The 144,179-nt window shown below is 39.5% G+C and overlaps 1 protein-coding gene across 1 annotated transcript; it reads right to left on the bottom strand.

Annotated features, from left to right (window-relative positions):
• Positions 1-32,236: 32,236 nt before the first annotated feature.
• Positions 32,237-118,674, bottom strand: elfn1a (extracellular leucine-rich repeat and fibronectin type III domain containing 1a). The gene is made up of 3 exons (XM_074656062.1): positions 118,070-118,674; positions 61,642-61,733; positions 32,237-38,228 (listed from the first exon to the last, which is right to left on the bottom strand). The coding sequence occupies exon 3, from the start codon at positions 37,848-37,850 to the stop codon at positions 35,487-35,489; it is 2,364 nt and encodes a 787-aa protein (XP_074512163.1). The 5' UTR covers positions 37,851-38,228; positions 61,642-61,733; positions 118,070-118,674; the 3' UTR covers positions 32,237-35,486.
• Positions 118,675-144,179: the final 25,505 nt, after the last annotated feature.

The raw sequence follows: 144,179 nt of genomic DNA, 5'->3' as shown, positions 1-144,179 counted from the left end.
TGAAAGTGAAAAATGAGTTCAGCTAATAAGTCAAAGCCAGCAGCAAGCAAGGTGACAAACGCAGCAGCGTACTAATGGGGCTTTAAGTCATGTTGACCCTTCTTTTAAATCTTACAGCTAAGTTTAGACCTTCAATAAATTATTTTTGTTTTGGCCACTTGACGGAAACAACAAGTTGGGAACACAACATTGACCTCTTAAATTAATATGGCAAACTTGTTAGGAAACAGTTGCTTATTTACACATCCAGTAGACCCAGGGCAACATTATTATTCATTTGGAGTCGTGTTTCTGGGCACGTTGTGAATGCAAGTCCAATATTCATTATTCTTCTTTATCTCTTTCTCTGTCTTTGGTGTCTACTGGCTCCTGAGGGAAATATCTGCCTCTTTAGCTGCTAAAAACGCCACTATGTTCACCAGATAATCTCTAACTGTGTCTATCTGCTGTTTGGTGCTGGGCAATTAGTTTACAGTGGGTTTTTTAGTGCTTTTTCACTAAAAACAACTGCCTGCTGTGGCTGAAAACAAGGCAATGAGAGTGCTGAGAGTGAACCAAAACAGTAAAGTTGAAGCTGACAGATAAATAATGAGCTGAAACTCACTTTAAAGCTCTGTAAAGTATAATTCTCTATAGTTTCATCACTACGAGCAACCCCTTTCACTTTGTCACATAGTCCATAGACTGTATATAAAAGAAGTGGACAAAGTCACCATGGCGTCACCCATTGGTTTGTGGACTGCAGTTTTGAAGCCTCGAGTTCGGCATTTTGGCCGTCGCCATCTTGGCTTTTTGCAACCAGAAGTGACACGAGAGGGCAGAGCTAAGTACAACCGGATGCTGCATAGGACATTTTTAGGCGACCAAAATGTTACAATGAACTTACATGAACTGAAAACTCACTGTGAAAGGGTTCAAGTTCTAAGACGTAAACACAGATAACTCCCAGACCGGACAACGCTGTGGTAGCGACCTATCAATCACGCCCTAAATCACACCCTGCTTTATGGTCTATCTGACTCTAAATGGGACCATAATTTACTAAATGAACATCATGCTGTATTGAAGAAGACTTGAAACTAGCGAATGAGACCATAAACTCATGATAAACAATGTTAACTGAGGTAATAGATCAAGTGAGAAGTAGGGTCATTTTCTCATAGACTTCTATACAATCAGACTTCTTTTTGCAACCAGAGGAGTCGCCCCCTGCTGGACATTAGAAAGAACGCAAGTTTAAGGCACTTCCTCATTGGCCTCACTTTTCAGACCCAGATGTTGCCCACTGGTAGAGACTTTATGGCCTCTGAATGTGTGAACTATGACAGTTGATCATGCATGCACCAATTTTGAATTGTGAGGTTCCACATGAAGTCTTTTTACAAGATCATTGTTATTTAGTTTGATTCCATAATTGCCGATAATCCATTTACTAGTCTGTTCCATTGTCATAAAAATCCAGGAACTCTATGTGATCTGAATAGTTTTCTCATCTTTATGTTTTAATAATGATGATCATGATGTTCACTGGGGCTCATTTCTTGTATCTCATGGTAACCTGGAAGCTGCTGTAGGAACCATTCATGCTTCGTCATGCATTTTTCTTTTGTGTATCTACTGCTTTGTTGAGTGCTTTCCAGCCAGCATAAATGTGATGGTAAGTATCGTATGAAAGCCATAAAATCCCGAAAGGGCGTTCTTCACGGAGGCCATGAGTGCGGTATAATGGAATAGGTAAGAGGCAGAGCTATACATACTAGTGATGGGAGGTTGGTTGAAATGCCATTATCTATCATGATGAGAATGGAGAGCTCTCACACCCATTTCTAATATTATCACCCCAGTCCTCTCTGAGTTCTCAACATCTCTCTGATCCTGTACATCACAGAGAAGACAAGGGGGCTTTTAAGGAGTAATTTGCTGTACGCTGAGTCATTTTTCTTTTTTTCTTATTTCACCTTGACCCTCCAAGCCCACTGCTTCTGTCACCCAAAATTGTCTTTCTGTTCATGATCATCTCTGATAATAGGTTGACGCTGGGTTTTTAAATCTGCAATTGAACAAATAATTCATGTCTCCCCGCATTAGTCATCATACTCTTGCTTTGAATGCAGCTCCTCCCTGTTAATCAAGCATGTTCACGCATGACGCTCCATCACTCAGCTGCTGCAATGAGATAGGATGTGTAGCAAATGGCCTCATTAAATTTTACAAAAGTCTCCATCACTGAAAAAAAAAAATACATACATCCACAACCAATTTGAAAACGTTGTTCTAGCTTCTTCATTAGAGAAAAAAACAGCAAACTTAATGAAAAATGTTTGGACAAAAGTGTGAGTGCTTTATGGCGTTGTCACACATACTGTACCTGTTTGAAAAGTTTTCAAATTAAGATTCTGATTTGGGAGTTCAGGATGGTGTTTCCGCCTTTCTGCTGGTGATAATCAAATGCAGCAGGTGGTGAGGAAATGTGCATCTCAGCAATCATCTCCATTGACATGTGTTAATAGCTCATCAGACTAAATTGTACTAATAACTGCTTTCAGGAATCATGATTGCACATACTTCAAGGTCTCAATGCCTAATAAGGCTGAGTTTAATTCCTGAGCATCTATAAAATGTTTTCAGAACCTATGCTGATGTGTGATAGATAATTGAAATGTAATCATATACAGGGAAAGTGAAATTGGTGCTATTTTTGGTGAATGGTTACATATCCTTTTCTTTAGCTAGCTCACATACTGTCCCGGATGCAGACTAATGCTCTTCCATTCCCAGCAGCTGTCTACTGTATTTTCATTGAATTTAGTAGCTATTGCACCTAAATCTGAATTTGTCTTAAAGCTGCCAATCTATGCGGCTGCATGCTTGTGGCTATGAGCTTCACACACATGTGTCAGATGGCCCAGAGCTGAGGCACTGCCGTATCACATCACTCAGAATTATTCTTGAGATTATGTGGCTGCATGCAGTCGGAGTAGAGTGTTGGAGACAGACTGTCTTGAATCTCACAAAAGGCTTTATTTAGCGTTCTGTGGGTGTCAAGAACATAGAGTGCTTCATAGCAAGACAGTGTCTGAGTGAGGAATGAGTGTTACTGCAAATCCTAATCCTAATTCTTAAACCTGCACTAACAGATTTTTTTTGGCCACTTGGGGAAACAGAAAAGTTTTGAACACAATTTATACACATCTTCTTTTAAATGATTAGTGTGTGGGATTTATAGGATTCTATTGGCAGAAATGGAATATAATATTCATTAAATTACTGGCAGCAATTTTGCCAGCAAGCTACTTTACTATTTACAGTATCTCTACTGTATTAAATGAAATGCAGCAATTTACTGTAATCAAAATGTACAGTAATTTTGCGGAAAAAATTCCAAAGATTACGGTATTTATCTGGCAGCAGTTTTGAAAGGAACCTGTAATGCAAGCATCGGTACAAATACAATATGATACAACTTTGTCAGTTTGCACTGAAATTAATTTTGCATCTTGCAAAAACTAACAAACAAATAAAAACTAACAATTTAGATTTTTTTTTAAAATATACTTTTTTTGCAAATTACTCATGAATTATACATCCACAATATATGTAGTATTTGCAAATGTATATTTGAAATTTTTGTCTTGTATTTTATGCACGCAGTGGTACATACAGAACAGAAGAGTAAGATATAACAAAGAGTGAATGAATAACTGAAGAGAAAAGAAGAAGAAGAAGTAAAAAACATACATATATACACACATTTACATATACATACACATGGTCCATATATGCATACACATGCATAAGATCTGCGTCAACCCAATTATAAATCATTCTTTAAATCTGAGTGTGGTTCATTTCGTAACTTAATTGCCGGCTTCATATTTCATGTACTTTAGCCAGCGTCCATGTATGCATACACATGCAAACATGCATACATGTATATGCATACACATGCAAACATGCATACATGTATATGCATACACATATACATCCAAATACATACACATGATCCATATATGCATACACATGCAAACATGCATACATGTATATGCATACACATATACATATATAAATATTATATGCATACAAAAAATGCATATTATAAGATGTGTATACTATGTATGTCTATTGGTTATATTAATTTGTCTGCATAAGATCTGCCTCAGCCCAATTATAAATCATTCTGTAAATCTGAGTGTGGTTAATTTCATAACTTAATTGCCGGCTTCATATTTTGTGTACTTTAGCCAGCGTCTTTCGTACTTTGACTCTTTATTTCTAACTATTTATTCTGGGTAATTTCCTACATTAAGTCATTGTCTTATGTCTCAACCACTTTGACCAACGCCTGTTACAGGATATTCTGTCTCTTCATTTCTGACTCTATAGGTTATTCTCTCCATTTCTGCAATTTCCTGTAGAAAATTTGGGGGGTATTCAGTTGGTTGCAATCTGCAACCTGTGCGCTAGATGCCACTAAATCCTACACGCTGGTCCTTTAAGTTGATATGGCAAACTTTTTAGAATCGGCCCATGTATTGTTATCAGACTTCTTAAGCTGTGTATGAGCCTCAAAAAACACAGTATCAGTTAGGCTATATGCAGTCAAGCTTGTAAGTGCACATGTTCAGTGCTCACATTTAAGTCGAGCACAGACAAATTTCAAAGTCTGCACATGCATCTTTCTGCTCAGTGAAGGTCAAACATCCAATAAGCAAAACACATTATTGAGTGGAGGAGGACTTTAATTTACCTAATCATATAATCTCCAAATACAAGCTACTAAACGAATGCATGCATAAACATGACTAATAGTGCTTTAAAAAGGTTCAGACTACTTTGAACTTTAAATGTTATGCTCTACACTCATTAAGATATGTATAATGATATTTAATAGAACAGCTGTTTCTTCTTTATTTCCCATTCTCAACTAACTTAACTGACAAATAGAATATATGTCAGAAACATTAAATTAGCCCGCAAATATAATATCATACAGTCATTCTCATTAAAAACAACAGCGCTGTGTTGAACTACACCGTCAAACCTAATGTTTTTTATTTATTTAAATCAGATGAACACACTTTCTGTTGACACCGTAATCACACTACATTACAGTTGTATTTGCTGCAGTAGCTGTGTACAATTTCCACAAGAAGCTAGTTTCTCACTTCTTCAACACAGCCTTTTATATCTGCAACAGAAGCAAACTGTTCAGCTCCTCAGTCCATCTGCTTTCATTAAGACAGAGTGGTGCTCTCCCCTTCTACAGTAATTGACATGTGGGTGAGCAATGACTTACAGTGGAGAGTCTCACAGACAGGCCAGCTGAAGGGAATATCAAGAAGTAATCAATATCGATAGCAAACAGCCCAAATTAGAGGAGCAGACGGTAGGGGGGGTCCTGTTTAATAGTCTGCAGGCGAGGGCTGGGAGACTTAGTGAGTAGCATTGGGAGTTTTAATAACACAGAATCAATGTGCGCTGCCCGCAAACCTTTCACAGTGAAGTTATTAATTGGAGAATGAACAATACAAAACTGTCACCGCAGAGTTGTGGGCTTCCAGCAATTTAAAAAGGGCCCATTAACCAAAGGCAGGGAAGTTCTCTGTGCCTGCTTCGTATTAATGTTTTGTAGCGCTTCAGCCAAGCATCCACCAGACTCTCCATTCTGTCTCTAGTTAACACTCATGGATCTGGAAGCAGTGGAAAAATTCAATCCACGGTCTCCTGTGTAAAATGTTGTTGTGAGAAACATCCAGCAGCATCTTGTTAGTGCTTTACATGATGTAGAGGTTACAGAGTACGGGAGCTTTGTCCTCCGTTATCCTGTCAGCCCAGCATTACTCACCAAACAAAGCCGCGTGATTTATCTCAAAATCTATTATCAAAATGAGTAGGCAGAAACCAGGACTCATAATTCAATTGATGCTTTATGGCGTTTGTTATTGGGAGCTGAGGAGTGGGAACACATAGAGATGCTGAAATGTGGCTGCTGACAGAGTCGCTAATAGAGCTACTGGCCTACAAAGTTAAAACACACACAGAGCGCCCTCACTTTGAAAGTAGCCATCTGAGCGTGGATGAAAGTGACAAGGTAAATGAGCTGGTAGGAAGTGTGTTTCACACATCTTGATGGACAGGCACTTGTAGATGTAAATGTGGTTCAGATGATATTTTCGAGCAGCACCTTCATTCTGTGCACGACAGCTCATAATGCAGCTCCGCATTATGGCGAAGACACATTTGTAGCCCGAGGCCTCTTATCACGTTCTTTATGGTCGAGCAATCTGAAATCCTTTTAACAGTTGACCATCTTTGAACCACCATGATTCTCCTCATTTCATTTGTCACTTTGGATTTAGAGGGTTTTTCTTCAGGTCTGCAGTGGAGAGCTCGTTCTCTGTAAAACATCCCAGGAGGGAGTGAGTTCCCATCCTGAATGCTGCTAACGCCAAGGTTACACTCTATTTAAATCCTGCCTGTTGAGGGCAGTTCAGAATAAATGGCTTTGTGCTTGAGATGCTGTTCACACCACACAAGAGAGGAGACACAAGAGGAAGAGGAAGAGTACAATGCTCCTTTCTCTCATTCATTCAGGAAAGTTATTTCTGGCAGAAACCTTGTGTCCTCTGGTTTTGAATACAATTTTAGGTTGCCTCAATATCTGACAAGAGGCCAAAAACTATGAATGTGCACTTTCCTGGTCAAATAAACGAAACAACTAAATAAACAAAATCCCTATAAACAAGAGGTAGACCGATTATTGCCGCTGATTGATATGACGTTTTACAAACCATCGTTATCGCTGGGACTGGGCTCAAATAGTGGCCGATGGCTGCAGAGCCGCCACCAGTCAGACTAGAAACCTCTTCACAAAATAATACACAATTATGAGCCATTTTTGGTAATCTGTTCTCTTTTATCTTCCAAGAAATGACCCCCCTAAAAAACCCTTCTGGTTAAAATAGCCAATGCAAATTGATATATATGGCAAATTCCATTATTTTCACTGAAAGGTAAGAAGCCTCTAACCTCTTCAGCCCAGCGTATTATTATTGGCATACCTTGACATAAAATGCATATGATATGAACTTTAGAGCTGCAACTATTTTCATTCATCATTTTCATTATCGATTAATCTGCCAATTATTTTCTTGACCGTTTGATAGATGAAATGTCAAAAAAAAGTGAAAAATGTCCATCAGATTTTCCCAAAACCCAAAGTGACGTCTTCAAATTGCTTGTTTTGTACAACCAACCGTTCAAACCCCAAATTATTTGCTAACATTTAAGACAAAGAAAAGCAGCAAATCCTCACATTTGAGAATCTTGAACCAGCTAATGTTGAAAAATAACTTGATTAATCGACTAATCGGTGTAGCTCTAACTAACATTATGTCAACAATTTTAAAAAGTAAAATATTCCCAAATAGCAGAGGAGCAATAAAAGTGTCCACTTTAGTCTGCACACAGCAATCCAATGGCCAAGTGTAGCCTCTTTTGATATTATAATCATGTTTTGTTGCAGTCTCTGGTGTCACGACAGTGTGTAAATAGAGCAGACACCTCTGTAAATGGAGCAGACACTCCCATCTCTGTAATTTCAAAGACTGATTAGGGATCTGTTATCTCATGTGAATTGGCCATTAACATTACAGATGTCCTGCGATAGAAATTACTTTGAGGACAATCTCCCTGATGACCCAATCTGTTTAAAGAGGGCTTCAGATCATTATGAAGAGTTGTGTTATAGTCGTGTGTTTATGTTGTTGTGTTGCTTTGTTTCCTGACTGCAGCATCATGGCTGAACCCATTAATCTTCTGGAGTGTGGTAATGAATGCAGCCTTGCCGGTCTTTACTGTTTGATCAAATAATTAGAGAGAGACGACGCCTAAAGTTCATGAGGCTTATTAGAATCATGATATCGAGTACATAGGAACCAACGCACTACAGGTCTCATGAATGCTGACACTTTGGCACTGCTGGCATTTCGTCAGAGCGACGCGTTCCAATCTGGAGAGAGTACGGGTGACGGCCGCCGCGCCCCCATTCAGCTGCTGAAGGAAGCCTGATGAACTAAATGGGCTTCGGGCTTCTGTTACTCGCCTGATCTGTTGTTGAGAGTGAAAAGCAGCAGAGGTGAGAGGGCTTGCAACGAGTGCAACCAAGTTCAAATCCAGAGCTTAGAAAAGAGTTTCAGCATGAATTAATGCCACTGTGCTGGAGGGAATATAATATAAATGGTTTTCATGAGGGCTGGAAAGGTCACTGCACCAAAATGTGGGCCAGCTGTGTGATGTTGAAACAACCTAGAGTGGTAATTTCCTGAGAGACATTGTACTCAAATACAATGTGAATGTCCAGATAGTAAACATCATCATATATTGGCAGATTTGAAATGTAACTCAGAAGGCTTAAAGGTCCCAGGAAATGGAAAACGTCTTTTCTGTAGTGTAACCCTGCAGCCCTGGGTGTATCATTACACACATGTCAAAAAAATGCATGTTTTTTTACATCAAACTTTTTTCCTTTCCCATGACAGTTTTTTTTCTTCCAGTGACTCATTTTGCACTCTGGGACCAGTAACATGTGGTTATAGATTTCAGGGTGACCTGCAGGTCCAGGGTTTCCACCAGCGGACTTCTTTAAGGAATAACGAGAGAGAGAGAGAGAAAGACAGAGATTAATTTACAGGATAGGAAAGAGCAGGCTCGTCTTTCTGAGGAAACTCAGATTCTTTGACGTGTGCAAAAAGATGTTGCAGATCTTTTACCAGTCTGTTGTTGCAAGAACAATCTTTTTTGTTGTTATGTGCATGAGAGCCGGCTCTGTACTGGGAACCACCCTGGAGCCGTCAGAGGTGGTTGTGGTGAAGAGGATGATGCATCATGGAAAACACCTCACATCCTCTTTCTTTCTTTCTTTCTTTCTATCTTTCTCAATTCAGTTGTTTTGTTTACCTTTGTGTATAAAGAGTGAGCTTGTGTGCAGCACAGTTCCAAATATTCACATCTGGGAGCTGCCCAAGAGAACTATTGCCTTCTTGTGTCGACTTTAGACCAATTAGCAGCTCCACTGGAGCAGTTAGTGATATTAATACTTTGCTCAAGGGCACTTTGACAGTTGTCACTGAGGAAGAGGAGAGCTCGTCTCGCTCAATTTTCTTTTACTGGGCGGTGTGGGGATTCATGTTTGTAACCTTCTCTAGCCTGTAGCTTCCTGCTGCCTCCATATTTATTGTAGAATATTTGGGACATTTGGCGAAAATGTCAAAAATGAGCATGCAAAAAGGGATTTATTATAATGCTTCAAGCTATAGAGTACTTCACTGTAAAAATAAACATATTTTAGTTTATTTTAGGGCTGCAGTGAAAACAATAAACAGCATAAGCTCTTATATTTTGCAAAGACATTTCTAAGATCACGCTTACAGTATTTCAGTTGTCATGATCGCAATGAAAGGAGAAAAAAAAACGAGGTTGAATGTTGAATGTTGAATGTTGAATGTTATGCCATCTTTTCCATCTTTTTGTTGGCTGGTCTTGGCTGTCACTCTTCCCATCTACTCAGTCAGGTTTAAAGCACAGAGCTGACACTAAGAGTAAGTAGTGCCACTCAAGCTGTCATTTCAGTGAGAGAAGTTAGTGCAGTCTGCCACTCAGTGTCGAGTGGTTAAAAAAGACAAGATGTAGTTTTCTATGTGAACAGCATTCAGTGAAATCACTGTTTAGGTGAGTGAGTCTGTGGTTCTTGTAATCTTTGGGTCTTGGATCTCTGAAGTGGTGACCTGAGGTCATCAGCTCAAATATGAGAATCAGACAACCTCGTAAATTTTACTCCCAGTGAGAATTTAGCTCAAACTTCCAAGCCAAACTTTACAACAAGGTTAAAGCTGATTCGACGAAACAAGGTCATCATTTTACCACATGCGCTAAAGCAGTTTATTTTGCGCATAGAAAAGTAAACACTGCTGTGCCTTATCACAGATCTGCTCGGGTATTTGTCTCAAAGCAAGCCACATCCACCACTGCTCCCATATATCCACCAATTCAATATCCTGGCCTTTTATTATAGTGGGTGTTAGATTATGGTACAAGAGCACAAGGGAGACGTGGGAAGTGACCACAAAGCAAAAGGAACAAATCAGAGAGTCTGTAAATAGACAAGTGAGAACTGGTTCGTGTCAGACAGTCAGATAACAACTGTGAATCTTTAAAACTGCTCGTGGATGTCATGGGGAGAGAAAATATATCATTCCTCTGCTTCGAACAATAGCTTTTTTAGCCATATTTGTTCGCAGACATCTGTCCAAGACATGGACTCTATCGAAGACCATCCGACACACTGACAGTCACAGTGTAATCCCTCACAAGGAACATTTTCACAAGTGTGGTTTTAGAGGGTGGGTGGACACGCTCAATGTTGTGAGAAATGTGCTTTTATGTTTCTAATGGCCTTTCATTATAAAGTCATAAGTACTTTGACCATCTTGTTAGGCAACATGCTATGTGATACTAAGCTGTATATGAACCCCCTGTAGATCAGAGCCACATGTAGTTATGCATTTCTGGTAATTGCATTCTCATTTGCAATAAAAAAGACTTGCATATTTACTGAGATTCATTAACACTAAGCCCTTCAAATCTTTCAGCTGTTCAACCTTTTAAGATCTTGCTATAAATGTGAAAACATGTTATTTATACATTACTTTTAATGCTTGCAAATAAGAATATCACGAGAACCGATACTTCGGTACCAAATCAATGCCAAAATTCTGAAAACGTGTTTTTCTACAGTACCGCAGGTACCGTAGGTATACCGTCAGGGCTTGAGACTAACAGTGTCCCATTGTCCTGGGGACGATAGAAAATGTGTTTGGGACGCAGTAAACTCATCATCAACGCGGATAATGCTACATTGCGAACTAGACATCAGTGTTGAAATCGGCAGGATGAGAGCTAGTTAATGTTAGCTCCATGCTGGAATGTGCTGCTTACCGGCTGCTAACAGCTAACGTTAACTGCACGGGAGGTGTTGAAATCATTGATTTACATTATGATGGTTGATGGTTTTTCAGTAAAAATGACTATTGGGCTAAGGTAAATTATAACCTTATTATGATGTGTTCAAATGAACTTGTAAAATGTAGTTTTTGGTGAGAAACTTGAATAAATACAGTTGTTTGAAGGAGATGTTTTCCCAGAAATATAGAAAAGATAATAGAGGGAATTATGACGTGTTTAACTTAGTTTTACCACTTTAACAGTGGTATCAAATTGGTATTGAGAATTGTGGAATTTCCCTGGTATTGTTATCGACTACTAAATTTCTGGTATCGTGGCATCCCTACTTACGAAGAGAGTTTGTCTCTTTCCAAACTCTCAGTATTTCAGATATTGAAGACAGTTTCTTTTCAGTACATTTAAGTGCTAAATCCATCATATTAATGAATTTGTATTGTTTGCATTTCTATGCAGATGATATTGACATATGCCAAAGGAGTTATTAAAGACCTTGACCGAATCTATAAAATGGATTATTTTGCAGTTGAGTCAGAATTTGCTGAGGCAAAGTTTGTTGAAGGAAACCATCAAGCAAACTGAGAAGACATTGGGAGAGTTTGCAGCCAAGCATTCATCTTGCCTTAGCAGAAGCTGTATAAAATGGCTGACACATTGCCAGTGCTAAACCATGACTAAACAATATAGGACCTGGTTTCTATGAGCTTGTTTTGAAGCTATGAGACTATGTTTATGGCTGCCCACCAGGGCTTGAAATTAGCACCTGCCCACCTTCCAAGTAGGTTTAAAAATTCATCAAAGCCAGTAGTGTCATCAGGTTACCAGCCAACTTGGCAGGTGATGAATATAGGTGCAAACACGGTGACCAAAACAAAGTACACTATGCACAAAGCAGCTGAAGTGAAATATAAGGTGCAGAGTGTGGCGATAAATCATCGTCTTGAGGTGGGATGCCATCCCCCTTGTTAGCAAAATGCGTTTCGGGTGATTGGCTTGCAATCGGATAGTGCTTGATCACATGAGTACAGGTGTAAATGCTCCCAAAACGGCCAAACCACCTCCGGAGGTGGTCAGGGACGCATTGTGACCACATTGAACACAAGTGTAAATGCAGTTGTGTTTTCAATCCACATACAACAACAATGTGGGCGGAAATATGTAATGCTTGGGCTGTCCCAAGTACAATTTCTTTGGCTCTGGAGCTTCGGTAGTAATCGACAGTGAATATTCAAAGCTTCGGCCGGGTGTGTGTGTGTGTGTGGGAGGGCAGGACTCAACCTGCAGTGCGCTCTCAGAGCTCTTCCAGTCACTGGATCGTTGTGACCAGAGAGATCAGAGAGTCTGCGCTCAGCATCTCCTCTCCTCATCTCTCTGTGTGTGCGCGATAGTTGACGTTCCTCAAAGTCACGTTTGCGGTCCCTCTCCCCCTTAACCGCGACATTTTGAGGCTAATGTGTCCACACATTAAACACCGCCTCTCTGGCAGTGCCCTGCTGCAAGACCGTGCGTAGTGCAGCCTCCGGAGGCTTCTTCTCAGCTCTTTCACACAGAACAATCAGCTCCACTAGATACACATATTAATAGCAGGTGTAAATGTAATCAGGTTAAATCATATCTAGTTAAAGTCTGGATACGAGACACATTTTAATGCCATGTGTAATGGGGGTCATTGATCCTTATTCTTACCCTATCTGACTGAGGTCTGTGCAAGTTAGCAGCCTCCACCGGGCACAGCTGTGCCGCTTTCCATCGACCACGCGGTCACCGGAGCTGATCACGGCCACTCCAGACAATGCGTGTGAACCCGCCAGACACGACGCAGCACCTTTCAGAAGCAGCTCTCTCTGTGCCGTGTATTGATAAATCCATGGCGCTGTCCGTGTTGCTGAAGTAGTGAGTTCTCCTCTGAGTCCCGCCCTTGTTAACAAATAGCCTTCTGACTATAGGTATTGCAACCTGAGCAGATTTCGCAAATCTGTCTTACTGTAAGAAACATAATTATTTTCTGGATTCATAGTATGTAACAGTGATAAGACCTCTCCATCAGAGCTATATGGCGCTATCTGAAATTATTCAACACCCCTCGAGTCATTCAGAATCGAGTATTCATTGCGGTCTTGGTATGAAAGTGTAATGAAATTTATTAGATCTAAAATGGGTGTGACCCTATAATAATAATACCAGACTTATTGAGTTTTTTTTGCACATCTCAGAGGACAGAAATGGCTTTTTTATCCTCCACAGACATTTTTAGCTCTATTCACTGCTGCGCCTGAGGCTTTGATCTGAGATGCATTTTCCTAATATCTTTTGCCTGCACGGTGCATTTGAAACATTTAGGAAATTTAGGTTTCTCAGATGTTGGTCACAGTCTGCAAATATGAACATGAAGTCAGTTTTGCTATTTTAGTGTCTGCAAGTGTACTGTGCTGAAGATGAAAATTCCTTTTAGTAGCTGCGTACCACCAACTTAAGTAGGCAACGGAGTGGATGAATACAGAAGCTGGAAAGAAAGCATCACATTTTGATCCTCAGTCCACCTACACTTTTTTTTTAAAAGACTGTTGCCAGGAGCCAAATTATGAAACTGTTCAGAGAGCTGACGGAAACGACAAAGCTGTCAAGGCCTCTTAGCGTCTGTTGCACTGACCTGAACAATGAGTTAAAGGCAAATTAGTTTTCCATGGTTCTGTTTTGGAGACAGCTGACATAAATAAGGAGGATTTAGTCAATAACTGCACATCATATTAGCAGAAGTCCCAACTCTCAGTGTCAGTGTTATTAATTAGTGCTGGGAGTTTATTGGCGAGAGCTGTGCTCAGGTATTTCAGTTGTTTTCATTATGCACTCTGGTTAAACTCGTCTGGTTAAAATGCAGCACATGTGTTTGATCTGTAACTTTGCTTAATGGTTTTAGATATAAGATATTATTGCACGTCAGAGTAGAAACTGATATCGTGATAACACTATTCCCATACTAATTACTCACCGTAATTATGTAAACAGTTTGGGTTATATGTTGAACATAAGAGTAATTACTATTCCCCATACTAATTACTCACCGTAATTATGTAAACAGTTTGGGTTATATGTTGAACATAAGAAAGTCCAAGAAAGTTTCTGTGTGAAGTTTGCAGGTTCTGCTCATGTTTGTGTGGGTTTCCTCTCAGTAGACCTGCAAGTCAGAGTTGCAGACTCCGATCAATCTTCTTGCCCACAGATGTGAAGTTAGCTGTCTTTGTTAGCTCTGTCACAGACTGACAGTGCGTGGAGAGTGTTTCCATCCTTTTGCCCACTTTGTACCAGTTGTAGCCTGCAGTAGGTAAAGACTTCTGTCAACCTGAATACAGGTGGGAAGGAATATCCTGAATTCTTGTTTTGCCTTTTGACATTTTTTTTTTTTCAAAAATCTGTGTATCTGTATTTGACTTTTTACTGTATTTGTAAATAGATAGATTTGTACTACTTTTAAAGCAGGAAACACACCAGTTATTTAACTCAAAACTTGAAAAAGTTTTACAAGTTGCAAGAATATTATAAACTTTGTCCTTATTCTACTTTCTGTGATGTTGCTAGAATGAATTAATGACAAAGAAGGAAAGAGACTCATTAATGTTCTGCTTGACTGTTTGGTGGAGCACATTTTGAGTCACTAAATCTTATTAAAAATGTGTTGAAATTAACTCAACCTGATTGAGCCATCTCTACCGCTCGGTTTAGGTATGTTATGCTAAAAAAATCCACTAGATGTCGCTGTGTCTTTAAATAGCATGCCTTTTCAGTCCGCCTCCTTACAGGATGTTCGCAACAAAAAAGTCACTCCAGATATGAGGACTCTGTTTGGTCTAATTTTATGAAATTAAAAAAAAAACTTCAGTTAATTCGTTGTTAATATGGTACATTTAATGTTATTCCATTATACATTTGTTGAAATAATTTAATAAGTCAGATTTCTTTACTGTCTAAAAACCGATCGACCGAATGGTTGAATTGTCATTTAATGGTAAAAGTAGTGATGCTAAGATACTACATTTACAAACATATGAACATTCACTGTTGTTAATATAATTTTTTAATATCATATATTTAAATGTATTACAAAAAATGATATAATATATATATATATATATATATATATATTATATTATATGTTTTGAAAGTAGCCTACTGTAAATACGTATGGTAGAATATCTAGAATAAATACATGGAAATAATACTAGTACTGGTAATACTACTAATTGCATGGTAACAATTTGACATATGTTGGTATACTAACCTATTACTAGCATATTAACAATACATGATTTGTATTTTACTTTTATCATATCATACACTATCATTTTAGCGACAACTCAACTGTTTGGTAGAGGCAAAAATGAAAAGAGAATTTTTTTTCCATTTCTTTTTCTTAAAGAGAACATTAAAGGGTTAAGGACAATATTTCATAACAAAATAGAGGTTAAAACATAATACAGATTGCCAGACATGCTCAATTAGTATCACTTCTGTTTATTTTGGATGGTACAAGTGGTAGAACAAGTATCTTTCATGCTGTTATGTCTTTTAGCAGGTACACTGGGGAAAACAGAGTGGCTTTGACTCTAATGATTCCTGACAATTTATCCGATGCTCTTCATTTGCTTTACTAATAAGCATATGTCAGCTGTTTGTGAGTCTCATAATGGGTGAAACATCTAGCAAGGGCAACGTTCATTTGTGCCGTATCAACGGATATTTATGTTTTAAACACATCAAACTGATGTTACTGCTGTTTATTAATCCCTTCACTGCAACAAACACACCGCATGTTGAAACTCCACTTTGACTTATGAGTTAAACCTTTTTCCTTACCCAGCTTTTGAATTGGGACATTTTTACCTTTTCCCATCATGAATATACTTTGAGTTAGAGGGGAAGATATCATAGCTGGAGATACATAAAGATCTACGGGACCAACACCTTTATTTTGATAGATCTACAATGATTGTATCACAGCCACCTACATCTGCTAGATGGACTAATGAGTCATGTATACTAAATGGAAACACAATGTATAACTTGAAAGGAAAGCCTGGAGACTTTAAACAGATTTGTGGTGGTTTTCTAACATTCCTGGAGAGTCCACAACATAGTGCTCCTTTTATATTCAAATAAGGCTTAGATCCAGCTGTCATATGTGAGTCAGACATGTTTTTTTTATAGTTGTTGCTGCATGTTTTAAATCTTTTTATCCCGCTCTTTCAACTAAATTGATACACAAGGGCTGTTATTTATTCCCTCTCTGCAACTATCTTGTTTTATGTTTTTCTTTTTTTCTATTAAAATATATATATATATAAAATACTATTCTTGTGAATGCAATATCTCAGGAACTCCTGGAGGGAATTTCTTCAAATTTGGCACAAACGTCCACTTAGATTTTGGTGGTCACGGCCCTAGACACAGATGTCTAATAGGATAAAATAATGAAGTGAGGACGTTTTGGACAGACATGGATGTGAACTGCATCTTGACTGGCTGGTAGAAGCATGCATCCACAAGGCGATAATTCTAGTTTATTCCACTTTCTTTGAATAGGTACATACACTGAAGAAATTAGCGGTCGGACCTGAAGGGGTGGGTTGGATGTGTGTGAGGAATAGGGGGTGCAGGCTATGAGAGGTGAGGGGTTGGTGGTGATGGGAGGGAGGAAGGGTTGGGCTGGTCTGGCATCTGTGATTATATTGTTGTACATTATTGCTGAAAAAAAATAACTATAATGATTATGGCATTCAAGGAAGGTAGGGGACATTCGACGTGTTATTTAAAATGATGGATTATGATAGCCAAGGCAACCGTCTAAGATTTTTAATGACTAGATGGAAACCATGGAACCTGGAGGTAAAGTAAACCTGCAGAAGGTCAGACCCTAGCTTCTGACTGGGGCAATTGAAGAAGAAATGGGAAGTAATTCTTAGCTAAGTGTCTGATTTTGCAGAAGAAGCCAGTGTATTTCACAACATTTAAAAATATGACTGGAAAATTTCAAATAGCCCAGCGCAAGGTAAACAGACTCGGCTGAACAAGACAGATTATCCACAGGGAAATACTGTATGCAAGAGCCTCGAGTCAAAGCAGGTCATTGAAGAAAGTGTAAACCTGAGACGGATGATCTGCTGTCCTGCGAGTGCACCATGCAGCGAAGGAGTCTGACAGAGTTTTAATACATACTGTACACAAACCAAATCTGAGCTCAGAATTGACCAAGCGTATAGTGTAAAGGGGGCAGTGGATGATGGGTTCATTCCTCAACCTCTGTGGATGACGCTGTGTCTAAAGAACTGGTACAATAATCAGAGACTTTCACATTGCTTTATTGATTGTTGATGTAAAATGACATGACTTTTAACTATCTAAATGTATTTTGGCATATCTATTAAGGCTGGGATTAAGATAACTGTAACATGGTTTACACAAGATCGATGGCAAATTCAGGGTCTGAAAAGTGAAGCCAATGCTGAAGTGCCTTTAACTTGCATTCTTTCTAATAGCCAGCAGGGGGTGACTCCTCTGGTTGCAAAAATAAGTCTGATTATATAGAAGTCTATGAGAAAATGAGCCTACTTCTCACTTGATTTATTACCTCAGTAAACATTGTAAACATGAGTCTATGGTCTCAATCGTTAGTTTCCAGTCTTCTTCAATACAGCATGATGTTCATTTAGTAAATTATGGTCCCATTTAGAGTCAAATAGACCATAAAGCAGGGGATGCTTTAGGGCGTGGCTACCTTGTGATTGACAGGTCGCTACCACGGCGTTGTCCGGTCTGGGTGTCGTTCGCGTCTTCGTCTTAGAATTTAAACCCTTTCACAGCGTGTTTTCAGTTCATGAAAGTTAATATTAACATTTTGGTCACCTAAAAATGTCTTATTCAGCGTTTGGTTGTACTTGGGTCCACCCTCTCGTATCACTTCTGGTTGCAAAAACCAAGATGGCAACGGTCAAAATACTGAACTCGAGGCTTCAAAACGGCAGTCCACAAACCAATGGGTGATGTCACGGTGACTACGTTCACTTCTTTTATACAGTCTGATAAGGGCCAGTCCAATAATGGCCCCGATAATAGCCCCGATAATAGTGGCTAGTAGCTACTAGCCAATATATTCAATTCAATGCAATATAAAACAGAGAAAAGCAGAAGAAACACATTTGAAAGGCCTGAACCAGCATATGTTTGGTATTTTTGCTTGATAAATGACAAATGATTAATCAATCATCAAAATTGTTTGAGATTAACTTTCTGTCGACTAATCGATGCTACATTAATGTGCTCAGGAAACGTAATGGGAATCTGCCCATTATATTATGAATAATCTTGATCCTGAGGGTCGTGCTTATTGACTTTCCAAATTGTAGCCTGAACGAGCTCAATACATTTCATGATAACTGAAGGTTTTGGATGGTGGCGGTAGAGGAAAGGTCATCGGTCATTCAGGGCAAAAATTGATTAAACAGAACAATCAGATTATTTTCCACTTGGTCATCCTTTCTTCAATTCTCCTGACTGGTCTCGCTGCTCTGTCCAGCTGTTTCTGAACAGGCAAATCAAGATCAATCTGTAGAGTCGGACACAGTACTGTCTGCACTACTTCACAATAAAGAAGTACTGGCATGCTGTCGGTGAATATATCCCACTACAGCTAGATACCTGATCCACTCACTCAGCTGGCCTGAAAAACAGGGAGGAACATAAAGAAAGGATCATTCAGAAGGATTGGGATCTATCACTCGGACTGGACAGACACATATACAGGACCTAGACGGGATAGGCTTCTCCAGTGAAAAACACTCTTTTTCATAACAGTAGTAGTCTTCTGTTTAGTTATTAGAGACTGTTTTTCCTTCACTTGTTGTTGGGGGACATTAGGGACACAGGGGACAGCAGAGAGCAGGTGGATCTAATTGTCATAATCACATCCTGCGCCATCCTGGCACCAATGACATTGAATAGTTTTAGTGTTTAGATTGTTATTCTCATTTTCTTATTTACGTGACATAACTGCTGAAAAGAGCAACGTTTGCCATTAACTGAACTTGTTCAATACTTCTCACTACCAACCTTTTCTCAAAAAGCAGCAAAAGCACCGGTGTAACTAATAATAATAATGATGGCTCTGTTAGATTTAGGTGTCCCAGTCTTCCATGCCCTTGAGCCAGCATGCACAATACCAGGAAATTGGAACTAGAGTACCTAAATGGAATTGAGCCGTAATTAATGTCATTAGTTACTGTCTAGAAATGTCTAGAAAGGTATATTCACCGGCTGTATTGTAGCTGGAATTGCAATACTAGTACAAATATACGGTGGCCCTGAGGTGCAAAACACGACAGCATTACAGAAAACACTTATATTTCAAAGAACTCTTGGGAGTTGTAATCAACTTCTTTGCGGAAATGTTTATATACAAAGACTTGTACCTTTGACTTGTTATCAAAGAACCAGATAACCTTAACAACCCACAGTTTTTAATCTTACAGACTGATTATTCAACCCGACGGTGAGCCAGCATTCACTATCAGGAATGGAATTCAGCATTGATTTTATCATTTACACTTGTGCTTTTTCCTACTGCGACATGTCAAAATGTCTTCAATGAAAAAAGGCAGTGAAACAGTGATCCAATAATGTGCTGCATATGTTTACAGAGATTTTAAAGAGTTGCTGACTGATTGGCATCAGGCAGTCCCAAGAAATGTTTAGCCTGCAGCTACTACTACTAACAATACTATATTATATTGCAATTCAATTAATGCAATTGTATAACTACAGTGTTAATAAATGTTCAACTCTTCCCCAAACAAAATAATTAGACATGGCAAAAACACTCAGAAATAGCACTGCAAATAGCATTGCCAATTTTAACATATTTTCAAAACTTGCTTACTTTCAGTATGTAAGTAAACGCTCCCATCAATGACCTGGTGCTCATGGTTTGTCTACCTTCCTGTCTAGAGGAGCTTTTTTAGGGGGGAGAATGTTCTTAAACAAAAAGAAACATAGTGGATCATCCTGGGTTGTTGTCATCTGACTTTTGCCGGGTTTCCACCAAAAGTTCTGCAGACTTTTAGTCCCTGGAACTACTTTTCAAGGAACTAAAAGTTGGATGATGACATTTGCACGAACGGTGGCTCGAGTGGTCAAACAACCCTCTTTTGCCTTTTGACGGATGTGAAAAAACGCAGAAATTGAACCCGTTCCGAAAACATTAATGACGGACTAAAGTTTTGGAGTCGGTGTATGAATGTGATTGACACAACACGAGGTTGTATTTATTTTTAAACGTGCGACAATTTTGGACGGAAAAATACAGACTTGGTTTGCAAAGGCCTTTAGCAAGACGCGTAAAAGCTTCAAAATTCACAAGTTTGGTATTTACTGACATTTTATGTCCTAGAACAAAACATTAAAATCTATTAAGCTTGTGTTAACCACAGACCTTATTTCAGGCATCTAATCAAAAGCTCATTCAAAAAAATCCATTGACTTCAAGACGATTTCCAGGTTTTAGGACTCATTCCTGCATCACTCTATATGGAAGTTGAGCTATTAGTACTAATTTTCAACCTTGGAAAAAATCAATGTTGAGATGTCAGCAGGGCCTTGGTTCTTTTATGGTGAAAGAACAAATGAATCTTAAATGGCAGAGCTTATAAATCTATCAGTGTGAGATCTTCACAATGCACTTAAAGTGGAAGTAGGCGAGATTGGAGCAAATATGATTAAAAAAAGTTATTTTTATAAAACGGTCGCTATATGGTGACAGTAGTGCATGATACAGGTAACCTGAAAAAAATCATGTGCTTCTGTGTCCTTCCGGTGCTCCTAACGGCATCTGCAAGATTTCACAGACTGGAGGAAACAAGCAGTAAGAGCTGATCTGAGGTCTGCTGTACAGCTGCTGTCTATGAGAGCCGGCTGTCAATCACTCGCAAACTCCAACCAAACGGTCAAACTAGACAGTGCTGAATCAATATTATGTTACGTTAATGCCTATTTCTTGCCTCAAATGTTTTCAGGATGAGAAAGTGTGTGACGCCGCCGCCATTGTGAAATCTGGTGAAGGAACACCAAGTTCACATGACCGGAGCACAGCCAATAGGAACGCTCTCTCAATGAAATGACCTGTGATTGGTCAAAGTCTTTTTTAGATTTTTTAAAGCCTGAAAACAGAGTGAACACTTGAATTACAATATGCTGAAAGGTTATTATGGAGTTTTTTCCCAATGATACCAAAAATATTCTGCTTACTGCCATTTTAATGTACTGCAGCTCAAGCATTTCCAGATGTTTTAGATGGCTCACACCCACCAGCCTTCCATACCAACTCATTTTACTCAGGATCATGGGGGACTGGAGTCTATCCCAGCATGCACTGGGTGAGAGGGAGGATACACTGCTGGAGAGGTCTCCAGTCTATCGCAGGGCTAATACATACAGACAGACTAACACATTCACACCTACAGGCAATTTAGAGGTTCTTTCACCTGACCTGCATGTCTTTGAACTGTGGGAGGAAACCAGAGCACCCGCAGGAAAAACATGCAGACACGCTGAGAACATGCTCAAGACAGACAAAATAAAACTAATTAACTGTGAAACTTGACTTTTGCTCCAATCACTCAAAGACAGGGTGAAAAGTCTTTTAATAATTGCAATTTTCCTGCTTGGATTTCACATCAACATAATTTATTTCGGTTAGAAAAAAAAATGTAGAGCCCTTTTTGTTTAATCAAAACATGAACAGAATGTTGTGATCTCTGTTAACGCTTTTACTAGATGTAATGAATTCATGCATGGCCACCTACAGGAGCTATTTCCGTAGAATTCAGATTTCCCTGCATGCCAAGGGTGTAAAATGAAGAACGAATGAAGAACAAGGCTTAATTTCAGTCACAATGCATACTAACACACCATTCCCTGGTCTGATGCATCTCATTCTCTATTCAGCATGAACGTTGTTGTTAAATAGAATGCAGAGGAGGTTCAGTCCAAATTATCACTTGTTTTTTTCACACTTCATCCTTCAAGCTAGTTTCTGTTGCAATGACGAAGCAACTTCTTAAGTCCTAAAAATGCAAATATACAAAGTGCAATGTCTTCACTGAAGGATAATTTGAGTTAGAGGTTAGAATATTTGGCCTCAGTTGGAGTGCAGTTTGCATGTTCTTCTCTCTAAAATGCCCGTAGGAATGAAGGTGAGGAGAGGCGGAGAGAGACTGGCGAGGGGTAGCGCAGGCCCCCACTGGAATCTGATTGGCCACCCGTGGTGCCAAAAATTTGTACGATAGTCAACGGCGAGAGACAATTTAGTTTTTGATTCTGTTTGAATTGCACCATGAATCACACGTATAAAGTTTGTCAATTCAAAACATAATTTTGCAAATCAAGAAAGTCACAGTTTGTTGCAGACTATCCAAATTCTTCAATTTGCAGACTGTGAAAATAAGTAACTAGAAAGACTACACACCCAAAAGTTGCATAGTGACGTTTCTCTCGCTGAAGCTTCGATGCCTGTGTGTTTCCTAGTGGGATGTACTCACACCAGCAAGGGGTCTTGCTCGTTCTTTCGCTTCCCGGCTGATAAAAAGACCAGGAGTCACTGGATAAAACACATCAGGTAAGATAATGTTTCATTTGTACGTGGTCGTAGCTAAGTTAGCTAGCTAGCTAGTGTTGGTGACGTATATTGTGCGAGACGGGAGATGTAGTTCACTGAGCGGTTTCACACAAAACTCAATGATACTACGACAAACCTACACCAAACTCTGACTTTCTTGACTTGCAAAATGATCTATTAAATTGACAGACATCATATGAGTAAATCATGGGATCAAAACAATATTTGTCTCTCGCCGTTGACTACCGTACATATGTTTTTCCGAAATAAGGTCCAATGGGGTCCATCGGAAGGGGCTGGACTGCGTTAACCCAGCAGCTGCTTCACGATGCTAGTTTAGTGTTGGCATGAGCCTCAGATAGCTAAACCGCACAACAACTCCGAGGAATTTTCACAACTTTATGCTTCAGAGTTCATCAACAGGACTGCCAAAGTGAGGAGAGGCACGCTGCGACTTTTTTCTTCCTTAGAGGGCAGGGAGGTGCGTTTGTTTTACAGTTTGTGCGGCCCTTTCGGGCAGTCACCAAAGACACCTATTACTCAGCCTCAATCATACCTCACCAAATCATTTTCTGACAGTTACACCACACATCCCTCATCTTCTGCATTATTGATTAATATATTTTTCATTGGTTAAGTTGTTAACGGCAATTAACCAATTAAACCGACTAAATAGTTGCAAAATGAATACACCATGACACATGCACTTTTTTTTCCTGTTTGTGGTTGTCTGGTATTCTGATGGACTGGAAACTTGTCCTGTGTGTTTCTAGGCTTTCAGCCCAATGCATGCTGGGATAGACTCTAACCCCTATTTGACCTGTGGGCATGGAAATGAATGAAAATGCGTTGGTATGAATACAAACAGTTGCATCATATTTGATACGAGTAGTAAGTCTCTCATTTTGATTCTGTGCAGATGTTCCATTCATTTTCATCAGCTTCTTCACTTCCTAAAGTCTCTGCTCTTGTTGCCATCGCACTCTGATTAAGGCTCGGATTCATACGTCAAGAAGGAAAGAAGGATAAACAGGAATATTTACTGTTTGTGCAGCCCGCAGAGTGAGAGCTCCTGCTAATGAAAATCACGGCGCTTCCTTCCTTCTCTGTGTGATTAAACAGTCGATAGAATAGGGATAATGGAGAATTGTTTTTCACTAAAGGGAGAAAATAATGCAGCAAAGCGTCAAGTATTCAGAGAATTCTTAAAATGCTTTTAGCGTGTGATGGCAAATGCCACTTCTTAATGGATTGCAATCTAAGCTATTTAAAATCATGAAGCCTCTGACTAATTGCGTTCTCTTCTGCACCAGAAAGTCATTTCACATGTCAAAGGCTGCAAATTTCAGACTTGATCATTCTAAAAAAAAATTCATAACTGATACAGATAAAGGTTGGCATGTAAATACTACCAACAAAAACATTCTTTAATTGATGGCTAGTGTTTTTTTTGTTTGTATCTGTCTTCATGAGCACTGCAAATTTATTTCACAATATTATTATTTTTACAAATACATGAGATAGTAGTAGTAGTTATACAGTCAGTGTCTTTCATTGACAATGAGTAACTCATTTCATTTTTTAGGCATCTTCTGAAATGATGTTCCTATCAGAGCAATCAGTGACGGCTTCCAGAGACTTTGTGATTGCTGGATGGATTAGAGCACTGTAGTATGCATCAGAGCCTCATCCAGGAAATAACAAGTGCCTCAGCAATCAGAAACACATTCCGCGGGAAAGAAAAAAAAAAAAAAGCCTCTGTGATTGCAGCGTTTTCAGATTAAAAGACATCACACAGAGGACATAGCTATGGTGAATTCCCAGCTGAGACAAAAGCACCAACAAAGTGTGACAGAAAGAAATCTCAATGTGTGACATCATTGCTTAGGATCTTGTAGTGACACATTCACAACACGGCACAGCAGCAGGACATCATTTGACTCAACTCAGTGAATTTCTGCTGAATGAAAAGGCATCTTAACTACTTCTCTGCATGCACAGCCCTCAAACAAAATAATTTAGTCCCTCAGTGAAATCTGAACTGTTCGCTTATTGGGTTACATCAAAATCTTTGATGCATTTTTCATAAATGTACTCTGCTGTATATAACAATACGACTTTCAGCACATGTGACAGACATCTAAGAAAGACAAATCAAAGTTCTTTTTTTACATTTTCCTTTAATCGTTCATTTATTGTTTAATCATTCATTGAGGCCTTTTCACAGCAGCCATTTTTACTTCTTATTGCAGGAAAATCACAGGAAAGAGGACCTATTTTGCTCATTTTGAGGTTCATACTTGTATTTTGGGTTTCTACTAGAATAATGTTCCATTTCATGTTCAAAAAACGTTTTATTTTTCTTATACCGGCTGTGCTGCAGCACCTCTTTTCACCCTGTCTGAAACACTGTTTGAGCTCCTGTCATTCACTCAATATTTATACACAGACCAATACAAACACAATACTTGCACTTGCTTGTTCCCTGACTTACAGTAGTGCAAGTAACTTTTAAAGGGTAACTTTGGTGTTTTCAACCTGGATTCTATTTTCCCAAGTTTTTGTGTCTAAGTGACTAATGGGGACAACGATTTTTGAAATTGGTCCAGTATTGAGGGAGAGCGCTGTAACCGGCAGCCGCAGAACGAGCTGCGATGGCAAGCGAGCAGCATCAATGTAACGTTACGTTCACTAAAGAGATTGTTAAAGAGGCACAGATTGTTATTATAAGTGTCTGACAACATTATGGAAAGGACCCTACAGAGAAATAAAACGTTTTTCTTAGCTTACGCTTGATTCGGTCTGTCTGTTATTGTGTCCAAGTCCCGTTCAAGGAGAAGTCTCGTTGTGGAAATCATCTAAATATTCAGCCGTGACAGTGAAAATCTATTAGATAACACTAAGCTACGCTTTCTGTACTCCAACAAAACAAACTCTGCCCGGCTGGCACTCTCGTTTCCACCATGGATGTATTCCACTATTTCACCGTTGTCCTCTGGCAACACTTCACCTCGCCAGATTTCAGAACGAGACTTCTCCTTGAGTGAGACTCTTTCTATAATGTCAGACACTTCACAATCAGAGCCTGTCATGGTTGAACAAGCACTTTTAGTGGATGTAAATGACGGTGCCAGCTTGCCCCAATAGCACCATATTGCAGCCTGTGAGCAGCTGCTGTCTACAGCGCTCTCCCTCAATACTGGACCAATTTCAGAAATTGTTGTCACTATTAGTCAGTTAGACATGACAATTGTTTCTCACTGTTAATGTTTTGTTAAAATGTTCATTCTATTGAATTAGTTACTAATCAATTCCAAGTTGATTATAAGCAAAACAAAAGAAAAATAACTTTCTTTTTGTCCAACTAGATTCTCAGTCTTTAATACAGGAAAATAATTAACATGTTCCATTAAATGTGGTGAAAGGAAGTGAACTGATCCAGCCTATTGTAAATGTGTTCAAGGGAGTATTCACCTCTGAATTGAGTGGTAAGCAAATTCATACAAGGCGGAAATAATTAAAGCATAAAAGCTTTTTATCTTCCACAAGAATGGAACCATTGATTTTTTTTTTTTTTTTTTGCTCAGCCTCTTCTCATTTGTGTTCCACTATGATCAGAGGAGCCTTTGTTTGGGAGGAAATAAAAGAAGAGGACCAAAGATGTGGGGAAGAGACAGGCAGGCTCATTATCGCCAGAAGCAAAAGTTCCGGGAACAAAAGTCATGTGACCCGTGTGGGCACACGTCTTATATTTTCTAGTGCGAAGACTGTTTGATTTGCGCTCACTTTCATATCGTAATGAGCCGTTCGGTCTCTCCTGCTCCAACATGTAATGTGCTCAGCAGTTCCTCTTCTCTTCCCTGCCAGTAGTGTTGACTGGTGGTCCCCGTGACCTGCCTCTGCACAGCGCTCATTTGAAGGATCATTCACTTGTTCTGCTTGGCGATCACTGGCGCTCTCGTCTCGAGCTGCTGTGCCGTGTATTAATGAGCGGGTCCTGGGTCTTTCTGGCTCGTCGGAATAATCCATCAGCATAAATCTCCTTTAACAAGAGTGAGGAGTTTCAGCCCATCAACATGAAGGTGCTCATAGATCACAGGCTTCAACTCCCCTTGGTAAAAACATGAAAGATTCATTCAAAATGCCCTTTCTTGGGGGAGAAGCCACAGCAGTAAGCACATCACACATTTAGCTACATGTGAACACGCTGTATGGAATGTGACTAAATTAATAATTATATTTCAATACATTTCTAAATGTGTTTGAATATGGAATATTTCTTAATCAAATACTTTTTGAAATTTAATTTGCAAGGCGTGTTTTGGTCACTGTCCATGCTAGAAATGCTATTAGCTTGTTTGATCACCCTCCAAAGCCGCTTTAGACGAGTTCGATCTGTTAATTGCGCCAGTTATTTGAGCTTTGATCTCATTTTATAGCTCACTGTACATCCTCTGTTCTTCACAGCTGATCACACCTATCCAATTAGACATTGAATTTGACAAGAGCAGAGAAACTTTTGGTGTTTCCTCTCCTCAAATACTTTAAACTCTGAGCTTTAGTCTTGCTCTGCTGACAGCAGAATAAAACACTGTGTGTGCCATGTCCAGGGATAGAGGGTCGCCATCGCTATACTTCGCAGAGAGGATGACAGGCCGGGTGTTTATGTGCAAAAAGCAATCTTTCTTACAGGGAAGGGGGGGGGTTTAAAAAATGTCATGAAACGAAAGTAATATTTGTGGCTCGTATTCCACCTCGACTATAGACATGATCTTTCGTTTTTTCACAGTGTCGCTCTTGCTTGAAAGAAAACCAGAAACAACATAAAATAAAAAAAATGTTTTGTGGATTGGGTTCATCCATTTTTTTCATTATTATCCAGCTGTTATGCTGTGTTCCCTAAAATATTTGTTAGTTCAGGATCAACACATAAACCCCTTGGGTAAAGTCCCAGCTCTGTGATCAGTGTACTGCGCCCTGTTTTCTCAACTGTGACATGTTGGAGTCTACATGTGCCGTGTCTGAAATCACTCACCGGTTCTCACATCCACTACTACATAATAAACACTCAGTAGGTTGTTTGATAGAGAGCAGAACATTTTGGACATTTATGAATCAAGTTTAGCTGCCATTCAGCAGATTATGCTCAGTAGAAATTTAGGACTCCCCCTTAAAAATGTCATGATTCATGTTGTGTGCCAGCTGAGCTGCTGTTTTCAAACAGAGACAGCAGTGCTGTCCAACCAGGCAACGAATGTCGTTTACGCTTTAGGACTACAAGTTTAGTCTTGTCTTAGAAGAATATATATTTTTTCTAAAAAGTATGGATTTGGATGGATTTCAAGCTCAAAGGCTGACCCTGCTATAAAGAAGACCATAAGCATGCTCACACACAAAACTAATGTTGATGTTAGCATTTAGCTCAAAGTACCGCTATGCCCAGCTTTACATAACTGCTTGACTTGCCCATTTCAATTGAAGAATGTGGATAGTAAGCAGTAAATTGAGACTTTGGACATTTACTAATCATCACGGAGTCACACAATGGTTATATTTGCATCTATAAAATGTAAAGCTTTGTATTGGCAAGAATACGTGTCATGATACAGGGGTTACGATTCAATATATTGCGATACTGTAAGCAAGGCGATATCTTGAGTACCGGTAATCTGCTTTACTTGCTTTGCTTTTAGAGGGCGAATACACTAAGAAGGTGCATATCTTTGCAAATGAAATAATTATTGACTGAGATATTCTTTGCACGTAAACAATTAAAAATCAATAGTGTTTTTGAGAATCAATACAGTATCACAAAACCTAATATCGCGATACTTAATGTTTTTGATATTTTCTTACACCCCTAATATAATGTGATGTATTAGATTGTGGGATTTGAGACTGACCCGAATGCTTCAAAGCGTTGCCATGGTAATCAAAGTCTAAACCAGTATTTGAATGCAGTGTTTTTAAAAAAAAATGCATCAATCCCCAAAAATCCCAAATAGCCCATGAAATAAGAAATAGTAATCCCACATAATTCATTATGCATCAATATTAATTATTATTATTTAGTCTTTGTTGTGTGCAGAGGGTTCGTGTGTCATTGTGGCACCGTCCCAGGTACTGAAATGGAGCTGAGGAGATCAGACAGAAAGTCTCAACAGAGCCAGATTTTTTATTATATAAATTGGCGTCGGTTACAGATTATCTATCTATTCATTTGTTTATATACCTACATATGAGCAAATTCGTTTTCATGAGCTATCGCTGTAATTTATTTGATGTGATTATTGCACATTTTGTAGCTGTTTTCATTTCAATTTAAAGGAAAGTCCTTGAAGTTCTATTTTGTCCTCATCTTTCATTAGACAATAACAGCAAAGTAAAGTACAATATAAGTAAATAATGACTGCAAGGTTGAGGAAAGTTATGTATAGCGTATGTATACTTCTTTTGTTCCATTTGAGGGAACTATAAAGTGGATAGATTTACACACTCAGAATCCAGTTAGCCATTGGTTTTCATAGAAAAGCTGACTTGACACTTGAAACTTGATTGAAATAGGAAAATCCATCAAAGTGAACAACATTTCTGCTTTTTTACCAAGCTACTTCATCATTATTTTATTCATAAACCGGAAAAATAACAATCAACATGGGAAATTCCAAGTTGGGTAAAGCTGTAAAACTTTCCAGTCCTGCCATAGAAAGATTAAGTGAGGAGTTACGTGTTGAGCCTGTGTGTAATTTCTGCCTTAATGCTAACCTCTGTTGTTCAGTAACAACAACAAATCAAAGTCCACGCCTTCCACAGTCTCTCCCCTTCATTTCCCTCCAGGCAAGCCAAACAAGCAAATTGCAATAGAAAGGCAGCAAAAGCAGCAGTGTAAACAAGCTATCGATGGCTGAGTCAAGCAAAGTAAAGTAAAGCAACATGGTTATTGCTTTGTTGTTGAATTTCATTGCATTTTTATAAAGAACGGACTCCTTTTAGCTTCAGGTAATGAACTGTTGTTGTTTATCGGGAGGATTAAAGTTGGCTGTGGTTTTGTGGAGGACGGAAGATGTAAGTGAACTAAGTGAGACAGTTGGACCTTCAAACTACATAAAAAATACAGCCTTGACCTGCTCCTGTAGTTTTGAATGCAGTCTGGACATGTATCTTGGCTTGTTTACTTGCCTCTACTAATCAGGCACCCCTGCAGATATTTACTACTCATGTTATGCTCCCAGAGAGCAGAACTAGGACGAGGACACACACTGAATCTTTAATATTGTGATTTTGACTCTGTGAATGGGCCTGAACTTTTGGTCTGGACTTTTAGTCAAAGGTGGCAGGAAGGACATTAAAAAAAAAAAAAGCTTTCAAAGGAAGCCTTTTACCTTCTGTCATAGTTCACCGTGCATTCATGACAATGGCAGAGCTTCTGCAACACGTGGTTACATTGTGTCATGGTCTATTGAGGCTACTCTGAGTGGAGAAGAAAAAGGTATTTCTGCTCCTTTTCTTCCTGTATGATGGGTGTAAAATGGCGAGGAGAGACACTTTGGTATTGAGAGGATGACACCGACATCTTACGTTTACTGTTAATGTTTTCATTACCTGAAAAAAAATACTGTCAAAGATTTTATCACTGGAAATGTCACCACCAAACTGCACCACCAGTTATCTACTGGAAAAATAAAAATAGAGATACATACCTAAACAACAGAAAATACAAGGGGAATGAGCTCTTAATCAAGCTGTTCAGTACTTAGTGTCATTATTACCTTAATCACAGTCAAACTGTGAGACATGGAAACATGTCTGCTGGTTGAAGAATTTGTATCAAACTGAGACTGACATGCGTAGTGTACATGAAAGGACATAATGTGATTTTTGGGGATGTCTATATTGGTTCACCATCACCAGCTTACCTGATTATTGTATTATATTGTATTAAAACTCTTCTTTAGTGTGCTTCAGGCCCAATATAGCACATGTGATATCATGATGAGCTACAGAATCTCATAAAGAGTGTGCATTTTCTGCTGCAAACTCTTTATGTGTGCAGCAGAAAATGGGGTTTTAGACCATGGAGCACCTTGCTGCATAAATGTGTGCATTCATGAGGAAAAATGTCAGGGCAGGTCGAGGCATATTTTGCTTTACTGTGACAAAGGGTTTGTTTCTCCTAAAATAGTGGTGATGTTTGACTAATTATACTTGAATAAAAAGTATTACAATATTACCTGCTTTGCTTAATATAGCCTCATGCTCCTAAAAATTACATTCCCATACAACTGAACTGTATTCTCAATTACGTTTGGAGAGAAACGTATTTTGTGGCGGATTACGTTTGTCTTTGACGTATCACAAATACGTTTGTAATTATAGTCCGTGGAAGGCCGCAGCAGGTGGGATAGTACAACGAGCGATGATCAGAGCAGGTGATGTGGTATATCGAGCGACCGTTATTGAAAGTTAAGTGGTAAAATACAGAGTATAACAAGCAAGAAAGTACACTACGGGCGGGTGGGAGTTGTGGTGGATTGGTCAGACTAATACCGGACTTTCTCCCAGGAGTCTACTGTTTGTTTCCCGTGTGAAACTAGAAGAAAACGTTCACTAACGTAGTCTGTTTAAGTCAAACCATGATGTTTTTTTTACTAAACATAACCAAGTAGTTTTGTATTTTTGTTTCAATTGTAGCAAAATGCAATTTAGTTGTATGAGAACGTACATTTGTAGCAGACGAGGTTGCCTCATGCCATCTTACCCTTTATGTCCACTGGATCTGGCTGAGTCATGTTCTGGTTGTGCTTTGGTTTCAATGTCAACTGGAAAGATCTCAAAGGAGGAAAGCCTGTTCTTCAACCTACATTTGTAATGTTTTTTTTTTCGTGTTTTACTAGCACACAAAAAAGACATTTGCAGCTCCTTTAGATTTGGTAACAGATGTTTTGTGGCTGTACTTTTGTCATCTCTACCTTTCTCTGTCATCACTCATTTTTTAATGGCAATGTACCTGATCACACAGCACAGCTGTTGTCATTAGCCTGCATTTTTGTTTGTTTTGCGTGATGCTGCCACAGCGGAGCAGCTTGGTAATGATTATTGGTCAACATTGTGTTTATGTATCAAATATCATACTCGTTCCGTTACCTGACAGAAGAAACAGAAAAATCTATAAATGAACAACAATGTTGTGACTTCAACTCAATTCAGTTTGACATTAAAACACTGTGATCACAGAGCTTTCTCCTTACCTCCCTCTCTCTTGTAGTTTTCCTTTCTCTCTCTACCTCTCTCCTATGTATCTTTATCACAATTCTTTAAAAAAACATGAATCTAAGGGATCCATATCAAGATTGTTGAAATATTCCTATCAGAATTATGTTTTTAAAGCTCTCAAATATCGCTATCAGTATCGTCCTCAAAAATCCCAGTACATGTGGGGCTAAAAATAGACCCAGCTCATAACGTGATGTAGCCGGATCCAGTGTTCTATGGACGTTAGAGTAGCCTTGAAGTGATTCTGGCCAGAAGTCGTAATAAAGATGCTGGTGTATATTGTATGTGCACCCTTAACTTTATTTCACAGTACTTTGTCTGAAAGCAGATAACATAGTATTAAGAAATAAAATAAAAAAACACATTTTTGTGCTCTTGTTTGTTTTGATGCACTTGAACAACAACTGCTGATCTTTCTAAAGGTTTTATCAACACTCTTATTAGACACAGAAGTGCTACAATATGCAGTATAAAAAACATGTTGCTAAATAGCTAAATGAACTAGAAACCTGACAGCTCTCAGAAGATACTGAAATGCTTTTATAAAAAATAACAACAAATGGAGACTTGTCAACAGTATCAACATTGAAATGAAACAAAAGGAAATTTACACTTGTACACATATCCCAAAATCTTAAGGCGGTTGAAATATTAAGTCAGACAACCAAGTTAACACTTTATAAGGTGCTTACATAACACATTCACATCAGGCTCATGAATGCTTCATTTCACATCAATGAGTAATATCAGCGTCATGACACACTTACATGAAAAGGATGCGACATTATGACACAGAAAAAAACACAAATGGGCTAACTAATGCCTGCAGTCATACATACATACTCAGTGTCTAATGGAACAAAAAAGAATTGATGAAAAAAATATATGTCACCGAATAAATTACTGCCCTCAAGTCAGCTCTGCTGTCAGATTGCAGACTGTGGTCCTCACCTCAACACACAGCACCTGCTTTTCATTCATGGATATTGAAGTGTTTAATATTTATTTCCATGCAAAGGTCTTCTTATGGCTGATGTGAGGCTTAACGGCTTAACCTCAAATATCTGTTCTCTGCTTTTTAATAAACCCTTGTCCTACATTGACAATACATTTAGAGTTGCATTATTACGATTCTCCAAATGAGTGGGAGAGTTGAAACCAGTAGGCAACCTCTAGGTCTGAAAAGTGAAGCCAATGCTGAAGTGTCTTAAACTTGCATTCTTTCTATTAGCCAGCAGGGGGCGACTCCTCTGGTTGCAAAAAGAAGTGTGATTGTATAGAAGTCTATGAGAAGATGAGCCTACTACTCACTTGATTTATTACCTCAGTAAACATTGTAAACATGAGTTTATGGTTTCAATCTCTATTTTCAAGTCTTCTTCAATACAGCATGATGTTCATTTAGTAAATTATGGTCCCGTTTAGAGTCAAATAGACCATAAAGCAGGGTATGATTTAGGGCGTGGCTACCTTGTGATTGACAGGTCGCTACCACGGCGTTTTCTGGTGTAGGAGTCGTCCGTGTTTTCCTCTTAGAACTTTAACCCTTTCACAGTGTGTATTCAGTTCATGAAAGTTAATATTAACATTTTGGTTGCCTAAAATGTCTCGTTCAACGAAGGGGTGCATGAAAAATTCGAAAATATTGAGTATCGCGATGTTATATGTATGTTATATATATGTTATATGTTATGTGTGACAATTTTCCTAAAATTAGATTTAAAAAATGGCTTGCTTACAGTATCGCAATATATCACAATATATTGAATCTGTATGATTATACTTGTCCTATCACCAGATTCTTGCCAATACACAGCACTAGTTCAGCGTTTGGTTGTACTTAGCTCCACCCTCTTGTGTCACTTCTGGTTGCAAAAAAAACAGGATGGCGACGGCCAAAATGCCAAAATCGAGGCTTCAGAATGGCAGTTCACAAACGAATGGGTGACGTCACAGTGACTATGTCCACTTGTTATATACAATCTGTGGTTGAAATACAAATTTATTGATCATCCATGAATATGCAACGAATCATCATGAGCCTGTTTGGAATATGTTATGTAAACATCTTACAAAGAAAAAAGCGTTAATATTTACTCAAAAAATTTCATGATATACAAATTCACAGCCAGTAAGTCAGAGGATTCAGTTTCACATTCTCAAATTTTACTCTAGCACGTTGATATTCGTCTGGTACGTAGCTTTCATAATATACAAAAAGATTGAACAGCCTAGCAGTTAAAAAGAAAATGAAACCTCTCGGCAAGCAACAAGGCCCATCCGAACAACAAACTACTTTCCTGCATTTATCGGATCAGACATTATGCAATATAATACACTGGAAGAAATATTGAAGCAAAGGAAAAAACACAGTCGTTAATAGCAGTAAATAAATATTTCCTTACATAAAAGCTGCCATAGACAGATCAGAATATGTATCTGTTACATTCATCCATCGGGCTCTCCTGCAGGGAGGAAGCTGTCTCTACCTAAACAACAGGTGACAAAGTACAGCTGCCTTCCCTTTGAAATGTTAGTGATTAAGAGTAGGCTTTCAATACCATATCCTGTATGTGGATATCATTGTTTCCCAATGTCTTCACTTCGTAACTGATACAATAAAAAAAGGAAAGAAAGTCAACATGGACCTACTGCTGTATGTTCTAACGATTCCCAGACCGTGCAGAAATATTGTAAACATTTCAGCTTTTTCTACTTTGGTACTAAAGATACAAATGATGGTTCATGAAACTGATGATTGAGACTTTCATTACAGCATGGCATATACTGCATCTTGTCTGCATGAAGTCTATCAGATTCCATGCAGTGAATACTGCATTGTGTGATAAAGGGGACATTAAAACTGAATCCAGCTGTATATTTTAAATGCATGTAAAAGCTTTTAAAAAAGAAAATAATTAAAAAAACAAACAGGCGGTGACGGTTAAAATGACAAAAAGGTTTAAAGTGGCCGTTCTTCAGCAACGAGTTATTCCCAATGAACAGCGCTCCATTTGATAAACCTGATTCATCCACTAATACTTATCCATTTACACAGCAAACATTGCAAATATAGATACCCATATCTGTACATAGTTTCGTTTAATTAAATATATGCAGGGAGGGAAGAAAAAAAAGTTCTTTTTGAATGAAGGGTCCAGATAATTCCTCAACAAAATATTGAGGTTTCAGTAGACATATCTTCATATAGTAGTTTCATATTACACAACAGCAAATCCACTGTCACAGGACTTGGCCATGCGATACCCAAAAACCTATAATCCATTGTAACATATATATTATTAATTTGCAATATATTTTCTCTTTAATAGATAAAAGTTTTCCCGATGAATGCTTTACATAATATGACAAATTTAAAGACTTTTTACCCCATTTTCCTCACAGTCAAAAGAGATGTGATACAGGTGAGTGAGTAGTTGATTATAATATGGAAGTATCCATTGATTCAATTGTCAGATGAGGTTCTTGTGTCATTTCTGCAATGTGTGGTCCATTTTAAAAACACCTAAAGAGGTTATGATTTCTGTTGGGATGATACACCTTTCCAGTAGTCTAAAATATCATGCAGGTCCTCATCCTTTGCAAACTGGACTTTCTTACGCAGAGCATGGCCCGCAGCCATGTACTCCTCATCTTTGTGCCGCTTCCGGTGGAGTTTGAACCGCTCCCAGATGCTGTGTGAAGGTTTGCAGTAGTATTCGGGACTGGAGGAGTAGCTTAGATTGTGATACTGAGATGACAGCTGGGAATATGCTAAGTCTCTGGAGCGGGAGTGACTGAGAGGCTCCAACAACTTGTGGCTGTCGGGTCCTTCCAGCTCCTCTATGTGAGCGTCGGGATACGAGTGCCGGTGGTCACTGTACTGACGCATCTTCTCCGCCTCAGCCCTCAGGATGGCGGCAGCGGGTGTTACAGTGAGGAGGTTCCCTCCTGTTGGGGAGGTTTTCTCTATGTACTTGGATTCCGAGCGATAAGGCCTGGGGCTTCGCATTGGCCCTCCAGTGGCAGTGCTGGGCCTCTTTGGCGAGACATCAGAGGTCCGATGCCTCTGCAGAGAGTGGTGATAGCTGTCTGTATACCCTGGGGACAGAAGGCCAGATTTACTCTGTGGGTGTTCTGATATTAGTACAAGCTGGGGCTCTGCAGTGGACACTGCTCCAGATTTCCCTTGAAAAGAGGTGGATTCTGACTTTAGAGCGTCTATACAGTTGTTAATTATCTGATTGACTTTATCCACCTCTTTTGCAATGGTGGAAATCTCTGCCACCGACCCTTGGCTATTCCCAGCCATTCCCATGTCACACTCCCTGCGTTCATGGTGGTCCACGCTTCGCACCTCCATGTAATTCCCTTTCATCATTTTAGGAGTATCACTTATCTCTTGAAATTTGTACTGCTCCATTTCAGCTGCAGATGGTAAGTATGGCATACGTGCCATGCTCTCCCCGGCCAACAACTGCTTCTGCGACATCCGAGAAATAGTCGCTCCCTCCAGCTCTTGTCCGTATTTGAGTTCTATTATATTTTTCTTCAGGCTACCTGCTTTTTTGTGCTTTTCATCTTGCTGGCGCTTTCTTCGCAAGCAATAGTAGACCACACCCAGAAAAATGACCATGCTAAAGAGGCAGCCCAAAATTGTCATAATGTAGTGAGTAGCAGTTGCATTGTTGACAGCTCTATCCTTTCCATTCCAAGGGCCAGTAGTGATTGTCAGACAAGTGTGGTTGTGTCTAAGAGAATTACGTATCGAAGCGACACAGTATGTGTAGTTAGTGTGGGGTTTGAGGGTTTTTAGTTCAATGTCCTCCTCAATAACTTTCAGGTTTTGAATATCTGTGAAAAAGCTGTTGTTGTACAGGACCAGGATGTACATCTTCTTGTAGGGGAGAGGAATCTGAACCGTGATGGTGGCGCCTGTATTTGATACTTGCTTCAGTTTCATCTGAGGGTTTACTTCCACGTCATTGTAGGTTGTACTGATGGTAATGTCTTCTGGTTCTGTGCCTGAGGGACAATCTTCCAGCCCACAGAGTGTCGAGTCCGGTGGGGGTGTATTGGGCTCAGTGGGCATAGGAATAAATGGTGTCACGTAGTCATCAGTACACACAGTGGTGAGCATGTGAAGCGCATTTCGATATGTTGGATTGTTTGGATTCTGGCTCAATAAACTATAACCAGAGACGCCAGGTGGGGAGTCGCAGACCATTCGCTCATTCGTCCTGTTGGGGAAAACTGAGAGCCATTTCACAAAACCAAGTAATTCACACGAGCAGTTGAAAGGGTTGGTGTACAGCTCGCAGGTGGTCAGTTTGGTCAAACTGGTAAACGTGGACCCGTCTAACTGCTGGATGCGGTTCATGGAGAGGTCAATGTTCTCAATATTGGGGCATTCCCAAAAGGCATTGGGTGTCACAGTCTCAATCAGGTTTGCCTGGAGGTAGAGGTACTGCAGCTTTCCTAAACCCCTTAGGATCCCCTCTGTCAGGTTCCGCAACTTGTTGAAGCCCATTTGAAGGACTTGTAAGTTAAACTGAGCAGAAAAGGCCCCATCCTCTATGTAGGAGATTTCATTCTTTGTCAGGTTCAGGTAGGTCAAGTTGGCAAAGCGACTAAGGGCAGAATAATGGATGCTTTTGATTTTGTTTTCATTCAGACGAAGGTCCACAATGGTGCTGTTGATATGCTGTGGGATGGCCTCATAAGGTGGTTGGTTTTGGCTACAAATTGCAAGCCATACAAAGCCCTTTTCACCCTCAATCAACCAGCAGTCTCCACTGACTCTGCCAATATGAGTCAAATATACAATGGCTACAGACCAAAACAAGGCACTCATCACCATGCCTGAGCTGCAGGCCATGGGTGCTTCTCTGAAAGTCATGTGCAGGGCCAAAAAAATGAGAGGAGGGTGATACCGCTGTGGTTTCAGTGCAGCTGAGACGATCCTGTTGGAAAATCAGCTGGATGTTCAACTGTTCTCCGGGCCAAACACAATCCTTTTATTTGTCTCCTCCACATTGATGGAAGGGAGTGTCCCCATGTACCAATCAGAAAAATGTTGAAAATCTGCCCTTACACTGAGTCCCTTTCATTGAGGTTTGCCTGCAGCGAACGTGTGGTGATGCTTAAAAGAGATTTCACCGCCTCAGGTTGGCTTGTGCTTTTCTCCTTAGAGGTTACCATCATTAAACGGTCTCATCTTATTGTTTCTGCCACTGTCTTCCTTTCTGTGTCTCTCTCATGTACACGGAGGAATAACCTGCAAAAGACAAGAGCACATAGTTGACATTAATTACATTTTATCAGGATACTTAAATTGCATATGTTGGTATTGAAATGTTACATTCAAAGCCCAGGATTCATGTTTACTGCATGCTCTTCTTGTTCATGCCCCACCAATTATTTTGTACACAACTTAAGAGGTGTTTGCAGTCCCTGTGGCAGACTGCAATTTAAGGGAACTGTTGGCCAATTACCACTTGACAGGTTGGGGAAAGCAGGGTCCCTGTTTTCACACCATTAACCTGAGGACTGTCAGACACCACTGAGGCCAATGTTAAGAAGCTGCAATAAATCAATTATAAAACACCACACAAAATGACACTTTGGATCAATGTATTAAGGATTTTCCTCTGAAAACCTTCATGCATAAATTCAAATCCTTTTGAGCACTGATTCTACAAGAGAAAAGAGGGAAATTGTGCACAAGGTGTGATTACTGGATCATATTAAATTAAATTAAAATCTTTGCAAAGGGAGACGAGCCATGGTTGTTAAAATGGGAGCAACAGGCTCTTGCTCTCTAATCTGTGGAGGCCACTGCAGAAAAAGAGATCCCCAAATCATATTTTCTTTTTTTTGATACCTCTCATTAATCTTGCTTCTCAAATACACGATACAGCATATGACATCCATAACACTTGCTTTTTGAATATTTCATCGGGTTTTAATGTTTGTGCAGTGTCATACAATAAGATAATACCAGTTAATCCACTCATGGTAAATGCTACTAAAGTGTATGGTAACAATAACACAAGTAGAGAAGAGTCATAAGGTCAGCAAATCTTGCAGACTCTTTAATGTCAGTTGCACAGGAATCTCTATCAAAAGTTTGCTAACATTAGCAAACATTAGCCACCGTAGCTACTGGTCATACCAGACTGGACATAGCAGTAAAAAACCCTGAGTGTATCAGACTCACAAGGGTGTGTCTATTATCTCCGCCAGGAGGATTGTGATATCGGTCGCGACTGATATCCGATATGTGCATGAGTGTGTGCATCCCTGTGTCTGTCCACGGCTAATCTCGCATACCGCTGCACCAAACTACATACTATTTTGTGTGCTCATTTATCGCTGCATGCTCAAAGACCTCTCGTGGTTGCAGTGGCTCACACTTTCTCAAAACACCTTTTATTTCCTGTTTGATACTGCTGACTCACTACTATTAACCAGCCCCCGGCCGGTAGGGGCCGCATGTGATCACATAGCTGAGTGCATCGCCTCCTCTGAGCTACGACTCTGCTCCCAGAAACACAGTGGGGGGAAACAGTTTGCTCCCTGTTATTGTTTTGGACGATGTTTGGCGAACAGCGAACAGCTAACGGAACTACCAGTACACACACAGCTGAGAACCTCTCAGCCACTGCTCTGTGGACAGAGACACAGTGGGGGAAAACAGTTTGCTCAGTGGACTTGAAGCCTAAATAAACGCCTCAGGTCACGGTTACGCCCATGAGACGGAGCTGAGACCCATGCCTGCACAGAGCCAGTGCAGACATCTGCATACATTAAAATGAGAGCGTACTGTTGTTGTGTGAGACGTACGAGTGAATAACACGCCAGATACACTTGCAGTTTGGACGTTAGCCAATTGTGGGTCGTATTCAGTCAATCAAACACTACAGTGGTCGTTGCAGACACACCTGGCGGAGATCTGCACTCTACTGAATGCACCTTTCTGGTTGTTTATGTGTTCAACTTTTAATTTATAAAGGCATTGATGTGCTATTTCGTCTTTCAAGTTACATAGAGTTAAACTTTATTAGACTCGCCATATACATACAGGTACATACTTGAAATTTGACCACTGCATTAAATCCATCCTAAGCATTAGCAGCAGAGAGCTGCTATAGAGCGAATCGCCAACCTTGTAGTTAAGGACGACCCACTTTACCCACTGAGCTACAGCTACCCCAGTATAGAGTCCATAAAGTATGGAGATTATACTTCTGTCAGTAGATGGATTCAGAGCACAACCTTACTGTTTTATATAACCAAATCACTCAATATTAGAGCCTTCTGCCTGCTGCTCAGGTATGCAGAAGTGCTTGAAAGACTGCAATCAGAAATAATAATGTGTCTTTTGAAGCAATTTGTCGATCGATTTCTAAAATACAGCAAGAGGATGTTTACACTCCAGAAGCAGATCAAAGAGAACACTATTTGCTGTAGTAGTTAGTTTAGTTTCACAGAGACTACTGTTGGGCAACCGCAGAGATATTTAAGATTAGTGTTTACAATGGTATTAACCACTAATGCGGAGCACACACTACACGAGAATCAAGACGATTTTGGGCCCGATTCCCACTTCCTGACAATGGTCAGCAAAGCCCCGATGTTTTGATGGCTCTAAAGATTATCTTTCCAGATATTCCTTTGGTGTATGGTCCGATCAGCTCAGAAGTCCATCTTGACCGCACATATTTATGATCTGATATCCTGTTATGTGTAGGGAACCCCGAGGACAGCTGATGACGCCGTCACGTGGGGAAGGACGATAGCCAATTGGGAACCAAGCTGACTGAAACGGAAGGACAAGCCGTCATGGCGGCCGCGTCTAATGCATGAGCTAATGCAAAACGCAAAGCCCAAAGTAGTAGTAAGATAGACTCAGAAGTGGAGGACCACCTTAGTAGTTAGTGGCAACAACAAGAGTGTTTATTTAATGTGTCTCCATGACTTCATCCATTATTTTTCTTTTTTTCTTCCTGAATTTTCAGTACAAAGTAGTACAAAAACTAACATCACTACTTCTTCCAGCCCATCGCCAGTTTACACTAAAATCACATTTGATTGCGAGAGACTTTGCAAGATTTCAGTTTTTAGAGTCGGGACTCTTGTTGTTCATGAATGGAATCTGTAAGTGTGTGTTGTGCTGTTTTGGCCAAATCGTGTGGGGTCTCTCACATTTTTAAAATCTGTTAATATTTGAAAAATCTTTTAGTGTGGGCCAGTCTTAATTTGTAAATAATGAGAGTACTAATGTAATGTAATGTAATCAAAATGCACTGGAAATGAGCGCATCAACCCAGAGATATAATCTATTCTTCTCTTATAGTTCACCAGTTGTGCCTCTGACTCAGGCCAAAATGAGTCGCCTGATGGGGGGGGGCAGACCTGGAGTGAGACGGTGCTTTTGTGTGTAAGAGGACGTGGCTCTTCACAACAGGGACAATCGCTGTTAGAATAGAATAAATGTGACAGTTTATGGCAGAGAGAATATTCTTCAAGTTGAAAACCTCTCCTGCCATTGTAGACCTAAAGGCCATTCCCACTGTCTTTTGACCTTTTATTGAGGTTGGTTTATCACATTAAAATCACACGAGTGTTTCTGTTTTCCTCATCCTACATCATATCGGGGATGCAAGTGTCTGCACTGAAACACTAATTTGTTTTCTTTGCTTGACGCTAAATAGGATGGGTATGGACTGGGGACCAGCACCAGTTCTGAGCCCAGCGTCTTGAGGTGCTGAATCCAGTCAGAATTAGGACTGTCAAAGTTAATGTGATAATAACGCGTTAACGCAAATTTGTTTTAACGCTACTATAACACATTAACGCAATTTGTGGTTGTAGCGGGCTCAGTTTTAAAGCTAGAGTGAAGATACTGGAATCATATGAAACTAGAAAACCTAAGAAATCCATTGGTACATGTCATAATAGCTTGATGCAAGGAGGCTAAATATCGCTCCAAAAGTACGCTAAATTTGGGTGAGGAAAAACTGGCATGGCCATTTTCAAAGGGACACACTGACAGCTGTTGTTGCCTGTTGGGCTTGAGTTTGCCATGTTATGATTTGAGCATATTGTTTGTGCTAAATGCAGTACCTGCGAGGGTCAATATTTGTCATTGTTTTGTGTTGTTAATTGATTTCCAATATTAAACATATACATACATTTGCATAAAGCATGCATATTTGTCCACTTCCATGTTGATAAGAGTATTAAATACTCGAGTATTAAATACTCGAGTATTTAATACATTGTCAAGTATTAAATACTTGACAATGTACTAAGGTACATTTTGAACAGATACAAAATGTGTGATTCATTTGATATGAATCATTATTAGCTATGGCCAATCATGCGATTAATTGCGATTACATTTTTTTAATCAATTGACAGCCCTAGTCTGAATGTATATGATCCCTGGGGATACTGAGCTGTGGTTGGTGTGTGTTTTGTGTTTTTTTCTGTACAATTAATTACAGTAGGGTTCAATCCCAGGATCATCTTGCAATGAGGCAACACTGCTAACCACTGAGCCACTGTACCACCACCAATAATAAATCCATGTGGTTTCCACATTTTATATTCCCAAACAAACCCTAACACACATTGACAAAAACCTACAATCATAAGAACTGCATGCTTCATTTTACATTAAAATGACATAAGAATTTTAACAAAATAACAAAAACTAATAATAAAAGAATGATTTTAAATCTGCTTTTGGGGAAATGAGCATTCCAGCGCTGAATCATCTCCAACAGTAAACACTGTGCTGTATGCTGATAAACTGATATTGGAACGCTGATAACGTTGCATGTGTCACATAGATTTGGGTTGGCCTGGAGGGTGAGATTATATGTGAATCTATAACTCAGAGTTCAGCCTATTTGTTATGTATATTCCACACATTTGTTGTAAATGGGGAAGCTGGTATATCTTCATTGCCAATTCACTCTTTCTGCCTTCCAATTCCCACTCTATACCAAATGTGGTAAATGAATGCATAACACAGCAAGCTGCTTTTCTATGTGCTGCTGTATGTATTGAATAAACCCTGATATGTTGCTTAGTGGCAGTCAGCATGAATATTTTATCAGCAATATGAGTGTGACAAAGTTACACAACTGAGGAAGACCCTGTCACTGAATTTTAGTCCTGTGCTACTAAAGCTAGCTAAGTGCAAGTTGCATTCAAAGGCACATAAAAGACAGCATTTTAAATAACAAATAAAGGGCGATTTTGGTCCACAGAAACCGATTTTAATTGCAATTCTCCTCGGTTCACACAATGCTAACGCATTTTATGCAATCGGGCTGAGATGATGAAGTAAAAGCACTGGTCAGCTATTCAAGTGCAGATAAAGAGGAGAAATAAAAGCTGTGGTGGAGGACACTGCAAACAGAACGCCAAAGGCTGCCATTACAAAACCACCTTCATGACGACAAAAAGAGCAGCGGCGGAGGAGCATTGAAGAAAAGAACACTCTCAAAGACCCTGGGAGGAAAGAGCTTCCAAATCAAATGTTCCATGAAATGAATATGAAAAAATACAGCTCTGCAGAATATCTGGCACGGCAAAAGAGCTCTTAAAGAAAAACGGTGCCTTGTTATTATTCCCCAGTCTCTGACCTTTACTGCAAATACCGCTCGGCAGAGACTGAGCTCATCTGACCCGATCTCCGCCCGCTCACAGCGTGGCACCGGTGCAAGATCCTTCAGAGGCTAAATGGAAGTTTAAGTTAAACCTGAGAAGTCTCCTCTCATTTACAATGCATTGGCTGTGTTGTGTTTGTCCACAGTGACTCACTCTAGTGAGCCACCGACTGATTCACTGCCTCACCAGTCACCACTGAAAGCCATGCATAAATTACAGCCAGGCAAGTGCCCTGTGTTAGGGTAAACACAAACGCACACACACAAGCACGCTGTACAATAATAGGTGATACTGTAGCTTTAGCGTGCAGGTTTTGAATTCACAGTATCTTAGCTCTTGCACTCATGTCCCAGTGAATCCACAGCATATGCCAACAAAAACAACGCCTGCAGTGTTGAGTTGTTAGGGGACAAACAAAGCAACCAACTACAATAAAATACATTTTTTAGTGCTTTGGTTTCATGCAAATCACATCATATTGTATATGCAGATCTTCAAACGAGCCTAAGGCACCCAACAGGGTATGTTGCCTTATGAGAGCTTAGGTTTATTTGCCACCACAGACCCACTTTCCATAATGGCACCAATCTGTATGGTCCAGTGCTAGCCCTGAGTGCAGCAGGCCAGAACACCCAAGGCATCAGAGCTGAGTATATTCCCCTATCAGACACAGGCAGCCATTCCACAGTCTCTTTTCCATTTAGGCTTTATGCGCTGCGTAATGAAGGCTTTTCTTTTTCTTTTCCTCGTCTGTGGATAACCTATTGAAACCCTGCTCTTGAAGAATGATTCAAACACTGCCTTGTAAATTTCTGTTCCAGTTGCTCAGGGCCTGTTCATACTTCACTTCTACTCAGTAAATCATTGTTTCTTTTTTTTATGAAAAAAAAAGGCTTCAAAACATCACAGAGGCAGCTGTAGATGTGAAGAAATAGAGGTCTATCTTTTATATAACGGCAGCATGTTAAGCAACTAAATTTGAGCAAAGAATCAGACTTTTTTTCGCCCAGTGGAAAAATCACAAGAGTTCGAATGCTGAGATTGGCCTTAAAGGAGAGGGTTGAAGTAGGTGTTGTGGTAGTGACAGGTTGGATCGTAATTTAAGGGGAATCGTTCAGCTGCAGTGGCTCTCTGTGTCTGGCTGGAGTCTTTAAACTTGAAGCAGAAGAGTCATTCTGCTCCACCACAAGAGCCAGTGCTTCAAGGCAAACTTTGACAGAGGCTCCAGAACACCACATAGAGAAAAACAATCTTGAAACTACTTCGCCTCTCTCCCCGCAAACAGTCGTGTATTGTATGCAAACCAACCAGACTGCACATCAACACCCTCTCTATCTCTGCTTCTCAGTTCCCCCTTGTTTTTCAATGCGTCTGTTCAAACAATTTCACCGTGAATACTAAATGAATATTTTTCTGTTCTATCTCCAAGTGTCTACAAAAGCTTGATATCAAAGGATCTGTTTTTACAGTGTGAGGCCCTGCTTTTTCTTGTTTCTCCGGGTGCTTCCTATCTTGTTCTTTGTGATGGTGATTTGGTGAAGGTGCCTCAATCTCTGAGGACCCTCCTCATCCATACCAATGACTGCCCTTTATTTGATGTCATTGAAAATGCATGCTCTTCTTGCTGAGAAGAATGGGAATAAAAGTAAAGATTGGAAACCAGAAGTGGAGAATCAATTGAGTTTAAATGGAACTATTTCTCTTGGGGAAGGAAAACATTGTGCTCATTGAGGTACTGAATTGCTTTGGAGGGAAAGAGAACGAGGGCACATATGCTTGGGTTATATCAGAGGATATTAACTCATACATTAATTACTCTGGGAATATTGCCTGGAAAATAATGGATGGTCCTGTCTTCATTGAGTACTGTTTGCTAAAAGTTGAGCACTTTATATGGCTTCAGTGATATACTTGTTGGACTGGAAGTGTCTTTTTCAGTAGACAGGATCTCAGCAAATGGGAGTTTTTAGTTAATAAAACCTAAGTAGTGAGAAGTATTGTGTGCTGCCTTGATGCACTGAATTCATTAGTTTTCCAGACAAAGACTTTTATTCCTGCATGACAATTGGAGTTGCTTCCTTGTATAAAACAACTTTCAGCGCAGTATTTATCTCAATATGACCTCTCGAGGCTGAAATAAAGTAATACATGTAGTGATAAGGTACTCTATTTGGAGTTACACAATACACTATAGGTGATTTGAGAACATTTGAAAACACACATTTCCTTGGAAATGTTCGATTTAACTGCGTTTGCCTGATTCCCCACAATAAAGTGAGAACATTTCATAAAATTTCACATGAAATTTCACATTGAAACCGGCATTGAATGATTTGTTGGCCACTTGGGGGAAGTGGAAACAAGCCGAACAGTTGCTTATTTACCCAATTTGCCAGCTGAACCAACACTACTAAATGATTATGTCCTGTCTCTGCCTTTTCCTGTTATAACAGTTTTTGTAGTGTGTATTTTCTCATCACAACTTATTTTTTAAGAACATTTAAAACCGTTTTGATGTTGTGTTGAAGTTTGATGTAGAAAAATTACGTGTTTTGTCCAGTGGGCAACACCAGGGTCTGAAAAGTGAAGCCAACGTGGAAGTGCTTTAAACTTGCATTCTTTCTAACAGCCAGCAGGGGGCGACTCCTCTGGTTGCTAAAAGAAGTCTGATTGTATAGAAGTCTATGAGAAAATGAGCCTACTTCTCACTTGATTTATTACCTCAGTAAACATTGTAAACATGAGTTTATGGTCTCAATCTCTAGTTTCAATTATTCTTCAATACAGCATAAAGTTCATTTAGTAAATTATGGTCCCGTTTAGAGTCAAATAGACCATAAAACAGGGTATGCTTTAGGGCGTGGCTACCTTGTGATTAATAGGTTGCTACCACAGCGTTTTCCGGTCTAGGAGTTGTCCGTGTTTTCCTCTTAGAACTTTAACCCTTTCACAGTGTGTTTTCAGTTCATGAAAGTTAATATTAACATTTTGGTCGCCTAAAATGTCTTATTCAGCGTTCGGTTCTACTTAGCTTTACCCTCTTGTGTCACTTCTGGTTGCAAATAACCAAGATGTCATCTGCAAAAAAACTAAATGCCAAACTCGAGGCTTCAAAATGGTAATCCACAAACCAATGGTTGACATCACAGTGACTACGTGCACTTCTTATATAAAGTCTGTGGTTTGCCCAAGTTGGAAACTTGCCCACTTGAATGGAGTCTTGCTAGCTCCTGTATATAAACAATCGGTCGACAGGCTGGCTTATTTACAGTATTAAAATATTACCACTTTACAGCAGTACTTGGTAAACTGGACAGACTTCGGAAGCTGTAGGTCATTAGTCATCTCAGCGGTTTAATATGTGAACACCTCATGTGTTGCAATTTAAAAGGAAGAGACCCTATAATTGTTGATAAAACAAATCTAAAAGAATACATATAAACCTTTATTTTTCTCCAGTAATCAAACATCCTAGATTTCTTGAAGTTTTGCCGAGATATTTAAAGGACAAATATCAATTTCTTGCTGCCAAGTAGTTCTGTTCCCTGCTAATTAGCTGCAAATAAGCATCAGAGTAATACGTATTGCTGAAGTGTGGGTTGATCTCAATTAATGCTGATGATACATTAGTGCTAAATGTCAAATAACAGTCAGATCCTTTTTGGATAATTAGGGCCTTGAGTGCAAAGGTTGGGCTGATACAGATATGAGCAGGCATGCTGAATTTGAAACCGGTCTATTGGAAAGTTACTGTCAGCTCACGTACTACTTGGTATTCTACACCGGTGTCATACTTTGTAAAACTTTAAATGACTTACTGCCCTGCCATCTCTTGTAAATTCCCAATATCTCACTCTATTGTTCTTCAGTGTATCAAGAGTCCTTCAGCAGGCTCATGACCCAGTATGAGTCAAGCTTAGATGAGAGCAAAAAAATCTCATTACAAACTAAAAGCTCTACTTTGGGTGACACCTCTTATAAAGATGATACGCCATGGAGAGTGGCGTGGAATCACACCGCACTGATGGAGACAGATGTATCAGTGAAACCCTGCAGGACAATTAACGCAGCCCGGCACAATTTAGCAGAAAACAAGGAAGTAGAGGAGTGCATCCTGCTCAACCTTTCACAGTTCTTTCTTTAAAATGATCTCCGCACTGTACTGTACTCTGTAATAAAAACCATAGTTCAGCTCCACAGAATGCATACTGAACAGGGAAAAAGGCAACTGGGCCATAGAGAGCATTTATCAAAGGGACAGGAGCAAAGTAGAGTTTAATTTAATTCTGTACATTTGAGAGTAAGACACAACTTGGAATAACACCTGAAGGTTTAAATGCAATTTTCCAGGCCATCAACTGACCATCAGCTCGGCACGTTATTTTGTCCTCCAAGCCAAAGCATCTGCCAGCAAAGTCTCTAGCTGCTGACTCATGACACGTCTTAAAGTGGGAGCTACTGTGCAGCCCTGAGCGCGACAGGAAGTTACGGAAAACTCACTACTCAGGTGGATTTAACAGGATCGCTTGGTGTCAACTTCTTCATGTTTTTATTAATATCTTAGAGAATTGATAAAAGTTCACATATGCTGACAAAATCTGCGATAAGACACGCTGTGCTTATCTTTGTCAATTTCCTCGCCATGCTGAACCAAGATTTCCCCACCAATTAACCTTCAGAAAGTGACTGGAGCTAATTCAATTATGCCGTACTGCAGGACTGTGCTTCTGACTGACAGGTCAACCTGCCTCACTGTTGTGATTGACAGGCCGCGAACAGCCGAGCAGCCGTTCCCTTTGCTGGATGTTTGTTTGACTCCGATAGACTATCTGACACATTTAGGAAGAGGACATTATCACTTTGAGATTATCTCCACAAAAAGTTTAACTCATCTTGAAGAGTTAGCATGGCTTCCAGGACATTTTACATTTTTATCTTCTTACCCTCCTTTACACAAATTCAGTCAGGACGCTCACGTCGACGTTTTAATCATTTATTGCAGCAATGCGCATTTTAGTTTGGTGGTGTGGCTCTGCGCATGTGATACTCTGGAACAAATCTGAGCAAGTTTTTGGCACAGACTGTTCCTACGCTCACACAGATACACATTTAAAGGTTCTCGTTACAATATCCAGAGCATTAATATAGCAGCAAACAACTATACGTAATGTAAAGATTTAGAAGAATAATGTCTACCTGAGCAGAGAATGAAGTCACTCTCCCTCTGTGTGTGTTGAGCTTCTCTGTGCTTAGTTTGGTCAGCCGCGCGTGCCTTTTAGTGCATGTGAGCGTGCTACACTGGCTAGCTCACGGCCGCCGCTCTGCGACCGAAGGCGTTGTCGCGGTAGCGTAGCGCCCACCCTCTGGTTCCCCCCAGGTTAACACTGTTAGCTCTTTCAGCACTGTTGATGTTATTTTCACTGTTAACACTGTTAGCACCGTTAGCTGCTAGCCACCGGCTCAGCTATCGTCATGTTGAGTAGGAATGTGTATTGGCAAGAATCTGGTGGTACGATATCATGATACAGGTGTTATGATTCAATATATTGTGATATATTGCGATACTGTAAGCAAGAACAATGCATATGCATGTATAAAGAACACACCATATGCATAAAATCGGAGTAAAAAAGTTTTATTTTTTATGCAGTTAGAACATTAGATCTGCATTTGCATCACAGTAAAATCCAACATCATAGCACTACTTGAGAGGGCATATCTCTTTGCAAATGAAATATAGTATTGATAGTTTATCTTTTCTTTGCATGTAAACTACTAATTGAAAATCGATAATATTGTGATATTGTGATTAGATCAGGGCTGCTCCCTCTTAGTCGATTAGTCAACTTATCCGTCATTTTGGTCTTAGTCGACTAAGATTTCTTTAGTCGACTAAGATTTCTTTTGTCGATTAGTTGTTTTTATGCTTTTTTCATGCTGAATAACTTTGTTCTAAGAAACGTATGAGCATATCTCTGGTAACAACAAAATGGTGCTTTTGTCTGATTCCTTGTAGAGAAACTCAGTTTTACAGATCTGTCGATTAAACGACTATTCGATTAGTCGACAAAACTGTGTGATTGTTAGTCGACTAAGAATTTTTTGTCTTTCTTTTCCTACACTAGATATGCTCTGAATTTTGAAATAAGCACCTTTAACATTTAATGAATGGACCTACCGAGGCAGTAATCATTAATCCATCCATAGGTGGTGAATTTAAGATGATGGTGGTCAGTGACAGCAGATAGAAGCAGCAGTAGCTATAGGTCCATGAAGCAGGAGTTTGTCAATGTGTGTTTAAGTGTATATCTGGTGCTCATGATCTGATTTGGGGGGGGATAATGTCTTTATGTTCCTCCCTGAACCTACAGTATGAGCTCCTTTTTACAGAAAGGAGTATCGCATTTGGACAAGGTGACAGGAAAAAAAATCAATCGGTGCTAGCGAGGATGTTAGAAAAGTCCGACGTTGCTGGCGCTACGATTCGATCCGTCTAAGATGAGTGCTAGAATGAAAGGAAACACGGGGGAGGCAAATGGAAACAACCACCTTGTGCAATGGATATGGTGAGAAATAAAACTGTCTCTGCCTTGAAAGGGAAGTTATTGTTTCTGACAGGGCAAATTCTCTCAGGCTCAATAAGGGGCAGAGGATGCAACGGAGAGCTTGTACTTGACTATCACAGGAGTGAAAGGTTTTTTGGTGCACCACAGAAAGCCAACTGTAGACTTGAAGGAGATCTCAAATGGAGATGACAGGTACACCACTGGGAGGACTTTTATCCCAGTTAGGTTGGAGGATGCAACAAATAAATGATTTAAATGCTAATGGACATTAGTGGAGAGATAAGAGTACACAAAATGCTCTGATAACGTTGTGTCAGAATTTGCATTTTTATTGCTGTTGTCCATTTGAATTTACCTCCCGAAATGCACATGGGGACAAGGGAGCTTTGCTGATTTTGATAAAAGCAACTGTTTCGTCACAAAGGAAATATATTGTAGTGTGTTATATAGTATAGTAGTTATAAATCACCTTGTGCTCGAGTAGCTCTCACATGTGATGCCATAGTTGTCACAACCATAACAATTCATATTTTGTCACACACGCCTCCTCTTTGGCAGAGATTTTATTAGAATATATAATTTCCTATTTAAAGAAACAGAAGCTTTAATGAGGTTTTTTAACAGCAGGTTCCATCACCAACATGGATACTACAAGTCCTCCATATATAAAAACATCTGCCTCTGTTTCACCTCTATATATTATATTACCTTTTGCACACTTCTTGTAAAATACTTGTATAAGGGTGTCTAGTCAATAAATGTCATCTGTGTCATAACCTACAAGGCAGATGAGGCAGAGGCAATTATCATTCTACAACAAAGTCTAAAGGTCATATGACAAGATATATTACATAGTGGATAGATGCCTTATGTGATGTGATTAATCATTTCTCAGATGAAAGCGTTCTACTTTTACTGAGCCCTGTTGGAATGACTGCTTTCAGTCAGGCCACACAAATTTTATTTTTACTGTGACACATTCAGATTTTACTGTGCTGTTAAATGATGAATGCATGGTTTTGTAAAAGGTGCACGTTTGAAAGAGACAGCTGTTTATCCAATACGTTTAGCTATTGATTTCAGCTGTTTATACATTAATTCACCTGATTCGATCAGGTAGTGATGTTAATAATTAACTGTTAACCGTTAACTTATTAATGCTATCGGTTAAACGGTTAAAAGAAATATTAAAAAATAGCTAAAAAGCTGAGCAAAACTCAGAGGAACGGCTTGTCACTTAAAGGTGAATAGCTGGTCAACATTAACAGCCCACCTTAAGTGAGTCTGAGCCGGGGTTGCAAGATACGGGAGCTTTGTTGGGTATGAGGAGTTGTAGTATTTATTCACCGTCAAATCAACTGCACACACTCTGCACAGCTACGTTCGCAGTTATAACGCCACCGACAACCCCACACTCACCGCCGCCACACAAACACAGTCTGTCGGTCGCTGTACAGCAGCGGGGGGCGGGGCTTCAGGGCTCTGCGGACTGAGTCAAGCATGTTACAACCAAACTCTTCCTCACTTCCCTGGAGTCAATGAGCGATGAGCGGTTCTCAACAACGGGGACCAAACGAGGGGCAAAGAAATTGGCCCGCTCCAAACAGGCATGCGCTCTAAACGGGCACTGCACTAGTATATCTAAATTTACAACATTTAAATTTTAATATATATATATATATATATACTGTATTTGAGATATTTTTTTTTAATATAGATTTGATGTATTATTGCTTCTCTGCTCCAACTCGCTGGGATTTATGTATTTTATGTTTGTTCACCTTCAACATACCTGTCATCACATAGCCTCAGCATCAGATTCTCTTTTCATCAATAACGTTTTCCAATAGCCTCACACCTACATGTCATTTTACACCCCTATCATTGATAACTATGCCCTTTATCTACAAGAAATATTCACTACAATAATTAAAATGTGCGTGTGGCTAAAGCAGTGTGTTCATGTCAGCTTGTATGGACACGGTAACCTTGGCCTTGTAGTAATGATGTCACTGTACATGGAAGTCAGTGGTCTTTATTCATGAAACAACCACAGCTGTGTGTATTCAGGTATCAGGGTATTACAACTGGTACAATCTGTTGATTTAATCGCTTCATTCCCTTTCACTTGCTGAAGGTGAACTAATAAGTAAATGCAGCTGCTGTGCAGTAAATGTGGAAACACATGAATCTTGATCGCACACAGTTGGAGACAACTGATGTCTGTGATATGGATAAATTAAACTTATTGACTGATTTACTCACATCACTCATATCACTAATATACTGTTTTCATGTAGTAGATTTATTACGCCTTCAACTAGGTTTTCAAAACACACTGGATGAAGGATACTTTGACACATTACCGCCCAAGTTGGACAGCCAGACACTGATACGAATCTATAATCCATTTGAGGTGCAATTTTCAGCTGTAGTGCTATCTTTCAAAAGGGATAGGGGAATAAAGAAGCACAGTGGCAATGAAAAACACATAAATCAATCCTGAAATGATGAGGTCACTTCCTGTTAAATAGAATTAACAAAACACAGCAGGATATGATGGAAATTATAGATAATGCTTTTTACCATCATTAAAAAGTGATGGGGGAAATAACATTGTAACGGAGGACATGAGGCAGAGAGATTAAAAGCTAATAAAATGAGTACCTGCGAATGGTTTATCAAATGATACTGTGATAAAATGATGCTGTAACAGTTTTCTCATTTGAGCATCTCATCTCCTGCAATCTTGTTATCTTTCAGACCAAAGAAAACTTCTTAAGAAAATCACTAAACAAAATTCAAAGTGCCATTTGAAGCCTCTGTACCTGAGACCTGGTAGTTTTCACATCAGTTTTAGCTCCTTATTATAAACAGTGAGTCACATAACATTTGCTTAGTCATGCTCATCAAATGTATTTAAAGGTCATCTGCGTTTTTTTTCCAGGTTTTTCAAATGGAAAAGCCCACTCAGTCGGTAGCAAAAGGCAGTGACGTAGGTTACAGCGCTGATGGATGGGAGCAAAGTGATCTACTGCTGTGGACGGAGGCAGCAGCAAAACTTATTTTAGCCACCTAAAATAGGACCACCTAAAAAAATCAATATCAGTTTAAGTGTACGCTATATTTAGAATATTTTCACTGCTTTACCTTGCCATCAGACAGCCCTCTCCGACAGGGAACTGAAGCCGTTATCTATGCTCTCTTCAAAGCCACCGGACTTCATTGACAAAACAGTAATTTTACTTCACAGAACACAGGAGTTGCTGGTCTACCGCTGCATTGATCAGTTAGTTTGTTTGTGTTATAGTGTGACTTTTGGATCTGAACCAACGTGGTGTCCACGTCAGTACATTGTTTAGCTTCCGTGCCGGTACTTCTGCCTGCTTTTCCAAACTGGGGGCATGCCGACCGCCATCTAAGTTACTGTATTACTGTGGTACTGACTAAAAGTACCTCATACAACCACATTTGGTGGGCAGGGTTTAAATGTAACGTCATCATACAGAAACCTGCGTCATGGCATGTGGGAAAACATTTTTAGAAGCCTTGGGAAAACAGCATTTTGACGCTAAAAAATACATACTTTGACAAAAATTTCAATTTTCAGATTTGAATTATTAGGGAACATCACTGGGATGATATACTGAAAATTTTTTTTTTAAAAACTCGCCTTTTTAAGACTCATTTACCACCATATTATTTTGTTATATTAACAATCTTTATGAAATCTCATACTAGTTTAAAAGGTAAATGTTAAAGAGAAATGACAAAAATGAAGGACAGCGTTTGACAAGAAGAAACAAAAGCAGATGGCCAGAGATCCTTCCTTAAAGGTGAGTGGCCTCGTTGTTTTTTAATCCTTCTCTTTAGGCGATAAACCAAAGCCTCAATTATCTCCTCATGCCTCTCTCAGGGAACGTGCCTAAAATCTGTGTTTTAAAACAACACGTGCATTAAACATGGATTTTCTCAATTTTATTGGATTAATTCTACGATACAGACGTACCCAAGAGCCTTTGTCTTCTGAGGTCTGACTCAATGAATGGCATGTAATAAGAGGGAAGAATTAAGGTGTCATGATTCGAGAAAAGTCCCCTGTCATGCTGAGAAAGGTGGCGCAGCACTATCAGTGATTTGGAAAAAAATCATTAGGGAGTCTGTAATGAATGGCTGACAGCTGTCTGTCAAATCTGTGCAGCCCTATTTTAACTTTCATTCATTTTCTCCATGATTGCCTTTCTCATCGCTAAGTCACAGCCTGGCTGCATGTGCAAGTCTTCATTAATACAATATAGGATTTGATCAAAGTAAAGGAGATGACATTATAAGAACTAACCCTGCTGTATGGGTTTTATGAAGGTTCCATAAGACAATCCCTGGAGTCTCATTTTTACTTCTTTTACAGGTATTCGTTGTATAGATACGTTGTGGGCTCTAATTTTTTACTTTTTTACTTACTCTTATTGTTCCGTTTGGTTTTCTGGAGACCCCAGACCCAATTTAACATGAAATATTTGTTTTATCACCTCAATACTTTATGACTTTTCCTAATTTTATGAATACAATGGATGTTTGTGCTCTTTGTCTATGATTGGTGTTAATAAAATAGTACTTTTTACGCAGCAAAATATCTCCTAAATCCCAAATTGAGTTTTCAATTTCAACAGAATTGGTCCAGAAATAAAGTAACATTGTGTAGGCTAACATACATTACATTTCTTTTCCTGTGAATGACTTTTTGGTGAACAGAAGGAATATAAATGTGTTCATGTGTAGCTCTTATAGCATATAAACAGGGTTTCCATTATCTGGTAATGACCCTTTTTGACTGGGAAAATCTGCTGACACGTTTAAATCTCTAATGTCCAAAAGTTATAAAGAAAGCAAGGGAAGTACACAATGAAACCCTGGAGGGCGGACGTGGATAAACTGGATAAAGGGGGGTGTCTCACAATCAAGGTCAATATGGTAGCTGTATTATAAGCAGGTTTAGAGGCTTTGTCAATCCTGTATGCACAAAAATAACACTGTTTAGGAACCCGGCAGGGTGCGCTTTGTGAGCACACAAAAGGTAGGGGGAACCAGCTAAAATCTTGCCTAGGGTACCAAATTGGTCAGGGCCGGCTCTGAGTAGAGGAGATATCTGAGAGCAGATGTTTCACAAGCACACAGAAGCAGCCTGAATGTGAGGAGAAGGATCTGAAGCTGGATAGCAGGAAATCTGTGCAAGCAACAACATATCTGAGTGCAAGCATATACAGTTTGAGCAGAAGCAGAGCTAATCCAAGTGCAAGCACGGACTATTTGAGGGTCTTGAGGGAAAGCATTACAAACCCTGAATGTGAAATCAATGAGTCATGCTCTCAAATTGAAAGAGTTATTCCTTAAATACATTTTTTTTTTTTTTTAAATCCCTGATATTTAGGCTGAGTCTGAGATACAGTCAGCACCTTCTTTATATAGCCTGCCTATCAATTGTTTTTGACCAATTTCTAACAAAAACCCTGCATATAAATCATGATATAGTTCCTTATTTTGCTGAAATAACAATGCTTTATGGTCATTTCCGTATTTTGTCACGGTATTGACAGTGTGTGGCAAGTGGAAGGATTACCACTTGAATACTTTTCTACATATTGGATTTTAATAAGGTCAGAATAAAAGCAAAAATATATTTATTATTCCACACATACAGTAGTGGTATCTGAAAGACCCCAAACATGGGGAGGTAAAGACTGTAAACAAAACACAAGGGTTAAGCACTTTACTACAAGAAAAGCTTATCATGCACATCATATTTGTTTCATAAATGACACTGAGGTTTGAACACTGAGTGACACAGCGGGTTTTGAGCATGCACAGGATGTTTACTGAAGACATTTTTGGTCTGATTTTGATCATCTTCTATAGGGCAAAACCTTTAATCTTACGGCGACCATATTTCTTGTAGATGTAGCTCTCATTACAGAATTAATGGACTGAGGGAGCATCAAATGAGTAAAGTGATCACTAAAAATTACAGTACATTAGGACTGATGACAGACCGGGCGGGCAGGGCAGTTGGATGAGTTCAATTCTGGGAAACTGAGGAGGTACTATGTGGGATTTTCTTTTATGCTGATTGAACACCGTAGTAATAATGTAATGACATGAATCGTTAATCAAGAAGGGGTAAACCAGCCATTTCGCCTTTTAAATATGGATTGCGCGGCCATGGAGGGTGTGGTATGTTGCATTGATCTTGCCTAAAAGGACAGGTTGGTTTTATATACTCGCCGTGTGTTCCCACCAGCTCGCTATATTTACAACTAGTTGTTTTTCCATCCTGAGGGCATCGATCATTGCACTGCTTGGGCACCAACAAACTCCACTGCAGCCAACATGAGCTGTAACAGGCAAGAGTCGAATCGATTGAGCAAACACGGAAGAAGGGTTAAATTCCTTTGATGAGGAGGGAGACCAATAATTGCCTACCATACGGATGTTTTATAATCACTTTATGTGAGCAATTTAAGGTTCCCTCGGGATCCATGTCTCTCACAGGCTAATCCATGATGCTCTTTACAGTAATCCATTCAAATAACTCTTCTCTAGTGTCATCAATTAGGAATCCAGGTTGACTGAGGTGCTGGCATTATACAGCTTGACAGGGATAAAGCTGCTGTGACCTGGACCAGAGAATGATCATCAGTGATCAATGACTAAATGATATTATGAATCCCACGACAACTTCTGTACTGATTTTATAGGTAAACGTGAAAAACATAGAAGTGATGGAGGGATAAAAATCAGTGACGGACGATCACACCAAAATCACAATTGCTAAAGAACCACTATGAACAGATTGGTTCTTACGCTGCCAACGTGTTCTCATACAATGGTTCGTATGATATCTTACAAAAAGTTATTCCTCATTTTTTGTGCATTTTTCTACGAATATCCAGCGTCAATTTCTGCTCCAGTCATTTCAAAATAAACTACAATCTTCACAGGAAACAACTTGGTTAGGTTTAGGCAAAACAACTACTCAGGTTTAGGAAAAAGATTGTGGTTTGGCTAAAAAAAAACTCTGGAAGTGGCGTAAATTAAGTACGGAAGTTACGTCACAAATAAATCATCGTTGACTTCAAGTTTCACAAGGGACACAATCACCGGTCTCCTGGGCAAAAGTCCGGTGGTTTTTGACCGACCCATCCACGACCCTGTCGCTCTTCATACTTCCTTGTTCACAATTACGTGGATTACATACAAAATTGATTTTGTGGGATGCATTTACTTTTCGTAGGTATAGCTATACGAACGGTGTATGAGATCAGCCTGATGTGGCACGTACATGTGATTTAAGAGATTTTATGCCACCTCTTTTCTCATACTTTGAATATTCTCTTACAGTAGGTAAAATTGTAATGTAAAATGTAATGGCCCAGACTGTAGTATGACTAATAGAGAATTAATGCAAAATGAATATTCTCTTTACCAGATCATCATCATCATGGTTTGCCAATTTACTGAGATGATTTTTAGATTTTATAGGCACATTTTTACTGTCATATTTCATCACAGCAATTTACACAATTCAGTAGTTGCTAGTAGAGACGGGACTGATCCGATCCAATATTGGTTATCGGGTTCCGATACTTACGTTATTCACTCATTTGATATCGGACTGATGTCACGATCCATGTGCCGATCCATGTAAATTATGTAATGTAATGATGGTGGAGAATATCCTTCCGGCCATGTGGGGTCGGCTGCAAAGAAACTAGTTATCTACGCTAGTGTCGGAGGTCGAGTTGCCACTCCAAGCCCAGAACCTCGTGGGTTGATGGTAGTCCAACTCCAGGGCCCATAAACACATTACTACCGTCTTTTTCACAGTGACAGTCTTCCGGCTTTCAACGAGGCAAATGCAGCCTGTCGTTTCTTTTATAACAGTGACGGTCTTTCAGCTCTTTAAATGGACGGTGAGGGTCACTCTCGATGCTTTCAATACACCATTAAATATTTACTTGTAGCGGGTATTAATAATGTAGCCTGTTGTATATTTATTAATGCAGATTTTCTGGCTTTAAGTGGGCGATAGGGGGCACTTTAAATTTCATGCAAAATTGCAAATTTTATGCAGAAGGAGCTCTGGTACTGTATCGGCATCAGTATTGGTATGGGCAGATATCCAAATTCAGGAATCAGAATCGGATCGGAACTGAAAAAAACATGGATAGGTGCGTCACTAGTTGCTACGAAAACTCTCTCGCTCCAACAGCTGCTTCAGGATCTTTCTTCAGGTCGCTGTCATCCTCTGTTGCACCCAACAGTGTAACATCACCTACTGTAGGCTAAAAGATTATCACATCTAAAATCTCTGTAACTGTTATAACCTCTTGACCGCCTCTCATGCATTATTATCATGTACCAGTTTGCTTCAGAAAGACATTTTTTAGCGTCCAACTTCCCTCTTTACTTCTGTTGCAGCTGCTCTGATGACACGTCGTTGGCAGCCGTACTATTAGTGTTTGTTTAAATAGTTTCGGGCCCTCTAACACCATTACTGACACTACTACATTTGGTTTTGTCTGCTGATTTATGATAGCATGACCTGAAACTTTTGAGTGAAATTCTTTTTATTTGTTGGTAACAGTTTTGTGAGTGAAACTCCACAAATGGTGTGGAACTGGTAGCCTTATGTGGCCTGCAGCGCACATCACACATCCTGAATAAATCAGTGAACTACAGGCACATATCTCTGCAGGGAAACTAGGAATTATGGGTCCCCTTAAAGAATATTGGTCTGGACACTCTTTTTTTAAAATAAAATAATTAAACTGGGAGTTTTGTGGTCCCTCTCCAGCTCTGGGCTCACAGACTCGTCACTAACTTTCACCAGCAGCGGCAGCAGCAGCAGCACTACATCTTAAGTTTTAATGACAGCGGTTAAAACCTAGCTGTTACTCTTTCATGGGTTGCCAAACTTGCTTTTCCTAAAACAAGCAATAAAAAGGATGGCAATAAATAGTATGGCTTGTTGTGCTTCTCATGCATAATGTGTTTTTTATTTATACTCTAAGAATTGGTGTAGCAGAAATATTTCTGGACAGTTCGACATAAGAAAAATCCCTTTGGCCGTACTTGAAAGGCAGCGAGGATTAAATCAAAGCCATTCAATTGATCCAGCACTCAAACACACATTTGATGTGTCCAATTGGGGATTTTATTTCTTGAAGTCTGTCCAAACATGCCTTAATATATACAGAAAAGATATACAAAAGGCTCATTGTCTCTCAACTTATAGTTTAGGTTAAATGAAAATGCCTTAAATAGCTGCTCCCATTTGAAACAAAAACTGAAAATGATGAAAACATAAAAGAAACGCATACAAAATATAATAACAATGATATTTCTTTGGTTAGTGATGACACTAAAACAGCCAATTCAATATCCATTTAAGTACTGGATGTCTTGTTGCGAGCTGATTTAGCTGATGCTACGTGAAGCACTGAATACATTATCTGCAGCATGAGAAAGTGTTTTTATTATTTCTACATAGCTTTGTTTCTACAGAATGGTCGTTATTATCATTCTTCTCCAGGGGCCTCTCTATTTTGAGATTGCATCTCTCTGTTTTGGTGTAGTTTCATTTTTGTTTAATGGGCACTTCACTTCAGCCGAGTCAAGTATTAACAAGTTGGGATTTATTGTTATTTTATTTTTTTTGAAAGAGCAGAAGTTTATAGCTACACTAGCAGCTCCATGAGTGTATGCTCATTTCACACCAAAATAAAGTTGTTGGATTGAACTTTGTGTTTTTTAGATTTTTACGGCAGTAAATGCTGATCTTTGTCAGCTACTCGGGCTCAGCTGTGCTTTACTTTACACTATTAACATGCCAACATGCTAACTTTAATAGAGCTAAGTATTGGACAAGTGGAAATATTTACCTACTATGACTTTCATGTAAATACATCTAGGACATGGAGGGCTGTAGGGCTGAAATTTCAAAGCATATGGTTTTATTTTTATTTTTTCTTCTGCTACGGCAAGTGTTAAATTTAGAAGAAACTCTACTGCTGCTGACATGTGCCTTAATGAAGCCACGGGGCACTCCCCATCTGCTCTGCTTTACATGACAGACTAACTGAGTAACCAGTGAGTCGGTTAAATAGAAAGGTTGTGCAGGTTATGAAAATGTATTCCAAGAAAATGAGTCAGGGATGATTAAATTTCTACGGCCGCGTCCCTTTTGTGAATGGCCTCTTAATTAGCACTAATCGTTCAGTGTGTACATACTCTTCCCGTCACTATAAACACATCAGCCATGCAAGTACTAGTTTGTTGCTCGGTGGAAAGAAAGCGGGACAGAACAAAGCAAACGAAAGAAACTTCTGTAAAAGATATTGAAAAGGATCATATGTTGGGTAATATATGAAAGCTTCCCTTTACTTATTTATGCCCATATGCAGACCTAGTATCTCTTTGGCAGAAGGCTGGTGATAAACTTATTAAATTGACTGAAATAATTGATGTACTCTGATTAGGGATGCACCGATTGCAAAATTCCGGGCCGATACCGATGTTTAAAATAACAATTTGGACGATAACCGATCCAGATGTTTTTGCTGTTATTTATTCCCCTTTTTGTGCCAGGGAAACAAAGACCTCTTCATTATAAACAAAATAACTGAGCTGTTTTAAAGTCATTAAACATTTCATTACACTGTCTTTGAATGAGCACAAATTCAATCATACATATATAGCATACAATTACATACTCAATGAGAATGTATCAGTATTTACACAGCCAAAAAAAATATTTGTTTTGTGAAACATTAATTATATGTAAATGTAAGCAATGTAAGCAAGCGATTAGCAACATAAGCACACATCATTTTAGCATTTTTCATTTTTATCCGTCCGAGAGAACGACGCCTAGTTTAGCTAGTGATTAAATCATTTAAAAGACAGAAAGATTAGAATCGTAAGAGGAGAAATAACATTTTTAGCACAATAATTGCTATAAATAATAAAGTAATGTCCTCTGATGAGGTGGGTTGTAAAAATAGAACTAGAAAACAAACATTTAAAGAATTTTTTTTCTAAAGCGCCCACTAAGGTTTCATGAATAAAAAATACAAGTAGCCTATTAAAAGACTTCACCTTCTAAATCCTATAATAAGTTTCCGGTGCTGACATATTGTAAATGAAAAAGCAGAGGTAGAAACAGGGAAACCTGAACACAACACGTATCCACTGTGTGTGATATTCAGCCTGTCCACTCTGAGGATGACATGTCCTTTGAGTGACTTGTCTTTGGCACTGTACTTGTCATGTGTATTGACCAGTGGATTAGCGGTGGATTCTCTGTGATCCTCTTACGGTGTGTTTGCTCATGCAGAGCTGCAGTTGACTCAAGTTACAAGCGAAAGAAAGACCTGTATTTACCTCTGGAATCTAGGCTGAAGTCCCCGGTGTGAGAAAGCATCCCTGGTGTCCTCCAGCAGTACAGATGTTCACTGATTTCTCTTTTTTGACCTCTGAGGAAAAAAATAAATGATAGAGAAAGATATTAATTTTCTATCGGGAGGTTTGTTTATGAGCAACCTGGTACCAGTGGATGGATTTTGTATGTTGACAAGTTTCATATAACAGCCAGGTATTTAAGCCAACATGTTGAATCTAATCCATGGAGACCAGTCTTAATGGGGCATGTAATAAAAAGCTGCTTCTTCACAGGATAACCTTCTTTTGGCATTGCGGTCTCCGGAATGAATTCAGCAGCATGAACGCTCCTTTTTTCTCTCATTTTTTTTCAAAAATCGGAACCACCTCATTAACCTTATCTAGCAAGCGAAAGCTAATGAAATCCTCTGTTTCAGTGTCCGGTCTTGCCAAAGTTAGTTTTACTAATTAATCAAACATCAGTCCCCCCCTATCATCTTAATGACTCCCTGTAAAGTGAATGAGAATGTGCTGCACACACCGCCCGGGGGAGGCTGCATGCGCACATTTTCATGCATTTTTATTGGAAGTTAATATAAAAGAGAAAGAGAAGCTTTGCGCTAAAGAGAGATGGATGTTTTGTATTCACTACAATAAGTGAAATAGAAATGAAACATGATTTCCTCATCTTTTATCCATGTTTCGCTCTTGCTTTTATGTTTCTGTTTAACGAGTCTCTACAGCATGCAGTGATGCAAAGCTGCAATTTTCCCACCTACATACAGTACATATTAATATCTGCACGACAAGCTCCAGATTACTGCACAATCAGTATTCACATTACTCCTCTTGCTCTAATGAAACAATTCTGTGTTCTCATCCCTTGTGATTCAGAGTGTATGACATGCCGTATCAGATGGAAAGCACCGGCAAAATTCAATCTCCAACAATCGGTAATGGAAATCTGCAAAATGGCTAGATTCTCAGTAAATGAGAGGACAATAGATAATGCAATTCAATTAGCTGCTAAGGCTGCTATTTGCATGCCAGTGAAAGGGGTGATAGTTTAAGTGGCCCAAGGCAGCTGCCTTTCAGCAAAGGCCCGTGACAACACAAAAAGCAGCGGAACCAAGAGAAAGGCCAGTTTGGGAGTCTTCAGCAGTATTCTTTTAATTACTCATCATAATGACTCCATTTAGCTGTTCAATGACCCATTTTACGGCATTGAACAGACATGGGAAGCTCTCTGTCCTTGGCAGGGTCAGTCCTGCAGCTGCCCCTGCCTGCCATGCTTTAACCAAGAGAGAACATTTCTTTTCCCCCCAGCGGGCTTTAAAGGGATAGTTTGGTGTTTTGATGTGGGGTTGCATGAGAAACATGCAGGAATTACCGTACGGAAGCAAAGTAATATACTGCTGTGGACGGGGGCAGCAGCAAAAAGTATTTTAGCCACCTACATTAAAAAAACCAAACAAATCAATATCAGTTTAAGTGTACGCTATATTTAGAATATTTTCAGACGGGGAACTCACCTGAAATTAAACTTATCTATACCGTTTTTGTCAACTGAGTCTGGTGGCTTTAGCATAGATAAGTTTCAGTTCAGTTCCCCGTTGGAAGGGGCCGTCTGACGGCAAGATAAAGCGGTGAAAATATTCTAAATATAGCGTACACTTAAACGGATATTGATTTTGTTAGGTGGCTAAATACGTGTTGCTGCTTCCCCTGTCCACGGCAGTACATTGCTTTGCTTCCGTCTGCTTCTCCAAACTGGGGTCGTGCTGACCATCAGCTACTGTAGGTAATACACTGACTATGGATAAGTACCTCATACAACCCCACTTCAAAACACCTGAACTATCCCTTTAACAGACAGATTGCTCAATAATTTCCCCCCAAAAGGGATTTCAATATAAAAAAGAGCTCATTTTAAGGAAGAAAACAATTATTCTTCATGGATGTTATTGTGCATCAGATAATGAATGAAACCTTTATTGCCCCTTAGGGCAATTTGCTTTGCACAAAGAGCATAAAAGAATATCAAAAGATGGGTCATGTTGGCGCCCACCATGGAGTCGGTGCAGAAGGATAAACCAAAAGTCAATTTAGACTTTTTTGTTTTTGTCCTTTTTTTGTCACTGAACTTCTGCACTTAAGTTACGCCACTTCCAGAGTTATATTAACCCAAACCATGATCTTTTCCTAAACCTAACCAAGTAGTTTTGTTGCCTAAACCTAACTAAATTGTTTCCTGTGAAGACAGAATTTTATTCTGTATGCATGTAACAAGTGGAAATTAACGCGTTCATAGAAAAACACATGAAAAATGAAGAATAGCTTTTATAAGATATCGTACAAACCGTGTGTGTGAATTAACCTTCTTAAAATAATGTTACTACTATAAGGTCTGTAACACCTTACTTTGTAACACTGTATGGAACCACAACTCAATTTCATGTTATAATAAACTGTTTTCTTGTGATAATTTAAGATTTGACTGACACTAACTCATAATAGTAAACAGTGAATCTTTCCTGTGACGTATTGGCTGCTTTATATGGAAAAGAGGAGCAGTATCCATACAGCATGCTCTCTCTTTTGAACAGAAACACTCTTGCTGTGCAAAACCTCTCCTCTTTTGTGTTGCTTTTCATAAGACATGATGTACGTGAGGATGGGTCAGGTTGCAGCCCTGGAGGAGCGGGTGCAGGAGGGGAAGAGTGGAGGTGGTGAGGAGGAACAGACCCCATATGGTCTTGAGGAGCTGGAGTTTCTGGCACATCTCCAGGATGCTGACCCAGAGCATTGAAAGGTTGAGCACTGGCACCGATCTGACTGATTCTGCCCAGCTGCTGACGTGCAGAAGAGCGCACATGGATATGAGGACAAAAATAGCTTGCTGGAATCCACAGCTTGACGCAACTGTTCAGAATTTAAATCACTGCCAATTTATTCTGTCCCACGTCAACTTTCTATGAGATGACTACCGTCACAGTGTAGCAATATTTAGTTATTGTGCATAAAGGATGTTTCAGTTAATTTTGTTTGATCTGTGCTATTACTGTCCTAAGTGGATGCTTGGAGGGGGATTTTAGATTTACTATTCAACACTGGTCGTGTACAATCTATTTGAATAAAGAAGGCAGTTAAAATATTCAGGAAAGAAGTGACCCCAAGTCAATGTATGTGTGCCCTCCTCATCTTCCTGTGTAAAAAAGGCAAACTTGTTGTGCCCCTTCATTAATTGAAGAGATTAGTGTGCTTAAAGTGACAGTAGGCAGAATATATATTTGGCATCACTGGGCAAAAATTCCATAATAACCTTTCAGCATATTGTAATTCAAGTTTCCTGAGAGATAACTAGACTTCTGCACCTCATCATGGCTCTGTTTTTAGATGGGAGACTTTGACCAATCACAGGTCATTTCATTGAGAGAGCGTTCCTATTGGCTGTGCTCCGGTCATGTGACCAGAACTTGGCATTCCTTCGAGCCATCTCAACCTGATCTCAACCTGGCTGCTGGGTCCCAAACTTTCTCATTTTACAGCTAAACCGTGCACTACAAGATGATTCTGAAAACATCTGAGGAGAGAAATAGGTATTAACGTAACATAATATTGATTCATATTTGATCAGCGCTGCCTAGTTTGACCGTTTGGTCGGAGTTTGCGAGTGATTGACAGCCGGCTCTCATAGACGGTAGCTGGACAGCAGACCTCAGATCAGCTCTTACTGCTTGTTTTCCTCCGTTCTGTGAAATCTTCCAGATGCCGTTAGGAGCACCGGAGGACACAGAGGCACAGGATTTTTTTCCAGGTTACCTGTTTAATGAACTACTGTCACGATACAGTGACCGTTTTATAAAAATTACTCTTTTTAATCATATTTGCTCCAATCTCACCTACTTCAGCTTTAAGTGGTTTTCAGAGTAACAGCCTCTATATTTCGAACAATGGAGCCGGCTGCCATGTTTCTACAGTAGCCCAGAACTGACAAAAAAAACACCGTCTCTAGATCATAGATTGTATATGAGAAGTGGACTCAGTCACCATGACGTCACCCATTGGTTTGGGGGCTGCCGTTTTGAAGCCTCGAGTTTGGCATATTGACTACTAGTGGCTATCTTTAGTCTTCATTGTTCTTATCTTTATCTTTACTTTACTTTCTGACAATAACCCCATTTCAAGGACGACATGACAACGACAATCAGTCGGCCCCTTAACAACGGCAACCAGAACAGAACCTTTCACAATAAAATTCACTTCCTGTCCCTTTGTCACATGTGTAAGGTAGCCGCACAACATTAACCTCAAATTCAAATTCATTCTCATGTTTACAATGTTTACTGAGGTAATAAATCAAGTGAGAAGTAGGGTCGTTTTCTCATAGACTTTTACACAATCAGACTTCTTTTTGCAACCAGAGGAGTCGCCCCCTGCTGGCTATTAGAAAGAATACAAGTTTAAGGAACTTCAGCATTGGCTTCACTTTTCAGACCCAGACTGCTCACTTACTCTCGACAATAAGTGTTAAGAAATCAACCAAGAGGTTGCATTCTTCCATTCCCCTGCTTTACCATGGACACTAAAGTCTGCACTCCCTTAATTTGCTGTTTGATACATTTGACAATATTACCCTCATTAACAGTAGTATGCATAATGTATGCAACCTATTAAAGCTATTATTGTTAGGAGGATATGTAATGGCTTAGACGGTCTATACACACTGTTATTTTGGCCATCATCAGCACTAACCAATCCCTCTTGATGTTATCCTTTGAAGGGCTGCAACAAACAATTATTTTCATTATTGATGAAACAGTTTATTTTCTCAATTAATTGATTAAGCGTTTGGTCTAACATCAGAAAACAGTCACAATTAGGCGTCTTCAGATGTCTTGTTTTGTCTGAACAACAGTCCAAAGCCCAAAGGTATTTAATTTACTCTAATGTAAGACAAGGAAAATAAGCATATTCTTATATTTGAGAAGCTGGAAACATCAAATGTTTGACATTTTTGCTTGAAAACTTGAAAACACATGCATATTTGAATTATCTCCTGGAAAAGGAAGCAGACACTCACTCATACATTTCTTCAGAGGGAGGTGGAGGAAAGTTAAATAGAAAATTTTGAGCCCAGCTTTGAGGAAACTATTTGGAAAATGAAAGCGGTTTAAATTTACTGGATGCAACTGTGAAGCTGATGCAAAGTGTTCACATAAAGATATGACTCCAGCTCTCCCTCTGCCTCTAGTGGGAGTCATCAGGTGTTACCAACAACCAGCAGCAATTTAGAGAAAGTGTCCTTACAAATGTATTGACCTTGGCACCATGGGCTATGTCACGCTGTACACAGCTTCCTGTGGTGTCCAGCTTCAAAATGTATCTAAATTCAAATTACTCTGTTTTGTAAATATAAGAAAAAAGAAAGCATCAGTCACGTTGGTGGGGCATAAAAATGAAGAATGTGCTCTGCATCCTACTGTACATTGATGTCAAAACATATCATTCAATGTCCTTCATGATTATAAAACCAAGCCGACAACACTGACAGGGTTAAATTATCTTGTAAAATGATGTATGAACATCCGTTGGCCAGTGGCCAAACGACAGAAATAAATCTCAGTGTTGTTAAAAAGTGACAGAAGTGTTGCTTTTCTATAACTGTATACATGGTTTGCACCTTGCCTGGTACGCTTCGGTCTATTAGACGATTCTGACATGATGACAGGGTTTAGTTGGTGAATACATCTCCTGTTATGTACTCCACTGATCCTGAGCTGCCAATCAAGGAGTACCTTACTTTGCAGCACTTAAAAGCGCGGCAGCCGGGGTGGAGGAGGGTGTACAAAAGCACAACCAATCTTTTGGAGCATGCTGCACAGTCACAAGCAACAGACTGCTCAGTTAGCGAGCAGCAGACTGGCTAAAAGTATCGCTGCTCTTTGAAAGGTCCACTATGATGTAGAATCAGAGAGGCATAATTGCCAACAATATTGAATAAAATGTCTGTATAACACAGCGAGAGGAATCACTAACTGGGGTTGTGTTGGGATAGAATCTAAATGCAGGCGGTTCCAACTGACCGTGAAATAACTAAACTGGGGGGAAAGTTATTAGATTGACATGTTATTTGCCTCTCAAGATGTGAAGTTCCTGGTTTCACGTCTGAGTAACTCAGTGTCGGTTGAGCCTGAAGGTATGGAAATGGAGAGCAACACAGCTAGTTTCCCCTATGGAGAATATGAGAGTATGCGCTGCCTGTTGAACCCACAAACAACAAGCCCTTAAGCAAAGCAACACACACACCCTTTAACACATAAGGACACTTCCATTTAAACACTTGGCCATGTGCATGCGTATGCACACAGTAAACTTTGAAATTGCCTTTCTAAAAATAGACCCGCAGTAATACTTACTGTACCCTCAACCATAGCGAACGCTATCTACAGTGAAAAACACATTTGGAGACAGAATGGGTTCCCTGATAGCTCCATGAAAGCAAGATACTGGTGTGCTATTCCTTAACTCATTCAATATTTAAGTAGCATGGCATGCTTTCTAGAGCACACATAATGATGTTGTAATGGCTTGACAGGAAAATAGAACATGGCTGGTCGTATACTTTACTGGCAAAGTACAAAATGACTGCGCTTCTCTGAGCGTGAGTGGAAGCCTTCCGGACGACAGAAAACTAAAAAAATTAAACATGTAATGTTATGAGACATTATTGTTCTGCTGAGATTTGCTCATGTAGTTTAAAATAGCTTGTGCAAGAAAGTGCCCCTCTGTCATGTAAACGTTAAAACTGCATACATGTCAAGTAAAGTACACACTACCTTTTCTAAAATGAAATAAAACAGATGAAATATTCAGTTCAATGGCACGTTGCAGGGGATCAATGTTCAATTTGTGGTTTGTTAACAAAATGGAGACAAACTGGCGACTGCTCTGTGCTGAGGGTGCTTTATCCACCATATCCACGCTAGATCCTCTGCATACGCCAAAACACACATGAAAAGCATCCTTTTTCTCCTTTTTTCATACAATAAATATCACAAATATGAAATAGAATCGAAATATGGACTTAGAAGAAACATATAATGCAGAGGTAATGCAGAGGTATTGTGAGTATTGTGATAAAATACATCACGATATATTGTGATTTATTACCTTTTTTTCAAATGCAGATTATGCAGTTTGTCAACATCTGTTCTATCTAATAAGATGCAGTTTTCACTCTGTTCATCTCAGACTTCTCATTCACATATTTTGAGGTCAGAGGTCAAGGGACCCCTTTGCCAAAATTTAGCGTAACGTTGGAGCGCTATTTAGCGTTCTTCCCGTCAAGTTAACATGACATGGTTGGTTGGTACGCAGCCCTAATCTGTAAATAACCAGAGTAGCTCTTTGTGCTTTTGTGCTGCTCCGTTTTCTCATCTGCTCATCCTGTAGTTCAGAAATGAGATCCTATATTTCCTTCATTATTTTTTAAAGGAATACATGTGTGTCACTGTATATTTCATAACATTAAACTTTAAGAATGTACAGTGGTGTTAAAATCTACAGCCTTTCAGACTGTCAAAGATGAGAAGTAAACATGCTTTTGAAGACTCTGAACTCAGGCGCAAATCACTGAGGAAATATGAATAGCAACCACTATTTTCCTACATGTCAGCTTAAACTAATTTGACAACTCATTCCTGCTACAGTAAGATTTTTTGATGGTGTTTTTATCATCATGTTCAAAATGTATAGTACAGTACAACACTTCCTGTCAGTATTTTATTACATAATATTCTATTTAAGAACCTGCCACTCTTAAGTGCAGCACCTCCTGTGTTGTTTTAACATATAAAAGCTGTGCACTTAACCTTTGCCACATTCATGGAAACCCTGCTGTTGACACTTCATCTCAGAGGTGCATTCATGATCTTTTGTTCGAGCCATTTCTGTGCTCTGTGAACAGACTGGACCCCCGGCTACAGAAGCAGGAAAGCTATTAAGTGGTACAAACTCTGGGGCTGTTTTGTTTTGCCTGGGGAATCATTCATTTAATGTCGTATCTTTGCCTCGTTCACTCGTTTCTTCTTCTTTGCTTCCAGGCGAGCTCTGAATAGTAATGAATAGTAACGGTGCATGCGTGTAAGTGGCCTCGCACACGTGGAACAGACATTAATGTACTCCCGTGTCTGTTTTTGCTCTCCAGGATTGTTCATCAGGAACATCTTGTGAAGCAACATAATTACTTTTATTCTCGGTCAAAGTCAGATCTCTTGAGTGACACAGGCAGTAATTTGTTATTATCTGGAATAAGTGGGGTGGAATGATAAGGATGACAAGTATAACAGGGGCTCTGCGTGGTTTTACTCCACTGCCTTTATTGCTTTTAGCAGATTTTCTTCGGGGCAGCTGAAGAGGGCATTGTCTGCTGGTATTCTGGGATTGACGGAGAAGAACATGTGCATGCTGAGATCAGACTAATGCACAGAGGCTCTTTTCAGGAAAACAAAGGATTCATGCTACATTGTGCACTTTCAGTATGGAGATGCATGAAGTCATGTATACATACTGTGTTCCTTTTCAGCACTAATAATGTTCAGCCTCTCAGAATGTTTAAAATTAGAACGACTTGTGCCAACATAACTATCTATAGACCCTTTGTTTACAAAATAATTGGTCTTTGCGTGTGTACTCTCTGCTTCTTCGTGTGAAGCCCTTTCTCTGATTCTCATGAGCGAACGTCGAAGGCATCTGGGAAGACATATGGTGCAATGAAACAATGATGTTGCAGTGACACTCCTGTCCAGCGGCTTTCTCTTAATTCCAAATAAAGATCATATCATGGAGCAGCGGCAGAATATCTCCAGCACCGCTGCCCCGATTAAATTAAGACCTACAGCAGAGCAAAATCTCGCCAACAGCTCCAGCATTAATTTAAAATGAGACCTGTCACCAGTGCCATCAGAAGACCTGGATTCACACTGTGATTCTGAGGCTGGCAAAGGAAGTCCACGAAGCATCCCACGGTTCACTCTGGGCATTTTATAGCCGGCCTAATTGATATCATCTTTGGAAAATCAACATTTTACCCTGAATAAAAATGGTCTAAAATACCACAGTTTTCTTCTTTTTCAAACTGGGTTATTTCAGCATTTTAATAGTATGCACTCTTTACTATTAATGCATTTATTTTCAGTAGAGCTGTCAAAGTTAACGCAACAATAACACGTTAAGGTAAAATCATTTTAACGCCACTAATTTCTTTAACGCATTAACAAAACTTGCGATTTTTAGGTTGTGGCGGGCTAAGTTTTAAAGCTAGAGTGAAGATACTGACATCATATGAAACTAGAAAAACTAAATAATCAATTGGTACCAACCATGTCATACTAGCTTGTCGTGAAGGAGGTTAAATAAAGCTTCAAACTTGCGCTAAGTTCTGGTGAGGAAAAACTGGCATGGCCATTTTCAAAGGGGTCCCTTGACCTCTGACCTCAAGATATGTGAATGAAAATGGGTTCTATGGGTACCCACGAGTCTCCCCTTTACAGACATGCCCACTTTATTATAATCACATGCAGTTTGGGGCAAGTCATAGTCAAGTCAGCACACTGACACACTGACAGCTGTTGTTGCCTGTTGGGCTGCAGTTTGCCATGTTATGATTTGAGCATATTCTTTATGCTAAATGCAGTACCTGTGAGGGTTTCTGGACAATATTTGTCATTGTTGTGTTGTTATTAATTTCCAATAATAAATATATACATACATTTGCATAAAGCAAACATATTTGCCCACTCCCATGTTGAGTATTAAAAACATGACAAATCTCCCTTTAAGGTACATTTTGAACAGATTAAAAAATGTGTGATTAATTTGCGATTAATCATGATTAGCTATGGACAATCATGCAATTAATTGCGATTAAATATTTCAATCAATTGACAGCCTTAATCTTCAGGTCATATAGGTCACATAAATAGATACACTTGTGAAAATTTGCTGTGATTGACTGAGTTGCAGTCAGGCTATGTGGATAGCTTTAAAGACAGGCTTCACTGAGTAAAGGACAAAAGGTATAAGCCAGCCATAAAGAGGAGCTTGCAGTAAAATTGATGAGATCAGAGGAGACTTAAGAGGACCGTGAGATGTAAAAGCCTGGAAATGCTGCATCCCTGGTGAGCACCCTTAAGGCCTTAGAGTTGTGTGCAGAGGTTGTCAGCATGACAGAGTGCTGTAAAATCCTTGTGTTTAAGTTTATTATTATCCCTGAAGTGGTCCAGATTGAACATTTTCACTGTGTAGAACTGAGTGCCTGCATTATGTCAAAAAAAAATCCAAGCATGAGATGGGGAACACACCCTACATTTAGCGGTAGGTGATGCATATCTGGGATATGACATGAAAAATGGCACACAAGTTATCTCGCCCTGTTCAACTCACGAAGCTCGGTGTGCACAGGGGAGAGGGAGTGTCGGGTCCGTAGAGCTGCACTGTACATATGTTAACACGGAAACTTGCAGAGTGCCCTCACACTGAGAGTGTGTTCAGGCAGTTTACAGGGGCATGTCCCAGCCACTCAACTGAATGTGCAGGAGAGAGATACTGCAGACTGTCCTCTGTAGTGTACACATGTCCATTATTTAGAGGAAGTGGTCAGCGCTCCAACCACCTGCACACTTGTCTTGTCCATTCATGTATTCAACGCTGGTAAGGAAATCAGCTCTGCAGACACGATTCCTGCGACTGTCCATTCATCCGCTCATGAATATGCAATCATTCAGACCTCATTGGCTCTTTTTACAGTAATGCGAGTAGGAAAAATCTCTCCTGACCACAGTGAGCCTCACTTTCCAGGTGAGAGCACTTTACTCTCCCTGCTTCCCTCTGCAGTAGGCCCACTCAATAAATCACAGTGCAACGCTCCGCCTTTACTCTGCAGCCGCTAAGACACCAGCGTCAGTGGCTGTGAGGATGAATTGTCATGACTCAGCGAACTCTTGGCTGAAAGAGGCCTGCTTTCACTTTCCATTTCAAGAGGTCTTACACAAGTATATGTAAATTACATCAAAGTTTAATTTAATATAGAAACATGGCCATACATGGACATTTTGGCCACCAATTCCTGTAATAATATGAGTGATGATTAATGTAATTGCCTCCTTTGACTGAATTGAATAATTAAAAAGGGAAAATGAACAGACATCATCTATAATACAAAGAGTAGAAAGTAACTTGAGCATGTACGGCTATTGTTGTCAGTGAGAGACCTGCTCAGAAAAACTGGTGTAACATTTCATGGATCAATTTACAGTATACGCAACAAATCTTAATATGTGTTGCAAAGGCATTTTATGTTACACTGTTTCCAGGCTTATATATTAATAACCACACGACACAAATCCTGTTAACCATAAATGCATTTTAGGTTGAAATGAGAGCAACCTGTGCACTGCAGCTATTCCCTCCGTTTCCTCAATCAGCACTTATAGAATGGAAAGGGTAACAAGCTAAGTGTCTGCGCTAAAGGCATTATTCAGTGTCTTCATATTGATGGCTCTTGCCAGAGTTGATTCATTAAAGGGTTTGAGTGGAGCTGGTAATGCACTTTGGGGTCTGATGAAGCTACAGTGTCAACACTGAAGCCAAGCGGTCGGTCCTTTGCATTGTGCTGTGCGAAGGAGAATGTTCATAGGAATGATTTAAATGCTTAAATAGCCAAAACATTACCTTCCATCTGAATAAAGACATCTTGTACGTTTAACAGTAATGCTCTAAGAACATGATTATATTATATATATTCCTGAACACAAAAACAATGCATGGTGTACAGTAATAAAACAGAAATAGTTCTTGTTTAACCTACACTATCTGAGTCATCCAAGGGTTGAAGTTGTTATTAAATTCTGAGCTGCAGCCAACTCACAGGCTAAAATTATTCACTCAGCTATTCAAGCAGAATTTATTCAACTACTAAAACTTTTTGTAAGTGCTTATTACAGCACATTAACTTCATACACTTTGTACTTACTTTGTATTGTTGTACCATTAAATGTAGCCAGCGGTCTGTTTTTTTTTTAGAGATTGTCATTAAGTGCTTGTTATTAATTTAGTTGCAATTCTTTTTCACTCTAACGTGGTTACTGTGAGCTAAGATCAACATCAAATTAAGTCTTACCAAGTAAAGCTTGATTTTGGGGCTTGAGTGATGATTGGCTCAAGCCAAAATGTAAGTCTGCAGTATATCTGAAATAGAAATAATTGACAACAGGGCTGGGAGATATGGCCAAAATCTTAAATCACGATATATATATATATCGATTACGATATGTATCATGATATAGCATGTTTTCTGGTAATTCAGTAAATAAATAGTCTGTATGAAATAACCACATGGTAAAGCCTACGTTTGTATACTCATACAGATGAAAGTACTGAGTATTTAAGTGAACAGTTTTAAGTGAAATTATAGAGAAAAAATAAATAAATATAGGCCTAGCCTAATTTGAGCATATTGTTTTATGCAAAATGCAGTACCTGTGAGGGTTTCTGGACAATATTTGTCATTGTTTTGTGTTGTTAATTGACTTCCAATAATACACATATACATACATTTGCATAAAGCAAGCATATTTGTTAAGTATTAAATACTTGACAAATGTCCCTTTAAGGTTCATTTTAATCGTGATTAAATATTTTAATCGATTGGCAGCCCTAATTTTATCCTTTTATTGAAAAGGTGTTGCAACTGTCGCAAATTCGCATCGCTGTTGGTATGAATAGCTTTGATACAAAATATTTGCAGGTGAGTATTTCTCATTTTCGTGTCGTTTACTCGCCACGCCCAGGCCTAAGTTTATGCGCTATTTAAATTTGGGTTCAATATAGTTCAGCAAACTTTATGTCACTGCTGATCTCTAAACTCAACTTTTGGTGTTCTTCTAATTCTCAGGTCACTAAATCATCCAGCTATTACTATTTTCCGGGTAATGTAATTGAGTCGGTTCCACATTACAAATATCTTAAATAATGATGGTCTGTCTTTTGAATCGCGTATTTAAGCAGCTCATCAAAAAGCTGCAGTTGGGTTTTTATTTTAGAAACAAGACTTAATTTTCTTTTCTAACCCAAAATGAGACACGGTCTTGAACAGTAGAAATGTTTACTCATCTGCTCGGTGTCTTCATGTGTTTGACACTTAAACATTTTTTTTAAATATTTTTCATAAATAATTAATTTTTTTATACAAAAAAGCTCTATATTTTCAGTGACATATAAGCACAAAAATATACTGCTTTAAAATTCTAGTCTTCATAATCCTCGTTTATGAGTGGAACTGCTGCTAATGTGTCAACTTCATTAGCATGCAACAACGACATTACTATGACATAAATAAAGGATGGCATGCTGTTCACTGTGATGGATTACCTATCTCAAGTAACATAAACACAAACAAAGACAAATTCACCTGGGGGCTCTCCGAAAGATGATTGAAAACAATGAATTTAAAGGGGCAGGTAGACTACACACGCTCCCTCCCTGTGGCGTAAAGTTGCATGCAGCTGTGTGTGGATATAAAAGACATCCATTGAAAAAAGATCATTGTTAACTGAAGTTCAAATATCACACATTTTGTTATTTCTATATATCATAAGGGAACTTTTCCTACATGTTTTATATTCAGTTTATTTAGTTTATTCATCAAGTCGCTGAGACATCACAGGTGTCATAAAAACAGAATGGGATGACAAATGAAATCTCTCTCTAAATATAAAATATCAATTATCAAACACCTGATTCACTTGTACAATATGTGGACATACCGTTAATACATTCTCTGATCCTTGATTCCTCATCAGGATGTAGATAGCTACAAAATTTCACATTGAAGGCGTTAGAGCAATGAACATGTATAATTCTCCATCAACTCCTTACTTACTTGGGTTATCTGAGACATTGAGGCTAATATGTCTCATCTCTAATGCTGAGGCACAGAAGCAGACCCAGTGTCCCGCCGCTTGCCTCCTTCTCTCATCCTTTCCTGATTTTGTTTTCCCTCAAGAGGGTTTACTATCTAATAGGACCTGAGTTTTAGTGAGAAAGGGGGAACAGAAGTATGATCATGTGTGGCATACCTTGACTTGACCATGGACACCCTACCACACTATGTTAGAACTGATCTTAGTTGGTAGTTTTATCAGTAAAGATTTAATGTAGCATCTCAAGTTGCCGTGCAGTGAATGCAGCTTTTTAAAAAAAAAAACTGCATCTGTCAAACTAATGAAATAACCTGCTATTTTGGAGGTTTAGGTGAGCTTTTTGTTTACCAGCATTTTGATTTACTCTTTTTGATATAGAGCCTCAGCCTTAATTTTGATCTTAACTACACACCTGTATAGTTTAGTGGCTGCATCTTGCACAGTTGAGATGTTATCGCGGTCAAAAAATATGCCCTCAAACCACCTCTATGGTAGCTCCCATTACAGTAGGTGTCTCCAGGATCACATTTTGCCATGAAGTCACCATGACTCACACACACACAGACTCACAAGGTGAAAACAATACCAGCGTCGCTGTCGCGGATTGTAATATCAATACCCCATGTCATGTAGCATCACTGAGCAGCTTCACTCTAGGCTGCTTTAATACAGTGGGATTTGCTAAAATCCACTTGCTGCATCAAGTGATGAGGTGACTGCTGCAGATAGCTGGGCTGACATCGGAACATTATGTGCTTCTTTTCTTTTCCAGTAATCATTCAACTTCTTTAGTTTCTGGCATCTCCTTTCATCACACGAAACATCTGTGCACACCAGTTCATCATTGGCTGTGTCGCTTGTGTTGCTGCATTTATCTTTTTAGTCGTGCATGATGTACTTCCATTTCCTTTTTCAGATACACTGTATTTGAACTGATTGAGCCTTTTAGTGTGGAGCACTCAACAAAACCCGCATTACCGTCTTTACTAGTTCTTTCATTGCACTTTCTACTTTCTACTTTCTAGATGGCACGCTGTGAGCCCTCTTGTTGCTGGGAAGATGCATAATTTGATCAACTCGCTGAAACTTTTTATCTGCATCTTTTATGCTCACTTTGTGAGCTAATGTCACCGTTCCTCTTTAGCCATGACGTGGTTTACTTGACCTACAGTGAACTCTAGTTTCTCAGTGATCTTTGTCCACATCCACATGCCGTCCAGCACCTGGATTTGTGCTGGATTTTTGGTACCTTTTCTAACATCTGTTTGTGCTGGCTGTGTTCCTGGGCTTTGCCTTACTCTCTGTGCCTCCAGAACTCGTCTGGTCTGGTCACCTATGAGACATTTCCTGCACCAGTGAGCATGCTGCTCCTTCTGTTGACTATAACAGGAGGTTGACCCAATGCAACTCCCATTTCCTAACCTGAACATATGACTTTTACATAGTTTTGAATTTGAATTATTGAATGTTCTCATCACTATAACTTTTGTTCCCTCTATTTGAAAGGATAATTTATTGTCTCTTACATAGTTGAAAGGCTTAAAGTGATAAACTATCTTGCTGGTGGTGCTTAAAAGAACAATGTGTAGCATTTAAGGGGATCTAGTTGCAGAAATTGGAATATAATACTAAAGAGGAACAATACGCCCATTTTCAAAATTCATAAATAAAACTCACCAACGTCACCAAAACCAACTCTGGTTTGGTCGAAATAAACCCTTATTTCACCGAGTTAGATGTGAAAATATGCTCTTGTTCTTTTGGAGCTAGACCATTAAATTATCAAAATACAATGACAAACATCACCCAAAAAATCCACCCTTCCCCCAAAAAACCCAACCACCGATGTACTCAGCCAATCGCTGATAGCTGATATATTCGTCCAATCGCCCAACCCTAGTCGCAATCTACAACCTCATCACTAGATGTCGCCACATCCTACACACTGCACCTTTAATGCCTCCCAAAGAAACTCTGGCTCAGCAACACCAGTAGCAGGAGCTTGACAAAATAATAAAGTCACAAGTCGCAATGAATGATTGTCCAAGCTAAATACAGGAGAGAGCCAACAGAAATGTTCATTGATGAGGTCGTATATCACAATGCTAAATACTGCAGTAACAATACTGCTCTCTCATTTGTTTTTTGGCCTAAGATCAATACTAGGAAGGTTGGTGGCCTGCTCATTGCTTTATTGTGGAAATAGAAGACTAAAGTGGTCAGGGAGCTTTTATTTAAAGACTGCAATCTAAAAAAGTAAGTTTTGAAGACTAAAAAATCTAATTTGGAAAAATATTGCCAAGTAATAATTGAATGATGCTCTTATCAAACAGAAAAAAATGCAGGCATATTATGGATCGATCATGCTACAACTCATTACATGCATTACTTAATGCCCCTTTAAAGGCTCTGAAAACCTATTTTCTAAACCAGCTTCTTACTATAAGTGATGGGGATCTACTTGAACATGACATTTCTGCCAAACAGTCGTGGTCGTTATTTCTTCTTGCTGGGATGAAATAAAAAACGTAATGTCTCTGGTTCTGCTGCATCGATTTGAATACTTTTTAAAAACTGTCCGCCTTGATTCCGACAGCGTTAGCGCAATGCTAAATCAGTGGAGTACTCTTTCAAATGATTCAGCTAGTATGTTATTTGTCTTTCGGGTTGACGAAACTGTGCAGAGAACAGTAGCATGCTAAATCAACATGTTGAAAGGCAGCCAAAAAAAGATAGACTAACTGTTTTATGTCTCTGGGCCAAGTAGAGCTAAGAACAAAATCATAGAAAAAACAGACAGCACTATAGATGTGTTCATGGGAAAGATTAAAGAATCAGGTCTGTGGACCTAACGTTGCCCATGGCTGCTCTAAAGCTACACTTCATAACAGCCTCTCAGCGCTGCAGCTGCCTCTTCTCTACCAGGATTAACGGTTTTTGGAAGCACCACTAACAGTCCCTACAATGTAAACCTCTCAGAGCTCTCCTAAATAGCGCCGACGCTCCGTATTACTCCACGGTCGCATTAGTAAAGTATGATAATAAATGAAACATTCTCCTGAACACCCCATTAGTAAACCTTATCTTTTCACAGCCTCCTACAGCCGCCAGCTATCACACAAAAGCCCACATGCTGCTGTCCGAGGCAGAAAAGCCTCCCTTCTTATTTTTCTCTCTGTCTCTTTCCTCATTTGTCTCTCGCCCCCCTCCTTTTTCACTTTTGCTCTCATTTATTCATTGACTTTTTTTTTCAATGCTACAGCGTGAATGTATGCAGAACCTGACTTGAAAAACCCAATACATCTAATCCAGACCCATTTGAGTCATGATATGTATAATAACTGCATACTGTAGTCTTAAAAGTGATACTGGAGATTACAGCAAAAACAAGTCAGCAGTGCTGAAATGTTTTCTTGGATTTCTCATGTTCAAAATCTATTTTGAGGTTTTTTTTTCGTGTCTCTGTTGTGTCGTTTTTGATTTTCTGGATTGCTACTTGTATTTGTTGGCACTCATATCTCCGCTATTGTGACCTACTCATGCCTTACTGAGCTTCTGACAGTGTCACTGCCCTTTAAAGTCAGCTCTCCGCCCTGAAGTCTGGCTTGGGGAAGGACAACATTGGGAGGTAATTGGAGGCATCTGTACTTCTGTCGGGTTTCTCTTCTGGCACATTCGTGGCACAAACTTCAAAGTGCGGGTCCGTTATTTGGGGATTTTTTTAAAGTTTTTATATCATTCTATAGCTTCCCAGTGATGTTCCTTGTGTATTCAAATCTTTTGATTTTGGTCGAAGTATGTATGTTTTAGCGTCAAAAGGCTATTTTCTCAAGCCCTTCTAAAAACATGCTCCTACGTGACCTACCATACAGCGGTAGACCAGCAACTCTCTTGTTCTGCAAAGTAAAATGATTATTTTTGTGAATGGAGTCTGGTGGCTTTGAAGACAGCGATATAACAGCTTCAGTTCCCCGTTTAAAAGGGCTGTCTGATTGCGAGGTAAAGAGGTGGATAACATATGTTTTTCGGCTGCTCCAGTCCACAGCCGCTTTACCTCGCCATCAGACAAGCCTTTCTTACGGGGAACTGAAGCCATTATATAGCTCTCTTCAAAGTCACCAGACTACATTCATAAAAACAGCAATTTTACCTCACAGAACACGAGAGTATATATACATACAACCGCACCTCCAAAAATCCGAACCATTTCAGTTATTTCCAAACTTAGCACAGCTAACTTTGACTCAGCTAGTGCTAGCGTTCACATTATTCATAAGCTTATTGATAAGTAATCTACCTTGCTGCTTTCTGCGAATGGCTGAGTGGGCGTTTCCATTTGAAAAAAAAGAGAACGCAGATAGACCTGCCCTTTAAGTTAAGTACTGTACTTAACTGTTTCTACCCCTTCAGTAAGGAAAGACTAAACAAAACAATCTTTTACCTAACAACTGAAGGGACACCATCATCTAATCTTTCATAAATGTCTGTTTTAATAAGCACATTTTTGGAATATCCAAATTATCTGAAACGCCAAAACCCAATTTTTTAGTAATATGGTAGACCATATGGTAGCGTACTATTTAAAAACCCTAATCTTCCTATCACAAACATCCCCTACTTGGTTTCTAATAATAACTACAATGCAAACACTGAATATTATTTTCACACAGTTTTTCACGCTATTATGGCATGCGAAACTCAGTATTCTTCTCATGATGCAGTGGTAAGATTATCAGTATAGACTGTTCAAAGAATGTGTGCCCAATTATTATTCACCAAAAAATGTTCAACTGGGAGTTGTTTTTAATCTAAGATGAGGACATTGTGAATGGATCTGGCTTCAATTGCAGTCTGCTTGAACTCTGATCACCTGACAGACCCGACAGAGCCACTCTGCTCAATCCCAGACCTGCTTGGGCTGGATTTATTTGGCGTTTTAAAATAGACAAGTGTTTTCCAGGTCAAAGTTGAACAGACAAGTGGCATTTTCAGACTACTCTGGCTATAAATGTTTGGACCGTTGAATCCTCCACAACGGTAAAGTGACGAAGAAGCTTAGCTTCAGTCGATAAGAATATCATGCTTTTTGCTTTTTTTAAACAAGTGCACTTAAAACTGGAATTTAAAAGGTATTTGTCTTTGCTCCTTGGAAATCCAAATGTTTTCCGTTGCCTGCACTGCATTATTTATGAAACCTGAAAGTCAAGGCAGAGATTGTGTTCACCTAAATGTGATTTGCAGCACATTTCTTATGCCTCTTTGCTATATGTCATTCTACCTGGCTGCACACCAGCCACCTAAAAGCCTGGGTGCTTACATCATCGTTCTACTAGGAAGAGATGTTTGCCAGAAATGTCCAGAACCATCTGATCCAGAGGATCTCAATAGGATTGAGGCTATTTTACAGACCTAACCACAGACTCATTATCCAGGGCATGTGACATAGTATATAGATACTCTCTTAATGAAATACCTGTGATACTTCCCAGCCTCCCAGTATGGATTTAGTATTATGTAATGCAAAGCGAATCATTCTTCAGGTGGCATCAAAGCTGTTAGTCTTTCAGTCTTGACGGCGACTAATGCAGGATCACTGAAGCAATAAAAACATGATGTAATGAACTTTCTTTCGTCGCTCGGGGGCTGTAAAGAATCCACTGTTCAATTTACAGTATGATACTGTATAACCTCAATTTCAGCAATGTTACATGAGAGAGTAATCTGTGAAACGGTAGTCTTTAAAACAACCATTAATACCAGTAAAGACACTCTTGAGTAAAATATTGCATTGTTTACATTGTAAACACACACAAATTCTGAATGGGTAAAACGTGTGGGTTGAGGAAAATGTCTCTTTAGGTACCAACCAGAGACCAAAGTGGATCCCAGAAGCTAGAATTTTGTTTTCATGTAATACTGCTTAAATCAGCACAAACTATTTCCTATGAATTCTCTTCATTAGATACACAAGCTAATGGAATTAAAGGAGCAGTACACTGTTTAGCCATCCTGCTACAAGAAGAGGGGGTATATGTTGGTTTAGCAGAAAGATTGAAGGCAGGAGGAAAATAGAAGCTCCATCATCAGTAAGAGACATAAATTGTATATAAGAAGTGGATGTAGTCACCGTGACGTCACCCATTAGTTTGTGCACTGCCGTTTTGAAGCCTTGAGTTTGTCATTTTTTGCCGTCGCCATCTTGTTTTTTTGCAACCAGAAGTGACACGAGAGGGTGGAGCTAAGTACAACCGAACAAAGAATAAGACGTTTTTAGGCGACCAAAATATTACAATTAATTTTCATGAACTGAAAAAAAACACTGTGAAAGGTTTAAAGTTGTAAGATGAAAACACAGACAACTATCAGACGCCGTGGTAGCGACCTGTCAATCACAAGGTAGCCACGCCCAAAAGCATCACCTGCTTTATGTTCTATTTGACTCTAAATGGGACCATCATTTACTAAATGAGCATCATGCTGTATTGAAGAAGACTTGAAACTAGCGATTGAGACCATAAACTCATGTTTACAATGTTTACTGAGGTAATAAATCAAGTGAGAAGTAGGCTCATTTTCTCATAGACTTCTATACAATCAGACTTCTTTTTGCAACCAGACGAGTCGCCCCCTGCTGGCTAATAGAAAGAATGCAAGTGTAAGGCACTTCAACATTGGCTTCACTTTTCAGACCCGGAGGTTGCCCACTGTTTAATATAAATACTGCTTCGAACAATGTTTTAAACTTTATGTCTTGTGGAATTAATAAAGACATCATGTTAGAAATAGTAATGTGTGTGGAATTATTTTGACTCATCTGCCCAGCATCTCAAGCGACATCAGGTGTTGCCAGGTGAAATTGGTGACATTTAAAAACAATTTGGTTCTCTAAGATTTCAGAAAAACTAAAGCTATGGGTTGTAGGTATCTTGTAGAGACTAGGATTGCAGTCCTTTGGATTCCCTCGTAAAGGCTGTGTTTGTGTATCTCCCGTGTGTTGTGCTGCACAGTGGGGCTCTTGATCGTCACGTGAAGAGATGCGTCAGGCCACCCATCAACTTCCTAACAACGGTGGGATGTGTTGGATTGTTCCTCTCTGACTTGTTAGGCAGTTGTCTATTGTCAATCAGGCTTGATACAGGCCATGCTTCTGGTTTCCCCATGCCTATCAGGGTAGATGGGGAGTGGCAGACCGTTCCTGCTGACCTGTTATACAAGGTTTAAAAAAATGAGAGTTGCTTTGGGCCAACTTCAGAGATAATAACGTTACTGCTGTGTCAGTGTCAGTGTCAGGGCACAGGGTGAAGTAATTGCACTTTACCACACAAGCCCACTGTGAGGGAAGTGGTGTAGCTGCTCCCATAGGACTGAGTTGGATCGTCCTGAATGCAAATTTCACTGAGCAGAGTTTCAGGGATAGGCGGTAAAGAGCCCTATTAAAGGGCTTTGACTTTAGAACCACGGTTACGATTCGTAACTACCGTCACCATGGCAATGTTTAATCAGTCTGTTCAATCTATAGAGTTGTACTTAAAGGATGCTTTAGAGCAATGAATCCACAAGTGCCGTCAAAGCCAGCAGGCCGCATGCTTCCACAAATGGCTTGCCTCCCTAATGACCGCCCATTTGGTGCCTTTCATTTCATGATGTCTCATTCGTGCAATCAGTAAATAAGCCTGAAATTTACCAACTGCCTTAATGATGGGCACTAAATGTCCCCTTGAACATTGAGTATTATTGGTGTTTGCTTTAGATCATTACTGTGAGTGTTAAGGGATGAAATACTGCAAGAGGACAACATGTCATTACAATTGAAAGGACTTTGAATCAGTCCTACTGTATCTTAATCACAGTTACCAATGTGGGGCACATTATGTTTTACCCATGACAATCAGCAATTTCACATGTTACTATAAAGAAATCAAGTAGAAAACAACACCTATAACCATGGGCTGAAAACGCTGACAAGTATTTGTTTCCTACTATTAATTGATGTACACTTGGATTACATTATATTTTACAGGTTCTTGCCAATGTGGTCACCCTCTGTTTGCTACAGAGAGTTAGACAAATATCATCAATTTGCATGCAATCTATATGTAATAAGTAATGGTGTTAATCGTGATCAGGGCTGTAACTAATGATTATTTTCAATGTCGTTTAATCTGTTGATTATTTTCTCCATTAATTGATTAGTAGTTTGATTTATAAAATGTCAGAAAATGAGTCAGTGTTTCCCAAAGCCCAGGATGACGTCCTCAAATGTCTTGTTTTGTCCACAACTCAAAGATATTCAGTTTACTGTCATAGAGGAGTAAAGAAACCAGAAAATATTCACATTTAAGAAGCTGAAATCAGATCATTTTGACTTATATATATTTTTTTAAATTACTCAAACCGATAAATCGATAATCAAAATAGTTGGCGATTAATTTAGTAGTTGACAAGTAATCGATTATTATTGCAGCTCTAATTGTGATGTAGAAATTCACTTGGAAAAACCATCAATGGATAAAATGGGATGTCTTAATGTCTGTACCAACCAAGATACTTTGTGACATCGATGTAGGGCTGCAACTATTGATTATTATCATTATTAATTAGTCTGCTGGTTTTTGTCCCGATTTTTCAGTCAATCTTTTTGTCCATAAAGTGTCAAATACTAGGAAAAATCCAGAGCCCAAAGGTGATGTCTTCTAATTCCTTGTTTTGTCTGACAAAGAGTCCAAAAAACCCAAAGATATTACATTTACCATAATACTGTATATGACAAATAAAAGCTTCAAATCCTCACATTTTAATCTGGAACTAGAGAATGAATCATGAAAAATGATTAATCTATTATCAAAATAGTTGCCGATTAATTGTCTGTAGATCAAATCAGTTAATCTCTTCATCTCCGCATCGATGCAAAAATCCTTTAAATAAAATATTGCTATAAAACAGTTTTCACTGATTTGTAACATTTCCCACATGGAAACAAAGAGATATTCAGGAATAGCTATTTGGGTAGAAATTGAGAAACAAAATCTCTATTGCCTCACGGTATATCGCCATGTCATCCAAACCTGTTTAACATGGCAGTTAGTCCTTATGCTTGACGATGCCTCCCTCATAAGCCAACCTAAAAAGGAAACCATGGAGCAGTGTGGGATTGTACTGAACGACAGAACAAATTGTCAGAACACTTGTTTCTCTGTGCTGGTTTAAAAAAAAAAGGAGCCGTCTCTACAAACCAACGGAAGACAAAACATCCCCCAGACCAAACACGCAACATCCTCAGAGGAATATTGTACAAGAAACAAAAATGGAACGTTTTCACACCCGGCAGACGCAGACTGCAGCTTCTTTGTGGATGAAAAGAAGCGACTGTCAGTTTGATGAGTGTAACAGCTGATCTGTAGGAAGAGGTCTGTCTTCTCCGAGAGAATTGAGCAACACTTCGCTTCTGTCTATCTTTCCTTTTACATGGACCTGTTAAACTGCCAAGCTGTAAGGCAGCAAGTGATTGGTGTACGTCGCTAGACTTTTTCTCTCCACCTGACACACGTCCATCACTGTAAGGTATTGAAGGAGCTCAGAAGAGATAGGACATGCAGAGATGTCCTGCGCTTAGAGTTGTGATTGACTCATGCCTCAGTGCTCAGGAAGGTGCGGCACTGCCTGTCACGGGCTCCTTTGTGTGACAGTTTGCTGCCTTTCCCTCCCTCGGTCCTTCTTCCTCAGCTTCCTCAACTCTGTGTGGACGACAAGCATGTTATCTCTGCATGCAGGTCGTAGCTTAACATGTAGAGGTTTAAAATCCTGTAAAATTATACTGCAACAAATGAAGGGGAATGAGTTCGCTCTGAGCCTCAGGGCTCAAGGTAAGGCTCAGGTCAAATTTCCATAAAATAACCATAAAAGATTCTTAGTAATGTCACCAAGCCCATAAGAGTTGGTTAACCCCATTGTCTTCTGTCTACCTTAAAGTAAAGTAAACCCACTTGTACAATTAAATCATATAAAATTTACATGATCCTGTAGGAAGGAACAGATAATTGAATAATTATTCAAACCAAGACAGTGCTCGTCGTTGCATGAACTTGTACTTAGAGCTTTTATTCCACCTGCAGAAGTCGGGAAGCTTGTGAGAGTCTTATTCCTCGGTTTCCATTACTTCCAACACTATCGCATTTGGAGCAGTGCGAGTAGACAATGTCAGAGTTTTTAGGTTATTTGCCACTTCGTGGATAGACCACACTTATCCACCTGCAGAGCACAAGGTTAGTCATGCTGCAGAGAAGTATGAACACTCCAGGGGACACTGCCATCACCTTTCTTGTTTTCTTCATTTGCTGGACCTTTCTGACTTCAGAGTTTGCTCAAGTAGCTTCCACAAGTTCGTCGATGAATTATGTAGTTTGGGACACTCCAGGGACTGACAATACGATAGGATTGATGGAGGACAGTTTGATCAGATTTAACTCAACTTTTTTACCCCTGACAGTCAATAGTCCGTTTGGCTAATCCGAATCAGAGTGAAATTGATACTTTCGGTTCGTTTTCTATTTAGTCAGTTTCGGTTTCAGTTTCACAGTGCACAAATTAATTGTAATTTCTGGGACTTACACAACATGTACAACGCAGCAACAGTGGTTATTTCTTCCATGGCTGATGGAGGAAAAGGAGGAAAGTCAGGCGAAATTTTGCTTTGCGCTTGGTGTGAATGCACGGTAACACAATACGAAGCACAACATAACGTAACTTAAACGAACATAAAACGATAGCACATGCACAACAACAGCACTATGTAATGATACATTGAACTGCTGACACGCTCCCCAGAAAACGTAAACACAGAACTGTTATTTGCCTTTTCATTTTGAAAGAGCAACGGCCAATGAGGAAACTCCAACAGTCGGCCGACCAATCCTGTAACTTCATAACTCACTCAGTCAGTCAGTCACTCAGTCACTCAGTGACAGACTTTTGTGTTTGTAGGGCTGACCCTCTGCGGTCCAGCCAAAAATAGGTGAGAATTTATCATTTCTATGCAGGGAATCGCAGACATTGATTTATTGCTGTCAAAGTGTTTTCCCTTTGACTCGGCACTGATCTACTGTGCAGACAAATCCCTTCTCCAGTTTATCTTGAATTACTTTAAAAACGTCACTATTTTTGTGGACTTTATTTATCATAATCTGTTTGTTCTCTTTGGCTCGGATGTCAAGCAAAAATTGGACTTCTGCAGAAGTCCAGGTCAGTCCTCTCCCACTCATGCTAACCTGTCGTTTACCTGTGTCCATCTCAACAAATGCCAACAAAAGCAGCCTGCGTTTTGGTTCACTTGGAAACGATCTCGGATCGGTTGCTTTGGTCCGCACCAGAGCACTATTACTGAGTTCACAACTGCCCAAAGAATCGCACCAGAGTTTGATTAGAGCTGACTAAATGTTGACTTGTGAAAGCGCCTTTAAAGGTGCCAAATTTGAGATTGGGAGCATTTCTTTTGCCTTCAACGGCTCTCAACATGGCAATAGCTGAGCCGGCGGCTCACAGCAAAAGGTGCTAACAACGCTAGCAGTAAAAAACAAAGGCAACGCTGCTGACAGAGGTAACAGTGTGGGAGAACCAGAGGGTGGGCGCAATGCTTCCGTGACAACGTCGTCGGTCGGGGTGGTGTTATCAGCTGTAACCACCGCAGAGAAGCTTGGATTACAACACACACAGAGGGAGAGAGACTTCATTCTCTGCTCAGGTAGACATTACTCCTCTATATCTTTACATAGCAAGTTTGCTGCTGTATTCATGCTCCGAATATCGTATAGAAAACCTTTAACCGTTGGGCCAGCAGATCGGAAAAAGCCCATGTGAGTCGTTTTTGGAACGCTCATGTGGGACTTGTTACATCATGGGACGTTTATTGCTACTTTTACCATAATATGCCATTTATATTAGTGTGGATTGACATTTCTTCTTTGAAAAATCCTGTTGATTCTTTCTCAACCGTTATTTTCCTTATAGATTCCCCAATTTCTGCCATGTTTAGATTTCCAAGCACACATTCAAAAACAAACCCGAACTACAAGAACGAGGAATAGACTGCCAGGGGAGCCAGAATCACTGTAAACAAGAAGAGGTGGAAATGGAAAAAGTCCTACAAGAACGAGTGAACTGTTTTTCTTAAGAGGCTCAGGCTGCATGCATGTAAGAGACTATTAAGCATTCTCTCAGTCCGTGGTGGTCAGTGCTCCACTCTCTGTGGAGGCAGGCGTAAACAAACAGAGAGAGAGGCTGGACAGCCTGCAGGCAGCAGCAGAGAGGAGACTGAGGTCTAAACTGCATCTTAGACAACACCTGGTGAGCTTACAGAGCACCTTCAGCCTCAGCACCTCAGTGTGCTATACGGAGCTCTTTGGGGGCTCAGCAACCAGCCAGCTTTACAGTAGTGCTTTATTATAATGCTTGGCTATTTCTCCAACTTTGGGGTGAAAGTTCTGCATGTAAAGAAATCCCAAGCTGTTCAAGATCATGCAGACACAATGCAGAGATTGAGCTCTGCTTTGCTGTGGATTTTCTCTCTAATCCTCTACATAAGGCTGTAAGACACAGTAAAGGGGATTTACCACACAATTTCACTGTTGCATGTTATTCTAACTAACATTGTAGAAATTCATTTGTATCATTCAGGGACATAAAGGAACACTTTATTCTGCCCATACCCAATTTGTTATTAATTATGTGAGCATACAGTACAGTTTAGAGAGATGCAGAAACAAGCAACAATCTGTCAAAGTAAAAGTTCAACACTGTGTGAAATGCGCTTATTTGCATTCTGGCGAAAAGAGTTATATGAAAAGATTGATACCACTCTCATATCTGTACAGTAAATGTGAAACTTTAGTACAGCCAGCAGCCGTTAAGCTTAGCTTAGCACAGTGACTGGAAACGGGGAAACAGCTACATAATAGGGCTGGCTGATTGGACGAATACATCACCCATCGGCGAATGGCTGACTACATAGCAGGTTGTTTGGCCGACGATTGTCATTTTATTTAACTAACTTAATAGTCTGCCTCTGAATGTGAGCCGCTCTGCCACTGCTCAGCGGACAGAGAGAGAGAGGGACAGCGGGGGAAACGGTATATTTTCACATCTAACATGGTGAATTGAGGGTTTATTTCAACCAAACCAGAGTTGGTGATTGTTGGAAAAAAGACAGTTTTGGTAAGTTTAATTTGGGTCTTTTGAGTTTGAATTAAGTGTGTTTTACGATGCTCCGCCAATGGAACAGCTGAAACTACGACTGCGGGGGTGCGGGGGGGTTGTGCACACACACACACACACACACACACACAGCTGTGAGAATATATCAGCAGTAGACAGTTGTTGGGTTGAACATGGTTGGAAAATTTTAAATTTCCAGTTTTTGCTTTCACTTTTTATCGTCTCGACAAAAATAGTGAATACGCGTATATTTCCCAAAATGTTTGACTATTCCTTGAAAGAATTCACACCAGCCGGAGTACAGCAAATGGGAACGCTCTCTCTTTGAAATGACCTGTGATTGGCCAAAGTCTCCCGTCACGGGCTAGATTTTTTAAAGCCTGAAAACAGAGTCATGAGGAGGTGCATAAGTCTAGTTATCGCTCAGAACACTTCAATTATGATACGCTGAAAGGTTATTATGAAATTTTTGCCCAATGATGCCAAAAATATTCTGCCTACTGAAGCTTTAAATCCTAAAACCAGATAACATTAGACAATCTGATGTTATCTGGTGATTACAACGTGACTTAGGGTTATGCTGAGCCTTAATACACAATAGTCTGTGGAAAAGTAAACTACTCTACGGAGCTAATTTATCCACTTGACTATTTAGTAGCGAGTAGGATTTGAGCATCTTGATGTTTTCTGTTGCAGTAAGACTGTACTATAAAATCCCCTCTGGACAGTTGGCTCATACAGTGGCCCTCAGAGTGAGCCTGGACATATTAGATCAGTGATGGCACTAAGGAAATGATGTCAACCTCGGGGTGGGATGTGCCCCCGGCGGTGTTGACTATCATCTGATAACAATAGAATCCTTTTCTCCCCCAGTATCACTTGATCCCATTGAAGTTCAAATACAGCAAGCATATTCTGAGCATGGCAAATAATGGATTAGGGGGGATTAGAGGCAAGCAATCATGAAAAGAATCATACGTTTTGAATTTCTTCACGACCTCGATGTATCCTCTCACACGGGAAGACGTAAAGCGCAGCGTGTAGAGAAAAGGTGCGCTGGACTGAATGGGTTTATGTGCATGTGTTTGATGAGCAACTCTGTGTGTGGCAGAAATCAATTTACAGAAGATAATTGTTCATTTCCGAGGGGAGAGGAGGAGGCAATGAAAGGCACTGAAAGATTGAGTCTACATCACTGTACACAAAATGGCACTAATGGGAACAATGATCACCTCCAAATGAATCCAATTATGGGGCTGTTATTCCCACACCTCACATGTCTTCATATGGTGCGCAGTTATTCAGCCAACGCAAGCCGATAAAAAGTTGTTGACTTGCTAATAAACTCGTATCTGTCCCAACAGTTTGACAGTTAAATAGAAACAGATGACAGCTGTCCAGGAAAGCTCAACCAGGGAGGGTTGTGGCTGCAGTGAAGTCGATGGGATTACCTGGGGGATTAGGAACTGTAAGTACAATAACAAAATGGCTTGACGATGACACAATTACCCTGCCATGTTTGAGACCAGCTGATAAAGGCTCGCAGTGTGGATGTGAGGGCCTGAGTCACTGTCACATTCGAAAATGGGCTCCTGCAAAATATGATTAAACCCAATATCAAATAATAGTACAAAAAATCACTGGGCTAGAAATGCACACAGTTTGGGTCAATATGCTTTACCCTCCACTACTGGTTGGATTATTGATCAAGATATGGTTACTTTGACCCAGTGTTAGACACTTAAATGATCACAAATGTATTAGGGCTGCCCCCTCTTAGTCGATTAGTCGACTAATCGGTTGTTTTGGTCTGAGTCGACTAAGATTTCTTTTGATTTCTCTTTACATCTCCGGTAAAAATAAAACATTTTAAGTGGTCAAAACAATCCCAAAATGTTGACCCAGCATTTTTTTGTGTGTACCAAGGCTGTCAAAGTTAACAGGATAATAGTGCGTTAACGCAAATTTGTTTTAAAGGCACTAATTTCTTTAGCGCATTAACGCAATTTGCGATTTTTAAGGTTGTTGCAGTTTTAAAGCTAGAGTGAAGATACTGGCATCATAAACTAGAAAAACCTAAGGAATCCATTGGTACCAACCATGTCATACTAGCTTGTCGGGAAGGAGGTTAAATAATGCTCCAAACTTAGGCTAAATTTTGGTGAGGAAAAACTGTCATGGCCATTTTCAAAGGGGTCCCTTGACCTCTGACCTCAAGATATGTGAATGAAAATAGGTTCTATGGGTACCCACGAGTCTCCCCTTCACAGACACGCCCACTTTATGATAATCACATGCAGTTTGGGGCAAGTCATAGTCAAGTCAGCACACTGACACACTGACAGCTGTTGTTGCCTGTTGGGATTCAGTTTGCCATGTTATGATTTGAGCATATTTTTTATGCTAAATGCAATACCTGTGAGGGTTTCTGGACAATATTTGTCATTGTTTTGTGTTGTTAATTGATTTCCAATAATAAATATATACATACATTTGCATAAAGCAAGCATATTTGCCCACTCCCATGTTGATAAGAGTATTAAATACTTGACAAATCTCCCTTTAAGGTACATTAATTAATTAATTTGTGATGAATGGCGATTAACTATGGACAATCATGGACAATATTTTAATCGATTGACAGCCCTAGTGTGTACATTCAAGATCATCCATAAGATATATACCAAGTAAACGTTAATCTTTGAAGGTACATGCATTTAAAAATCTGCTTGTTTCCCCAGATCAAATTGTATTAAGAGTTTAGGAGAACACCACAAAGTCACACATTATTTCTTCAGGCACTGAAAACCCCTATCAGTATTTAGAAAATTGAAATCCCTCAGAAGAAACCTAAAAATATATTTTTCCAGTATCTACTTAACTCAACATATTGAAAAGTCTGCACACCATTTAGAGTGTAATCAGCCCTCTGCTGAAATTATATTAGATCCCAGACTCCCATCCATGAGACTCTCATCAACTCAACATTAGGCTCGAAGCTGTGCAAATTATGGAAAGCGTTCGTTTAAGGGTCGGCCTCTCTCTCTCTCCTGATGAAAGCTTGTGCGATGGTTTAGGCGGGGAACACCACAAAGTCACATATAATTTTCTTGGGGCATTAGAAAGTCCAATCAGAATCTATAAAGATGAAAAACTCCCTCTCAAAGCCAGAGGACCAATGCTTAACTTGGGTGTCATATTGATGCACGGCCTAGAGCTCTTCCATTGATAATGAATAGGAAACGGAGTTGGATGCCTCATAAATAGTTTGTCTGAACCACGGCTCAAGGAGCTTTACATTATTCTACGAGTAAGAAAAGAGAAAATTGATCCGTGGGCTATTCAAGAATAATCTCTGTATCACCACGGTCACTTTTTCTATCTTTTAATCAATTTCCTTCTCTATCAAGCTATTAGTGAAACATACTGTGCATTAGCTTAGAGGTCAGGGAAATCTCCTTTTCTGGCTGCTATTAATAATAGAAAATATGAGCGGGTCAAAGTCCTCTAAAGTAGGAATAATTTCTAAAGTTGCACTCTGATCTTTGGCAGTCTCAAGCGCAGATATATGTTTGAATATCTGAAACTGCATCATGTTTTTTGGAGACAAGCTCTAAAGCCTGCAGCACATATTTTCTTTTCCTTTTAGAAGCAATGAGTTGAATGTGTTCTGCTGTGGTGCTGATACAGGGGTTAGGGAGTTATTACCATTACATTTGTCGAGATTTCATTTGATCATTTCCTTTGTGCTGAGTTAATTTCCTGCCAACGGTCGCACTTGACGTGTGTGGCTGTTAAAAGTTGCTTGTGATTCATTCTTCATACAGAGTAAGTGGTGAGTTGTGGTGTGGTCAGCATGAATTCATGTCGGTTCCAATAGATGTTTGTCATGAGTACTTTCACACAGAACACAAATTTTGTGAATATTAAGCAGTGAAAAAGCGACGTATTTTTTTTCCGGAAGTTGATTTTCTGAGCTTTCCCACTGCGAATAAAAACATCAACCAATCACGTTGTGTGGAACCGGTTGAGTTGTGCCGATATTTATGCGACAACAACACAGAGGCTCCGTAGTACGAACCAAGACAGCAAACTTTATTATTCCTTTCAACTTTGACAAAGGTAGCATAGACCAGATCCACTACTTCCGTTCTTACCTTTCAAAATAAAAGCCCTGGACATATAATATTCGCAGGTGAGTATTTTGCATTTCCGTGTTGTTTATTCGTCACGCCCCCGGTGTATAAAGAGTGTATTATTCCGGTAAAAAAAAAATCAAACCATCCATAGAAACTTCCCAAAGCACTCCTGCAACATTATCCATTTCTCCACTGTCCATCTGGGACTCTTGTCCATCAAATACTGAGGCAGCAATCACTATTTTGTCATTTCAGTTGGCAACATATCCTCATACAGCGGTTTGTATGATATCTTATGAGAAGTTATTCCTAATTTTTCATGCGTTCGCCTACAAATGTCCAGCAACATGTGTCAATTCCTGCTCATTACATGCATACAGTCTTTTCAAAATAAATTTACATCTCCACAGGAAACAACTTGGTTAGGTTTAGGAAAAGATTGTGGTTTGGGTTAAAATAACTACGGATGTGACGTTACTTAAGTACAGAAGTTACGTAACAAATAAGTCAACGTTGACTTCTGGTTTCACACGAGACACAGACAGAGTATTTTGATCCACCGGTCCACCCCGACCTCCTCCCTATGCGGAGTTTGTCACTCTTTATACTTCCTAGTTCACGATTTTGCTGATAATATACTAATTGATTTGGTAGAATTTATATGAATTATAGTGCATTACTTTTCGTAGCTACGAACAGTGTATGAGAGCAGCCTGCATTTGGAGGACTTGTTGGTTGGTCCAAATGCTCAATGTATACAGTAGTTATTATTTCGCCAAAATATGGATTAATATGCATCAACCTGTAGGTGAAGTCTGACTGTCAGTGTTGGTTCTTTCTATGAACATTTTGATGTTTCTTGTCGTTCCGTGACAAATGATCACAATTAATATCCATTGAAACAGACATGAACAGCCACATTTTAAGTCAATATAGGATGAGTATTAGATATTAGATTAGATAAGACAGACTTAAAGTGGAGTATCACTTTAGATTTAAACAGTTTATTTTATTTATTATTTATTCATTGCATTCTTAAGGCGTGGTAGGTGGTATTGTGTGCCCTAACTGTTTGGAAATGGCCTATTTAAATTCATATATTTCCAATTTCACAAACTAAATGAGCAGAATGTTTTATTTCTGCTTGGATAACGGCAGAAATAGGACATTCGCTTTGGAATTCGCTGTCAACGAGGTGTGGCGGGAGAGATGAGGTTGAATAAAAGCAGACAGATAGCTTAGCAAGACAGGTTAGAGAAGGGAGAAGAAAAACAAGGACTGAAAACAAAGGTGAGAGTAGAGACGAGGAACGGGGGCGACGGGGAGAAATGAACAGATGAGGGCAGTGAGTGCTGCCAGCTCGGCGTGAGTGCATGTGTGTGTAGCTGGGGGATAATATGGCCACAGCGGTAGAACACACATCTCACATCACACTCAACAGGTGGGTCAACAAGGGGCATCTCAAACAGGCAGGCAGGAGCTTATCTTAATTCTGAGGGAGAGAAAATCCAAGATCCTATCCACACTGACTCCCTGTAATCGATGCTGACAGGTAATTCAGAGCAGTGCATGGGAGAGCTTACCGCTCGCAGGAGTGGCAGGACATTTGTGTGGCCTCGGTTGCTATACACTCCATGCAATCAAAGTGCTTGGCAGATCTAATACATGTCCAGATAAATACGTATTTTATAAGAGCTAAGAACCAATTCAGCAGAGCACAAATGATGACGGACGAGACGAGAAAGTAAATCTTAAATTTCACAGGAAGTTGTTCGTCCATCTATCAGTGACTATGAATACCCTCAGATGTTCTTGTTCAAGTAAAATTATGTGAATATTAGTGCAGTTCCTATTATATATATTATATATATACTTTTTTTTTTACTTCTAGTGGAATTGTATAATATCATCGAAATATGATAAAGTAGTGCCAAACTTGGTTATAGCTATCTTTTTATTTTTTATTTACAAGCTTTTAGCAGAGTCACTAAATGTCTTATCCAGGCATACCATATATTGTTATTCTCTGAAATGCCATTACTTTGTATGTGAGTATTCTACATGCTTTTGGACATTTTATTTTATTTTTTTAAAGGTTTATTCAATTTAAAATTGTTTTGTTTTTTTATCTGTATGTCTATAGGCAAATATCTGTATATGAAGAGATGGAGGAGAGTGTCAGTGTTGCAGGAATATAATGACCATGTAGATGGGACATTCTGAGTTTTATTAATTCCAAAAGTGTATTGTATAGGTTTGATAAGCATTTTGGAACTACAGGTCCCATAATGCTTTGGGGGACAAAAACAGGAAGTTTTGGCCAAATTCAAAAATTCCAGTTCTTGTTTGAGATGTACCCATGTACAGATCACTGGATTACTTTAATACTGAAGAAAAGTAAAAAATGTGATGATTCTCAGCCAAGCTCTGGAGTTACAAGGAGAGTCCTTTTTCTACGATTTTTAAGCGGAATTATAAACTTTTATTCATGACATCAGAGATAATGATATCCTTGGAAAATGTAAGTCACACTGAATCTAAACATATGTGTATCATGTGTGTGTGTTCAGATTTGACAGAGTTCTGACCATGGATGTATAACAAGACCTGGATATGGCGCCATCGTGCAGCCTTGCTCCGTGGCCACTCGCGGTATTGCAGCGAAAAATCCCCCTGCTGCCTAAAAGAGCATTTTCCCCATAGACCACCATCGTAAAAGATACGTCTGTAAAACTGTTAACAGAACACCTCGAACTGCAAACATGGTTGATTATGAATCTTTCTGTCGTGAATTTTTGATCCATGGAGGTTTTATATTTGTAAAACTTGTAAAATCTGTGATGTCATCACAATGTAAGGTCTACGGGCCAAGTGGGAACTCGCAGTCCAGGCCAGCAGGAGAAACACTATTGTGCATATTCAGTGGGCTGCTTAGGCTGGAAGTAAACCAGAAAGCTGGAACACTTTTGGTGCGAATGCGCCAGGTCAGCAATTCTCATTGGAATGAATAGGTGCCATGTTGGGCTCCGGTATCCAGTTCCTATTATACATCCATGGTTATGACTCAGAGTCTAATTTGAGATGCAAACTGCGGTAATCACGCTTGATTGATAAAGAAATTTTGCTGTCAAAATTCTGTTGAAGAAGATTTTGTTTGACATGTTTAGTAATGCATAACAGTGCAACCTAGTCAATACATTGTCCCTTTTAATTTAATTATCTCATATGTTATATTTGCATTTATTGTGGTAAAGACAGTATATCAGAAAAATATAAATCTGTGATATAGATTTCAGCCCACCCTGTCCTATAGAGCAGAACAACACACAAATACATTTGTCACAGTATCTATTGACAAGCCTCCAGTACTGTATCTGACACCTCTGCCTCTATATCCTCTCCAAGTCTCTCACTCTGTGCTTTACAACCGTCTGAGTCAATAAAAACAATACAAGAGGGTGAGTGGTCTTCCCACTTGCCCATTTAAAACAATGCTGGTGTTTTGAGGTAAAATCAGACACTGCATCGATGTAGAGGCCAAACCCAGAGGACAAAAACATGGAGCAGAGTGTATGTAGGCTACCAGGGGAAGTGTGAAGCCTCATGGCTGTGTATCCAGTGCACATTAAAAAGAGAAGAGAAGCCCGGTTCAGCTGGTCCCTCAAAGCTGCCATTGGCATCGCTCCCGTTTTGTGAGAGGACTCGTTATGTAATTCCACAAGAGCCTGTTTTTCTCATACTTAACTATTGCTAAAACCATCACGACTGGCGGTTCACAAAAATCCAACGTGCTGAATGACAAGCATAAAACAAAAGAAAAAATGTGAACTTGTTGAGTGAGATGTAAATCTGCATACATCTTCTGTGTCTCCGTGGAAAAACACAAGCAGTGATGCGCATGAATAATACTACAAAAAATAACAGAGTGCATTGTTTTGAATGTGGGGCCACATAGGCATTGCAAGAAGAGCTATTACTCGACAGCTGAGAGCTGAGATTGTGAACCATGCATGTACTGTATTTCATTATGAGCATAAATTCGAAGACTCATGAAAAAATAAACAGTACGGCACGGTATAATGTGTTCTTGTTCACAACCACCGCTGGCTGTGTGTCCTACTATAAGTGCTTTATCTCATTCAGAGGTAGCAGTTGCAAAATTTCAAGCTCCAACTGGAGTAATTACTGGATACGGTGTGATTACCAGACACAAATGGTGCTTCTTGCACATGCACCTGAAACTAGAAGAAAATTGCTCATATACACTGTTGCAATATAAATCATAATATCTGTATTAAAATTGTAATAAGGGCTGGACAATATAACGATATATATTGTCAAAACGATATAAAAATGTCTATTGTATTTATTTTTCTATATCATTTCTAATGCAATAAAGGCTAGGCCTATTTTTATTTATTTATTCTCCATAATAAAATACGTTTAATAAAAATGTTCATTTTGCACTTGAGTTCTTAAAATGAGAAAATACTCAGTGTTTTTCATTTGTCAAGTATTTAATTCACACAGGAATAAACAAGATACGAAATAACCTATATCGTGAGAGAAGATTTTGGCTATATTGCCCAGCCCTAAACGTAATTATATTTTATATTATTTAGTGGCATTTGGCTTTCAGCAACATTGGGGGAAAAAACAAGTTCTGACATGTGACGAAGGCCCTCAGTGAGACTCAGACTGAGGACATTGTGGTTATGGTCTTACTCCAGGATGCTTTATGTGGTCGGGGCTTGCATGGTTTGTGATGCATATAAATGCAAATGAATCATGGCAGGACAGCTCAGGCTACTGCAGCAGACCCAGACAGCATATAGAAAAATACAAAAGAACAAGAGCTTGCTTTTCCCCCCCAGACATTTTGTTATGAAACATGCTTAATTTAAATTCTTGCAGATATTGTGAAAAAAAGGTAAAAACTAAAGATAATACACAGACACGGAGATGATGGTGGTTACCACTAGTTTAAGCAGATTAATGGTTCAATAGTAAATGTTTTGTGTGAATAATCAGATTATAAAGAGAAACTAAAGGTTGTAATGAGCTCAAGATAGTTTAACAAGATGCTTAATCTTTTTACAATTCCTTTCACAGAGATTACAGAAGCTTTTAATTACATCACGTTACGTTTATGAAAAAAGGATGAAAACATTGAAATGATCCAAACATCGCCTTGGCCTCTGTGATACTACATTATTACACGACCATAAAAACCCAATGGCACGTGAAGCTGCATCTTTAATCTTTTCTCCACAGCCCAAACAGGCCCATTAAGCCCACTAAGTCCATTTGCAGGGGTCAGTTTTCTATAATAAGTATCTGACGCACAGCGGCTACCCGACCTCTTCAGTCCTCTTTAGAAATTCTTGACAGCGAAGTTCTCAAAAATTATTGCTCTACATCTTTTGTGCGTCATAGTACTGTTTACGCTTCATAGGTGAAGATATTCATGAAGCCCATATATACTTGGCGAGGCCTGCCCACTGGTTCCCAACCTGAGGGTCCCGACCCCCCCTAGGGGTCGCCAAAGCTTCACCCGGGGGTCGCAAAACATATACAGTTGGCCTATACCTCAGAATTTTATTCATTTCTGTCAAGAGAAATCAATGAAATTGTTATTTTTAAAGTTTGGATTATTTTTTAAGATACAAACAGGATAAGGGCACAATGAAGACCTGAACACAAGCTATATTCACAGAGCCTTCCCTCTCCGCTAAACAGCCTCGCCTGCATTAAAAAAGTATGCAGTTAAAACACCTAAAGAGCTGATAGAACAATGGCCAAGCGTCAGGGAGAAGAAAACCCTGCATTTGTCAAAAAATAAGCCAATTAAGTGTGTATTATTGTTAAAAAATATTTTTTAAATACATAATATAGTCTCCCTTTTACAGACATGCCCACTTTATGATAATCACAATTTTTTAGCTGTTCAAAATGTACCTTAAAGGGAGATTTGTATTTGTAAGTATTTAATACCCTTATCAACATGGGAGAGGGCAAATATGCTTGCTTTATGCAAAGTATGTATATAGTTATTAATGGAAATCAATTAACAACACAAAACAATGACAAATATTGTCCAGAAACCCTCACAGGTACTGCATTCAGCATAAAAACATATGCTCAAATCATAACATGGCAAACTCAAGTCCAACAGGCAACAACAGCGTTTAACTATCGACAATCATAATAAAATAACAGGAAAACTCATCTCTGATGTAATATTCACAGAGAATAATCTGCTCAAAATTCATCCAAATCGCTCGTTTTACACAAACGTCCTTTAGGTATTGTGTTCACTATTTGGGTATATTGTACAGTTTATCAGATGTTTTATACCGTTATTGTTATGCATTGAATATATTATGAAATATCCATAAAATGTCACTTGGTCAGGGGTCATCGGTTTAATTAAATATAGTAAAGGGTTCCCTTAAGGAAAAAGGTTGGAAACCACTGCTGTAGCCTATAGGGAGTCATCTATAATCACCTACACTGTTGGACAAAAGTGCAAGTTTGCACATTTTGGGGTGTTGAGATTTTCTTGAGGGAAAATCTAAAACTTCTGGTAAAAGCTGGGGCAAGAGTGCAAAGTCACTTTGTATCAGGGAGTTGATTCTCACAGAAAACTCAACTTTTAATCAATGAACTAGAATTGCAACCAAAGTTCAAATTTAACGACTGAAACGTGCTCTTTGTATGTTAGAAGCTGTCATTGCTTTGATCGCTGACCACATTAAAGATTTACGCTTCACGACACAATTTTTTTCTCATTTCCATCAAGCAGATTTCACACCCGCTGTGCTGTATATGTGGAAGAGATAAGATATGCTTTGAACTATATGTGGTCTTTAACGTAGTCACATGAGTGAGTCCACTATAGCAGTACTGTAAGTTATGCAATGTTAGAAATGTGTTGCATACAAGATCATGGATTAAATTGTGTATCGGTATTCCCAAAGTTGGTGCACGTGTTTTAATTATCAAGAGCACAGTGCTTGTAGCTGTATGCGGTCCTCAGTGTCTCCTCAGCGTCCAGAGTCATTCACACTGTATATCTTTGTAATGAGATCAGATCAGCCAAATGGGAATACTGAAAATCCTTAAACAGCAAGAATAATAAAAAGTGAAAGACCTAACATTTTTTAATTATAAGTACAGTGACACTGGCACGTAGCACTAGGCATAAGCATTTAGCTGTGCAAATCAGATTAGACAGAAAAGGATACAGTTAGTCAAGCTTGAACCTCTAATAACGGGGTGCGGAGTCCAACGTTCACTACAGTGTGCACTCTTCCTCATGGACATATCCACTTCCTCTGATGTGAATTTATACGCTGGTCAAAACGGATTATACTTTTTAATCAGGCTCATATCTAAGAAGACTATCAAGGAAAATTAATTGAAATTTCAGCCTCTTTTATGCTGTGATTATTGCAATTATAATAAACCAAATTGTTGCATCACTCTGCTGAATTGAAGGGTTGTCTCCCATACATTTCCAGGAATATGTTTATTTCCATTAGAGGAATGACTTACTAAAATGCATAATTCATGTTGGAAAGCTGCATTTATTATTGATTAATGGAAAAAAATTGTTCCCACAAGAATAAGGTTAGTTGCTCAATATATAGTATTATTACACTTGGACTAATCATCATTGTAGTAGGGATGTAAGAAAATAACGAAAACGAATATTGCGATATTATGTTTTGTGATACTGTATTGATTCTCAAAAACACTGTATTGATTTTTAATTAATATTTTACATACAAAAATTAACTCAGTCAATAATTTAATTCATTTAATTCATTTACAGGGACTGTAATAAATGCAAATACAGATCCCACTGTTCTGATTGTTGTGAAGTAAACTGTTTTTACTCAGCTTTTATGCATATGATGGTGTGTTCTTTATACTATAACAGTTTTCCAAAATGTTGAGATCCAGATTCTTGCCAATACACAGCCCTACATAGTAGTGGTTCAGTTTGTTGTGCAAGATCTAGTCAGTTGAGAAAATGCTTTTGACAATTTGCAAAGTTTAAGAAAACAAGTTCATCACCATGTTATGACTGGCGTTACTGTGACATAACAGATGTACCTCTTTGAAAACTTCCCTGGAGGAGGGACCGGAGGCCCGACACAGAGGAATTGACAGAGGGACTGTGCCTGCGGCAGAAAGGATTGAAGTCTGAGCAGGCACACCCGCAGGGCTAATAGGCACTCTGGTCCTCAAGGAAGGCCCTGTCCTCGAATAAAACATACAGTAGATACTGTAGTAATATTCACTGCTCAGGCACATTCCTGCAGTTCATCCAGTACTCCGTTGAGCACTCTGAGGATATTGAAGGGCCTGAGTGGAGTTCTTCTATTTTAATGGTACAGGGCGTTATATTTGCAGTCCTTACCTTCAAACTGGGGGAGTATTACAGCTTCACTCCTTCTGTTTTACCTTTCACAATAAAAGCCCAACTTAAATTCACTCAGCATTTAGCTAAGAGGCAACTCAACAAAACAGCTTACAATAGTCAGGTGACAAAAATACTCACTCAGTGGTCGTACTGAATATCTGAGTCAGACAAAACTCTGAAAAATGTATCCTCGTCCATAACGTCCTCTGCACTCATATTTTGGGATGCCATTTTTTTGCTGTTGGCAAAGTAGCTAGTTTGCAATACAAATTAAGGTATCAGAACACACAGCACATCGCAGTTTGTTGAGCAGAGATCTGCTCTCATATATCATGAGGTGATCACTCTGCTCCACCTTCATTTGATTGGTATTTCCTGGCCCGACTACCCCTCTTTGGTATTCATGTGCTTTCTGAATAGTACTTTGACCACTACAGAGCCTTGATTATCTCTATTTGTCCTGGCTCTTGATGTTTAGCTGCATGAACAACTTCAGAAGGAGACCACAGGTCTATCAGTCTAGTCACTCACTTACATGGTAGACCGTGAATTGCTTTTCCGAACGCATACTTCCATATGCAATTGTGACAATCAGACAACCTCTTGATCCAGCAGCAATGTTCCAGACAGACACGCAACAAACGGAAAATACAGAGGCGAGGACCTGTAATGATTGCTTGCGTTCCACTGTGACGTAGTATATTGTCTGGGTTGGTCCTATACATAGACTACTTACTTTAATAGTATGATTGAACTTTGACTCTGACTTGCATTAGCAAAGCCATGCACATGGATACGTGGTAAACGGTAAATGGACTGCATTTAAATAGCGACTTTCTACCTTACCGGTCATGCTTTAGTGTTTTGCTTTCTTTTTAATTTCAGGTTTATGTGGGATTTGCCAGTGGTTTTGGCAGCAGGTTGTAAGTGTGAAGATCCTTGGCACCTGTATATTGCCTAAAGGGGTTGGGCAGCTTCTAAATTCAGACAGGTTATGGAGAGCATCCAAATTTTGGTTGTTCTTTTTTTAAATGGCCGTTTCCAAACTGACAACAGACCAAATCCTACAATCCATCCTAAAAATGAAGATTATACAGTATTGGATTTTGAGCTGGTGTTTAAAGAGTTTTTCTGCTCATTCTCTCTACTTCTTCTATCCTGAATGCGGTTGAAGTTCTGCTGATATTCCTATGCCAGTAAATTTTAGATGAAACAATAAGTTAAAGTTTTGCTGAGATTTACAATATTAAATGAAAAAATGAGGTGGATTGATCAAACAAACCTTCCCAGGAGGCCGCTGTTCATCTAAAAGTCACCGTAACATAGTCATTTTAAGTGCCTGTGAGGGTTTCTAGACAATATTTGTCATTGTTTTGTGTTGTTAATTACTTTGAATAATAAATATATTTGCATAAAGCAGCATATTTTCCCACTCTAATGTTGATAAAAGTATGACATACTTTCCAAATCTCCCTTTAAGGTACATTTTGAACAGCTATAAAAAATGTTTAATTAATTTGTGATTAATCACTAATAACTATGAACAATCATGCGATTAATCATGTTTAAATATTTCAATCAATTGACAGCCTAATTTTTTACTAAAGCTAACAATGTAGTTTTGTGTGTTTTTTTTCTTTCAATTTACAACATTAAACACGTATTTTATTTAAAACTGCGACAGAAATCCCGGAGAAAATGTTTCCCTCGAACTGTAAATGACACCGCAGTTTAGTTGTAAGTGAACGTAATTTTGTAGGAGACAGGTTAGTTCTAATGTTGCCTTAGCCCCTCATTGAAAAGAGGAGATCATCCTCCTTAAAAGGATATCTTATTTGCAGTGGTTGAAGTTCTCACCTTGGTTTAGTGATGAAGTGCACTCTGAATGTGGCAAATACATCCTGACACCACAGTTAGCTAACCTCACGCTTTTCTCCCGTTTCCTTGTCATTTTATATAGAGCATATTCATCAAATCACAAGAGACACTACATTTTATTCATCGAGCCTATAGCTTCACACAGATCCCAGGTCTTACTAAAGAAGTGGGAAAGCATAATTGGCACACTGGCTTTCCACATAATCTCCATATTTATTTGAGGAATAACACCTCACAGACCTGACAATCTGGCAGCCCAGATCCGTTCTCTCTCTGCGCTCTGGTTCTCACAGTGGGTGATCACCAGGCTGAGCTGATTCGGCCTGAAAGGCAGCGCTGTTTAATGAGCAATGGAGGGCGTGAGAGAAGAGAGACAACAGGTGGAGCGTCAGATTGGTGCTCTGCAGCTGGGAATGGACCACTTTTCTTGCCAGCTGTCAACCTAGATAATAATTATTAAAAAAGTATGTTTGCAAAAGTGTTCATGTTACCAGGACATTTGCCTGCATGTGATTGCATCAGCTGTTGGGAGAAATAAGATGTATTCGCAGGATGTTTTTCATCTGGCTGTTGTTCAGAGACTCACCATGGCATTTATCCAGGTAAATATTGATATGTTTCTGATTCGCTGCCGTAAGCAGCAAGTAAGCTGCCAAGAAAGGTCTTGCATCCGATCCGAATCATGATCTGTAGTATTTGGTAACGGCACTCTCAAAACTTGGCACAGTCCAACACTGACTTCATTGCTCTGGGCACACCAAATATAGTGATTTTTTTCCATTTGATGTGGCTCGGTTCAGTTATTGCTTTGAAAGTCCAGCGTTCTGCCTCGCTTTGTTGCCCTGCAATCAATCTTCTCTGTAAAGGACACTTTCTTTTCCAAACAACCGCATTGTTTAATCAGCCGCAACGCTAGAAACACTAGTGACTCAGTGGGATTCTTTACAAGCACTGCGCGTCTTAATTAATTTATCATGCTAGTTTTTTTTTTAAGGTCCCTTATGCAAGTCATTGTTTAAAGCACTTACTCCTCTGCCTTTTCGAGACCTCATTTAGATGACTGTGTAGAAATCCGTCTCTTCAAATAATTTGCATCATATTAAAGGCTCAGATAGTGTCAATGAACACCAAGTCAAGTATGCAGCAACGCTCTCCAATATGAGTGTTATGGTACACTGTGGCCTGCTAATGGTGTGAACACTGGCACATTTTTTATAAGTAGATGCTAGTATGTTTGCTCCAAGTTTGGAAGCAGTTTCTATGGTAACAATGTCCTATCTTCACTTTCTCACTGACAATCTGTTTAGTCAACTGATTCACTGATTAAAAATGAAGTAACTCTGTTCGAGCCAGTGAACAGCACACTCTGAGACGTGATGCACTCTTTAATCGTGACGGGACACATGTGCTTAGGTAAGCGAAGTTGCTCCCTTGCCAAACCTTAAAAGCTATGCACCATCTTGACAGAGGCGCTTAAAGGCTTTTAAGTTGTGATGTAGAGAAGCATTAGAGGTATACTGGCAGCTTGCACACCGTAAGTCAATAGCTATCAAAAGACGTTTTACTTAATTATTTCCTCACAAAGCTGACCTTTGAACCCCACGGTACAACAAACAAGGTCGTCCGCAGGTTGCGAAGGCTAGACATATGGGCTGAGGAAATTATTGATGAGTCAGACACCATATTATTTACAACCTGCCCTTCTCAGCTGCTCCTTAAAGCAGCCAGCTTCTCATTGAATTAAGCTTGACTCTGTCAATCGGCACTCTGTCATATTGTAAGCTATTGGTCCTTGCGAGAAGCTCAGTCGATGCCTCAGCTTTGCTCAAACCTCATTCACTCGAGTGGTGATTGTCTTACAAGAATAAGACCATTAAAAGTCCCAAAAATAAAACATGAGGTTTTGTTTTTCTGCCGTCTTTCAGGCAGAAAAGATACAGAACTTCAATAGTAAAACAGATGCCGGGATTGTTGTGTGACAAAAGCCTTCTGTCACAACAGCTGCACACTGAGTCAAGTGGCTGTTGTAGTAGGAAGTGGAAATGATCTCTCACAATCACGTGTGTGGCTTTATTCTTCATTATGAATGAGAATTAAATCTACATGCCACAACTTAACTATATTAGTTAAAGTAAAGTAAGTTAAAGTACTCCTAAATATGGCAGTATGTACAATACTTCCCACTGAAATGTAGTGGAGTATATAAGTATTCATATATATATATATATGAAATGGAAAATTTGTACTTAAGTAAAATACACTTAAATACACTTAAAATAGCAAGGATATGAATACAGTATTTTTTGTGTGTACTTATATTAAGTTGATAAGCTACAATGTACCAGTTGTCCGATAAGATTCCTATTGATTAAGTGAACTTTTTCTTGAAAGACATTTCTGTCCAAGCATTCGTTACTAAAACATCCCAATACAAGCAATGAACAAGGTATTTATTTTGAAAGGGAGAATTTAAACACAATATGTTCAACACATTAAATTTGTCAATGCTGTGCTCTTTCTGCAACATGCTCGCAAACATGATGTTGAGCAGTTTCCAGGAGAACCATAGTTGTTGCCATAGGTGACTTAAACTATGGTTGCATCCGAGATTCCATACTAACATGCTCTTTAGTACACTTAAACAGTATGTCAGATATTTTAGTATGTCCAAAACCTTAACATGACACCAATAATATGTAAATTGCATACTATTTCCAGTGAAATATTACATTATGCAAACGCGTGACACTACGGTGGCATAAATATCCCACAATGCAATGCGGTAGTGACGACAACGTTCATAACAGACGTTGACGGACAGCTCTGTAACATCAATAATGCTTCAATTTAAGTGTAAGATATCACTTTGCTAGGCGTAATATAGTTTTTAAGTTAATTCAGAATTTGTGATTCTCACAAATCATTGTTTGGTCTCGTGAGGTTGGCACGGGTTACCATGGTTACAGGTCTCCAACTGGGAAGGAGGCTCTCAGGAAGTGACGATAAAAATGACTGCTCAGTCCGAAATGATACATACAGTACTACTGTTTATTCACCCAGCAGTATGTTGAACATTAGTACACATATTGGGTATGTAGTGAATAGAATGCAATTTCAGACGAAGCCCATGTAGTGGTTTTTTTTTCGAGATTAACATGGAGGCTTCTTTCTCAAGTTGCTTTCAAAGAAAAGTGGAAATAATAACCATTCAAGCAATGCTAATAATGTAAGCGAGTCACAGAGGTCCCTACACATCTATAATCAGAAGAACACTGTCTGAAGTTGACCACGGTGACCTTGTTATTTGGGTCAGCTGGATATTTGTGGGGGTCATCAGCCACCGAGCACTCAAGAGCATTAGTCTGTCCCCTGTATGGCTTCTATAGAGCTGGCTCCACGGGAAGCAATCGACTTGCTCAAATCATCCATCAGACGTTTATACAACAATGCGGTTGGCTGTGGTGTGAAGGAAGATTAAGGGTTGACCTTCACACAACATCAAAGTGTAGATGAATCCTGGACTGATCATCTGATTGGCCCTTGTCTTCTTGGCTTTCACTTCAGATGATTGTACACTTAAATGTTTGTTCAGTCAGTGAGGGGCAAAAAACAGCTCCACTATCAATCAAAGCAGAGACATTAACCAGCAACAGTGTGAGGTGACTCTGAGGGTCAGAAGTTTGTTTATGAACACTGAAAGGACGTCTCTGACGTCATGTTATCTATTACATCTATTACATCTATTACCCTTACACAGCAGTGCAAAGTGTTTTCAGTTGTTTGATCACATTATGATACACATGCTATTTTTCTTTTATCATAGTTCTTTTTTCAAAATAAATAGTTGGAAACTGACTCCAGATCAGAGGCAGGGCCAGAGGAGGAAGTTGATAGGTAGTGGGCTTATAATTATCTGGGACCAATGCACAAAACACCTTAAATTAAGATTTCCCTTAAAGTCAGAGTTAAGGTTTTTATATCGCCGTCGCAGAGGCATTGTTTACGGGATATACGTCCCCTTGTGAACGCAATATCTCAGGAACGCCTGGAGGGAATATCTTCAAATTTGCCATAAACGTCCACTTGGACTCAAGGATTAACTGATTAGATCTTGGTGACCTCATAAAACACATTTTTGGCTATAACTCAATAATTCATATGCTAATTATGACAATTTCACACAAATGTCTAACAAGATAAAGTGATGACATTTTGGACAGACATGCATGTAAACTGCAACATGACTGGTTGGCGGAGGCATAGAAAAGACCTTAGCAACCAAAGGAAGAGAAAAAAAACTACCTCTGACTCAATCTTAACCGCAACATGGCCGAGTTTATGTCGATAAATGAAGAAAATGAAGGCATCCAATTTATGTTTTGTCCGACCGACTAGAGTTGGATCACTGTACTTTCCGCAGCTGTGCTCTTCCAGCCCCTTTGCATTTAATGATTGGTTTACGGTTTTTATGCTGCAGGATCTTTCCAGTCAGTGATTGGCGTGGTATATCTTGAATAAATCTTCGTTGCAATGTCCTTGCAAATTTAGTGTTTTCTGTTTGCTGTTATTTGCGGATCAAATCTTATATATTCCTCCAGACATAGACTCTTTTCACTTGGTTGTCCTCTGCCATATTTTTTTCTATCCATAAGACAACTTTGTGAGAATCTGTATAAAGTGATTTACTAATTTCTTGTTGGAAAGTCAATCAAGTCACCACAAAGAGATTCAAAACAACTACAGAGAGACACAAAATGTTCTGTGTCAGTACATGGGGTCTTGCTCCTCTTTTACATCTGTGTGTCTAAGGGCTCATTGTCTCATTATCTGTCCATAATTGATATTCTTTTATGTAAGAATGTTCAATTTGTTAATTTGACATTCATTTATTTCACTGAACAAACATGGTAATTATCAATAATGGACAATTTATTATTGCCAAGAACCAGGACATTGAATTTGAATCGTAACACATTTTCAACAATTTCCCAAATGTACCCCTTTCATTGAATCTGTGCCCCAGTCTGGCCCCAGTTTCCAAACCCACCCCTGCTGCAGATGTTATGAGTTACTCGACAAGTGCGTCAATTATAAGCTGTAATTGTGTAAAACCCGACTATATTCACTGCTCAGACTGTGGCAGGCGGAACAGTCTAGTCAAACAAACTAAGAAGTTAGTGTATTGTTTTTGACTTGAATGGATTGTGATTGACAGGCGGCCTTTCTATCATAATCACAAAAAAACAAAAAAGCTGTTGGTTGAACGATTTATTTTGGAGACAAAGACACAGAAATGGGACACGTACCTGGAAGCAGTGTGACTGTTTACAAGCAGAAAACAGAAGTAAAACGCCCCCTCCTGTCTCGTCTTTGTTCTCATGTATGTGTGAATTAATGTGAAACAGTGAACAGTGTGAGCTCCTTACTTAGAGAGATGAGTTACCTTTACTAACTGAATTAGAGGTCTCCAGCGTGGTTTTCTTTGCATCGGGAGATGAATGGATAACTCCGAGAGGCTGGGAAAAATCGATCAGATAATCTTACTGTGGTGCATGCAAGGATTAACTATAAATTAGCATTAAGGGGATGAAAAACTGTTTAAGAAAAAGAAAACAAATTAACATTATTTGGAGATATTGAAAATGTTTGCTTTGCAGAGGCAGAGGAATAGTACTACAAGTCTTCATCAAAGAGTGCTGGATAGAAAGGGAGCATTTAAAGGGGACATATCATGCTCATTTTCAGGTTCATAATTATATTTTAGCTTTCTACAAGAACATGTTTACATGCTTTAATGTTCAAAAATCACATTATTTCTCTCTTACTGTCTGTCTGAATATACCTGTATTCATCCTTTGTCTGAAACGCTCCGTTTTAGCGCCTGTTTCTTTAAGCCCCCAATCCTGTAACAGCCCAGTCTGCTCTGATTGCCTTGAGAGATTAATATGGTGCACCTTTGTAAAGGTAGATCTCAAGCTATGGGCGATATATTCTAATAAGCCTGCATGTGACATAGGAAGGGGAGACAAATCTGAATAGCTTGTTGAACCACATGTTTTCTGATCTAAACAGCCCACAAATACCTGACTGTGTCGTCTTATGTCACAGTTTGTGGGTTGGTAGACACTCCAGAGATTTTCATTACATGTTAAGACCAACACTGTTGCATCATGCTGGCAAAAGAACACATATTCATATTTGCAGAAGTCATTGAACAGGTTAATCCTTAGTGCATCATTAGTGTATCAGCTGTTTACAAGCACCGACCGGGGTTGTTAACATTCATAGGGAGGAGGGACATGTTTTGATCACTATGATGAGACTTTTGGCACCTATTGACCTCACATAATTTCCTCACTGTCTGATGACTGTGTGGCGTGTGGTTGCCATTTAATCACAGAGCATCTGTCATCTTTAAAAGCTGTTGGTTTAAATTTCATAATTGGTAGGAAACTGCAAACTACCTAATCATGCTGAATTACCAATCAGGGATATAATCTGCTACATTTTCATAACACTATCTGTAACTGTGCTGAAATCTAATATATTTATCTAAACAGAAGATATGAAGCTTGCAGCCGAACGAGAGATTGAAAAAAAGTCTGCTTTATAAAGTGACTTTAATTTGATAGACTGACAGCTTGAAGTCTTAAATATATTTTCCTGTTTGGTGGACTTTGTCTTGGACTTTGCAGACCTACTCCTTGGGTTTATATTTCCCCGAGGAACCAATTAATGTGATTGGTGTTCTGTCTTTTCCGTGAGGGAGAGAGTATGTTTCAGTGTGTTTTGCACATGCGTGCCCATTTTGTGTGCCTTCTCAGAGAGTACCAGCACTGCCTTTAAGTAGTTGTCAGCTATTAAAATGATGGACAGTAAATCATTTGTGTGATCCAAAGCTACAAAGGTCTAATCTATATAATACTATAAAAACAGCATTTCCGCTCAAGATAATCAGCCACATCCACTGAATTGTCATTGGCACATTGTCATCTTTGTTTCATTCACACCTGACTACACGTTCACGCCGATTCATGAAGAACAGATGAGATAAGTACCATTCAAACTCAAGTGTGCACCAAAAAGAACTGCATACAAATGTGCAGGTGCAGCTACTTTGTATGGAGAACTCAACTGACAGGACACTGTATTATGATACATATTTTACCTCATCAAGCTGCAGCGTAATGTGTTTATAGCATCCCTTCTATATGATTGATGAAGAGCAGTTACAATCTGGACTATATACAGTGTAGGAGACTAATTCTCATCCAGTTATTCATTCATCATCTCTTTGTTCGTCTGACTACCACAGAAGGTAAAGCCGTTGAACGCCGTCACCAAGTCACGCTTTGTTTTGATCATTTCCTGGCATGATTTGGAACAAAGAAAATGAATAAGACATAATCGCACCTGTGCCTGCAACCCACATAAATGCCTTAATATGGCCTTCATGACTTTCTATTACTTTATGATTGACGCCTTACAGTATATGTGACTCTGTATAGAATACATTCATCATTGATTTCCTCCTGTGTAACTGTTACGACAGTTACGAAGCTTTTATTTAGACTCAATTTAGATCTTTTTTTGAAGGTGGGGTTTAAATATAAATCTAATTTTAATATATCAAATTATACGTTATTTAATTGGCAGATCAATTATACATATCATGTATATGTATGAGGAGTATATGATAGTAGAAAACAATTTAAAGGTACAGTGTGTAGGATTTGGTGACATCTAGTGGTGTGGTTACAGATCGCAAACAACTGAGTTCCCCTTCGATTACTCCTCCCTTTCCAAGACTACGCAAACATGAGCCGCAGAGTGCAAAACTGTGGTTAAGCTGCTGGCCTCGCTCCCATAATAACACTACTTTAGGAGTAACAGAAGTCAGATGGCGGCTGGCGGCTGGCGGTAGCACGGTTTTGCACTCTGCCGCTCACGCTACTGCAGTTTCACAAGCGTGTCGGAGAACTACGGTGGCCTAGAGGTAACGTAAAAAAGTGAAAGTCTCTCTCTAGAGCCAGTGTTTGGTTTGTTCGTTTTGGGCTACTGTAGAAACATGGCGAACTCTGTGAAGAGGACCCGCTCCCTATGTAGATATGAAGGGCTCATTCTAAGCTAACGAAAAAACACAACGATTCTTAGTTTCAGGTGATTATACACTAATGAAAACATAATTCTGAATATTATATTGCATTTCTGCTTGTAGGTCCCCGAAATGTTAAACACTGTTCCTTTAATGCAGAAAATTGACCAGATTAGACAATTTCTAACAATTTCCGTTATATGCCATGCTCACTTCTGGTCTAAATCTGAAAACAGATATTTTTGTGACATAAACTGATACAGATAGTAGCTTTGTGTTACACTGTTGATGTAAATATAATGTAATTCCATTGTATTTTGTCATTAAGATGATAATAATGCTGAATAATATTAAGTCAAATGTAACCGATCGGTTCATATTAACCCCCGGTAGAAATGTTTTGCTTGTTTTGTGCTGTGGGACCAGGAGAAAAAACAACAACAACATAGCTATTGCCTTTTAAAGAAACTGGCCATAGCAATTAATTATTCAGACTACTGGAACTAATAAGAAGAGTAAGAGTTCAGGTTCATAAAATGCAATAGATAAGAAGATTTTTTTTTCCAGTGCTTGTGTGTGTGTTAATGTGCAAAGTATTGGTTTGTGCTGTGTACAATGCACAAAGGAAATATGTTGCATACTTGCCTCACAGAGCTCCAACAGTCCTGCATACTGTGAACCAGCTCCATCTCTGTGTGCCCTGTATCTACAAACTCTACTGGTGTGAGTTTTAAATGTGAAAAAGCACCCCTGCTCTTGGTCTGTAATGAAAAGGTGACCCGCTCACCATAAGGCACAGCGCATTCTGCAACACTCATCATCATATGCATAATCTGATGTTACAAAAATATGAATGAATTTAGCAAAGGCGATTGGGGACGTCCCCTGACACAGTAAAAACCCAGCTTCTGTGAAGTGAGCTTTGACAGAACTGTTATGTATCGCCAGCTTTAATGGGCTCTCATGTACAGGATATTCATCAAGCAGAGCAGGTGCCTGCAGATACACTGCCGTGGTGTTTTTGCATCCCAGCATCTAATTACTTTTGCCGAGAAGATGGCAAGGAAGAGACAGAGTAATGTTCAATACGCCTCACTCTGCCATTCGGTGATGCTTGTTTACTAAAGGGTTTCATCTGTCATAAGGCAGCCAGCAGGTGGCTGGGGAAACTACACAGAAACGTTTCTGGCACTCTTGGGTGGATTAATTTTTGTGCACTCCTAAATTAATTATGACTGATTCACACCCTCGAGTGATTCCCTACATCTCCGGGTTGAGCCCCACAATCTGTCAATGGCACAGCAGCTCATTCCAACTTTACTGCCTCCAGCTGTCTTCTCATGGACATATAGTCTCCTTAGCTTCTCAGTTGCATAGATTGTATATAAGAAGTGGTCACTGTGACATCACCCATTGGTTTGTGTACTACCGTTTTGAAGCCTCGAGTTTGGTATTTTGGCCATCACCATCTTGGTTTTTGTCCTTCGCCATTTAGATTTTTTGCAACCAGAAGGCTCTACGAGGGCTACCCCTCTTGCATTACTTTTGGACGGACCAGGGACGTTTTGCGTGTCAATATACGCTTGTTACAGTACATGCATATTCACAGCCAGCTAGGTTTAGGCAACACAGCCACTTAGTTAGGGTTAGGAAACGGTCGTGGTTTATGTCAACTTCACTGACATATGACTCACCTGACCACTGAGTGACTGACCGCTCTAAGACCTCTGGTCTCCTGGGTGTAAGTCCTGTGTTTGTTTTACCCATCCGCCACCCCTCCCGCCCGTCCTGAGCAGACTCTCATGCACTTAATACTACGTCACATGTTCTGACCGTCGAGTAACGCCGCAGGTGGGTTTACATTGGCGGTAGTTGAAAGCCTGGTTCCTAACTTACAGTCGTTAAAGGGCACCTCCGTGCATCGGTATCCAATGCCGAGGGGCACTTACCAAACGGCGGTATTTGACAAGTTGGGAGTGAGACCGTGCTGCCCAGACCGGACAACGCTGTGGTAGCAACCTGTCAATCACAAGGTAGCCACACCCTAAAGCATCCCCTGCTTTATGGTCTATTTGACTCTAAATAGGACCATAATTTACTAAATGAACTTCATGCTGTATTGAAGAAGACTTGAAACTAGCGATTGAGACCATAAACTCATGTTTACAATGTTTACTGAGGTAATAAATCAAGTCAGAAGCAGGGTAATTTTCTCATAGACTTCTATACAATCAGACGTCTTTCTGCAACCAGAGGAGTCGCCCCCTGCTGGCTATTAGAAAGAATGCAAGTTTAAGGCACTTGTGCATTGGCTTCACTTTTCAGACCCAGAGGTTACCCACTGATCGGTTGTCAAGGAATGTGTAAAAATCACTATATATGGCAGTCATCTCATTTTCTCCCGGACTGTAATCAGCACATAAGATGCTAGTAAGTAGAAGAAATGAGCCATAATGTTTACACCTGCCATCTGCTTCTTTTTTTTTTCTTGAAACGCACCTGGAATCCAAAGGTGCATCGCCATTGCTGCCACTTTCAATAAACTCCCCTTAGTAAATTCAAATACATTCTTTCCTGAGATGAGACCAGGCCACAGCTCTGTGAACACAATGTGCAGTTAATGACTCACAAGCTGCTTAATCAAGGCGAAAAGGTTTCCTTTTTTTGCATGTGTTCTAGGAGATATCACCTCAGTAACAGTCCAACTTTGTTTTGCACTGTCTGAATAAAATGCGAGGGCAGCTGCCTTGAAGGGGCAGCAGCTTTTTTGTATTTTCAGCCTTATCTGCAAGTTACAGCCTTTATTAGATATTGGAAATTCTCAACCAATTGCCTTCCTTTGCTGAATGTTAAGGTACTGTCAATAACATTTCCTTTTCATGTCTGTTGTCCTGAGGCGCAACTCTTTGACAGTGTCATTGATGGACCTGTCCTTCACCACAAAGAACTCTTCACAAGGCTGGCCACTGCAAATTTGAACTTGAAATGCAGAGAAATAACGATTCAAAGCAAAGTACATTTCTACAGTTATAATGAATTCAGTGCCGCATGCTTTCAAAACTAACATAACACGTGGCTGATACTCAGGGTAGCATCAAATAAAACCAATAAATGTTAAAGGGGATATATTACGAAAAACTCACTTTTGCAGTGCTGGTGCTCATACATTTGGGTATCTGGAGTGTCTACCAACCCACAAACTGTGATATAAGACAACCCAGTCAGTTTGTTGTGGGCTGTCTAGATCAGAAAACGTGTGATTCAACAAGCCATTCAGATTTTGCTTGTCTTCCTATGTCACATGCAGGCTCATTAGAGTATATCTCCCACAGCTTGAGAACTACCTTTGCAAAGGTGCACCATATTTTTCACACAAGCCAATCAGAGCAGACTGGGCTTTTTCAGGAGAGGGGGGCTTAAAGAGACAGGCGCTAAAACGGAGCGTTTCAGACAGAGGATGAATACAGGTATATTCAGACAGACAGTATGAGAAAAATAATGTGATTTTTGAACATTAAAGCATGTAAACATGTTCTAGTAGAAACCCAAAATACAAGTATGAACCTGAAAATGAGCATGATATGTCTCCTTTAACATTTTCTATTTTAGGAGCCAAAGTTCTTTCTTATTAAAACCCAAAGACTCAATGATAATATCAGTCCTGAGAAATGTTATATAATTTAATATCTTTAAATTGTAAGCCTTAAGATTAGAGAAAAACATATTATAGAAAATGCAGGCCATAAATAGTAATACAAAATGTAGATTATAACTATAATATCCTGTTTGGTTCAATGTGACTATAACTAAACTATACTGTGCTGTTCAAACACAACGATATCTGCTTCATCCAATCCAGACATTTAGTACTTACTAAAGAGGAAATTACATATTTTTTCCCTCCTTTCTTTTGCTTTTCCACTGTGTCTAATTTCATGACCTTACCATTCTCCACTACCGAGGAAAAAGAGCTCATTCTTTCTTTTATAAAACAGCTGAGTGTCACATGGGACTCTTGAGACTGAGGTGGTGCAACAGCTCTTGTTAAATGGCACACACACATACACACACACACACACACACACACACACACACACACACACACACACACACTACTCACAGCACAGGAAGTAGCTGTTAGGATTTTACGGTTGTAGAGAGCTGCGGAGCTCGAACCGAAATATATCATGCTGTCGTACCATATGTTTCACAGCTCTGTCTACAAACCCGAACTGGTCCCTTTGATTACACTTTACACATTGTTAACCGTGTAGCCAGAGCATCGCTGCTTAAACACGCAGTCGGCCGAGCCTCGGTAACTTTTCCACAATGTGACATCAGTGTGAAGACGTAAACATATTTGCATTGTAATGTATTTGCCGTTAACTGCGTCTTTATCATCACAATGGGAGGCACCACTAAACCTCAGCACACCCACATCATCTGTGCTACATATTGAGTCAGGATCAGCAATACAGGATGCATAAAAAGATGATTATATGGGCTTTTTTGGTCCTTTACAGTTCTCAAGCTACAGGAAACATGTTGAGATATAAAGGGGAATGACATCTGGTGAAAGTCCCCAAGTGGACTCCAACTGGGGACGCCACAGTGACAAACAGGATGTGTTTACATTTAAGGTTTCTCTTCTCCAAAGGACTCCACATCTATTTGTGTACGCTCACAGTACAAAATGACTCGCCTCTAAAAATCTTCTTCAATTCAGACAAATGGGGTTTATATCAGACTAACTTGGCAACAAAGAGTTTCGGATGCTTCAATTCAAGTCATCCACAGTATAGAGCCGTGGCAAACTGTAATGTGCGCTGCCATTTCCATTTAGAAAGGTTGGTCACATTTCCAAAACCGCTTGTCCCCCTAGGATATCTGTCTCTCTCAAACAGCAATTTATCGAATAGGGCAGCCTCGTCTTTTCCACTCCTCACCGTCATGAGAAGCTGTAATTCTCTCTCAGTATCCTCGGCACGATCTCTCTCTCTCTCTCTCTCTCTCCTCCACAAAGAACCAAGCTAAGGCAACTTGCATACAAAATAGCTGACTCAATCATCCAGCTGCATAATCAAGATAAGGGAGACGGGGACAGGAAAAGGGAGATGCGAAGGCTAATGCGAGAGACAGCTTTAGCAACAGCAGCAAAACTAAAATGTTTGGAAACAGTCGTAACTCCAGACATTAAAAGTTAGAAGGAGTAAGATAGTGATTCACACTGATGGTAAAGGCTAAGCTGAGGCTGATCTTCCGGATGAAATGACTGGAACGAGGGCAACCGCTGACAATTAATACAAAGCCTGCAGTTCAGTGGCACGAAACCGATTGTTTAAGCTTTCTATCTTAAATGCTTTTCCTGGCTTTAAATGTCATCAAGACAGTAACATGTTATTTAAGCAGAACAGAGATGATACAGCACTCCTACTCCTACGTCCATAGTGCAGCTGAGTGGAAAGTCGAAGAATTGTTCCTGTACGGGCTTGTCATTTCTTTGGCTGCCGTGTGACCGCAAGTATAGGTTATATTAAACCTGGCACTGTTTCAGCATAAAACCCTATGCTTTGGACTATAGATCCCTCCCAACACCGCCACCTCCTCCTCCTCCTTTGACTCAAAAATCAGGGAGTCTTCATGCTAAACATCTTTGGAAATTAGATCTAAGTATGCTGACTAAAAAGAAAGGAATCCATATGAAGCCAATTCAAAAACATTCAACACGTCTAGCGTGCAGCATGTAGTATGCATTTCCCAGACAGATGGCACAGACGCAGCAAAATCCTCAGCTAATCTGAGTGAGACTGCACAGGGCTACTGTAAGTAGAAGACTATGTAATGACAACATAGGCTAATAGGTTCAGGCCGTGCAATGCCCTATACTCATGTTTTTATTTGCTTTATCTTGTCAGAATCACACAATTTGTCTTATGACTTAATGTAGGGGTTTTATATGTACATCTATTGGTTTTATGTGCAGATTCTGGCTCTCATTTTTGGGACTGTGGGGCTGATTATAGGCCTAATACTGTGGCTGGAAAGCTTTTTATTTATTTATTTAAAGTAATAATAAGACAAAGCTAACCTTCACATTAGAATTCTCACTCAGATGTGAATAGATATCAGTTTATTAGTGTGAATCTCTGAAATAAAGTTCAGCCTTTTTCTTGGTTAAGTAGAAGTAAAGGAGCTGTCCGTGGTGCTGAAACGACTCTGTTTTACTGGAGCTATACAGCTGCACACTACTTTACCCGGAGCTGTATCAGGTGGTAATCTATTTTTTTTTTTTTCATATAATGCACAAGTATTCAGTTAAATGAATGTTCAGAATGATACAACTTTAAAAAAAAAGAAACTTAAAAAGACTATTTGCAACAAAAAAAAAAAAAAAGTGCCCCCCATGTCCCGTTCACAGTCCTATATATGTCTTGGACGCAAAATGCACCGACTTGTGCGTAATGGTGCACAAGTTCAGCTGTGCATTTCACATAGTGTTGTCTGCTCTTAATAATATAAGAGTTATACTGTTTTTGTTCTGCACACAACAGCAAATAGAAATGCTATTCAAAAAACACCAATACTCATGCAAGCTTTCCTTTACCGCTATTCCATGTGAATGCAAAATACATTTTGTGCGTAAAGTGAGCTGATATTGAAAGTGTAAAAATGTGGTTAAAACACACTGGAACAAGCTTACCTTTCTTGACGATCGCGGAGCCTCTTCTTCTCGATACAAAAGCTGGCTGTTTTACTGTATGTCACCACAGGACATGTTCACAAGAGACAGGAGATGTTAGATTATAATAATAATAATAAAAAATGAAATAAAAAAAAGAATCCCAGTTGTTCTGTCTCCTGGTTGAAGACGCGCACACCAGCAGCGACTGACTGCGTCAAGGGAGAGTCTCAAAGATCCATTTAGTCGGTGAGTGATTTTATTCAGCGCTGAGCTCCTCTCAGCTCTCTCGTCTTTATATTTATGCTGAGCAGACCCGGAGAACCTGCTTTTCTATTACACCGAGAGCTGACAGCGGCGTTTAACCACAATCAGAGCAGGTATTGGGTTTAGAAAGGTTGCTTTACTGTATCAGTTGTGGGTGAAACAAGTGCGAGAGGAGCGCATGTTGATCCTCCTTCTTCCAAAGTCTAGCCGAGGCAAAGTTTAAATCTCATAATAAGATTGTTTTCTCACCGCGAGGCTATAAGTGGTGGCAGGTTCATCACGGATGCCGGGGAGGGTTATTATGGCAACTCCTCCTGGTGGAAGTGGGGGGAAAAACTGCGTGATAGAACGGTGTATTATAAAAAACAAAACTGAAAGGTTTCAAGTTAATGAAGACAGTCTGGAGTGATCAGTGACGTCACATGAGCTTTTGGAGGCTTGAACAGCCAATCTATGAGCAAACTTCTCATCCTTTTTTTTTTTTTTTTTTCTCTCTGTGTGAGTGTGGGCTGCACCACTGCTGCTGGAATTGCTCAATTTCACAGTATGGTTGGGGGCATGTTTAATTTGGTATTGCATGAAAGGAGATCATTTTTCATACAAAAGGTCTATTGGTCCTACCAGCAGGGGGCCCCTTAATAAGCAAAAATAAGTGCTTAATATGTCAATTTAATACTATTTGGACTATTGGATATCCTAAAAACTGTAATATGAGGGAGCTTTACTGTGTCTATTCCCTTTAAAAGTCCCATATCGTGCTCATTTTCAGATTCATACTTGTATTTTGTGTTTCTACTAGAACATATTTACATGCTGTAATGTTAAAAAAAAAACTTTATTTTCCTCATACTGTCAGCCTGAATATGCCTGTATTTACACTCCGTCTGAAACGCTCCGTTTTAGCGCATTTTGACGGAATTGCGTCAGAATTGTGTTGCTAGGCAACAGCTTGGGTTCATGTATACTTCCTGTCAGCTGATGACATTCACATACACTGCAACCAGGAATAAACTGGGACACATTTAGAATGTTTACGTTTAAAATTGTGTCAAGGGTCTAAATATTGTACATTTGTGACATCACGAATGGGCGGAAATCCTGACAGCTTGTTTCAAATGCAGAGTTTCTGAATACGGGCTGTGTGTATTTCCCTGTGGATTGAGTGTTTAAATACTTTCACAGTATTTATATAGTACTTAAGCCTGCTTTATAATAAAGAAACATGAAAATCTCACTTTTTTATAATATGGGACCTTTAACATCATCTAAATATTTTTGTAAAATTCACATGGACCTATGTTGTGTATGTCCTTATGACAAGCTGTATTTGTCATGACAGCGCACAGGCACACTAATGTAAATGGAAACCATTAAGGAGTCCCTTTAGAGAAGTAAAAAAAACTGACACATTGTGATGGCAGCCATCCGTAAATTGCAGGATTAAATGGAGTGGGGGGCAGAGAGAAAGGAGGAGCCAGGGCAGCTATATTGAAGTAGACCATACTTCACTGAAGAGGTCAAGCATTGGTCTCTGTGATAGTAAATCAATACACCTCAATGATAAATTATTGAAAACAAGAACCTGCAGGATACAAATTCTCACCCATACGGGCCTGCGTCGACGCATTGTGATACGGGACAGTGCTTACATATTTAAGTGTTTTGTATTTCTTTATTCTCCCTTTGGGTTCACACATGAACAAAATCCAAATCATGGAAGTCATGGCAAGGTGACCCTACTATACTATACATGCTATAGGGTCAGTGTATAAATAAGGGAGCTGGGAACTGAAGAAAAGACTTCCCTGCTAAGATACAAATCTGATCTGTGCCTGAAGGGTTAAACCCACAATGTCTGTGCCTGTGTAAATGCAGTCCCAGATTTAATTTATGGAGAGTGCAGCCTGATGTCCTCTGTAATGACGTAGTCTGGGGGATGACCCGAGCAAGTCGGGAAGCGGCAGCCAGGCTACAGATGCTTTTCTCTGAGAGGGAGCAAGTGGCTGTGCGAGGACTTGGCACCGAGACGCTGCGATGTCTTGTCTCATTGCAGCAGTCACGTTGTGAGCTGTGAAATGTGGATGTGGACAGCCCGGCCCAGGAAGTCACAGCAGTGCAGCTGCAGCACTGAGAATGACAGACACACTGTATCACGCTCCGTAATGTCCTCACGACCCCGGGGCGAGCCTGATACATGACCCCATACAGACACTGTAGCCTTTGAGCCTTGTGCTGCCACTGCACACCACCCTGAATGAAAAAAACAAAGGTTTAAAGATATCAAGGACCACAGCTGGCAGGATATGGAAGAACAGGTCACAGCCAAAGGTCTCATTGTTCTTTTGAGCAGGCCAAGCTACATGAATGGAAACAAATGTCAATGCTTCTGCTTCAATTCTGAACCGTATAGCATGCAGGATATTTTAGGATACATTGGAAAAGGCGCATAAGTACAAGCTTGTGAAATCAGTTTTTTATTGCCTCTTTGTTTTGTTTATTCTGTATTCAGATACAACATGAGTACTCTGCATCTTTCAGAGTGCAGCAGATGGGGTGGGCTTGATGGGCTTTCATAATGAACCTTCCCAGCTGAATTTACCTAGAGGGCATGATCGCTTTGACGTCGTTCAGGTACGAGCTTTGATTCCTATTGGACAGGACTGTCTCTGTTCATAATACAGCAATGATTTATAATGCACAGTGGAGTGTAAGTCTATATATATATATAAGGGAATATATTTGTTATGATGAATACAGATGTGTAATGCTATGGCGTCGTCACTGTGTGACTGGATTTATAGATTTTGTGGGTTTTAAGAAAATCTAGTTTTTGTTTTGACTCAAAGGGAATCTTTATGTAACGGAATGATTCTACATATAATCCATGGTGGCAATAGGTTTGTTTGCATTCCAGTATTTAACCTTTTTGTTTTTCTGTCACTTTGCATTTGGGTGGCTTAACCGCAATTTCAGTTAAACTGATGCTTTCAGGGGTTTTAGCTTGAAGCTGCACATTATGTTCAACGTGATTGTCCTTTCAAAACAAGCAAGCGCAGCAATGAATTTCTCACTCATGCATGCTTTAAAGGTGCTCTATAGGATATCCAGAGCATTAATATAGCAGCAAACAACTATTGTCTATGTAAAGATATAGAGGAGTAATGTCTACCTGAACAGAGAATGAAGTCGCTCTCCCTCTGTGTGTTGTTATCCAAGATTCTCCTCGTTTTGTTGACATAACCCGGTGGGCCGCAGATGCCTTTTACTGCAAGTTCGTGCACGTGAGCGTGCTCCAATGGCTAGCTCATGGCCACCTTTCTGCACTGCGTTCATACAGCAGTTACAGCTGATAACCCCGTCCTGACCAGCGGCACCGTGGCAGAAGCGTGGCACACACCTTCCGTTTCCTCTCCGGGTTAACAATGTTAACCCTGTCAGCAGTCTTTGTCGTTGTTTTCACGGTTAGCGCTGTTAGCGCCGTTAGCTTTGAGCCTCCGGCTCAGCCACCATCATGTTGAGAGCCATGCGGAGGCAATAGAAAAGCTCCCAATCTTGCATTCAGCACCTTTCAAAATTGTATGACTTCCCCCAGCAATTGGTGAAATCAAAAATTGGTCTCAGTTATTCTCCTTCTGGTCTTCCAATTACATTTTTTTTCGAATGGCTAAAACAAAGTCTGAATATTGCATTATACTGTATATACCCTACAATAGACATTTTATTTGTACTTAAGATTTCTCAGACATGTTTTCGTTATACATTTAATATAAGTTCAACAGATGTACCTATTTGTTTGGTATCACTTTATTTGGAAAGTCCACCTAAAAAAAGCTTATGGAGTATTTGTAATAATAATTTTAATAATTTAGTTGACCTTGAACTACTCACTGACGCAATGCTATACAGGTTGAGTGAGTAGTTCAAGTTCAACTCAATTATTCTGAGAATATATAGGTATCTTAGTGAATTGTCATATATACTCTGCAGATAATCTGTCGAACATCCACAGACAAAGTGAAACGGTTCAGTTGTTGAATCACACACATCCAAGAGGAAGCTATGAAAATAGTGGATACACCGCCGAAAAAATGCAAATACAGTATAGCGAGGCTAAACGCAATGCGGACAAAGCTTATGCCAAAACGAGAGTGAATCTCGGGTTAGCTTTCTCTTTCGCTGCCATATGTGATGCTGCAGGTGGTTCTGGCAACCGCGGTCAGGGGGCGTGGTGCGCTTCCAGTGTCGTTGAGACGGGGGGAGGAGGGGCCAACTTTGAATGTCTTTAAGAAACAACACTGAGCCTACATAAAGCTGAAGTGTGAATTGATCCAACAACGTAATTGTAAGTAATGTATTTTTTTCAACTAAGAAGAAGTATAGATAAGGAGTGAAGGAGACCAACAACACCGTCGGTCCTAGACATTTCAATCCAGTTAAGAGCATGTACATATAACTGATTATTTTATATTTTCTTAACGCTACTATATAATACTTAACTCTAATACAAAATAATAAAGATAAAAATGACAGCAATGCTACTTTCGATATCAGGCGATTTGCCTTGTTTTGCATTGGAAAGGGTGGTAATGCTTCATGTAAATCTTGGGCAACTGCTATAAATGAAGAGATTATAATGTCACTAAATGAAGTCCAGGCAGAAGAAAAGGAGGCAGATAGGTGGAATGTATTATTCAAATCCTTCATTTACTGGCTAAGCCAATTTGGTGCTGAGGCAAGTAACAGCGCCGGCAATAATTCAGGGGAGGAGACGGTGACTGCTGGTTGATATAATGGAATATCTGCTGTCAGGGAAGTGCAGGAGATCCATCTTACTAGCTAAGCACTGGGGCCGACATCTACAGCTGCTTCACCAATGATAATGTTATGTGGGAGAAATAGGAAGCTGCACTCGAAGCCGCTTGTTGGCGTTTAACAGCCTTACTTACATACCTTGTTATTGTCCTCACAGCAACACACAAACACCGCAGACTGAATGTTGCACCTTGGAAAGGTATTGAGTGATTTCACATGACACGGTATTAATGTCTCTCTGCTTTTGTCCCATCTTCTCTGTCATCAGCCTGTTTACAGCTAACAAATACAGGAATAAAATGAAACCAAAGAAAAAAGAAAATACATGTCAATATAGTAAATAACAGCTGATTTTAAAATAACGATAAGACAATTGACAATATTGGTAACCATGTGCTTATTATTTACAGAAATAGATGTGTTTTTTTTTTATAATAAACCATATTAATAGTTATACAGGCATACATGTATGCAAATTAGAGCTGCAATGATTAGTCTATTTAGATAATCAATTAATCGTCACTGTCATTTTTTTCATACAAAAATAGCAGAAAATGCTGTTTTCAGCCTCTGAAATATAAAGATTTCCTGCTTTTCTCTATTTTATATCATATAACTGAATATCTTTGGGTTTTGGACTGACAAAACAAGACATTTAAAGACATCACCTTGGACTTTGAGAGACTGAAATTAACATATTGTTGACTATTTTCAGACATACATTCTCTGAGCTACAGTCCAAACCTCAAAATGATTCAGTTTACTGATTCAAGAAAAAAATCAAATTGGCACATTTGAGAAGCTGAAACCATGACATTTTTGACATTTTTGCATTAAAAAAATTAATCAATCGCTTATAAATATTTTGATCTAAATGTTTAATCAACTAATCAATTCATCAAATTTTATATGTGGTTTAATTTCTAAACATTTTAAAAGGTCTTCATATGTATTGTATGTGAAATCTTAATTTGTAAAGTACTACTAGTTACAAGCTGTCAGGTAAAAGTAATGGAGTAAAAAGTATATTTCCTAGTGTGGTCGTCTTTTAACCACAAGGTTTGCGGTTTGATCCCCGGTTTCTACTGTTTCTACTAGTGTTGTTGAGCGAGACACTGAACCCCAAGTTGCTCCCACTGCTCCTAAGGACGGGTTAAGGTTGGTCCCCACTAAAAGATTTTTCAAATCTTAACAGATGTTATGTTAAAACAGTTTTGTTCTTATAGTGTATGGAGAGCAATAATTTGGCCAAAATAGCACAACACACACTAACAGACTTCATTCATGGACGCAAAATCTCCCGCTATCAAACGTGACTTCAGTGTAAACAAACATGGTGGATGACGAGCAGGAAGAATTAGCGGTGTTAGTTTTTGCTCTACTTTGTACTGAAAATTCACCAAGAAAAACAAAAAAATATGGATGAAGTCATGGAGACATGTTAAAGAAAAACACTTGCGTTGTTGCCACAAATTAACAAGTTGTTCCTCCATTTCTGAGGTCCATCTTACTACTACTTTATGCTTCCATTTTGCATTAGCTCATGCATTAGCAACGCCCACTTGGTTTCCAATTGGCTATCGTTCTTTCCCATCATCTGTCCTCTGCGTTCCCCACACACAACAGGATATCCGATCGTAAATATTAAACAAGTTCAATATTTACGATTTGAGATCGACGCGGCAGGGATGGACTTCCGAGCAGATTGGGGGATGTAAAAACACTTTTAACATATCTCACACCACAGGAATATCTGGAAAGATAATCTTTAGAACCATCAAAAAAGCGGGGCTTTGCTGACGATTGTTGAGAGGGGGGGGAATCTGGCCCAAAATCGGCTTGATTCAAATGACATGTATGTACCTGTATGTATATGACGAATCTAATAAAGTTTAAGTTCAAGTAAAGTACACCATTGAATATTAACACAGCAATATACAATTCCAAAGCCTTTGCATTTAATGACTTCATCTAAAATTCTATTGAGGCGATAATAACAAGCAGTGACTGAAGGACAGATCAGAGCGATGAAAGGAAGGAGAAATATGTATGCAGGAACCAGTATGCGCTGTATGCGCTGCACTAACTGAAGAATGGCAATGAGCAGACTAGCTGTGAAGAATAATTTGCATAAACACTAGGTAGAGCGCTGAGTGGGACTAGGTTACGGCTCAGATCCCCATCCACGAACCTTTGTGGGAGTACCATTTGCATTCATTTAAATATTTAGTCAGCACAGATAAACGGCTTGAGGTAATAATTGATCTCATATTTCCTGCGATGGGTTTCCGAAAAAGTTTGAAATTGCACCTAGAAGGGACTTCACTGAGCGAAGGATTGGTTTTCATTTCACCCGGCTACGCAGGTTTGGGTTCGAAACTTCTTTTGTTCTTCTGCTGAAATATCAATCACACGTCGCCCAAGACAAAGAGACCAATTTGAGATTTTATCCTCTTATCAGTGGCTCTGCAGGGGTAGTGAAGTGTCGCTTAAGCCAAGGTATTACCCTCGGTGAAGTTTATTGTCTCTATGCTTTGCCTGTGTAGACGCTCATTATGGAGCAGTCAAGGTGTCAGACTTACCTCATAATTCCCCCAAGAGCCAGAAAAAGAATTAGTGCGAGGGTCATACTTGCTCTGTAATTTAGTGAAAATGATGTCCCCTGTCTGCGCCCCTCCTCCTGTATGTTTCCTGTGAAGCAACTTGACAGCTCGGGTACCGGGAGAGACAGACCGCTCACTGTGGAGAGCAGAGCGTGGGCAAACTCAGCCAACACTCAGCGAGGAGGGCTGAGGCCCCATGGTGGCTGCCTCAGCGTGACCGGTGGGATAAACACACCACCACCTACACTAAAAGCCTTACAAAAGAGACACGGCTATTCCAACAGCTGTGACATGCAGCCTGTACTCTGTGACTCTGGAATAAGTAAGGTTTATTTATGGTCTAGATGGAAGTAAGGCTGAAAATACTTAATGTTGGTGCTTTCAGCTCTCCCAGCTGAGCTTCTCTGGTTTAGGGTTGGCCGCCCTCCCTTCAACCAAGGGAATGGAGCTCTATGTCTGTAAATAGTGTCCAGCTCATATTGATACACTTACAGGGAATGCACAGTGGGATTATTTTGACGGAGATGCAAGACATATATAATTAAAAATGGCTAAGTGCCTGTGTGCCTGCTTCTGTCATCTTTTTTTACCTCCTTCTCTGTCCATTAGCTTGGAGGCAAGAGGGGAAATATACCTATATTTTACACACAGCACCGAGCAAAATTGCACCACATGCATGATTCAGAGGCTTGTTCAGCCTTATGGGCACAATTTATCCACGGTCAACAGGTACAAAGACATGACCCGGATCTGAGGTTCTGTGACAGATTGATTTAATTTGAATATCACGATAATTTGACATTGTAGTCAAAGGAAAGTGCTTTCTCTCCATGTCCTTTCCCATCAAGCTGATGATAATAACTTGAGATACTGACTGCTTTATTCAAAATTAGGGCTGCCAATCGTTTAAAATATTTAATCGTGATTAATCGCAAATTAATCGCACATTTTTTATCTGTTCAAAATGTACCTTAAAGGGAGATTTGTCAAGTATTAAATACTCTTATCAACATGGGAGTGGGTAAATATGCTGCTTTATGCAAATGTATGTATATATTTATTATTGGAAATCAATTAACAACACAAAACAATGACAGATATTGTCCAGAAACCCTCACAGGTACTGCATTTAGCATTAAAAAAATGCTCAAATCATAACATGGCAAACTCAAGTCCAGCAGGCAACAACAGCCGTCAGTGGGCTTTCCATTCACATATCTTGAGGTCAGAGGTCAAGGGACCCCTTTGAAAACGGCCATGGCTGTTTTTTCCTCGCCAAAATTGAACGTAAGTTTGGAGCGTTATTTACCCTCCTTTGTGACAAGCTAGTATGATACGGTTGGTACCAATGGATTCCTTAGGTTTTTTAGTTTCATATGATTGCAGTATCTTCACTCTAGCTTTATAACTGAGCCTTCTCCAATCTCCGAAAGATCGATATTGCAAGTTGTGTTAAGGCGTGAAAAAAATGTGTGGTGTTAAAACAAATTCCCGTTAACGAGTTTTTACCGCGTTAACCTTGACAGCCCTATTAAGAACCTACAATGGGGAACATTTCCTTAGATTTCTCCCTAATGATTTTATATACAAGAACAGCGGCTCAGGATGTAGCATAAACTTTACAATACCTCTGTATTTGAATTATTAAAACTTAAGAGTGCTCCGAAAGCAGAACAATCCCCTGCTAGACCCTTATTAACAAGCTTGGCTGCACGCCTGTGAAACCATAAGATCCTCTGACTCAATGCCATCGTTTATACAGTCAGCAATCCTCTCACCTGTCTGCACACATACTGGCAGCCGTTTCATGCCCCAGAGGGGTAAAAATAACCACTTAATTATTCATCTTGTGCAACTGATGCCGTCTTTCATCATCTGAAATGTCTTGAGAAACATCTCACCTAGACAGTACAGACATACAGTATAACAGCAGAGATGGAGAGGAGGGGAAATCCTTTCAGTCGTGAGGTATGTGCTGCCCATTAAGGTCCTTTATCTTCTTTAGTGCAAGCTGATATAAAGAACACGCTGCTAATATTAGATGATGATTTTTCAGAGTCATGCAAGCCAATCTTGAGGTCAGAGGTCAAGGGACCCCTTTGAAAATGGCCATGACAGTTTTTCCTCATGAGCTTAAATTTGAAGCGTTATTTGTCGCTCTTCCCGACGAGCTAATATGACATGGTTGGTACCAATGGATTCCTTCGGTTTTCTTGTTTCATATGATGCCAGTATCTTCACTCTAGCCTTAAAACCCGCTACAACCTAAAAATAGCAAGTTGCGTTAATGCTTTTAAGAAGTTAGTTGCGTTAAATCCAGTTTACGTAAATGCGTTTTATCGCATTAACAGACCTAATTAAAACACATTTACATTAAAAAAACACAACACACCAATAGAAGCTACAGTACATTAAAAGAAGCATCAGGTACTCAATGGTGAGGACTGAATCAGGGTTAAATAAACGGATATAAAATGCTGTCTGTAAAAAGTGTCTGTCCTTACAGATTACGATACTTTATGCCAAACAGGGAACCACCATTCATTAATAAATTTAATAAAACTAAATCAGTACAAACAACAAATAAATAATATATGCTAATAATAATAATATATCCATAAATGCTGATGAAACATTGCTCATCCTACACAGTATTGTTTTTTTCATTCACAACATCTGACTCATGATAAGGGATGTAAACAAACCGATGGCGGGTCAGAGGCCAGGGAAGTCGACTCAGGCACACATGTGCTGTATATTCACTCCCGCAGCCACTTCAAACCGAGTGTTGGTACACTGTGGCCGCCGCTTGTGTGTCTGTCTGCAGGCAGTTAGCGATGAGGCGCCCACCAGTCTGCATCTGTCTGACTGCAGCCAGGGAGCCTGGGCCTTCCAGTGCCCTATCCATAAGAGAGCCGAGCCCAGCAGGCAGCCCACACAGATGCTGTGCATACCGACAAAAGGACATCCGCCTACACTGTGTTGTCTAAATGATTCCCTAGATCACGTAACGGTGAGAAAAGCAGAGCAGATTGTGGAGTGTGTGATCAGTGGAGGTTGGAAAGTGTTTAGAGAAATACTTGCCTCAGTTCCTGTAAAACTTTTCATGACTGCACTGCAGAGTTTCTTGAATAAAAGGAGGAGGGTCAGAGGTCGTGAGCTGGCCTATGATTTCTGACAGATGGTGCAGGGAAAGGGATTGTTTTGACAAACTCTGGCTAAAAGTGCTTCAGTCTTTTGAACGCCATTGCATCTGTGAAGGTGAGGAGAGGGCAAATGAAGTGCACTCACACACAGCAGGCGCATGTTCAGCTGTTATTGCAGGTGGTGTTGTTGAAGCTATAAAGCAATAAAAGCATCACACACACAAACAGGAAAGCATGAACATACACACAAGGTTTCCGTCTCGGCTGAAATTTCCATCCAGGTTTTTTAATTCAAATCCCTCATAAGCTTATTAGCTTGACGTGTTAATTACTGTTCATTAACAGGGGAATTTATTCATGAACTCTTATTAGGTTGTACATTATTTGTAATAACTTCATTTTAAATTACCGGTCTGCAAAATTAATAAAGGAAAGCTGTTAAAGAGGACCTGTTATGCTCATTTTCAGGTGCATACTCTGTGTTTCTACTGGAACATGTTTACATGCTTTAATGTTTAAAAAACACTTTATTATTATAAACACATTACACTTATTATTATTATTATTTTCTCATACAGCCAGTATGCTCTGATTGGTCAGCTGGCCCACTCTGTTGTGATTGGTCCACCGAACCAAACTCTTCAGACTCTGCTCCAGCTCCGCTCTAACTTGCTTTGTTTGAGGGTGTGCCAAACTAGCGGCTAGGCAGGTATTATGCAAATGTGTTACTTGGTGACATCATCACGTTACAGAAGAAAAGGCAGGACTTCAGGCGAGGCGTTTCAGGCAGTTCAGGAGCAGTGTTTCAGTGGGGGAGTAGAGGAGCTGGGATGATACGCCTATCTCCCAATTTAATACTATCACGATACTTGGGTGCCGATTCCATACAGTATGTATTTTTTATAACACTAGACCATTGGAAAACTTTAATTATACACTTCCAGGGACTTTTACTTTGGAAGATCTCTAATTAATACAGTAAAAAATGCAGCATGTATGTAGTCAGAGATGTCCTGAAGTCAAATATATCAGTCATCGTCAGGCATTCTTTATAAAATTTTGTCCAACAACCCAAAAATCCAAGAATAAAGACATTTCCCTCACAAATGAATGGTATTTTCTTCCTAATTTATAAGGTACATATAATGTTTTATACTTCTAGTGAATATAATCTAATCAATCTTATTTCCATATTTGTATTTTTTATATACAGTTCCCTTCGTTAAAACCTTATTTTGAAAACCGGACGTAGTCACACATGTATACTTCCGCTAACTTCGCGAAGTGCGTCGCTCGCTCGTCCGTTCTCTTTATACTGTGCATCCATGGTCAGCTCCATCACGGCAGTTTGAATGCATTTAACATAAATGTCAGTATATGGCTGCTTTACAGTTGTGGCGTCGGCTGATTTGACCACGGAGATGAGAGTGACGGCCGGCTTGACTGCACGTTCCGATACAATTTCCTGTCCATGACAGAGTTAGCATGCAGCTTTTGCCATGATGTCTAGCTGGGCTTTTCCTGTCAATGTGTGAAGCCCAAAGTAATTCTATACTTTATTGTATGTGTAGTGTTTACCACTTTGATTTAAAATGTGAGGGTTCAAGTCGTATCCACGCAGACCCGCAGACCCGCAGATCCGCAGACCTGACTCACTGCGACCAACTGCGCTTTGTTTTGGTTGAAGGATACGGAACGGATATGACGTCACGTTACTCAGACTACAACAATAAAAATGGTAACTTCCTTCTACCTCCACATAAATTGTGATACATTAGAGAATACATTTTTTTTCCCACCCCTAGGGAGTAGCATGTCTTTTGGGACTTTTGGGCTTTGTAACTTTCCGACCTTTAACATGAACAACATTTTTTTTATAACACACTAAAGAAAAGGTAAAAAGCACCAAAGCATAATAGGCCCTCTTTATAAATATCTCATAGAACAGTGCTTATTAATAGTATTCAAACCTGCATGATTTGGTGAGTGGTAAACCGTCATCACCCACAGCAGCGGTACGGCTGGTTTTGATTGGATTTGCAAAAAGTAGTTAGCCACACAGCAGCAAGCTAAAGTCATCTGCATTCAGCCTTATGCCATACGGATGCGTAACTCTCATATTGGCCAAGTCATCCACAATATTGAAAAATAAACATTTGCTGTGCCTTCCACTTGGGTTGCCAAGTTTATACACCAGAGGGATTTAGAAGAAATAGGTTTTCAATAATCTGTGTGTAGCCCTTTTAAAAAGCTCTTTGCTTTAATTTGAAGAAATCAGATGGCTTCAGGCCGGCAGTGTTGCTTAATTAAACTAGAATATAGAATTCAAGAAACTTGTTTTATATATGAATGATTTATTGTGCGATAAAATGATTTACCCACACTCCAACTGAGCTTTTCCTTCCTGTCCTGTGAGAAAATATGGTACTGCTTACAATCAAATACAGTTATGAAATCAGTGAAGTCATGCATGAGCCTTGTGCAGCACAAGCTGCTAATTGTCATCTGGCCACTTTGGCCTTAGTCACCACAATGTTGTACAAATATAGAGTTGGCACAGGAAGCTCGGCAGGGTTTTTAGATAGTTCCAGTTGCTGATCTGTGACATTAGCATGAAGGCTGTTTCAGTCACAAAGAATAGTGAGTTTATGCAAAAGAGATTTGAGCTGCTGTCACATAATGTAAACAGACCACTCTCCCTGTTTGGGTCGTGCACTTATTTCAACCTTGTTGAATCTATAAATGTTGGCCGGTATAAAGTGTCTTATATATCCTCCCTTACTGTCGTCATGTATTGACTTGTGGTGTGTGTATGTTTGACTATACAGCAGCTCCACTGTGTTTACATTTTGTTGACGGTATCATGAAATATTGATCACTCCTCAGGTCCACTCTCTTTAAACTGGATTATTTTATGAGGTATTTACTGCCCGACAACCGCTGTCACTAATGCTCTGAAAACCTGCAAGGAGACACTGAACAGTGTTAAAACACAGCAGTAGTTGGACCGATACTCCTAAAAGTTTAAATGAAATCCAAGAGAAGCACTCTGAGGCCTTACACCCCACATCAAATATTAAATGCTTCCTTCACTTCTTGCACATCAAGTTGTTTGTTCGTGTCAGAATAGGAGTAACACCTGATTCTTGCCATCTGAAACATCTGTGCAATCCCCCCATAATGCTCGCGCCGTGGCACGTCTGAAGTTTACTTTGATTAGGATTGTGACAAGTGGAGATAATCACACATCACTTCTGAAAGAGCTGCTCCCAGAGGAAAACACTTTGAATCAAGTGACTACATCGCTGGGGGGTCCCTTAAAGGAGACTGTAAAGAAGCCAAAGGAAAAATAAATCAGAAAGTCTCTTCTGGCTTCATGAAAGGCTTAATGTCGAGGAATCAAGAAGCAGCTACTGTAAGCCTTCAAAAGCGGTGTTTTTAATAATTACTGTACATTTGAAAAAATTACTATAACTCAGTGGTACTATTGAGTGTGCCAGGAAGAGTTATGAATACTTCCACATGAAGTATTTACAAAGGTGTCAAATACGCAAATCAGCAACTACAGTATAAGGGCAGCAGCTGGTATTGCTACAGAGATCCAATGAATAATCTGCTGCTGGCAAAAGCTAGTTGCTTCTCACATCACAGTAATATAGTTACATATTTTCCCGACACACTTCTAAAATGAGAGGTTTTTACTTATAGTTTCAGACGATAATTAAGATGAATTCATTCATGTTAAAGGCTTTCTTTAGCCGTAGAAAGTAGCCTGAGTAAATGAGGGAGTTGGTGTGAAACAGAGGAAGGGTTTAAATGCTGAATGAGTTTGGTCTCACACATGCAAACCAAAGAGCCCCAGAGACAGAAGCAGCATGTAGGGAGGACCGCTGAGAACAGCTCCTGCTTTGTTTCCGGCCTGCAGCTCTCATGTGTGAGGCATGCAGCATATGGAGGCATTCAGCTGAAAGTCCCACCGGCATACTCCAGCAAATACAACATGAATATAAGCACTGTTTTGCTCAGCATGTATGGAACTGTACATTTCTACTTTAATTCTGATATAAAATGATTTCTCTATAGGATATCCAGAGCATTAATGTAGCTTCAAATAACTATTCGCTATGTAAAAATATAAAGGTCTACCTGAGCAGAGAATGAAGTCGCTCTCCTTCTGTGTGTGTTGTAATCCGAGCTTCTCTGTGCTCTGTTGACATAAATTGGCCAGCTGCTTTTATTGCATATTCGTGCATGTGAGTGTGCCCCACTGGCTAGCTCACGGCCGCTGCTCTCATACGACGGTTACAGCTGATAACTCCGCCCTGTCCGACGGCGTCGCCGTGGAAGTGTAGCCCCCATTCCTTTAATTGTCATCAAAAAAATACAGACCTGACTTGTCTTTTTAAATGCTGTTACTGCCATTCTGAACTCCTATAAAACCCGGTTTTAGATGTTTAGATCTTTTTTTTCATCATCATCTTTGACCTAAATATGATTAAAGTGAGATATCATCTCAAACCCTCAACATGAAATTGCTTTTCAACTCGGATTATCAGGGGAGACAAAAAATGTGAAATTACTTTTCTCTCTCTCCGGACTACAGTTTTGTTTTGTAGGTTCGTTAAAATCTGCGGTGGCTTCTTCAATCACAGACTTACGTGACCCTGTGATGCCGCCACACAGACAGATATCACTGGAGCGGGACAGATGCAATCACAGTAATCCTTCCTCGTGCGTCTGAGACTCCATGCGATGAAACCATTAAAATGATTCAGGTGTCTCTGCCGCTTGGAGCGGGTCAGAGCAGAACAATGACGACCCCGATGACTCCGACCGCTGGAGATGAAGATGTCTGCTTGTTGCCCACCTAGAGCTAACACCTGCATGTTTTCCACCAGTTCAGTATGTGTGTGTGTGTGTGTGTGTGTGGCTCTCTACTGAATATTTCATTCAGGTCAAGGGCAAAACCTACTTGTTCGCCAACGCAGCGAATAACAGATGCGCTAATGGCAGACATATGGGCAGACAAAGTGTGTTTTTTAATTGATAAATTAGATGAGAGGTTTTTAGTCAGCTATTCAACATTTAGGTACATTTTCAATGCATTGTTTCCGCCGCAAGGATATCATTTCAGTTGTCCCCTGAGCAGAGAAAACTGACTGAGTATACAAATAAGCCCACTTCATTTCTAAATAAATGGTGGCTGATGGGTAATGTTCGCCATTTGTGCTCTTCTGTATTAACGGGTGTCGCTCCCACATATTTTACAGCTGCATCACTTGATGACACTCCAGGGGAACAGATGTGTTGAAATGAATTTACAGAGAACTCTGATGTGCGAGAGATGGTCTTTCATTATTTTCCTGTTATTCTGCTCCGTGCAAAGTCATCAGCTGTACAGCGAGAGGTTCAAAGCCCAGGAACAAACCATTTCAGAGTCTTAGTGTAGTTAAACAGCATGTACCGGACTACACAATAACACATGAGTGTTCATTATTATGCAAATTAGTGCAGTCTCTTCAGGGGCTCCATGATTTCATTTTCAATTATACAATTTTCTCTGTCACCTCACAAATTTTCTTTCCTTGTTTTTTTGAACATCAAATCCGTAACAGGCTGGGCATTAAATTAAAGTCCAAATGGAAGTTTCAGAGGATGCCTAAGAGTATTTGGTTATGCTATGTCACACCAAATGAACAAAAAATCTCATTAAAAGGATTTATAAAACCTGAGCGAATGAACACGCTGCTGGTTGCCTCACATGGGTCTCTTTCCCTTGGATTTTATTAACAGTGTAAAATATTCCTTAACTCACAGGCACGATGTGAGCCTGTTCAATTTGTTATACGAAAACTATTTGCGGTAATTCTCTTTGTTTGGTAACACAAACATACAACCACACATATATTTAACATCCACTTTTATCACAAAATGTGTATAAAACATCGAACAAACAGCACAAACATTATTAGTACCCTCACAGCAGTTGATTGGTCCCATGCCTTCAGCTGCTGTCATGCAACACAAGCCTGACAGTCACTACCATGGACATTATCTGTGAATAAGGCCTGATATGAGATAAACACAACTATTTAGTTAGCTGACTATACAAAAAGTGCCAAGATAATCATTCAAAACAGATTGTTGGCTACGACTCCTGGCAAATGTGTTTGCAGCCTGCATTCATATTTATTGCGTTACTGTGTGTCGAACTACCGAGGCATGTGGGGCGGCTTAATTTTAACAAAAAGAGAGAAAAATAAAGTTAACTTTACTGCTGTTTGTTAATATGGCCCATAGAGTTGTAATGTTGCATAAAAAGTAATAAAATACATCTTAAAACTAAATGTGGCCACTGTATTATAGACATTATTCTTGTCGTGTGGACAAAAAGTCAAACAATGTGTGGAAGTCACTTGAATCATTCTTTTATATGTAAGGCAATATCAGGCTTGACTAAACATTGCTTTCCAAACTTAGTAAAATGAAAATGTGACCAATAAATACAAAGATATACATTTATTCCATTGTTATTTTATATTAAAATAATAAATTGTACCCCAGCAACTTAGTAAAAAATCGTAAAAATGTACAGGAATTATAATTCATGTGTAAACTTTTTAAATGCAGCAACAAATTTGTCAAACAGAAATTAAAATTACAGTATATAATGTATATAGTACATAAACATAAAATTGAATTGAATAGATCCTATCCGGTATCGGTATTGGTGCATCCCTAGTGGGAACCAAATGTCAGATATCTTCCTCAGAGATAAACAAAACATTAATTTTGACCTGCCAAAATTTTTTAAAATGATTAATCTACAATCTTTTTTTTTTTTCAGGAAAAGCCATACTTTATTTTTTCATTTGGCACCCTTTTAAAGGCTCTGTGGATGTATTTATTTTTAATTTTTTTAAATATTTGTCAACCTAAAAATGTTATCAACAAGACAATAATACAACAATATAAATGCGTAAGGCAGCATTCAATACTGACGTCATTCACTTATTTCAATGCAGAAATCAGTGTGTTATGACTTCACTGAGGTTGGGGTCACCTTCACTTCAATATTCAGTATAGTGATTTATGAGTCCTATAGTCTGGCCCAGTAGAATTTGAACAACCGAGCTAGGAGACATTATGCAGGTCTACTCAAGGTTGGTTACATATCCAACATGAGTTGATATGAGTTCCCATTACTGGGATGTAAATGCAACATACCTTGGTACATTGCACTCAGCTAGTCCGCTTCGCTTTTATCATCAAGCATCATGTCTGCAATTATGTTAAAGAGGAATAATGTGGTGGTTGAATAATAGTCCATGGTCTACAAGGTTTAAAAGATGGCTCAGAATTAAGACGCGTATTATATCGACGGAACAGTGTGCTCATTTCTTCTAATGGACTGACCTCTTCAGTCTTGAGGATGTATGGAATCGTTTATCTCAATTGCATGCAAAGACAAGGAAGACAAGAAAAGTGTACATAGTGCTCTGCAAATGCATTTTAAATACTACTTCAAATTATCACAACAATGAAAGAGCAGCTTGAATGAATGAATCACATTCTTGTTCCTCTGAGTCTATGAAAAGTAATAGTGTAAGGCTACTGTGGCTCCTAAACAGCAAAACTTTGGAAAACTCAACTTCTAGACACAATATGTAGAATATGCTCCAATGCAATATGTGGTTTCTTTAGTGTATAATCATCTGAAAATAATAATTGTTGTGTTTTTTTTTTTATTAGAATGAGCCGTTTATAACTACATAGGGAGCAGGTCCTCTTCACAGAGCCGGCCGCCGTGAACTAACATCACTAACATCAGTGATTGGAAAGACGAGTGTAATTGTAGGAGACTTACATGCCCAGATATCAAATATTCATGCAAAACAAATAAAAGATATCTGTGATTCACATGTGCAGGATGTGTAAATGGCTCTATTTAGAAACCGAATAGAGGCAACATATGCTGTGACAATTAATCACATTACAGGCTGTGAACCTTCTGTGGTGCGTATTTCAACCTACATCATTGCATGCCAACCGTGCAATCGCTTTGCAATATTTCTCGTTCTGTGGAAGAAAATTACCCATGAGTGCTCCTAATGGATTCTTGAAATGTATCTAATCTTACATGAAATCTCACTGTCTCATGACAGTAAAGTTTACATGCTGGTGCGCTACACTGCAAGTGTCAAAAGTGTTTTACATGTGTTACATTTCTAAATCCAGAACATTTGAGGCAGTGCCAGAGTGTATGCCAAACCTTTCTTTAGCTAAAAACAGATTATTTGTAGCCACACTAGAGCATAGCAACGGCAGCCCTCAGAAACATTTTGTGCGACCCCTGAACATGACATGAAATGCATTATATTTGAATCATTCAACTTCAACCTTCACTTTCAATAGCCTACATTTAATATACTACTCGGCTACTGCATTAAACTTTGCCCCCTTAAACAAGCATCTGTCAGGTTAGGAATGACAACGTGTAGAAAGCTACTGGTTGCATGACAACTACTGTAGTGGCACCTCACGAGTCTCGCAGGAATTACATTCTGTCATCAATGTTAGTGCTGTTAGTTAAAGTTAATGATTTCGGTGGACAACTCGGCAGTTTAATGTGGAAGTGAAATGAAAAAGCCAGCAAGGAAACAAACACAGCATGGTTGAGGAGAAAAGGAAGTTTCAGGACAAACGGTTGGACCTCGGGGGACAAATAAAGTGATCTGCCTTATATGCAAACCATGGACTGTATAGAATATGGATGTAGTCTCTGTGACGTCACCCATAGGTTTCTGAAGAGCGGTTGTGAAGCTCAACGAGTGTGTTCAAATCCACATACTTCCTGAAGTACACTTCAATGTAGTGCACTGTGTGCACTCTGTACTTACATGAGTAGTGCATACATTTCAAATCGAATACTCTGCGGCGCACTGACCGGAAATGACGATCGCAACATTTCACCGCGGCTCGCTACCCGCTAAAATATCTGCCTGCTTTGTTGAAGAAAAAAATTCCAAGCAGAGTGGAAATTACGTTTCCAACGTCGTCGCCTACGCCTACAATGTGTCCTCCTGTTGGCTGAAAATGCACCGGTATGATTACGTATTGTATTGTCTTATTCTGTTATCTACGTATGTTTGAAAAGTGGTCGTGGTCCCGCCCCTTCCGCTACGTCGCCAAGATGGCGACAATTGAGTGTGGAAAGTGTCCCGCGTTCCACAATCAAAGATTTGACCATTTTGAGTACAACATCCGGGTACTTCGAGTGCACTGTATTTTGCCATACTTCCCACTGTGAACGCACTTATGCACTCAAAATAGTAAGTGTAAGTACAGAAGTACGCGGATTGGAACACACTCAAAGTGTGTGGCTCCGGCTGTCACCATCTTGGCAGTGACGACACATTCTGACTTCCAGCTAATCCAAAAATGGGCAAAGAGGTGGATTGTGATCAGGTGACACTGTAGAGCAGACAACTAGCAACCTGGTACGGCACCCACCTGTCAATCAAAGTGGCCACGCCCTCAATTATGCCTAGTTTTAAGCCTTGATATAAATTAAACGGGTAAGTTCTATAAACATGTACCCCCTATACAGTTTGTCATGAATGGGGATATTAGCTATGGAGACCAAAACCGTTTTTTGTACCAGGCTGTAAACATGTTTATTTCTGCATGTGTATGTCATTTTGTCTATGGGGATTGACTTGCTTTTGGAGCCATTCAAAGAAATGCAGGTTTTGGCATTTCAGCGTTGACTTAACTTCTCAGCACTGAAGGTAGCTGCTTGATGCAAACTGTTGAATTTGGTGCTTAAGGAAATATAATGTTAAACGGCCCTCAATCGTATGCTCGCTCCCTAGATTGGCACAGATTTGAGAACCCCTGCACTGGAGGCATGGCTTTATGGGTAGCAATTATCTGTCTGTCGGTTGGTCGTCAGTCTGCCGCTTTGGTCCAGACTGTGCCATGAAATTTTGTACAGACATTCAATGTCCATGGAGGATGAATCATATTGACTTTGGTGATCTCTCGTTTCCCTTTCCCCACCATGAGGTTGACATTTGAGGATGAAGCATCTCAAGGACTGTTGGATGGATTGCCATTGAATGTGGTACACACATTCTTCTGCCCCTCGGGATGAATTGCAATAACTTTAGTTGTCTCCTGACTTTTCATTTAGCGCCTTCAAAATGTTTATATTTACGATATTTTGATTTATGAGCAAATACCTGCAAAGCTCCATTCGCGTAGCCTCAGCTGTACTTTGTGTTCAGTGCTAATTAGTAGTTGTTAGCATCCTAAACAAAGATGGTGAACATGGTAAACATTATCCACCCATCCATCTGCAATGGAACATGGTAAACATTATATCTACTAAAAATCAGCATGTTAGCATTGTCATTGTGAGGATATTAGTGTGACTGTAGACTTTTAGTTGTTAATCTAATTTCAGCTCTGAAGATGTATGTGCTCGGTTTCTGTTGATGGAGCTCTTGACATTTTCATGTAACACCTGAAGAAAATATCAACCTCTAATGAGTACCAAGCAGATATTGATCCGTGACACTTTTTTTAATGTTTGCTTATTAAAATCAAACAAGGACTTAATTAGAACCTGGATATCTATACTTTCAAATAGAGCACGAGTAGAAGCAATCTCATTAAATCAGCCATCAGCAATTCATTAATGCTACTGAGTGGCTATCATTCGATCTCAAAAGCACAATGCCAGAAGGGTCTTTTATTTAATACTCAGCGAGAATTGCAAGCTGACCACGTTTGCCTGAGAAAATGCAATGCATATTAACCTTTTTATATTGCTCCGTGCATATGTAAGAGTTGGAGTCCCGGTAAATCATTAATAAGTCTCACTCAAGTGGCAGATCTAAGACCCTGCGGTCATGCATGTGCACAAAAACTGAGTTCATCAGGTTTCCTCATCTGCATACAATCAAACTGTGCAGTGAGCCATTAAGGAGGATGAAGACAAGGTGGAAGACTTATGAAGGGGTCTGTTTTGTCTTAATTCAACAAAGGTAGTCAGTCTTGAGCTGCCTGTTGGTGGTTAAAGCCTCCCTCTGTCTTTTCTGGCTGCTGGCAGCGTTCGGCAGGTTCAGACTGGATCTCTATCTGGAAACCTCAGGCTGTAGCAGTGTAGTCAGGACACACTGCTTCTATGGAAAGACACAAAAACTGCAGCTGAGCTTTCAGTGTCTAAAGAAGATAGATAATATCCTCATAAAAGAAAAATAGACTCATTATTTTGATGAGAAACAGCTGGTGTGCTGCCAATTAGGCGCTGAATTTACATTATTAGTGAAATTTGCTGCTGGCAGTGACGTCTTTTCTTTTTTTTTGTACGAGTTCAGAAAGAAAATTGGCTCTCGACAGACAGGCTTCCTTGTCCACTCTTTGCCACAGAAAGATATTCGTTTGGCAAAAGTTTGGAAATACAAAACAACACATATGCAGAAAAAACAAGTCAGTATATAAAAGCTGGCAAATCATCATGGCAGATGGAGTGAAAAATATGGGATGTGACTGCGCTCTTCAAAGGCTCAGGTCTGCGTTTTATCCAGTTTTTTTAAATCAATAAATCATGAAAGTTTTGTTGCACAGATGGCATTTTCATTCCACTCAAATTAGATCATACATTTCAATGAATACTTAAAATGACACCCGAAAGTTTAATGTCATCAAATGCATGTCAAGGCTTCTGCACTGAACTGCAACTAAACCTTGAAAGTTAGTTTGCTAATAACAACATGGTTGTCAGTGGCAGTCTCAAAAGGCTAAATGAAAACTGACACCTTGTGACCTTTCTGCAATAAGGATCTTCATATTGCTGATTTAATATTCAGAGGACATTTTCACTCTGTGGGGGAGGTCATGAGGGTGAGAGGGGTACTGAATAGGAAGGCATTTGGAATTATCATTTTATCTGCCACAACATATTGTTGTCATTTAAATTCCTCATTGTGATAAACTTTGCTAAATTGACATTCACCCTGCATTACAGAGAGATAAGCATATGTGTCAAACTGAGCTTTTCATTGTGTAGATTACTAATCAGATGTTCAGTCAGAAAAGAAATTGCAAAAACAAACATGCAGTGGAGTCCTTTTGTTAGTCCTCGACCTCCTTGGGAAGACTGTGACCTTTTTGAAGCTGAGCTGGTATACTGGGATGTTAGTTAAAAAGATAATAATAGCTACTGTATCAATTCTGCTTTTGTAAACAACAGTTTTAACTATTTATGATGGTAAGAGAACCTCCTGTAGTCCGGTGTAATTTGAGTGTTTTCATATTATTTTTTGATTCACTTGTTATTCAGCATCTGGTTCTTGATGTGCTTGGTCACATTCGCAGCTGCTTCATCCTCATATCCTAAAGATGCATTTAGCGATATTTCACTCCTATGAGACAGAAAAACAATTTCACAGAAAGACATCTTTAGTTTGTTACTCACATTTCTTTACTATCTGCTTGTTAACTTTGGCTGTCTTCTGTTGTAGTGCTGAGGAGTAGTGCACATCTGTCCAAGGTTAAGTGGAAGCACTTATTTAAGGTTTTACATGGGAGAAATTTAGAGCCATGATACTTAACTATACAGTCTGTGTATGACTGGAAAACTCTATCAATAAGCTACACAAGTGTCTAAAACTGGCACTGCGCTACAAAGTTAGGTGTTAAAGTTACAGTGTGTAGGATTTGGTGACATCTAGTGGTGTGGTTGAAGATTGCAACCAACTGAATACCCCTTTAGGAGCAACAGAAGTCAGATGGCAGCTGGTGGTACCACGGTTTTTCACCGTTTGCACTCAAATAGTTAAGGTTAGGAGAAGTCATTGGGCAGCGATTTTCACAAGAGTTTTTGCAAGTTTTTGCAGACCTCAGATCAGATTTTAAAATTGGAGGGCTCCCTTCTAGACATGACCCGTGAACAGGACATGCTCCCGATATAGATATAAGGAGCTCCTTCTAAGCTAACAAACACACAACAATTCTTAGTTACAGGTAATTATACACTAATGGAAACATAGTTATGAATATGATACTCCTTTACTGCTAATAGATCCCCAAAATCCTACATGCTGGTCCTTTAAAGGAAATAGGAAATTTGGGGAATATGCTTATTTGCTTTCTTACAGAGAGTTAGTTTCATTACAGTGAATGTGAAGCTACAGCCAGCAGATAGCTTAGCAAGCTTAGCATAAAGACTGGATACATGGGGAAACAGTTTGCCTGGCCCTGTCGAACGGTTAAAAACTGAAGTGTAAAAACGACACAATTTTATTCTAAGGATTATGTGCCAGACTACTTCTTGGCCGGACGCAGTCACTTTCTGGAGTCCTGTCATTGCTGTGAGGTTGCCAGGCAACCAGAGAATAAATTGCATTTACAAAAATGCCAAACTACTCCTTTAATTCTCAGGATATTGGCACTGAACATTCACTATCATGGGTAAAACGAGAACCATTTCAGCATTTGATGTTGATTAAATTTACATTTCTGGTAACAATAAATTGTTACTGCGCCATAATATCATATTGTGAAATCGTTCCTCCTGCCCATCATGTTGTTGATACGTCATTCCATCTGCAATAGGAAGCAATGAGCACATTATAAAAGGTGTGCTTCTGATCTAACTAGAATTGTCTTTCCTCTCCTCATCTCTATTGGTTGTTAATCGCATTACATGTGTCCATGGCCACTGCAGTTGTTAAATTAGATTGCCTTGTAGCTACCAGAGTCTTGCCCAAATATTTGTCTGTCTAACGTCTAATTACTGACATTAATGATGTCACTTTGTGCAATTATGGGAGAAAAATACCACAAGCTTTGCAGCAGGTAAAGAGCCGAAAAGCCAACATACTGAATTAGGGGACATGCCACTGAAATACCTCTATCATCAAAGGTTGTGTGGCCTTTTGTGACTTGTAAGAGAAAAAAGCCTTTCATTCTTCTCTTGTGGTTTCAAAATTGTGAATAGCCTTCAAAATAACGAAGATCTCTCTGCTAGTAGTTGCTCAGAATTGGCTCATAGTTGCTTGATTGATTGTGGATCAATTGGTCTGTTGACAAACCGGGGCTTGACTTTTTTTTCATATCCTGCATGTGGTAGATAATCCGGATCTGAAGTGGTCTGGCGCTTCATCCTTTATTCACACGTGAATGTTGCCAGCTTACACTTAAAGGAAATAACCCTAGACCTTGTTCTTTTATAAGTATCTGCTCAGGTAGCAGTACACCGAAAACATCCATCTGTATACTCTGACCCTGTGAACCAATCGCCCACACTCTAACACCGATACTGACTCCCGGTTCAATACAGCATATAGAACAAGATTTTCCAGGTCATGTTCAAATCCCTCCATGGTCTTGGACTTCCATGATTCACTGACTTCATCCAACCCTGCACACATCACTCCTCCCACACTCTCCTCCTTGCGGATAAACTCTGCTCCAGTTTGGTCTCCGAGCTTTTAAGGTTGTAGACTCCAAGCTTTTGAATGATGCTCCAAGACCTGCAGGGCCACAACCTTACTTATTTAATTTAAAACCCATCTTTTAAAGGTCACATTCCACCTTCTTTTGAAGCTTTATGAAGAGAGGCATTTTCCGTGCATTTTCTCGTTCACCTGGCCATTTGAGCCTTTTGTTGCAGAAACAGCTACTAATGCTGTTTTTTGTGAGGCATGTCCATGTCAAGTCTCTAATTTTGCTTCTCAGCTGCACCCGATTTGACTGTTATCAGCTCATTAAATGGCCATTGTCAGTTGTTATAAGCCCCAGATTTAGGTCAGTAGGGGGCCTGCTACACCTACTACTTTGTAAAAGTGAAAGCGAAACTTAAAAGCAACGCATTCTAGCACATTGTTACATATAACGATTTCAACACAAACAAAACAGCTTCTTTGTATTTAGGCAACAAAACCACTTAGTTCAATTTAAGGAAAAAGGTTGTGTTTTGGCTTAAAATAACTGTTTGACAAGTAAAAATTAAACTTAAGGTTGTGAACACAAAGACAACTATATGTTGTTGGTTTCACACAGGATGCAAACCCCAGTGTCCTGGGTGAAAGCCCTGGGTTTATACAGCTCTATACTACAGCGCCTGACATCCGCTTTCGCTCCTGTCATAATTACTACAGTCGCTAGAGGTCGCTGTCATCTTCTTTTATTCCTTCTTTCGGTGATCGACCATGTGAATGGATGATACAACCTACTAGTAGCCCCTACTGACCCACATCTATGAGGCTTATAACCACTGATAACTCTTAATGA

The sequence above is a fragment of the Sebastes fasciatus genome, chromosome 13 (assembly GCF_043250625.1).
Source record: "Sebastes fasciatus isolate fSebFas1 chromosome 13, fSebFas1.pri, whole genome shotgun sequence".
In the NCBI taxonomy this organism is placed as follows: domain Eukaryota; kingdom Metazoa; phylum Chordata; class Actinopteri; order Perciformes; family Sebastidae; genus Sebastes; species Sebastes fasciatus.
This window is presented reverse-complemented; position numbering and strand designations above follow the sequence as displayed.

Coding starts and splice junctions, on each gene's coding strand:
- elfn1a (XM_074656062.1), bottom strand. CDS start 37,850: ATGACTTTCAGAGAAGCACCCATGGCCTGCAGCTCAGGCATGGTGATG.